This window comes from Scyliorhinus canicula, chromosome 13, assembly GCF_902713615.1.
Source record: "Scyliorhinus canicula chromosome 13, sScyCan1.1, whole genome shotgun sequence".
NCBI classification, from domain to species: domain Eukaryota; kingdom Metazoa; phylum Chordata; class Chondrichthyes; order Carcharhiniformes; family Scyliorhinidae; genus Scyliorhinus; species Scyliorhinus canicula.
The window spans coordinates 124,921,763-125,065,941 of record NC_052158.1 but is presented as its reverse complement, the minus strand read 5'-3'; the positions used below and the strand labels follow the sequence as shown (position 1 = coordinate 125,065,941).

At 48.9% G+C, this 144,179-nt stretch overlaps 1 protein-coding gene across 1 annotated transcript; it reads left to right on the top strand.

Moving 5' to 3' along the window:
- The first annotated feature begins 56,346 nt into the window (after positions 1 to 56,346).
- On the top strand, positions 56,347 to 133,424 carry prss56 (serine protease 56). The gene is made up of 17 exons (XM_038817443.1): positions 56,347 to 56,651; positions 59,052 to 59,210; positions 61,978 to 62,178; positions 62,464 to 62,517; positions 68,110 to 68,296; positions 78,204 to 78,312; positions 84,429 to 84,588; positions 87,967 to 88,109; positions 89,772 to 89,931; positions 93,915 to 94,103; positions 101,022 to 101,192; positions 106,074 to 106,167; positions 119,838 to 120,015; positions 124,906 to 125,059; positions 126,420 to 126,509; positions 131,481 to 131,587; positions 132,712 to 133,424. The coding sequence occupies exons 1-17, from the start codon at positions 56,561 to 56,563 to the stop codon at positions 132,883 to 132,885; spliced, it is 2,421 nt and encodes an 806-aa protein (XP_038673371.1). The 5' UTR covers positions 56,347 to 56,560; the 3' UTR covers positions 132,886 to 133,424.
- Positions 133,425 to 144,179: the final 10,755 nt, after the last annotated feature.

The window sequence follows — 144,179 nt, the reverse complement described above, 5'->3', positions numbered from 1 at the left end:
AACCCCACTCCCCCCTCAGTCTCCCCACTCCCCCCTCCGTCTCCCCCACTCCCCCCTCCGTCTCCTCCACTCCCCCCTCCATCTCCCCCACTCCCCCCTCCATCTCCCCCACTCCCCCCTCCGTCTCCCCCACTCCCCTCTCCATCTCCCCCACTCCCCCTCAGTCTCCCCCGCTCCCCCCTCCGTCTCCTCCACTCCCCCCTCAGTCTCCTCCACTCCCCCCTCAGTCTCCCCCACTCCCCTCTCCATCTCCCCCACTCCCCCCCTCCATCTCCCCCACTCCCCCCTCCGTCTCCTCCACTCCCCCCTCCGTCTCCCCCACTCCCCCCTCCGTCTCCCACACTCCCCCCTCTGTCTCCCCCACTCCCCCCTCTGTCTCCCCCACTCCCCCCTCTGTCTCCCCATTCCCCCCGCTGTCTCCCCCACTCCCCTCCGTCTCCCCCACTCCCCCCTCTGTCTCCCCCACTCCCCCCCTCCGTCTCCCCCACTCCCCCCTCCGTCTCCCCACTCCCCCCTCCGTCTCCCCACTCCCCCCTCTATCTCCCCCACTCCCCCCTCCGTCTCCCCCACTCCCCCCTCCGTCTCCCCCACTCCCCCCTCTGTCTCCCCCACTCTCCCCTCCTTCTCCCCCACTCTCACCTCCTTCTCCTCCACTCTCCCCTCCTTCTCCCCCACTCTCCCCTCCTTCTCCCACATTTACAATTTTAACCACATAGTGGGACTTTAAAATAATGAATTTAGTTTGAAGTGTTTTTGGAGCTATCCAAGGCCAGTTTGTCATCAGGCCTATAGACCAACCCACACTACTTGTCCACCTCATAAAACCCCCAGTGACCCCCAGTGTCAGAAGCCACATATGTCCATTATATAAATTGGCTACCACATGTGCACATCCTATATTTGTGTATTCGTGTACCCAGCGTTAACAAGAATACCTCTCAATTTCTGGACACGAAATTCAGTTCTATGCTTCTCCGCAACCTTACCACTAGAGATCCAAAGGCCAAGTCAGGAAGAAGAAGGAGGAGGAAAAGGAGGGGACGACATCCTGGGCTTCTCATAACCAAGCATGCCATGAAATGATTTTAGGGCAGCAGGGTAGCAAGGTGGTTAGCATAAATGCTTCACAGCTCCAGGGTCCCAGGTTCGATTCCCGGCTGGGTCACTGTCTGTGCGGAGTCTGCACATCCTCCCCGTGTGTGTGTGGGTTTCCTCCGGGTGCTCCGGTTTCCTCCCACAGTCCAAAGATGTGCGGGTTAGGTGGATTGGCCATGCTAAATTGCCCGTAGTGTCCTAATAGTAAGGTTAAGGGAGGGAGTTGTTGGGTTACGGGTATAGGGTGGATACGTGGGTTTGAGTAGGGTGATCATTGCTCGGCACAACATCGAGGGCCGAAGGGCCTGTTCTGTGCTGTACTGTTCTATAATCTACATCAGTGGCACCTCCAGGAAGTTCGACAGTTTGATCCATGAGGAAGTTGAAGGTGGAGGTAGTGTTATATATTGTTGTATTACCTGTAAATATCTGAAAAGAGCTCAGAACTAATTGTTATGTGTAAGTGTTCCATGGGGCCACTTTTCACGTTGCACTCGAGACTCACGTGATGCGTAACAAAACTGGTTCAAACTGGTCTTTCTCATAAAAACAAGAAAGCATGGCAAATATTAAACATAAAGAGCTCTTATCTTTCCAGGTTTAAAGTGTAATTATTACCAGCATCAGGGATCCAAAAGGCAGCAACAAAACATAGCAGGTACTCTGATAAATCTGTGTCCCTTAACTTGATGGGTGAGAGCACTGCTCCAGTGTCTATGAAAGGAATGTTTACACTAGGTCCCCAGGATAGGGCAAGGTTTTGCTCAGAGGAATCCTGAAGAGTGATTGTCTAAGATCTTACATGAAGAATGACCAACTGCCTGGGAGGGTGGTTGTGATGATCGGAATACCTTGCCCCTTTAAGAGGCTTGTGATGATCGGAATACATTGCCCCTTTAAGAGGCTTGGAACCCTGGGGGACTCCGCCTCTGGCTACGCCCCCTGGGAAACAGTACTTAAGATGAGACTCCATTTTGCGAGCACACTTCTCATGGAGGCTGCCATTGTTCACTGCTTATTAAAGCCTTTGATTACTGACCTAACTTTCGTGTTGTAATTGAGAGTGCCTCAGTGGTCAAGGCGGGCTGCCTCACATCCTTTAAAAAGTACCTGGATGAGCTCTCGGCACATCATAACACAAAGTTATAGGCCGAGTGCTGGAAAATGGGATTAGATAGGTAGGCCAGGTCTTTTTCACGTGTTGGTGCAGACTCGATGGACCGAAGGAGCTCTTCTGCGTTGTATTTTCTGTGATTCTGCGATAACTGGGTGAGGAGCTGGGGTGCTATTTCTACCTTTGCCTTCATAATAGAGAAGGAAAATAACTTGCCATATTTTCAATCAAGCACATTTGCTGTACCATCTAAGTTGTTTATATTTATACTTTTAATTGAAATATAGTCCAAATAGTAACAGGTTAAGGGTCAGTGATGGAGACAATCAACTGACATGTTTTCAATCTGGTTAATAGCTAATACTGACATCATGCAATTTCTGGAAAATAAAGATTGTTAACTCTGATAATTCAGATAAAGCTTTTTAATGGTTTGTTGAGGTCTGTTTTATTTATACATTTGTGCTTTTAGTCACAGTTTTAGAAGACATTTACTCAGCTGTGTTTAAATCTTGCAAAGACCAAACATGTTAATTTACTTCAGGAAATCTAAGTTTTCATGTTTTGTTAAAATATGATTTTGCAAAACCACAATGCAGAATCCTACAAGTGTAACAAATCTGCTGTCACATGCGTGGAGTGTTTAGGATATTCTGCAGAAAGAATAGATTATCTATGTAAAACAGCGCTGAATGTCAATCTGCCATGGGTGATAGCTGATTATAATGGAATAAAACAGGAACATAAAATAAATGTTACTCCTACTTCTTTCAATTGAATGGAATGCTTTTTAATGTTTGTCTTAATTTTTTGAAAATGACTATCACAAATATCCCTGTTTGAAGTATATGTAGTTGGTCGGGTTAGAGCAGTAGTTTTCAAACTTTTTCCTGAGACCCACTTTTGGGTCTCAGAACGGCCGACCTTCGTGATCCAAGCCGGCTCAACTTCGCGACCCACACGGGCTGACCTTTGCGACACACGCCATATTCGCTTACCTTTAATGGAAAGGGGGAGCTTGCTTGGTTCTCATGATCTCACTTGAATCAGGTTGAAAGGAGCAGAGGGCAGTGCACATATCAGGTGCAGATTCAGCCAGTTCCTTTGTGCCATCTTCATGAAAATGGAAAATCCAACCTCGCACATGTGGGTTGTCATGAAGGGCAATAGCAATAAAATGCTTGTTTTACTCAGCACTGGATATATTACTCCAGAATGCTGACAGACTCATGGGCTTACATTTTAATGTGGTATCACAGGTCCAGCAATGTAGTCTTTTATTTTGGACTCAACTGTAAGTTAATAACCGACTCCGGTCTTAGCCTCAAAATCAATTTTTCACCCATTCAAAATCTGAAACTCCTCCTCTCATTTGCCAGTACTTCCCTGCATATAACACATATGGGCTTTGCATCCTTGGACGGGATTCTCCGCCAGCGGGATTCTCCGTTATAGCGGCGCCTGGGAGTTTCCCGACGCCGTGGGGCTGCCCCACAATGGGAAACCCCATTGACCGGCTGGCGTAACAGAGAATCCCGCCGGCCAGTCAGGGCGGAAATGTGGTGCGGCGGGGCCGAGAGTCCCGCCATTTATTTCCATTGGCACAATTAACAAAACCATACCTCAAGAAATTTGTTCCTGAGTTAGGTTTCTTCTTTATAGGCTGCTAACCAGAGGACCAGGAGTTCTGTACAGTGCTAATACGATCCATGGACTTTCCTGTGCAGCTCTCTCCAGCATATTCTGTTGTAAGATCCTAACCAGTAGGTACACTGCCCATTTTAGTCTCTGGCCACCTCTTACTTTTAAGAAAATGATCCATCGTCACAGTCCTCTTGCCAGCAGCCGGGACATGAAAGCAGCTTTGCTCCATAACTTGGTGCCAGAAGAAAGGTACATGGAGGGCGCTTGACCTTCTCTCTGCTGTTGCTTCGGGCTGGAAGACACAGTCTCCAGTCTCAAAAGCCAGTAGCGGCGATTGGGCGCTTGCCAATCCTGTGGGTTGCAATATATACTTTGAAAAACCCTGGGTTAGAGTGTTCCTGAGCAGATGCTAAATGTTACCTTCCCTGTTCAAAATCATGTAAATACGTGCTGAAATCTAGCATGTTTTACCAGAGACAAAACAGTACCTTTTGAGTTGAGACTTTCAATGTTCATGAAACAATGTTACAAGGGAAATATAATAGAGAATTAGATCATTCATCTTTTTTTAAATCCTGCTTGCCTTAACTTCTATCGCGATGGCAGAGAAGGATTATTTTTCACAAGATGCAACTCTCTATCCAGGAATGCCTGTTCCAATCTTCTTGTAGTAAGAATAAAGTCAGGTGCATCACACTTATCGGATTGAATTCCATTTGCCACTGATCAGCCCATCTGACCAGCCTGCCTGTATCCTCCTGGAATCTAAGGCCAGTCTCCTCACTATTTGCCACCCCACCAATTTTCATTTCATCCACGAACTTACTGATCAAACCTCCGACATTCGAAAGCTTCCGGTTGCGGCTATGACCAGCTAAGTCGCACGTTTGGCTGCTCCTGCTACAAAGGTGTTTTCGGGTCGATTGGAGGGCCCCAACGGTGCTGTAAGGACAAATCCCGGTGGGGGAAGGCTCCCTGAAGAGAACCAGACCAACTTTATGGTCGGTACCCGGAGTGGGGTGGTAAAGAAAGCAACAGCGGCTCCCCAAAAAAAGCGGGGGAAGAAGACCAAAATGGCGGCCGGTGGCGCACCCGAGGAATGGAGGAAATGGGCGGAGGAGCAGCAGGCCGCTCTCCTGCGCTTCTTTAAGGAGCTGAAAATGGAGCTCTTGGAGTCAATGAATGCGACGACCACCAGGCTGATGGGAGCCCAGGCGACCCAAGAGGCGTCGATTCGGGAGCTGCAGCAGGAGATGACTGCGAGGGAGGAGGAGGCCACGGTCCTCGTCGGAAAGGTAGAGGTGCACGAGGCACTCCACCTGAAATGGCAGAGCCGTTTTGAGGAGCTGGATACCCGAATGAGGCGGAAGAACCTGAGGATCTTGGGCCTGGCAGAAGGCCTGGAGGGGTCAGACCTCCCGGGATATGTAGCAGAAATGCTGAGCTCCCTGATGGGGGCAGGGGCCGTCCCTTCGCCCCTGGAGCTGGAAGAGGCCTACAGGGTCATGGCTAGGAAGCCAAGAGCAAATGAGCCCCCGAGGGCGGTGCTGGTGCGGTTCCAGCGACTCAGCGACCGTGAGAGAGTGCTGGAGTGGGCCAAGAGGGAAAGGAGCAGCAAGTGGGAGAATTCGACGGTGAGGGTCTACCAGGACTGGAGTGCGGAGGTGGCAAAGCGGCGGGCCCGGTACAACCGGACGAAGGGGGTGCTACATGCAAAACGGATCAGGTTCGGAATGCTGCAGCCAGCGCGCTTGTGGGTCACCTACAGGAACCAACACCACTATTTTGAGTCCCCAGAGGAGGCGTGGGCCTTTGTACAGGAAGAGAAACTGGACTCGAATTAGACCCAGGGGATACTTGGCGGCCGTAGCCGCTCGGGTACTTTCAGCTGAACTCTTTGTTTGGATCTTGAACTCTTGCTGGGGGTTTTTCTTCTGATGTTTTTTCCCCCCTTTGCCAACTTCCCTTAGTTATTGTTATTGTGGTTATTCATGGTTATTTATGGTTATTTATGCTGTTTGGTAGAGGGCGACTGTTAAGTACATTGTTATTGGTTATCTATCTGTTATTTATAATGTTAAGTTGGGGAGGCGGGACGAGGGGGAGAGCAGATCGGGGATATGGGCTCCTAGGGGGGGCTCTTTACAGGCATGGACGGGGACGGGGGTGGAACTGAAGATGGCGGGGTGGGGTGTGGCAGGGCGAAAGCGCGGGCTTTCCTCTGTTTTCCCGCGCGCGGGGCAGAGGAGGGGGGAGGGGAGGAGTGCGGGGCGTGGCTAGCAATGGCGACCTTTCCCGCGCTGGAGCGGGGCCAGGGAGGAGTGGCAAGGGGGGGGAGCCCCCCCCCCCGAGCCGGGGGGAGTCGGAGTGTGGCAGGAGCAGCCGGGTCAGCGTGAACCAGCTGACTTACGGGAGTACGATGGAGGGTACATCGCGGCTAGGAGGGGTCCTAGCCTGGGGGGGGGGGGGGGGGGGGGGGGGTTAGGGAGGGACACCGGGTTGCTGCTGAAAAGACCAGAAACGGGAAGTGGAGGACTGGAGAGGTGGGGGGAGGGGGACATCGCCATGGGGAGCGGGTCAGAAGGGGAGGGTCGACCCGGGGCGAGCAGGGAACAGGACATGGCTAATCGGCAGGGGAAGGGGGCGGGTCGTCCCGCGACCCGGCTGATCACTTGGAACGTGAGGGGGCTGAATGGGCCGGTCAAGAGATCAAGGGTATTCTCACACCTGAAGGGACTGAAGGCTGATGTAGCAATGTTACAGGAGACCCATTTGAAGGTAGTGGACCAGGTTCGCCTGAGAAGGGGGTGGGTGGGACAGGTGTTCCACTCTGGATTGGACGCAAAGAACCGGGGGGTGGCGATTCTGGTGGGAAAGAGGGTGTCGTTCGTGGCGGAGGAGGTGGTGGCGGATAAGGAGGGTAGGTATGTGATGGTGAAGGGTAAGTTGCAGGGGGAGAAAGTGGTGATGGTCAACGTATATGCCCCGAACTGGGATGACGCGGGTTTTATGAGGCGCCTATTGGGCCTCATTCCGGGACTGGAGGCAGGGGGCTTGATCATGGGGGGGGACTTTAACACAGTGCTGGACCCCGGGCTAGACAGATCGAGCTCAAGGACCAATAGGAGGCCGGCAGCGGCAGAAGTTCTGAGGGGGTACATGGAGCAGATGGGAGGAGTAGACCCATGGAGGTTTGGTAGGCCGAGGGCGAGGGAGTATTCCTTTTTCTCCCACGTCCATAGAGTGTACTCCAGAATCGATTTCTTCGTGTTGAGCAGGGGGCTGATCCCGAGGGTACGGGAAGCTGAGTACTCGGCCATTGCGATCTCTGATCATGCACCACATTGGGTGGATGTGGAAATGGGGGAGGCGCGGGACCAGCGCCCGCTGTGGCGGCTGGATGTGGGGCTGTTAGCGGACGACGAGGTGTGTAAAAGGGTCCGGAAGAGCATTGAGAGCTATCTGGACTTGAACGACACGGGTGAGGTGCAGGTGGGGATGGTCTGGGAGGCCCTGAAGGCAGTGATCAGGGGAGAGCTGATCTCAATAAGGGCACACAGAGAAAGAAAGGAGAGGCAGGAGAGGGAGAGGCTGGTGGGGGAGCTATTGGAAGTGGATAGGAGATATGCGGAGGCACCAGAGGAGGGGCTGCTGGGAGAACGGCGCAGCCTGCAGGTCAAGTTCGACCTGCTGACCACCAGGAAGGCAGAGACGCAGTGGAGAAGGGCACAGGGCGCGGCCTATGAGTATGGGGAAAAGGCGAGCAGGATGCTGGCACACCAGCTTCGCAAACGAGATGCGGCTAGGGAGATTGGGGGAGTGAAGGAGAGGGGCGGGAAGGTAGTGCAGAAGGGGCAAGAAGTGAATGGGGTCTTTTGGGATTTTTACAAGGAGTTGTATCGGTCTGAGCCGCCGACGAGGAGAGGGGGAATGGAGGACTTCCTAAACAAATTGAGGTTCCCAAGGGTCCAGGAGGGGCTGGTAGAAGGGCTGGGGGCGCCAATAGGGCTAGAGGAGCTAGTCAAGGGAATAGGTCAGATGCAAGCGGGGAAGGCGCCGGGGCCAGATGGGTTCCCGGTGGAATTCTACAAGAAAAATGTGGACTTGGTGGGACCGGTACTGGTACGAGCCTTTAATGAGGCGCGAGAGGGGGGGGGTTCTGACCCCGACAATGTCGCAGGCTCTGATCTCCCTGATATTGAAGCGGGATAAAGACCCCGTGCAGTGCGGGTCCTACAGGCCTATCTCGCTTCTGAACGTGGATGCCAAGTTGCTGGCAAAGATCCTGGCAGCTAGAATAGAGGATTGTGTGCCAGGGGTAATCCATGAGGACCAGACAGGGTTCGTGAAGGGGCGGCAGCTCAACACGAACGTGCGGAGATTGCTGAATGTAATTATGATGCCAGCAGTGGAGGGGGAAGCTGAGATAGTGGTAGCGCTGGACGCGGAGAAGGCATTCGATAGGGTGGAGTGGGAGTACCTGTGGGAGACGTTGGAACGGTTTGGGTTTGGGGAAGGGTTTATTAAGTGGGTGAAGTTGCTCTACTCGGCCCCGACGGCGAGTGTAGTGACAAACGGGAGGAGGTCGGAGTATTTCGGGCTCCACCGAGGGACCAGGCAGGGGTGTCCCCTATCCCCCCTACTTTTCGCACTGGCGATTGAACCGTTGGCGATGGCACTGAGGGGTTCAGGGGGGTGGAGAGGACTGACTAGGGGAGGGGAGGAACATCGAGTATCGCTGTATGCGGATGATCTACTGCTGTACGTGGCAGACCCAGAAGGGGGAATGCCGGAGATAATGGAACTATTAGCAGAGTTTGGGGACTTTTCGGGGTACAAACTAAATTTGGGCAAAAGCAAGGTTTTTGTGATACACCCGGGGGATCAGGGAGAGGGTATTGGGAGACTCCCCTTCAAGCGAGCAGGAAAGAGCTTTAGGTACTTAGGGGTGCAGGTGGCAAGGAACTGGGGGACCCTCCACAAGTTGAACTTTTCCAGGCTGGTGGAACAGATGGAGGAGGAATTTAAGAGGTGGGACATGGTACCGTTGTCGCTGGCGGGAAGGGTGCAGTCAATCAAAATGACGGTCCTCCCAAGGTTCTTGTTTTTATTTCAGTGCTTGCCCATCTTCCTCCCTAGGGCCTTCTTCAAAAAGGTGACGAGTAGCATCATGAGCTACGTGTGGGCGCATGGCACCCCAAGGGTGAGGAGGGTTTTTTTGGAGCGGAGTAGGGACAGTGGTGGGCTGGCACTACCCAATCTCTCGGGGTATTACTGGGCGGCAAATGTGTCAATGGTGCGCAAGTGGATGATGGAAGGGGAGGGGGCAGCTTGGAAACGAATGGAGAGGGCGTCCTGTGGCAACACAAGCCTGGGGGCCCTAGTAACGGCACCATGGCCGCTCCCCCCCACGAGGTACACCACGAGCCCGGTGGTGGCGGCCACCCTCAAGATATGGGGGCAGTGGAGGCGACACAGGGGGGAAATGGGAGGTCTGTTGGCGGCGCCAATAAGAGGGAACCATAGATTCATCCCGGGGAACATCGACGGGGGATTTCAGAGCTGGTACAGGGTGGGCATACGGCAGCTGAAGGACCTGTTTATAGAGGGGAGGTTTGCGAGCCTGGGAGGGCTGGAGGAGAAGTTTGAGCTCCCCCCGGGAAACATGTTCAGATATTTACAAGTGAAGGCATTTGCTAGGCGGCAGGTGGAGGGGTTCCCCCTGCTCCCCAGTAAGGGGGCGAGTGATAGGGTGCTCTCGGGGGTCTGGGTCGGAGGGGGGAAGATATCAGACATCTACAAGATAATGCAGGAGGCGGAAGAAGCATCAGGGGAGGAGCTGAAAGCCAAGTGGGAAGGGGAGCTGGGAGAGCAGATAGAAGACGGGACGTGGGCGGATGCACTGGAGAAGGTCAATTCTTCCTCCTCGTGTGCGAGGCTGAGCCTCATTCAATTTAAGGTGCTGCATAGAGCTCACATGACGGGGACAAGGATGAGCCGGTTCTTTGGGGGTGAGGACAGGTGTGTCAGATGTCTGGGAAGCCCAGCGAACCATGTGCATATGTTCTGGGCATGTCCGGTGCTGGAAGGGTTCTGGAAGGGGGTGGCAAGGACGGTGTCGAAGGTGGTGGGGTCCAGGGTCAAACCAGGATGGGGGCTTGCGATCTTTGGGGTCGGGGTAGAACCGGGGGTACAGGAGGCTAGGGAGGCCGGAATACTGGCCTTTGCGTCCCTAGTGGCTCGAGGAAGGATATTAATTCAATGGAAGGACGCGAGGCCTCCAAGCGTTGAAACTTGGATTAACAATATGGCTAGCTACATTCAGCTAGAAAGGATCAAATTTGCCCTGAGAGGGTCGGTACAGGGATTCTCCAGGCGGTGGCAACCTTTCCTTGACTTTTTAGATCAGAGATAGACGTTCGGGGTCGTGGCAGCAGCAACCCGGGGGGGGGGGGGGAGGGGAGGGAGGGGGGGGGAGGGGAGGGGGGGGCAGCAAGGGTCGTGGGGGGACATGCACGACTGTAACGCGGGCAAGTCTGCTCGCTGCTCATGTCTGAAACTGTAGGCTGCCTTGTTTGTTAAGCTGTTGCTTGGGGGGGGGGGGGGGGAGGACTGGTGCGCGCGAGAGGGCGGGCGAGGGAGGGATATTTGCCTAGAGGGATTGTGTTGTAAATAATTTAAAAATTAGTAGGGGTAAATGTCTGTATGGAAAAACTCTTTCAATAAAAATTATTTTAAAAAAAACCTCCAACATTCAAGTCTAAACCATTTTTTAAAAACCACAAACAGCAAGGGCCCCAACACTGATCCCTGCGAGACCCCACTGGACACAGACTTCCAGTCACCAGGCTTCCCGTCCCGGCCTCCCCGAACAGGCTCCGGAATGTGGCGACTAGGGGCTTTTCACAGTAACTTCATTTGAAGCCTACTTGTGCGATTTTCATTTCATTTCATTTTCATTTCAGTCAGGAAAACATCCCTCGCCCATCTCCCTCTGCTTTGTGCCAATTCTGGATCCAATTTGCCAAATTTCATTGGATCCCATGGGCCCTTACCTTCGTTATCTGTCTCCCATGTGGGGCCTGATCAAAAGCCTTGCTGAAGTCCAAGTCTCAAAGTCAAATTCTTTGCCCTCATCTCCCTGATCATCTTTCCAAAAAATGCAATCAAGTTGGTCAGAAATGACCTCCCCTTAACAAAACCATGCTGACTGTTCTTGATTAATCTTTGCCTCTCCAAATTCTCTCAGAATTGCTTCCACCGAGGTTCGGCTGACTGGTCTGTAGTTTCCTGGTTTATCCCTCGCCCCCTCTTGAATAAATGTACCACATTGTTATCCTCCAGTTATCCTCTGGCACCTCTCCTGAGGCCAGAGAGAAATTGAAAATTATTGCCACCGCCCCTGCTATTTCCCCCCTTGCCTCACTCTCCAGCCTGGGATACATTTCATCCGGGCCTGGAGACTTATCTACCTTTAAGCCTGCCAGACCATTCAGACCATTCCTTCTTCCTGATTTCTGCACCCGCATCTTCCCTCTCACGAGTGAAAACTGACACAAACTATTCATTTCGAACCATATCTGTCCTTCGACAACACTCACAAATTGCCACTGTGGTCCTTAGTGGGTCTTACTCTTTCCCTAGTTATCCTTTTACCCTTAATGTACTTGGAAAACAACTTAGGATTTTCCTTTATTTTACCTCCCAGTACCCTTTCATGTCCTCTTTTCACTCTCCTAATTTCCTTTTTAAATTCCCTCTTGCACATTCTATACACCTCTAGGGCTTCTGCTGTTTTGTATCCCCAATATCTGCCAACAGCCTCCCTTTTTCTCTTTATCTGATGTTGTATATCCCTCGATATCCAGGGTTCACTTGATTTGTTGGTCCCACCCTTTTTCTGGATTGGAACACGTTGGACCTGTACTCTCCCTATTTCTTTATGAATACATCCCTCTGTTCTGTCACACATTTGCCTGAAAGTGTCTGCTCCCAGTCCACTTTGGCCAAATCATATCTGTTCTGATTAAAATCGGCCTTCCCCCAGTTTAGAACTTTAATTTCAGCCCCATCCTTGTCCTTTTCCATAACAATCTCGGATCTAACAGAGTTGTGATTTCTGTCTGCAAAATTCTCCTCCACTGATCCTTCAACCATTTGCCTGGCTGTTACCTAGATATAAAAAAGAAATTTAGAGAACCCAATTATTTTTTCCCAATTAAGGGGCAATTTAGTGTGGCCAATCCACCTAGCCTGCACATTTTTGGGTTGTGGAGGTGAGACCCATGCAGACGGGGAGAATGTGCAAACTCCAGATGGACAGTGACCCGGGGCCAGGATCAAACCCAGGTCCTCGGTGGCGTGAGGCAACAGTGTTAAGCACTGCGCCACCGTGCTGCCACTGTTACCTAAACTTAAGTCTAGGACCGCCCTTCTCTTGTAGGTCCTTCTATGTACTGGCTTAAAAGGTTTTCCGGGGTGCATTTTAGGAATTCTGTTTCCTCTGAATCTTTTACACTATGAATATCCCAGTTAATGTTGGGGAGTTGAAGTCCTCCACAATCACTACACTATTAATTTTCTACATCTCTGAAAGTTGCCTACATATCTGCTCTACTATTTCACTCAGACTGTTAGGGGACTAATAGAAAGAACACTCCCAGCAATGTAATTGCTCCTTTTTAGTTTTTAAGTGCTACCTATATGGTTTCATGTGGACAGCCTTCTAAGATGTTGTCCCTCCTTACTGCTGTAATTGATTCCTTGATCAGGATTGTGATAAACCCTCCTCTTCTACTTCCTTCCCTATCTCACCAAAAGATCCCGTGTCCTGGAATATTGAGCTGCCAATCCTGCCCCTTTCTCTCAACCATGTCTCAGTGACAGCAATTACATAATACCCCATCTTTTAATTTGTGCCCTCAAGTCATCTGCCTTGTTAATTAGTCTTCTTGCATTGGGCAGCACGGTCGCACAGTAATTAGCACTGCTGCCTCATAGCACCAAGGACCTGGCTTCAATTCCTGCCTTGGGTGACTGTGTGGAGTTTACACATTCTCCCGGTGTCTGCATGGGTTTCCTCCGGGTGCTCCGGTTTCAACCCACAGTCCAAAAACATCCAGGTTAGATGAATTGGCCATGATAAATCGCCCCTTGATGTCCAAAGTGTTAGGTGGGGTTATGGGGTTACAGTGATGGGATGGGAGCATGGACCTGGCTAGTGTACTCCTTCAGAGGATCGGTGCAGACCCGGTGGGCCGAATGGGCTCCTTCTGTACTGTAGAAGTTCTAGGAAAATAAGTACCATCCAATTTTGCCAAACCCCCTTGTGACTTAACTGGCCTATAACTTCTATTCCTTCCTGACTCACTTGCTGCCTCTTCTAATGTGCCAAAACTTCACCGGATGACCAGTGGAAAATCTGATTGCATGAAAACAGCATCTTCTGCACATCTGACAATGCTACTCTGGCAAATCAGACACAGTTTTGAGGAAATCTGCAATTCAGCTCTCCTCTCTACAGATGTGAACTGGGGAGTCCTGGTGCAGTGACCAGTGCCATCTAGTGGGCATATTCTGTCACTAATCTAACTATACGTTGATCGTGTGCTTCCTAAGCTTTTTCCCACTGTGACCCCATTTTGTGGCCTGGAAATTGCCATGACCCGGAAGTGTGAGTCAAATTGAAGGGTGGAGCTGTGGAGTTGGGACAGAGAGCAATGTTCTGCGAGTATGGGAGAGAGTTGAGCTTTGAGAGTGGGTGTTGGGGAGCTGGTGGGCAGGAAGCTGGTGGGAGGCTGTGTGAAGGGGACGAGGAGCAGCTGTGCGAGAGAGGGAGCTTCTTTGGAGCAGGGTTCATGCGTCAAACATCAGTCAGTCAGGCACATCCCTCATTAAAAAAACCAGAGGATTTAAAGGGACCTCACAGCTGTTAACACTCAGTCAGGACCCGGCGGTTGCCACAACCCCAAGATTTCTTCTTGTGAGCATCGTCGGCTGTCCCTTGAGGTGTCTGCTCAAGGTCCCAAATTTCTGCCATGGGTCTTCATGTAACTGCAGAGGGGAATTAGTCACCCACAGATCTTTGTGGACATCGGACAGATGCCCCGTGAGATAGTGGGACCCAGAGTGCAGGATTTGCTTCCTTTTCTGTTCTTCTCTGCTGTTACTCTGCTTCATTATTACGATGTGACTCAAAGCTTGATATGCCAGGAGCAGCTAGAAGTCACTTTGGAGGAGGGGGATTTAGAAGGGGATGAATCTGAAGACGTTGATGATTAAGACAAACTACAGGAGGATGCCATATCACGGGCACAATGCACCAGTTGTTCCCGTGACAACCTCATAGCTACAGGATTTCAAGAGGAACAAGGTGAAGACAAGTTTTCACAATCCAAGGTCTCTTCAGGCTTCGATGCAGAAGACACAACAAATCTTTCATTGTCAGCATCACGAAAAATAATCAATCCCACAATGATCATGGAAGAAGCATAGGTTTCCTTCAACCCCAATAATGGGGTCATCCTTGAAAGATCCAGTAGCCTTGGGAACATGTAGCTGTGTGTAATGTGATCAGCACTTCATTAGCGCTCCTCCTTAAGCAACGACACACAATGTGGTCTTTCCAACCATGGTGTCAACAAGTCAGTAGGTAGGGCGTCCTCAAGCTGCTGAAATGCTATTGCACATGTGGATGCACTCATGCCAGCGTAAAACATTAGTCAATGGTTAGCATGACCACCTCCAAGAGGGAGTAGCTTCCAGACAGCACTATCTCTCCAAACACCGCTCTCATGCATGGATAATGCAGAGACCTCATCTTGCTTCTGAGCCCCAAGATGTGATCGGACATCAGGATGTATTGAACTGTTACTTGACTGTAAACTGTTATGTTCACATTATCTTCATAAGTAGCGGCTCAGCAAGACCATCCTTTGGCTATTTAAAAACATTTGTGATCCTGCATTCGTTGGAACCCCATCAAGAATGTGTCCTGCATTACCTAGGGATTTGGGAGAGATGTGGCCCAGGCAATATTGACGCAGCACCAAATGCCAACTTCTTCCCTTCATAGATCCTGCTAAGCGCTCAGGAAATGTGCCAGAGCATCGCTTTCATAACATTCCCGTCCTTAACATTGTCCATCTCACAAAGGTTTCTACCTACCTAAGTGTGCACAGCCATGCAATGAATCCCATATTGATTTGCATACTGTACCTTTACAGAAGGAGTCAGCAAAGCACTGCTAGGTAGCCGTTTGGAATCAAAATACAATCTGCACAGTTAATTAGAAAATTCATCAGGATGAGCTCAGATACCTCTGACATCACTCATCGCCCTCTAACAGACATTTCAGCTGTCACTGAATGGAACCAACGTCCATCATTCAGCCTCACATATGGGGAGAGTGGGAACTAATAAGTGAATAACATTCAGCCTGAAATGAAAACACACTGTAGAGAGGCATGAAAGGCTGCTTGACAATGAATACTACCTTTTTTCAAAGCTCACAATCATAAAATAAATGCCATTGCAAAGTACACTTCGGAGAAAAGTTTCTAACATTGATAGCAACAAATATTGTTCCATCCGCAAACTACAGATTACAGTGCGACAGCATCATGATAATAATTATCCTTGATGACCAATTCCCCCGCGGCCAAAATGTGCCTGAGATGCAAGGTGTACTGTTCAACCATCACTGTCACACATGAAATGCCTTTGTTCATGTCGCAGATGCCTCCAACAACTCCCCTGCTACTCTTTGCTTCTCTAACATTTCTCTAAGGGCTGATTCCAGAGGCTCATCATCTGATTCTGACTCAACAGGGGCCTGGTCTCCAGCAGCCCTCCGAGTGTCAGAGCCTTCAGCTGTCACTATCTCTGGCGGCTGTGGACATGTGTCAGAGAAGTGAATCTGACCCTCCTCTATAACTAGGACCCATCGAGGTGTGTGTATCTGTGCTGTTGGAGGACCTTTATCTGATGGTTCCCCAACCTCCTCACCTAAGATGGTCTGAGGGCTGGGCTGAGGTGTTTGCTGTAACTCGTCCTCAGCTTTTCTTGCCGGTGCCTGGATTAGAGAGAAGAGATAATTAGTGATTGATCAGGCAGTCCTAATGTCGGCCACTCAAAGTCATTGACTGCATGTGACTGTTGTGTATGGGATGGAGTCTCACTGGCTTGTTGGGGGAGTCTGATCGCACCTTCTGTAAAGGAACAGCCTCTGTCCTTGCCAGCGAGCTCTACCTTCTGCTCCTCATGGGAGGACAGTGTCCTTAGTTCAGGGTGGCACCTCTGATCTTCTCTCCTCCTCTTTGGTTGTGGGAAATCATGTCCTGCATAAAGACATGTGGATTATCTGTGAACACTATGGATGAAAGAACACTTCAGAAGCATGCATGCCTATTGCATGTACTGAGCCATTCCCCAGTAAAGGAGTAAGACTATGTTTGTGCAGGATCTTAGATGAGATGGTGATGTTAAACTGGCTGGCAGACATTCAGCGCTGATGTCCCAGCTGCTGATTGTGTGTGATGTCCCTATGGACTGTAACCCTTAAACTGCCCGATGCCCTAATGAGACTGTGAGCGTAGAGCGAATCGAAGTTTCACTTACCCTGGTGGAACTCGTCAGATCATTCATTCTTTTCCTGCAGTGTGGTCCTTTTCTGTTGGCCACGGACACTGACCTCCCTGGTGACTTCCTCCCAGGCTGGCATGATCAGGTGAGAGGACCCCCCTTCCCTCAGAAAGAGGGCCGCCCTCTTTTCCTGAATGACCTGGAGGGGAATCCCCAGAAAGACCTCGCTGAACCATGGAGCGGAGGATTTTGTCTTTTTGGGCAGCATGATGAAGCACAACTGTACTACACATAGAACAGTACAGCACAGAACAGGCCCTTCGGCCCTTGATGTTGTGCCGAGCCATGATCACCCTACTCAAACCCACGTATCCACCCTATACCCGTAACCCAACAACCCCCCCCTTAACCTTACTTTTTAGGACACTACGGGCAATTTAGCATGGCCAATCCACCTAACCCGCACATCTTTGGACTGTGGGAGGAAACCGGAGCACCCGGAGGAAACCCACGCACACATGGGGAGGACGTGCAGACTCCGTACAGACAGTGACCCAGCCGGGAATCGAACCTGGGACCCTGGAGCTGTGAAGCATTTATGCTAACCACCATGCTACCATGCTGCCCTGCATCTGGCCTGCATTAATAAACGCCTGTGAGGATGTTGTTTAAATATAGCGGCAAGACATTGGCCCCCAGGGGATCAGGACAAACCCCTGCCTGTCCTGCCATGAGATTCGACAAGCTCCTCGTTGATGTGTTATTAATGAACTGAAAAGTGCAAATCCAGGTGGATAAATCCGACCAACTGCCCTGTGGGAATCACGCTGGAATTTCTTCCCGCCACTGTATTTAGTCTGCAGAGTGGAAACTTACACCCGTAGAGTCATTACATCATGTCAGAAAAGAGTCATTTGACCCATCCTTTCTACATCCTCACATCCTTTCTATGGTATGGTGACCAGAAATGGAAATAGTTGCGGCCTGACAAGAGCTTTACAAAGGTTTAGCGTAACTTCCCTGGTTTCTTTCCCTCACTCCCCGTGTCTGCATTCTGCAGGAACCATTCCCTCTGAGCTACCCTGATCCATTCCTCCATCACCCCCAACATCTCACCCTCTTCCCACGGCACCTTTCCATGCAATCGCAGAAGGTGAAATGAAATGAAATGAAAATCGCTTATTGTCACGAGTAGGCTTCAATGAAGTTACTGTGAAAAGCCCCTAGTCGCCACATTCCGGCACCTGTTTGGGGAGGCTGGTACGGGAATTGAACCTTGCTGCTGCCCTGTCTTGGTCTGCTTTCAAAGCCAGCGATTTAGCCCAGTGTGCTAAACCAGCCCCGAGCAGGCACAACACCTGCTCCTTTACCTCCTCCCTACTCACCATCTAAGGGCCTAAACACTCTTCTCAAGTGATGCAGCGCTTCACATGCACCTCCTTCAATCTGGTCTACTGCATTTGGAGTAGACCAATGCGGTCTACTCTATATTGGAGAAGCTAAATGCAGACTGGGTGACTGCTTTGCAGAACACCTTTGGTCCATCTGCAAGTAGGACCTAGAACTTCATGGCACTTGTCATTTCAACTCATCGTTGTGCCCTTATGTCCACATGTTCATCCTTGGCCTGCTGCAATGTTCCAATGAAGCCCAGTGCAAACTGGAGGACCCGCATGTCATCTACCGATTAGGCACTTTGCAACCTTCCAGATTTAACATTGAATTCAACAACTTCAGACTGTGAACTCGCCCCTCCACCTTTACCCCTATTTTATTTCTATCAATTTGTTTTCATTTCTCCTATTGTGGTGGTATGAATGGGAGCACTGGTTTCCCATTGGCTCTGGTTAGTCATGTGCTTCTGGGCTGATTGGCTGGGACTAGTCACATGACTGCTCACCAATTGGTCGAGAGGCAAGTAGACCCCGCCTCCGAGGTGGGTTATAAGTACCCAGAGTTCCCGGCGGTCGGCCTTACTCTGTAGTCGACCACCGGCCTAACAACTAGCTGATTAAAGCCACAGTTTGGATCTTCTTCATGTCTCGAGTCCAATTGATGGTTCATCAATTTAATCAGCTAGAATTTTGGAATGGAGCTTCGCATCAAGCCTGACTTCCTCCGCACCAGCCCACATGCTTCGAATGCGCCTGCAACTTTTAAACATTGGCTGGCGTGTTTCAACAGTTACCTGACAACTGCAGCCAGCAAACCCACCAAGGAGCAGAAACTCCACATCCTCCACTCGTGCGTGGGCACGGCGGTATACTCAATGATTGAGGGCGAAAACGATTATGATGCGGCCATGGAGATTCTCAAAGGACACTTTCTCCTGCCGGTCAACGAAGTATACACACGGCATCTCCTGACGACTAGACAACAGTTCCCTGGAGAGTCCCTCGACGAGTTTTACCAGGCCCTCACGGCTCTGGGGAGAAATTGCGCCTGTCTCCAAGTTTCTGCGACAGAGTACATGGAACTTTTAATTAGAGACGCTTACGTTGCCGGCATGCAATCCTCCTCTATCCGGCAATGATTACTGGAGAAGAACGCCCTCAGCCTAGCTGAGGCACGGACTCTCGCAACCTCCCTGGAGGTTGCCGACCTGAACGCCCGTGCATACGCTCCCGGCCGCGCGGCAACCCCTTGGACTTCATGGCATGCGCCACCTCCGTCCTCCGCTGACCCCGACCCCCCCCCCCCCCCCCCCCCCCCCCAGACCTGCGCTGCGGGACGCTCCGGCAAGCTATCGGGGCCCCACTGCTATTTTTGCAGCCTCTCTAAACACCCCCGCCCGCGCTGCCCGGCCCGCTCCGCTCTGTGTAAGAGCTGCGGGACGAAGGGCCACTACGCTGTGGTCTTCCAGACCAAGTCGGTCGCTGCTGTTCCGCACAGTGACCATGGATCGCCCCACCCCGGGCACTCCCAGGGCCCAGTGCCGCGCACGGACCTCTCCGGCCCGCCTCCCGGCCCCCGCAACAGGCCCACGGTCCTCCCTACCCCCGCTCCCGGCTGCCCTGACCGGCCCGCAGACGCCGCTGACCCAGCCCCCAGCCGCCATGAGGGTCCCAAGGGCACCGCCATCTTGGGCCCCGGACGCCACGTGCGTGTCCTGGGCGCCGCCATCTTGGGGCCCCGACTCCACGTGCGGGTCCTGGGAGTCGCCATCTTGGGCCAACACGGAAGGCCCTGCCAGCGATTACTCTGCCACCGAGGATGATCTGGAACTCTCGCCACGACTTGCTTCCATCACACTCGACCAGTTGCGACCACGCACGCTCGCCAAGACAACGATGTCGATCCAGCTCAACGGGCATGAGACGAAATGCCTACTGGACTCCGGGAGCACGGAAAGTTTCGTCCACCCCGACACGGTAAGACGCTGCGCGCTCCCCATCCACCCAGTCAAACATAAGATCGAGTTAGCCTCGGGTTTGCACTCCGTCCAGATCACCAGGTGCTGCATAGCGGACCTCACGGTCCAGGGGAGGGTTTTCATAAACTACAAACTCCTCATCCTCCCCCGTCTATGCGCTCCGGCACTCTTGGGCCTGGATTTCCAGTGCAACCTGCAGAGCTTAACCTTCCAATTCAGCGGCCCTATCCCCCCTCTTACTGTCTGCAGCCTCGCGTCCCTCAAAGTGGACCCCCCTTCCTTGTTTGCTAATCTCACCCAGATTGTAAACCTGTCGCCACTAGGAGCAGACGATACAGTTCCCAGGACCGGACCTTCATCGGGTCCAAGGTCCAGAGGCTCATAAAGGAAGGAGTCATCGAGGCCAGCAACAGTCCCTGGCGAGCACAAGTGCTGGTAGTTCGGACTGGCGAGAAATAGCGGATGGTCATTGATTACAGTCAGACCATCAACAGGTTTACGCAGCTGGACGCGTACCCTCTCCCCCGTATTTCCGACCTGGTTAACAGGATCGCGAAATACAAAGTTTTTTCCACGGTGGACCTTAAGTCTGCCTACCACCAGCTCCCCATCCGCCCGAGTGACCGTAAGTTTGAGGCAGATGGGAGCCTCTACCACTCCCTCAGGGTTCCATTCTGGGGCTGTTTAGCACAGGGCTAAATCGCTGGCTTTGAAAGCAGACCAAGCAGGCCAGCAGCACGGTTCGATTCCCATAACAGCCTACCCGAACAGGCGCCGGAATGTGGCGACTAGGGGCTTTTCACAGTAACTTCATTTGAAGCCTACTCGTGACAATAAGCGATTTTCATTTTTCATTTCATTTTTCATTCGGTGTCACAAATGGGGTCTCGGTCTTCCAACGGGAGATGGACCGAACGGTCGACAAGTACAGTTTACGGGCTACCTTCCCGTATCTCGATAACGTCACCATCTGCGGCCACGACCAGCAGGACCATGACATCAACCTTCAAAAATTCCTCCAAACCACGAAACTCCTAAATGTAACCTACAATAAGGATAAGTGCGTGTTTAGCACCGACTGTCTAGCCATCCTTGGCTACGTAGTGCGTAACGGAGTGAGAGGCCCCGATCCCGAACGCATGCGCCCCCTGATGGAACTCCCCCTCCCTAGCACCCTCAAATACCTCAAATCCTGCCTGGGCTTCTTCTCCTATTACGCCCAGTGGGTCCCCAACTACGCCGACAAAGCCCGCCCTCTCATCCAGTCCACCTCCTTTCCCCTGTCGATGGAGGCCCGCCAGGCCTTTAGCCGCATCAAAGCGGATATCGCAAAGGCCACAATGCATGCTATCAACGAGTCCCTCCCATTCCAGGTCGAGAGCAACGCGTCCGATGTAGCTCTGGTGGCCACCCTCAACCAAGCGGGCAGACCCGTGGCCGCCTTCTCCCGGACCCTCCACGCTTTCGAAATCCGCCACTCCTCGGTGGAAAAGGAGGCACAGGCCATAGTTTTTTTTTATAAATTTAGATTACCCAATTAGTTTTTCCAATTAAGGGGCAATTTAGCGTGGCCAATCCACCTACTCTGCACATTTTTGGGTTGTGGGGGCGAAACCCACGCAGATACGGGGAGAATGTACAAACTCCACACAGACAGTGACCCAGAGCCGGGATCGAACCTGGGACCTCAGCGCCGTGAGGCGGTTGTGCTAACCACTAGGCCACCGTGATGCCCGGGCACAGGCCATAGTTGAAGCTGTGCGATATTGGAGGCATTATCTGGCTGGCAGGAAGTTTACCCTCCTCACGGACCAACGGTCAGTAGCCTTCATGTTTGATAATGCACAGAGGGGCAAGATCAAGAACGACAAGATCTTGCGGTGGCGGATCGAGTTGGCCACATGCAACTACGACATCTTGTATCGTCCAGGGAAGCTCAATGAGCCTCCCGATGCCCTATCCCATGGTACCTGTTCCAGCGTGCAGATTGACCGCCTCCACTCCCTCCACACGGACCTCTGCCATCCAGGGGTAACTCGTTTTTACCACTTTATTAAGACCTGCAACCTACCCTACTCCGTTGAGGAGGTCAGGGCCGTCACCAGGGACTGCCACATCTGCGCAGAGTGCAAACAGCACTTCTACCACCCCGAGCGAGCACATCTGATCAAGGCATCCCGCCCCTTCGAGCGTCTCAGTATAGACTTCAAGGGTCCTTCTTTATGAGTGACGAACTGCGTCAATTCCTGCTCAGCAGGGGCATAGCCTCTAGCAGGACGACCAGTTATAACCCTCGGGGTAACGGGCAGGTCGAGCGGGAGAATGGCACCATCTGGAAGACCATCCTGTTGGCCCTACGGTCCTAAGACCTCCCTATCCCCCGTTGGCAAAAGGTCATCCCCGACGCCCTCCATTCAATCCGGTCTCTCCTCTGTACTACCACTAATCAAACACCTCATGAACGTCTTCTTGTTTTCCCCAGGAAGCAGTCCTCAGGATCCCCTCTCCCGACCTGGCTGGCCACCCCTGGGCCCATCTTGCTCCGGAAGCATGTGCGGGTGCACAAGTCCGACCCGTTGGTTGAGCGAGTCCAGTTACTCCACGCCAACCTGCAGTATGCGTACGTGGAGTATCCCGACGGTCGGCAGGATACGGTCTCGCTTCGGGACCTGGCACCCGCCGGCGTGCGGCCTTCTCCCCCTACATCAACACCTCCCCCCCAATCCCAATTCCCCCCAGTGCCCCCTGCGCCCCCACGACCCAGTGCACAGACCCCCCCCTTCCCCGATCACAGCGTCTCCACCACCGGCCCGGGGTACGGAGACACATCTACGACCGACGCTCCCGGAGTCAAGGATGACCACCGGCCCGACGTCACCGGCTCCACTGCGACGGTCCACCAGAACACCACGGGCACCCAACAGGCTGATTGTGTCCATCTGATGCAACCATGGGACTTTTTTGGACTCTATTGTAATTTTTTTTGCACCCGACTGTATTCGTTTTGTTCACTCTTGCCAGAGCCAGTGGGCAGCCCCCATCTTCTCGATTGTCTCTACTCATACCACCAGTCCTCGCCCACACCCCCCCTCTCTCTCTTCCCCTTACAACACCCCCCCCCCCCCCGGCTTCTTTCTCCAGAAGGGGTGAATGTGGTGGTATGAATGGGAGCACTGGTTTCCCATTGGCTCTGGCTGGTCATGTGCCTCTCGGCTGATTGGCTGGGACTAGTCATGTGACTGCTCATCAATTGGTCGAGAGGCAAATAGACCCCGCCTCCGAGGCGGTGTATAAGTGCCCAGAGTTCCCGACGGTCGGCCTTTCTCTGTAGTCGACCACCGGGCTAACATCTAGCTGATTAAAGCCTCAGTTTGGACCTTCATCGTGTCTCGCGTCCAATTGATGGTACATCACCTATCAATCTGTTTTTCCCTCCCCACCATCTCACCTCCCCCCCCCCCATCTGGAGCCTTCGGTTCTCTGTTCCAATTATCCTTTGTCACATTGCTTACCTTTGTTCTGCCATTAACACATTCTGCTCTCTTAAAATGCGACCCTTCTTAGTCATGAACGCCACTACTTACATTCCCTTTGTCTACAACGTCTTTGTCAATCTCCACCTATTGCTAGCCCTCGATCCAGCCCCACTGATCCACGCCTCCCCCTACAACAATATAAACCTCACCCCACTTCCTCTTCCCTCTATCTTTGATGAAGGGTCATCCAAACTCAAAATGTTGGGCGGAATTTACCGGCTGTTTACGCCGGCAGTATATTCCGGTCCCACCAACGGCGCACGGGTTTCTCAGTGATGAGGGGTGCGGGCAATGGGAAATCCGGTTGACAACAGTGGTAAATCCTGCCCGTTACCTCCCTACCCTCTCCGCAGATGCTGTCAGACCTGCTGAGATTTTCCAGTACTTTTTGTTTTTGTTTTAGATTCCAGCATCCGCAGTAATTTGCTTTTATCCCTGGTTTTACACTCAACATTTTTATTTATAATCCCAACATTCCACATGGTTTGCTAACTAGTCTCTCAATATAAGCTGCCATTTTCAACGAATCCCAAGGACTCTGAGAGTCTGCCTACCCTTTGAGAACCGGGCGTTAAGTCTATGTTGCCTTTCCTATCCTTTCTCCCAAAATGCATCACCTCACACTTCTCTTGGTGATGATTTTATATCAATAAACATTACTTAGATGAGGAAATATCTCTTTTTACCAAATTATTTTTTAATTACCATTGTTTAATAAACCTTTCCCAAATTTCAAAAACATTATTCCTGAAGTGATGTACTTTATAATCAAAAGATATATGGTTCTTACCGTTATGGTGTGAAATGTCTCAGATTTACACTTACATTATAGTCTGGCATTCAAACTTTAACGTAATTTCTTTCACTTGAAAGAAGTGATTATTTATAAGTGGGGTAAAATTATTAGTGTAAATGAGGTAGTTGCTCATTCACCCATACCAATACCTAATACCAGCATCTCTTCACACCAATTGTAAAGCCATGACGTGATGACAGTGTGTGGAACCAAAGACCCCGTGTGAATATGCGTCAGCCACCTATCTCCTGCTGGGAAAATATTGCAATTATTTCTTTGAAAGGGTGCAGCCTGGGGTTTAAACCAACCATGAGAAAGTTGCGACTGATTAGAGTACATAGTCCGGCTCTGTGCTAATTAAAATAATATGGACAGTTGTCAGTTACCTGATCAGCGTTAAACTGTATGAAACAGAGTTTACAGTCACAGACTGAATTTACCTCCCAACTTAATTTGAACTTTTGAAGTAAATTTTGAAGCAACATAAAATCTTCTAAATTTGAACGTTTAGTAATCAGCTAATAAATTATTGAGGGCTACAGAACTTCAGGCCAATATTTAATGCATGATGTTTCATACACTTTAAAACTCCTATCTGAACTTGTTATATATTTGACATATTAGAAAATACAGCATTTTATTTTAACATGGCAATTTTAACAGTGCTTCATAACATTATTGAATATTGTAGTTTATGCACATTTTTGGGTGAGTGAACAAAAAATAGCTTATTTATGTTAGCTTAGTGTTGCTTTAATTGCATATGTGGCAGCTAATTGTTGGTGTATTTGTATCATCATTGTAGAAACAAAATTGATTTAACTTAATTAGTTTTTGCTCAATGGCAGAGCTCTTGCCCCTGAGTTAGAACGTTATTCTATATCAGGACTCAAGAACGTAATCTAAGGTGAGACTTCGAAGTACTGAGGGAGTGCTGCATTGGCAGTTGTGTTGAAGATCATGTTGAGGGCGTTGATGCTGCCTGTGAAGATTTCTGCGACCAAACCCGTTAACAATTATTCTGCTGTATTTTACGATTGCGGTCGAAGCATTGAAGGGTTAGTGTAAACATCCACAGAGAAGATCGTTGGTTGCAGAAAAGGGGAAAGAAGGGAAGACACGCCCCTTTTCTAGACAGCGGCTGTAGTATTTGTGTAAGTTTTTCAAGGTCCAAGTCTTTCAGTAAATGGGTGAATTAGTGAATGTGTGAATGGCTGAGGTGGGTGTGATGTTCTTTCCTTTCTGATTGAGGATGGCTTCAAAGTCAAGCCAAATTTTGAACCAAACTAATTTATTTACACAACAGCTAAATAGATTCGACTTGCTTGCTAAGATATAAAAGATTACAGATTCACTAAAGCTATGATTCTAATTACAAAGTTCCTGATAACACGACTATTCTCTTCCTCACCGAACAACCTTCTCCCCGAATCAAGAGAATCACATGATCCACGAGTATGTGCTTGATTGCCATCTAGTGGTTGGATGCAGTTACAGTAAAATTATTCTTACACTACACATATTGTCACAGTGAGTAGGTGAGTGAGGTCAGAAGGTGGGTGAGGTCTGAAGGTGGGTGAGGTCAGTAGGTGGGTGAGGTCTGTAGATGAGTGAGGTCAGTAGGTGGGTGAGGTCAGTAGGTGAGTGAGGTCAGAAGGTGGGTGAAGCCAGTAGGTGGGTGGGGTCAGTCGGTGGGTGAGGTCAGTAGGTGGGTGGGGTCAGTAGGTGGGTGAGGTCAGTAGGTGAGTGAGGTCAGCAGGTGGGTGAGGTCAGTAGGTGTTTGGGGTCAGTAGGTGGGTCTGGTCAGTAGGTGGGTGAGGTCAGTAGGTGGGTGGGGTCAGTAGGTGGGTGAGGTCAGTAGGTGGGTGGGGTCAGTAGGTGGGTGGGGTCAGTATGTGGGTGGGGTCAGTAGGTGGGTGGGGTCAGTAGGTGGGTGAGGTCAATAGGTGGGTGAGGTCAGTAGGTGGGTGAGGTCAGTAGGTGAGTGAGGTCAGTAGGTGGGTGAGGTCAGTTGGTGGGTGAGGTCAGTAGCTGGGTGGGGTCAGTAGGTGGGTGGGGTCAGTAGGTGAGGTCAGTAGGTGAGTGAGGTCAGTAGGTGGGTGAGGTCAGTAGGTGGGTGGGGTCAGTAGGTGGGTGAGGTCAGTATGTGGGTGGGGTCAGTAGGTGGGTGAGGTCAGTAGGTGGGCAGGGTCAGTGGGTGGGTGGGGTCAGTCGGTGGGTGGGGTCAGTAGGTGGGTGAGGTCAGTAGGTGGGTGAGGTCAGTAGGTGGGTGGGGTCAGTAGGTGGGTGGGGTCAGTGGGTGAGGTCAGTAGGTGGGTGAGGTTAGTAGGTGCGTGAGGTCAGTAGGTGGGTGAGGTCAGTAGGTGGGCAGGGTCAGTGGGTGGGTGGGGTCAGTAGGTGAGGTCAGTAGGTGGGTGAGGTCAGTATGTGGGTGGGGTCAGTAGGTGGGTGAGGTCAGTAGGTGAGTGAGGTCAGTAGGTGAGTGAGGTCAGTAGGTGAGTGAGGTCAGTAGGTGGGTGGGGTCAGTAGGTGAGGTCAGTAGGTGGGTGAGGTCAGTAGGTGGGTGGGGTCAGTAGGTGGGTGGGGTCAGTAGGTGGGTGGGGTCAGTAGGTGGGTGAGGTAAGTAGGTGGGTGGGGTCAGTAGGTGGGTGGGGTCAGTTGATGAGGTCAGTAGGTGGGTGGGGTCAGTAGGTGAGTGGGGTCAGTATGTGGGTGGGGTCAGTAGGTGGGTGAGGTCAGTAGGTGGGCAGGGTCAGTGGGTGGGTGGGGTCAGTCGGTGGGTGGGGTCAGTAGGTGGGTGAGGTCAATAGGTGGGTGAGGTCAGTAGGTGGGTGGGGTCAGTAGGTGAGTGAGGTCAGTAGGTGGCTGGGGTCAGTAGGTGGGTGGGGTCAGTAGGTGGGTGAGGTCAGTAGGTGGGTGGGGTCAGTGGGTGAGTGGGTTGCTGAGTGGGTAGTCAGGATGAGGGGTAGTCCTCCTGTAAGCCACCCCTCAACCTCTCTTTTTCAAGACAAACGAGTCCCAGCTTAGTGATCCTTTCTTGATATATATACCCATACATTACAGGTATTAGCCTCGTGAAAAGGCGAAGACGACTCCTGGTGCACCAGCTGATATTTCTCGACAGATACCATTGCCACTGGGCCAGTGTTTTTCCACCAGTTGACCATCAAAGAGGTCCAGCTGGATACAAAACAATAGTCTTCAGAATAGTCCACAACAAAATGAAACTCCAGAAATAAAGAGGACAAATAAATTCAATGTTGAGTTGTGAAAAATCAGATCAGCGTGGAATTTAACCTCGGCTGGAGTAATGAGAGCAGAGCTTCTGAAATTTTCCCCTTCCCCCTCCCTCCCCCCTCACCACCCCCCCCCCCCCCCCCCCCCCCCCCCCCCTTGAGGAACAGCTCCTCAAACACAGCCACGAACATCCCCTACCTTGCCTAAAACCCTCTGCCGAACCCCTTAATTCGTATTTGATCTTTTCCAGTCGAAGAAAGTCATGTAAGTCACCCAGCCAGGCCACTATCCCTGGTGGCGTTGCTGACCGCCACTCCAACAGAATTCTTCACCGGGCAATCTGAGAGGCGAAGGCCACAATTCCGGACTTTCTCCCCTTGATCAGCTCCGGCTTCTCCGATATCTCAAATATCACCACCAAAGGGTCTGGTTCAACCTCCTCCCCCACTATCCTTGTTAGCGCCGCGAACACTCTCGCCCAGATTCTCTCCAACCTTTCGCAGCCACAGAACATTTGAGCATGATTTGCTGGTCCACGCCCACACTCCTCACACTCATCTGCCACCCCCCTGGAAGAACCCACTCATTCTTGTCCGAATCATATGTACCCTGTGTACCACCTTGAACTCTGTCATGCTCATCCTTTCGCACAAGGAAGTTGCATTTACCCTTCGCAGGACCTCACTCCAAACTCCCCAGTTTATGTCCCCTCCCAGCTCCCCCTCCCACCTCTCCTTAATCTTCACCCCACTGCTCTTCCAGCCATCTGTATATGTCTCCGATCCTGCCCTACTCTTCAACATCTGGGAGCAGCAGTCTCTCCAACAGGGTTTACCTCAGCAACTCTTTCCAAAACTCCAACGCAAAGTCCCTTACCTACAGGCACCTAAACTCACTTCCTCTTGGGAGCTCTAACCTCTCCTTCAATTCATCAATACTGGCAACACTTTCTTCCAGGTACAGATCCCTTTGCTTTACCAGCCCTACTTCACACCACTTCCAAAAACTTCATCTACCCCCCCAGCTCAAAACTGTGGTTTTCGCACAACGGCATTAACACCGACATCCGCTCTATCCTAAAGTGCCTCCTCAGCTGGTTCCAGACCTTTACTGTGGACTGCACATCCGGGCTCTCCGTGTATTTCTTTGGCACTATTGGCAATGCCGCCATCATCATAGCCCTCAAGCTGTACACTCTACAGGATTCTTCCTCCATCCTAACCATTCTGCCCCTTCTCCTTCCCACCAATGTACCACCTTCTCCACATGCGCTGCTCAGTAATAATGTAGCAGGTTCGGCAACACCAAATCTCCCTGCTACCTCTGTCTCTGTAACAGGGCCCTCTTAACCCTTGGCACCTTCCCTGCCCATACAAAGTCTGAGATAATTGTGTCCAGTTTTTGAAATAAGGCCTTCGGTACAAAGATTGGGAGTGTCTGAAATATGAACAGTAACCTTGGCAGAATGTTCATCTTCACCACTTGGATCCTCCCGGCCAAAGACAAGTGCGGAGTGTCTCACCTCTTCAGATCCTCCCTCGCCTACTCCAGTTTTGTTAAATTCCGTTTGTGTAGCCTCGCCCATTCCTTTGCGACCTGAATCCCCAGATATCTAAATATCTGCTCAGATATCTCTAGCATCCCGCCTAGATAGGCTCGCCGACCTGACTTGTTCACCAGGAACACTTTGCTTCCCCCTACATTTAACTTGTATCCTGAGAACGGCCGAAACTTCTCCAAAAGGCTCATGATCCGCTCCATGGTTTCCAGCGGGTCTGAAACATACAATAGTAGATCGTCCGCGGATAGCGACACCCAATGCTCCCTTCGTTCCCTCATAATCCGTTGCCACTCTGCCGACCCCCAAAGAGCCATAGCCAGAGGCTCTATTGCTGGCACAAAGTGACAACAGCGGGCACCCCGCTTCGTTCCCCTGTGCAGTTCAAACTTCCGTGAACCCAAGTCAATGGTCCGTACACTCGCCATCAGTGCCACGTATAACAGACGCACCCATGCCACAAGCTTTGGCCCAAATCTGAACCTTCCCAGGACCTCAAACAGGTACCGCCACTCCACTCGGTCAAATGCCTTCTCTGTGCCCATGGACACCACTACCTCCGGCACCTGGGCTCTTGACGGTGTCATGGTCATGCTTAACGCCTCCTTATATTACCAGAAAGCTGCCTGCCCTTTACAACACTGTCACATCACCCACCCTTCCCTCACCACCCTCTTCATTCCCCCCTCCCTCCAACCCCCGCCCCGCCTGCTTCCCCCCCCCCCCTCCCCAACAGCCACCTCTCTCGGCCTTCCCCCTCACCTCACTTCCATTCATTAGCATTACTTGCCAGCGTGGCAACTCTACCCGTATTCTCAATTACTTCAAAGTGCCAGCACCTCCGTCTCCCAAAATTGTTCAGTTCTCCCCCAGTTTATGCTCCTTGTTAAAGTCATTGGCTGTTTCTGGGGTCTCAAAATAGTATTTCCGTCCTTCATTAGTCACCCATAGTTTTGCCGGGTTGAACACTGCATGCCGTTCTTCCAGCTCAGCTCCAATGTCCTGGTATATTCGGACCTTGTTCCCCTCCCATTCGCAGTTGAGCTTCTCCCTGGCCCACTACAGAATCTTCTCTTTCTCCACGAAAGTATAAAAAGAAATCAGCGGTATGGATAGAAAGTCGGCCGATTAACAATAAACAGGGTAATAGTAACTCAAACTGGAGAGGGGATTCAATGATATGCCCACTACAATATATATTTTCAATTACATATCTATGATTTAAACTTGAGCACAGTGAACACAACCTTGAAATTTGCCGATGATGGGGCTTCCAGTCATGTCACGTAAGAATAGTCACACAAAGGTGGCTCCCACCAGGGTAATTGTTTTTTGATCCCTTTTGCCCATTTCTCGGGTGATTTTCATGTCCAAACTCAGTGGGCTGATCTAGGGAGCAGTTAATTGACAGAGTTATGTCGAAAGTTTTGACGAAAAAGCTCAGTGGGAAGAAAGCCCAGGTTGATAGCCCAGCGAGAGAATCAGAAGTAGCGAAGGGGGCGGAGCTGGCCGTGCCCATTTCAGTAGACACCCTGGGAGGGTTTCTCCAATAATGGGGTTATGTCCCCGCTCCAGCGTCAAAATGCGGGGGTTGCACTCTGGAATTTCCTGAAGAAAGTCCAGAGTGATTCTCCCACCTGAAGGGGGCTAGCAGGGCCCTGGGGTACTCCACGCAGCCTGCCTGCCGATACGGGGCCCTGTATTTCCAGTTGGAAATGCCGCCCCGTGCGACATGGCGGACTCGCACGGCGGACCGGCCCCGAAAATATAGGCTGTCCCGAGATCGCGCACGCCGGCGGATTAGTGGCTCCCAATCACTAGCCTGGCCTTCTGTGAGGCCTCCCCCGGTGAATGATCCCCCCACCCCCCACCAGGGCGGCCGCGGACTGACTCCGCAGCCGCCACTGGCCGTTCCCGACAGGCAAAATGTGGTTAGAACTACGCCATCGGAAACTCGGCCAGTTTTCGTCGGGGAATCGACGCGGGGGCCTCTGTCAATGGCCCCCTACCCATGCCGCGTAGACCGTGCATGCACGATTCACGAGAGCGTCATCGGAACGGATTTCATGGTCGACGCCCATTTTCCACCCCTGTGTCGATCTCGATTTCGGAGTGTCGGAGAATCCCACCCCCGAACAGTGGCGATGGCGCAGGAACTGGAACAATTTGGGAAGCAGATGGACAGGCAGTTTGAGCGGCAGGGTAAAGAGATGACGGAATCTTTTAAAGCTCTATCAAGGAGGCATCGTGCCCGGCCCGCGAGCAGCTGTGTAAGATTTTGTAGGCTGTGAAAGAGCAAGGTGAGATGTTGAAGAGCGTGGAGGAGGCCTTGTCGCAGCATGAGGAGCAGTTTGCCTAGTTGGAAGCAGGGTTACTGCTTGTGGCAGAGTGTAACAGGGCCCTGAGGGAAAAAGTGGAAGATCTGGAGAATAGGACAAGGCAGTTGAACCTCAGGGTGGTGGGGCTGCCAGAGAGGGTGGAGGGCTCGAGGCTTTCGTACTTTCAAAAGGAAGGAGCAGGGCCTGGAGTGGGCAAAGAAGAACTGCAACATTGACTGGGATGGATACACAGTGCAGATCCAATAGGACTTTGGGACTGAGCTGGCAAAGGAGTGTGTGGCCTTCAACAAGACAAAGACGGTGTCTACAGCATAGGGGTGCGATATGGGATGGTGTACCCGGCATGACTGAGAGTCACGGTGGAGTCGATAGATATTGGCCGGGATTCTCCGGTCTGCCATGCAAATTTTCTGGCACTGTGCACTCCCGCCGGCAGTGGGATTCTCTGTTCCCGCAGCCGGCCAAAGAGATTTCCCATTGTGGCCACCCCACACTGTCGGGAAACTCGTGGGCGTGGGAATGCTGCCGGCAGGGCGGACGATTCCGCTGACGGAAAATTCTGCTCCATTTGATACGCTGGAGCAGGCAGAGGCCTTCATTGGAGAGAAGGGACTGGGAGGTCTGTTCGGGACTTCGTATATGAGAGGCGTAATGGGGGTGTTGATGATGTTTTATTACAATATGCTAATGCTTCTTTTTCTTATTTTTTGGGGGATCCAGAGGGAGCCAGGGTTTGGGCACTTGGGTAGAGAGGGCAGGTAAGGAGGGATTAGGCTATTGTTTTTGTTGGCTTTTTAGATGGGAACCCTGGATGAAGGCTACCTCACGAGCAAACAGGACTAGCTAGTGAATGGGAGTGGAGTGGGGAGAGCAGCTGTGACTCGCTGAGACAGTTTTTGTGAGGCAGAATGGGTCTAGTTGTATGTTTGGTGGGGGGTGGGGAGAAGGGTTAGCCAAGGCGGCACGTAGTCTGCAAGACTGGAGGCGGAGGGAGGAGATACTGGGTGGGGTTGGGGGAGAGGAGGGGGAGAACCGACAGTGATTTGAGGATTCTCTTTGACTCATCCTTGGGGTGGGGTCGGTGGCCGTCTTAGGTGGGCCTTAGGGGCGGCATGTGGTGCAGTGGTTAGCACTGGGACTGCGGCGCTGGGGACCAAGGTTCGAATCCCGGCTCTGGGTCAATCTCTGTTTGTGTGGAGTTTGCACATTCTCCCCATGTCTGCTTGGGTTTCACCTCCACAACCCAAAGATGTGCAGGGTGGATTGGCCACGCTAAATTGCCCCTTGAGGGGGGGGGGGGGGAGTCCCCAACAAGGCGGACTGGAACCTGGAACCTGGAACATGCGGGGCCTGGGGGTGCCAGTGAAAAGGGCAAGAGTTTTCATCCATTTAAAGAGTTTGGGGTCAAGTGAACCCGTTCTCCATGGATGGCAAACTATCAAATTGTATTTTAAGGAATTGGTCACTGTTAGTTGTTAGGCGGGGGTGGGGGTGGGGGGGGAGAGGGGTGGGGGGGTGGGGGGGGGGTGTAAGGCGGGGAGGGCGCTGGTTTACTCAGTCATTGTTCTTGTTATTTGGTTTACTGTTGTTAATTGTAATATTTTGTACTAATATGATAAAAGTTTAATTAAACATTTTTTAAAAAGAAATTTGCTGATGAAATAAAGTAGGATTTTAACAAAGAATGAGGAGATACCTCAGGACGACATAGACAAGTTGGGGAAATTAGCATTCAGGTAGAAGATGTAGTTTAATGTGATCACGTGTGAGGTAATACACTTTCGGAGGAACAACAAGGAAAAGGAGTAGGCATTCAGTGCAAAGTCACTGAAGGAGATGGATGAACAAAATCAAATACATAATTCCGTGGACAGGCTAATACAGTTACATAAAGCCTTAAAATAAAGCATTTATGTTTTTTTTGAACAGGGGCATAGCGTACAAGAGTAATGAAATGCTGGCAACAATGTACACAATATCAGTTATACTTCAGTTAAAAAAATCCATTAAAAAAACTGGAGATTAGAAAATATAACAATGAAGAAGAACTTCAGATTTTACTATTAGTACTGAAGGCTGGCAGTATATTGTATCAATGTTTTGATAGAGTGGATGAAGAAACATTATTTCCTCTGATTGGAGAATTAGCGATAAGGTGTCAAGTCATCACTAAAAGAAAGCAGAGGAAGGGAAAAACATATTTTGTTATATGGAAAGTTGAATTGGCACGCAATACTTTGCCGGAGGGAGTGGTTAAGTCAGAGAAAATTGCATCTTCAAAAGGAATATTGGATAAATATTTGAGCTAGAACGATTTTGGAGATATGGGCGTCAAGCGTGGTGGTAGAAATAGTGTTTGACTGTTTGACCTGATTACCTTTTCTATGAATGACTGAGAAATAATCACTACAATAAAGTCAAGTCAAAGATTATGAAGGGAAAACTAGCATTTATATAGCATATTATCATGCTCTTGGAACATCCCAGCGTCTTTTACAACCAAAACATTTTGCTTCTCAATGATTCAAAAACAGTGGATATGATGACTAGCCAGGTAGTTTGATTTTGAGTGAAGAATTTTGATCAAGATGCATGGCAAAAGAATGAGGCCAAATAGGAATGTGAGTTTTTTTGAAAAACATTATCTACTCCAGTGCAATGTTTTTTGAGATTATTGTTCAGGTGAAAGAAGCACTTGATTTTTTTTTCAAATGACGAAACATGCTTTGATCTGTTATTTTCAGGATGACCTCATTATGCAAATGATGGTGGCCCCTCATGTCCTGCATTTACAAATCAGCAAATTGTGCCTTTTTCTTTTTTAGCTGGATAACAATACTTCTGTAACAGAAACAAGTTTTCAAATAGAAAACCTGCTGCTAGTTAAAATAGCTCTTATTCAAGTCTCCTTTTAGTTGCTAATTGAGTGAAAAGTTGGGATAATGACTTAGTGTTTTTATTTAGCCCTCAACTTTTAAAATATTACATGGAACACGGCATAACTAATATTTTACTTCATGATTAGAAGTGAACTATTAGGTCACTGACAGTAACATTATGCACCATAACTGTGGGCTACTGAAATAAGACGACATGTCATTTTGCTATCATCGTCTATGTTCTGAGTTTATTTTATGTGACTATAAGTCATTAGTGGCTGTTTAATGGAGAAAACTGCAAGATGAAAGAGTTCAAGGTCACATCAGATCAATGGGGTCGCACCATGGCTGAAACAAGATGTATTTATAAGCAGAACAATGTCCTCTTGTCAGAATTTAGTGCCAGAGAAATTAATAAGGGAAAATCTGTTACTGGAAGAAACTCACGTGATTGCGCTGTATGTGTATGGAAAGGACATTGCTAAAAGTGTGCGAGAAGCCTACAATGCAAATGTTTTGTGTGTGAATGATTTAAATAAATCCCCTTGCTTTCATTCCTTCAGTTATATCATCTGCACTTCTTGATAGTTTTGTAGTTCTTCTATCATATTCTTAATCATCCGCTCTACCTCTTAAAACTAGAAAATAAGCTGACCTTCACTAATTTTGATATTCTATTTATTCTCATCTGTATGGCGCTAACATCTCTCTTGGTGAAATCACCTTCGCAATCCACTGCAAATCCACATCAGAGATTTTCTGACTCCTTTTTGTCCAGGTCCACATTGTGTCGCACATTAACATTATTGCTAACATCTGGACTGGAACATTTTTTCTGTGCGTGGTCTTGCACTATGTGCCTCTTCTCTAGTGTGTTCAATGAAATCAGTATCTGTCAACTGGCTGGCCTTTCTCATCAATGTAAAGCCCCCTACCTTTGAAAACAATGACAAAAATATAAAATGTTTCTTAAGACGTGTAACCCCCATAATTTTAACCATCATATTTTTTTCCAAAGGCATTAGTTAAAGCTATAAGCTCCTGAATAAAACCCATTTGCTGGTGTTATTTTGAGCATGCAAGATTTTAAAATGATAAAAGTGATTGGTTAACTGGATACCGACAAGCAAGTGTAACCTTTCTTTGGTTTTAGAATGCTGATTGAAGAGTTGAATGATACAGGGCAATTCCTCATTCAGTTATCTTACCCATGTACATATATAATTGTCTGTAATGAGCCTTAAATAAAACAAACAATTGTGTGCATAATTGAAAGCCTTTCCAAATTATATCTGTTTGTTTAATGTTTAAGGAGTTCTTCATGTCAATCAATTCAGTGGGACAAAAGCCCCTCAGAAATGTTGGTGACACGTAACTTAAGTTTTATAAATGTTTCCATTGTTGAGTAAGAGGGTATGCATACAGTTATCATGGCAACAGCTAAACCAGTGCGTTATGGAATGTTTTCTTGATAAAACCTCAGGTAGTAAAATCTTGCAGTCATTCCCAAGGTGGACAAAATTCTACAATACGATTTAGAGTATGGGAATGGTCTTTTTAGACTCAGCAGAATAAACAAAGATCACAATTACATATAGGGTGACATCAGCCAACAACTCTCTCAAATTAGTGTCGACGATGATTCTTTTCATATCATCTTTGATTACCAGGGAGTGTGCACGCCATCCCAGGCTGAATATCCTGCATTGACGGGTGTCCTTAACGGAGGGGCCTCTCTGTCTTTGATATTAGCTGGAGTGGCTATACATTGTCGAAGAAATCTTTGATAGAGTGTCGCTGGTGCTGTGAGCTCAACCATGAACAGAGAATGCCAGAGCAGAGAATTGCATTGGAGCTAGAATATGTGGGACACCACGGCAGAGAAAGTTTGAAAAAAAAACCTTGGAATTGATTTTCTTGTTCATGCTCCCAAGGCTATTGGGCATTTCTGTGCCATCGGTATATTCTGTCAAGTTAATTGTGGATGGTAGTTATTTTTCACTGAAAGGCGAGGCTAGGTTTTACCACATTCTTAATCTTCTCCCTTCAATGTGCCTGTTCAACCTTTTTAAGACATTAATCCCAATGAATTTCAATTGTTTATGCTGGTTCTGATGTCCCTGCTGTTCACCTTAGCGTCTTTAAATCATCCTAATTTGATTTACAGCTGCTAAACCTATTTTACCTGTCTCACCAGCGCTTTGTCTTGCATCCACCATTCCCCGGCCTCGTAGCTTTCGAGGATCTTTCGACATTTTGTCAAGAAATGTTTACCATTAATCCACTAACTTTAGCTTCCCCTCTATTGAAGTTCTATTCTTGGCGAGTTTAGAATGCATTGTCAACAACAGCTCAGCTTTTCCTGTATATCCCAATTGAAGTCCCCAATGGCCTGGAGCTATATTTTGAATGAGCACGGTCCTCCTGATCCTTGGCCAGAACCCGGATTGTGGATGAGATCCTGTTGGGGGCCAATAAAGTTTTGCTTAAAGTAGACAAAGTTTCATATTCAAGATGCTTACTAAGTGAGTAAAGCCACATGATTCCACAGGTTTCGAACAAACAAAAATCAACATTGCTATACAAGTTCAGAAAGATAAACCGATTTACAATGTCTATTTCCGACTCTAACATTCAGTGAAAGTATGAGTTACATGTGAATTTGCAGGCGAATTGTGGTTGGACAAACCACACTACACAATAAGTGATAGATGTAACTAAATCTGGTTCCATAGATTTCTCAGCAACCCACCGGACATTTGTCACGTGATCCAAATAATCTCACTGAAACCCTTGTGCGGGATTCTCCGTAGCCCGATGACAAAATCGGGAGAGCGATCGGGTGGAGAATGGCTCCCGACGTTGGAATCGGGGCAGGCACCGGTTTGATGGCGGGTCACGATGCTCCGCCCCCTCCAAACCTGCGTCATCGGGACACGTACCGCGCGCAGTCGCAACCCCGTTGGTGCGTGCTTAGCTGGCCCACCTGCAATGCTCCGGCTCCGATGGGCCAAGTTCCCGACGTCGCGGCCACATGGGGTCCCAGCAGTCGGGAGCCTGGCGTGCCAGCCGCGGAGAGAGAGCGAGAGGGCAACCAGCACCGCTGCATTCGGCCGAGATCCATGCCGCTGGCCAGGGGGCTTTTGTCAGGGCTGAAGGTGGCAGGAGGTGGGCTGTGGGTTGGGGTGGGTATGTGGTCCAACACGGCCACCACCATCTTTTCCGTCGCGACCGGTGCGTGTGTGGTGGGGGTAGACGTAGTTGCAGCTGTAGCTTGTATGCTCTGCCCATGTGCAGCACAGGACCCGGCGATTCCCCAATCATTTTCCGTGCGTTCCGTGGGTGTTTCACGTGGCGCCGATGCTAGTCCCTCACTGGTATGGAAATTGGTGAGGATTTCGCGCTGATCTTCCCATCGTGAAACACCACGGATTCTCCGTTGGCATTGGCACTTATCCTCAGGAACAGAGAATCCAGCCCCTTGTTTTTCTCATGAAGGCTTGAAGGTCTCACCTTGGAATTCTCTCCAAAAGTCATTCCCACAGACAGCTTTAATAATGACCACCTCACAAGGTTTCTGAGGACACTCAAGCATCTCTTTCCAAGCACAATTTCAGATCTTCAGTTGTGCTAAATAGAACACTACTGCTCCAAAGGGATAACTGTGCCCCAACATACCACAGCATGGCTTCACCAAACTTTGACTGCCTTCTTGGAGCTCTGGGGCTTCTCGAGACCACTTCTCTTAAAGTCTGCTCCTCACAGCTTAAATTTGGAGCTTGATTCTTTGCTTCTTTCTTAATAGGGATCTGTTCCTAGCCCTTTTCTTTTATCCCTGCCTCTGGGTTTCTTCATGGAAACTTCTTCCTGCCACCCGTCCTTTATCTGGGACACTTCCTGAGAGCTTCGCTATGTTGCCCCTGCCTTGCCCCTTACCTGAGACACTTCCTGTGACCCTTTCTCGACCCCCTCACTTGTCCTTTACCTGGGACACTTGCTGCTCATGACGTTTCACACCCTGCCACCTGATCTGGGTTTTCACATTGTTCTTTTTTTCTACGCGCAGGCACACAGGGCCAGTCATGGGCCTGAAGAATGTAAAAAAAGTCTTCACTGTGCATGTGTAGCCAGTTCACAGACATTGCACGCACAGGAGGTCCGAGGTTTGTCAGGAATTGGATTCCCGTCCTCGTAGCTTGAGCTTCCGAACAGTGCACACACAAGCGTCATCTGAGTACTGAAGCTCAGTGATTGAGGTTGCAGTAATTTTGGTTTTAGTTTGAAGCTGGTGTAGGTTGAACAATCTTCCACCTGTTCTGTATTTCTCTCCACACCTGTGGGTAATTTGTTGATTGCGACGCTATTCAAGAAGGCAGACAGGCTATGGTAATTCCTGAGGCGTTTCCCAGATGTCTGCCATAGGGCAGTTCATTCTTAGGATCCCCTCACACCCTGCACAATTGCCTCCTCCAAGTTGCTGAAGAGCTACTTAGGAGTCGCAGTGCAGTCTTCACCCTTCGAGAGGCATCACAGTCATAATCATCACTTGGGATAAATTCCAAGAATAATGTAAGGAACAGCACCAACTGCTGTACAGGGCTCTTTTTTGACCTCATGAAAGCCTTTGACTTGTCAATTCTGAAAGCTAACAGAGTATTCTCTCGCCATCCTCCGTCTACTCCATAATGCCGTGCAATCCATGATCCTCCCCAACGGACCCACCACAGATCTTATCTCTGTGGTGAATGTATTATGGTAACCATTCACCACTGTATTACATTGTATCACGCTGTTGCCCATGTGGGCTCCACCTATGGACCATTGTACTGTACTACACTGATTGTATCATGTTGGTGCTCTTGTGGGCTCCGCCCCTGGCTCCACCCCCTTGAAGGGAGGTATAAAGAGCAGCTGCCCTGTAGGCGGCTCTCATTGCAGAGCAGTCGCAGGCAGGCACTGTTCTAGTTGATTAAAGCCACTGTTCACTTCAACTCTGTCTCGTGTGAATTGATAGTCGTATCAATTTAATCAACTACAACATCGCAATGCAAGCAGCCCTCAAACCTGACCGACTGGAACTCGACCCACAGGCCACGGAAGCCAAAGGGATTTTTTCACACTGGCTCCAATGTTTCGAGGCCTACCTCGCAGCCTCCTCCTCACCCTCCGTCACCGATGAACAGAAGCTGAGCCTCCTCCACGCTCGGGTGAGCCATCGAATCTCCGTACAACTCAAGGAAGCGACCACATACGCAGACGCCCCCGCGATGCTGAAGCGCCTATATGTGAGGCTGGTGAACGAAGTATACTCGTGGCATCTCCTCACCACTCACTGCCAAAGCCCCGGAGAATCGCTGGAGGAGTACCTACACAACCTCAAAGTCCTCACACAAAGCTGCAACTACAAGGCAGTCATGGCCTCCCAACACATGGAACTCGCCGTCCGGGACACCTATGTGGTTGGAGTCTGGTCAAACTACGTCAGACAGCGCCTGCTCGAGAAGGGCGCCCTTGACCTAGAAGAGACAGTAAAACTAGCCACCTCCCTAGAAGTAGCATATCAAAGCCTCAACGCATTCTCGTCCGTTCATGCGACCCCCGACCAGAGAGTACCCCAGGCCTGTGCCGCGCGGCTGCCCGCCCAACCCGGCAGGGGGCTACTCTGCTATTTCTGTGGCCAGGACCAGCACCCCAGGCAGTGATGCCCAGCTCGGAACGTGAACTGCAGCGACTGCGGCAAGAAAGGACACTTTGCCAAAGTCTGCCTGGTCAGGTTCAAGTCCTCCAAATCTCAGGCCCGACTCCCGGACTCACAAGCCCGCAGACGCCATAGTGTGGCTGCGTGCCTGCCGGCTCCGCCCCATCTTGTTGTCCGTGGTGGCAGGCATCTTCAACTCCGCACAACACGTGCAACTCACGGGGGCCGCCATCTTGGCCACCGTCTCCCACGCGGCCCACCATGTGCGACTTGTGGGGGCTGCCATCCTGGACGCCATTTTCCTCACCGCCCGACACGTGCGACTGACGGGGGCCGCCATCTTGGCCACCATCTGCAATGCCGCCTTTCACTGGCGACCAAAGGGGCGGCCATCTTGAGACCACACCACCACCGTTGACCGCGCCGGCTACCCGCAGCCTGGCGCGGTCACCCTCGACCACTCACGCCCAAAGCACCTCCGGAACTCCATGATGATCGTCCGGATCAATGGACACGAAACGCCTTGCTTGTTTGACTCCGGGAGCACAGAGAGCTTCATTCACCCAGACACGGTAAGGCGCTGTTCGCTCCAAATTTCCCCCGCGCTTCAAACAATCTCCCTCGCTTCCGGATCGCACTCAGTGCAGATCCAGGGTACACTGTCGCGAACCTCGCGATACAGGGTGCCGAGTACGCCAATTTTAAACTATATGTACTCCCCGATCTCTGCGCTCCTCTCCTATTGGGACTGGACTTCCAGTGCAACCTCAGGAGCCTGGCCCTGAAGTTCGGCGGGCCCCTACCCACTCTCACCGTATGTAGCCTCGCGACCCTGAAGGTCGACCCTCTCCCGCTCTTCACAAATCTCACCGCCGACTGTAAACCCTTTGCTCCAGAAGCAGGCGGTACAGTATCCAGGACAGGACTTTTATCAGGTCCGAGGCCCAGTGACTCTTGCGGGAAGGGATCATCGAGGCCAGTAATAGCCCCTGGAGAGCTCAGGTGGTGGTAGTAAGGACTGGGGAAAAGAACCACATGGTTGTAGACTACAGCCAAACCATAAACCGGTACACCCACCTCGATGCTTACCCCTTCCCCCGGATAGCGGACATGGTTAATCAGATCGTGCACTACCTAGTGTTCTCCATGGTGGATCTGAAGTCCGCATACCACCAGCTCCCAATCCGCCCGGAGGACCACCACTACACGGCCTTTGAGTCAGACGGCCGCCTCTTCCACTTCCTCCGGGTCCCCTTCGGTGTCACCAACTGGGTCTCGGTTTTCCAAAGAACGATGGACCGAATGGTGGACCAGTAAGGGCTGCGGGCCATATTTCCGTACCTGGATAACGTCACCATCTGCGGCCACGACCAGCAGGACCACGACACCAACCTCCAGAAGTTTCTCCAAATTTCCCAAGCCCTCAACCTCACTTATAACAAGGAGAAATACGTTTTCCGCACAACCAGACTAGTCAGCCCCGGCTACATCGTGGAAAACCGTATGCGCCCTCTCCTACAACTCCCTTTTCCCCACTGCCCCAAGGCCCTGAAAAGGTGCCTCGGGTTCTTTTCCTATTACGCCCAGTGGGTCCCCAACTATGTGGACAAAGCCTGCCCACTGATCAAAGCCACCATCTTCCCACTGGCGGCTGAGGCCCACCAGGCCTTCAGCGGCATCAAGGCAGATATTGCCAAGGCCGCGATGCGTGCGGTGGACAAGTCCATCCCCTTCCAGGTGGAGAGCGCCATGTCAGAGGTCGCCCTCACCGCCACCTTCAATCAGGCGGGCAGGCCAGTAGCATTTTTCTTCCGTACCCTCAATGCCTCCGAAATTCGACATTCCTCTGTCGAAAAAGAAGCTCAAGCCATCGTGGAAGCTCTACAGCACTGGAGGCACTACCTCGCTGGTAGGAGGTTTACCCTGATCACCGACCAATGGCCGGTAGCCTTCATGTTCGACAATACACAGCGGGGCAAGATCAAGAACGATAAGATCTTGAGGTGGAGGATCGAACTCTCCACCTATAATTACGATATAGTGTATCATCCTGAGAAGCTCAACGAGCCCCCAGATGCTCTGTCCTGTGGCACGTACGCCAGTCGCAAGATGACTGACTCCGGGCCATCCACAATGACCTCTGCCACCCCGGGGTCACCCGGCTTCTCCACTACATCAAGGCCCGCAACCTGCCCTACTCCACCGAGGAGGTCAGGAACATGACCAGGGACTGCCAAATCTGCGCGGAGTGTAAGCCGCATTCTATCGACCGGATAAGGCCCACCTGGTGAAGGCATCCCGGCCCTTTGAGCGCCTCAGTATCGACTTCAAAGGGCCCCTCCTCTCTACCAACCGCAACACGTATTTCCTCAATGTTGTTGATGGATTCTCCAGCTTCTCCTTTGCAATCCCTTGCCCCGACATGACAGCGGCCACCGTCATGAAGGCCCTACATAGTATCTTCACCTTGTTCGGTTTCCCCACTTACGTCCACAGTGACCAGGGCTCCTCATTTATGAGCGACGAACTGCATCAGTACCTGCTCAGTAAGGGCATCGCGTCGAGCAGAACTACCAGTTACAACCCCTGGGGAAACGGACAGGTGGAGAGGGAGAACGCGACGGTATGGAAGGCTGTTCTCCTGGCCCTACGGTCCAGTAATCTCCCAATTTCCCACTGGCAGGAGGTCCTGCCCGACGCGCTCCACTCCATTAGGTCACTCCTTTGCACAGCCACGAACGAGACCCCTCGTGACCACCAGTTTGTTTTCCCTAGGAAATCCACCTCTGGGGTCTCGCTTCCATCCTGGCTGAAGACACCGGGGCCCGTACTACTCCGGAAACACGTTAGGAGCCATAAGTCCGACCCCCTGGTTGGGAGGGTCCAGCTCCTTCACACCAGCCCCCAGTACGCATAGGTAGAGCACCCCGACTGCCGACAGGACACGGTCTCCCTCCGGGACCTGGCACCCACAGGATCCCCTACCATCAGCCCAACCTACCCCCCCCCCCCCCACCTACACTGAACAGCACCCCTGCCCCTACATGGCCTCCACACCCCCTCCTATACTCCCTCCCCCCTTCGCCGACCTACAGAAATTAAGCTCCTGAAGACATGCTCCCGGATTCCACGCCTATGCCCACATCAACAAGTTCACCACCCATGCCCGCACCGACGATTTCGACACCCTTGTCCACTGCAAAACCAGAGCTCCAGCGATCACAACGCACGATCAGGGCGCCGGACAGACTGAATCTGTGAGCCCTTCACCCCCACCGGACTTCAATTTTCAACAGGGGGTAAATGTGGTGAACATATTATGGTAACACTGTACTACATTGTACCACGCTGTTGCCCATGTGGGCTCTACCTATGGACCATTGTACTGTACTACACTGATTGTATCATGTTGGTGCCCTTGTGGGCTCTGCCCCTGGCTCCGCCCCCTTGAGGGGAGGTATAAAGGGCAGCTGCCCTGTAGGCGGCTCTCTTTGCGGAGCAGTCACAGGCAGGCAGTTTTCTAGTTGATTTAAGCCACTGTTCATTTCAACTCTCTGTCTGATGTGAATTGATGGTCACATCAATCTCAATGAAGACTGGTCAAACAGGGCTGTGTCATCGCACCAACCCTCGCCTCCATCTTCTTTACTGCACTACTGCAACTCATCGCCAGAAAATGCAGCCTCCATGCAAACACTTGCACTGATGATGTGGAATGTTTCAGGATGGCTCAGCACCAAGGAAGAGAGCTTAAAGGTTCTCAGGCATAGCATTACAGGTTCAGAGGTGGAGTGTCCTATATTCCCAGGGGGAAGAAGGCCACAGAGGCAAGTAATGCAGCGGATATAGGAGGAGATCACCAGAGAGGTTGCAGCTGGGACCCCCCCAACCCCGTCCCCAACCTAGGACATGGCTGCAGTGGTATGAAATAAATAATAATTTGATACGAGTGGTCAAGTTAAGATCTCATCTCACAAATACTCCTCAATAATTGTACCACCAAGAAATATCACAACTTCAACACACTTCATCCATGATCTAATTATATACTCACATTCATATAGAATACATCCTTCAGAGGTGCCACTCACACCTCAGATACATCTCACTGCTCCAGAACGATGTGAGGCATAAAAACGCCTGCCAAAGCACTCACCACAGCCAATATGCCAGAGGTAGGGTTGCAAACTAGTTCTGTTGTGGAGTTGGGTGGGGGGGCTTGTAAGACCAAGGTTCAAAATAAGGTTCAATGGGTTTAACAAAGCGAATGCTTGATGAAGTGGGCAACCAGCCTGAAAGATTAAGGGTTATGGCCAAAGGGGATGGAGCAGTCTCCTCCAGCTTGGCCTGGGGCTTGCCGCAGGCCTGTAACCTATGACCAGTTCCAGCCGGTGACCTGCAGGGGCCATCAGGCAGTGACTAAATGAGTCTGCAGTTTTCATGGAATGACAAGCTGATGCAATAGGAGCCCAAGCAGCTGCCGTGGTGGCAGAGTTGAAAGGGGCTCCAATTCCTTAGATCTGTCCTCAACAGATCAGGGGACTGGCCGAACGGAGGCCCTGGGATAGTGACGTGGGAATCATGAAGCAGGAACCTATTGACCTTTCTCTGAATGGCATTGTTCCTGCTCTCTGTCCCCCCGGATCTCTGTCAGTGTCCTTGCAGTTACCTCTCAGGCAGACTGCTCAAGCCCCCATACTGAGATGGTGCAGTCTAAGGCAGAGCCATCATAGCTCACAGCCTCTTGATGGCTTCCCATGGGACATCTGAGCTGCTTCTCCAGAATCTCAGCAGCCAGTTACCATGTATTGCCAGCCAACCAATCAAACCAACTTCCTCCAATGCTGATACTTAAGATTCACTCAGCGTCGCCGAGTTTGCTTTCTCCTCCCCAAATACAAAAATTGGAACACATTGACCAGCAGGCTGCTTCAGCTTGAGTCCTTTGGCAAAAACTGGCAAAAATGTAACTTGAAGGCACATTCCTATTATAGATCCACAGACCCAAAACAATAAAATAAAAGAAATGGCAATAAAGGAAAAACAGGATGGACTCTGGAGTAGGTGCATATCTCTCATGTTCACCAGATTATGGAGCGTGCAGGAAATTAATGTGAATCTGGAGCCCTCCCCGTCCTCTTATCTCTCCTCTCTCTCTCTCCTCCGGCAGCTGGTGCTGTTTTAACTGGCCTCACCTTATTCCCTTATTCCTCCTCCAGGTCCAAGAGACCCCAGCAAGATCTCCATGCGCAAACACTTGCTTTATTTGCTTAAAGCCTCCAATCGCATACAATAATACGGCACTCACTCTCTTTACTCCAGAGAACTTCTGGAATCAATATTGAGAGAGTGTTGGTGAAGTCTTGATAAAGTGTCCCAGAAAAAGTCCCAATGTGTATCAAAACTTGATGCGAGATCATTAATTGCAGCAAAAACCATATGCAATGTCTTTCATGAACATTAGCTGCCACATTAATTGGCTATCAGAGTCTTGGCCCGACCATCCCACCATGCACTTCAACTCCTTTACCAAGATGGCCTCTTGCACAACAAGCAGGTTAACCAAGTGTTGCACCTCAAGGCCAAATCTTGATTCCAGCTGAAACACTTCAGCATATAGAGGGCTGGATTTTATGGGGCTCCACTGGTCCACAGCCCTCCCATCCTCGCTAAAATATTATGGGGGAGCCTGTCCAACAGAAGAATGGTTGTCCCACAATGTTTCCTAATATTCTATAATGCTCAAGTGCAGCTTTGATTTAAAATTTAAATGCTGTTCCCCCAACCTGCTCTATTCCCAGGGCTAGATTCAGTCTAAAGTTTGTCTCAAATTGATGATCCTCAATATATGCCAGTCCTCAAGGGAGGCACTGGTGTAGACGTATTGTCACTTGGACCAGTAGTCCAGAGACCCAGAGTACTGTTCTGGGGTCCTACATTCAAATTCACCACCACAGATGGTGAAATTTGAATTCAATAAAAATCTAGAATTAAAAGTCTAGTGATGACCATGAAACCATTGTCGATGGTTGTCAAAAAACATCTGTTTCACTAGTGCCCTTTAGGGAAGGAAATCTGCCGTCCTTATCTGGTCTGGCCTATATGTGACTCCAGACGTAGAGCAATGTGGTTGACTTTTAACTGCCCCTCAAGGGCAATTAGGGATGGCATAGCCTGCATGTCCCATGAACAAATAAAAACATTTAAAAAAATCTTTCTTTCCTTCTTGCCTTTCTCTATTTTATCTGATATTATTATGGTCTGCATCCCATAATATTTCCTGTTATTCCTTCTTCTAAGTTCCACCCGACATGTTTTACATGCATAGAAGTGGGAAAATTCTAAATACAATAAAAATAGCACCATAGAAAATTGTATGCTAGAAATGATTGATTGAGAACAATACAGATTTATGTTTGTTTTATTATTCTCCTGGATATAATGATAATCTGGGATTGTTTTTAAAATATCTACATTATTTGAAAAAGATTGAAACCATTAATAGAATAAATATTACTAGTATTAACTTTAATTTCAAAATAAAGTTATGATCAGATTAAATCTTTACAGTAATAACGTAGCTAGGAATGGAAAGGTCCGCCACAAAAGGTGACCAGTTGACGACTGAGAGGGCCACCCAGACTTTGGGTTGTGCATATTCCAAATGAGTGCCACTGTCTGCAACAGATGGGTTTGTGGAGCTGCTTCAAGCATTGTTGACATCAGTTTATAATCACCCTCAGTGCCCAAGTCTGAAAGAAATGTCCACAACCAACGCTGGGAGAAACCAGAGAGAAATTAACTGCACAGGCCCATAACCTGGCCACTTAACCCCTACTTGTATTGGACCCAGCTGGCTCTGCCCCTTCAGTCAACCTACTTTGTTGGTTCCTGAGCCCTTAGTCTCTTGGCCCCCTTTCCCTCAACCCCGAGACCCGGTACTTCAGTTCCATGTTCTGGTTCCTGTTGCTGATTTGGTGTGGCAGCAAAATCCATCCTCTGGCATCTGGTATTTCTGAGCAAAGGTTCATTTCTGGCCCAGGGTCCAGTCATAGAAGGGCTTTTTGATTGGCATGGACCAGTTTGAGCCAAAGGGCGATCTCCATGCTGTAGATTCTATGATTCTAAGTCTGTTACATATTTAGGTGTTTGTTAAGTGGGCCGTAGCACAATATGGCCCACTAGTGGCTAACCACTGCTTTTTGTGACATAAGACAAACAAAATAATTCCCTTTGTGGGAACCCAGGAACAGCGCATCTTGAACTGATTTCATCATTCTATTGGATGGCTGATCTGTATCTCGAATCCATTTTCCTGCCTTATCTCCATTTCCCAATAATTATTTTGATGCTTTTTTGTATCTGGGCATCAGCATTTTATGATTGATGTGCATGGACACATCTCCTCATCACTCCCTGTTACCAGGAGTTTTACCTTCAGGTTGGGGAGTTTTACCTTCAGGTTGGACCACTTCTCCTAATCATTTCAGCTATGAAAAATTAATTAATTAATTTTTCTTTGTAGAACTGCAATGAATAAGACTCAGATCCTTGGGCTGGATTCTCCGATCCCCGACGCCAAAATCGTGTTCGGCAACCCGGCGGAGAATTCCCAATGACGCCAAATTCAGGGGTGACAGCGCTTTCGTGATGCTCCGCCCCCTGAAAAGCAGCGTACTTTAGGAGTACGCTGCACGCTGTATCCACGGCCTCAGGCCATTGCCTGAGTCCCGCCCCATGATGCTTCGTCCCCGACCGGCAGAGTTCCCAACAGTGTGGCACACGTGTGGTCTCACCTGTCGGGATCTCAGCGTGGCACCTGTGGACTCAGTCCAGCACCACCACAGTCGGGGGAGGGCCGATCCATGGTCAGGGGGTCTTTATTTGGGGCTGGGGACACTGTGTGGGGGGGGGGGGTCCGGGATGCGTGGGCGGCCGAAGCCGGGGGGGACTATTTTTTGCGGTCCGGGTCTGCGGACTGTGTCCGCCATGGAGCGGCATGCTCGGCTACGGACCCGGCAATAATTCAGACCGTATCGGCAGCTCTGCGCGGGCTGGCTGCTAGCCCCCTCCGGAGCAGGGGATCGGTGGCCATTTTGCGGCAGTTCTCTGCTGTAAAACACCACCATTTTCATGCCCGCGTGGGGACATTGTCTCCCAAACGGAGAATCCAGCCCCTTGTCTTCACCACCTGAACAGTATTCTGGTGAAATAGATCACCCACCCATTATAGAGCCTGGAATAAAATGGGAAACAGTTGGGCTGCAGAAATGGTGATTACTGCCAACCCAGTGAAAATTGAATTCCAACTTTAAGTCATTTTCCCACCTATATATTAGGACTGAACAATACGATTTGAGATGTAAACTATGAATCTCCCGCCCCACAACTGGAAAGAAAGCTCTATTAAATTAAAGGGAAATAACGATAAAAAATGTTCAGTTTAGGGAAAATTCTGTATTTTCTCTGAATGGAAAATGAGTTCCAGCTGTAGAACATTTCTTAGTAACATCATCATAAAAATATCGCAGAACAGAATACTTCAGAACCCTGCTGACTGAGGTAATATGAGAAAAAGAAGTTTGCTTGGCCACGTCTAGTGCTAATCATAGAATCATAGAATTTGCAGTGCAGAAGGAGGCCATTCGGCCCATCGAGTCTGCACTGGGCCTTACAAAGAGAACCCTACTCAAGCCCACGTATCTACCCTATCCCCGTAACCCAACTTGCCATTTTCTTGAAACCAAGGACAATTTATCATGGCCAATCCATCTAACCCGCACGTCGTTGGATTGTGGGAGAAAACCGGAGCACCCGGAGGAAACCCACGCCGACATGGGGAGAACATGCAGACTTCGCACAGACAGTGACCCAAGCCGGGAATCGATGATGTCAAATACCAGTAAACATTTATGGGACAAAAGTGGCAAAGTAACCCAATCGGGTTTTAATTATATAACCTGGTGTTGCTGAGCAACCATATAAATTCCAGAACCACTTTTAACAATGAATATTCCAGATATTAGGAAACCCTTGCCTGAGACAATTCTTTGAGTTTAAAATGAATGCCCACACACAGAGGGGGCAATTGACCGAGCCCCGCCGGGCTGGAGAATCGGCGCAACCGCGCCACGACGCCCCCGTTTGGCACGGCACCACAACGCCCCTTCCAATGGCAAGCTGGAATCGGTGGGGCTGTCGATTCTCCGGCCCTGATGGGCTGAGCGGCCGCGCCGATACGGCAGAGTCCCGCTGCCGCCGTTCACCCCTGGTCGCTGCCGGCGGGAACTCTGCGGGAACAGTCTGGGGGTGGCCTGTGGAGGGGGGCTCCTTCATCAGGGGGGGCCTCCGATGGGGTCTGGCCCGCGATCGGGCCTCCCCCCCCCCCCCCCCCCACCCCCCGGGGCCTACTTTCTGGCGCCGCTGGCCCCTGAGCATCAGCTCCATGTTGAGTCAGGGCCGGCGCGTTAAAGAAGTCCCCCGCGCATGTGCAGGTTGGCGCGGCCCAACTGAGCATCCACGGGTTGGCGTGGCGCCCATTTGGCGCCATGAAAGGAGGCTGGAGCAGCGTGAACCGATTCAGCACCGTGCTGGCCCCCACGGTCGTACCAGGGCCCGGTTTGCGCCGTCGCGAAACACGACGGCGTTCACGCCGGTGCGAACACTTTGGCTACATACCGGAGAATCGCCCCCAGAGTATTTCCCGGTGAAGGTGCTTATTGGGAATCTGGGCATGGGGAACACTATTTGCAATCCATTCAGTGCACTGAATTCCCAATATGTGCTCCTGTCACTCAACCCACTGCACCTGGAACGTTAATCCGTTAGCTATACCTAAACAATCAGAGCCTGCCTTCAGCATTATAATATACTATTGATGTTTATAATTATTTCATAATTAGACTAAGTGATTTGTCGTACAGCAGCAGCCTGTGACAAATCCTACAAATCTTTTCCTGACAGCTGACAACTTGCCCTTTACAATATTTTCCTTCAGTGATACTTTCATTTTGAGCACATGCTGGTGCTTTGTTTCTTTCAGTCCAATTACAAGTGAAGGAGGATAATACTTGTGACAGCGGGCCGTACAGTCAGCAAGTGTCCAGCGTCACTCTGCTCACCAGCAATGCTTAAAATTAAAGTTTGGAATAAAAGCATGATTGGAATGGAGATAAATGCGTTCCAACCACGGGCGCGATTCAGCGGACGTAAAACGAAGTCCGCTGTCAGGAGTGTTTAGCAGGTGCTTCTCAGCTGTTGCAGGCCAAGAAGCACTCCACTATTCAACAGCACTTTACTGTTTCTTTGGCCTTGGGGAGCTTCTCTCCGCCGAAGCTACAATCAGACTGATTCTGCTGGAGAGCTTCAGCCAGCTGGAAAGGCTGTTCGCAGCTGCTGTCATCTCCCCTTTCCCCCCTCCAATGGCAAGGCCCCCTATGGGCCTGACCCCTGGCAGTTCATTCTGGCACTGAGGCATTGTAGCACTGCCGGCCTGGCACCCTGGAAATGTCCCTGGACCCATGGCAGTGCCAGGCACTATGGTGGCACTGCCAGGGTACCCGTCTGGTAGTACCAAAGTGCCAGGTGCTAGGGGGAGTGCCAGGGTGCCACCCTGCCCTGTCCCCAATCACCCGGGGGTCTCCAATAATCTTGGAGACTCCCCCCAGGTGCTGTCGTGTTTGTGTAGACCAGGACTAAATGGCACCCTGGCGAGATCGCCCAGAAGCGACCGTTGCGTTCCGGGCAGAGGATGAATCTGGAATCCTGGTATTTAAATGAGCCATTCGGCTCATTTAAATACTGAAATCTGGATCTTGCCCAGCGATGACGGAGCCCAATTTGGGGCGCTTGCGCGGTTCACCCATTGCGCCCAGAATCGCGCCTATGTTGTTACAGTAACCAGCTGGACTTACTTACTGAACAAACAATAACTTTATTATTCTCAAAGTATTAGTGACACAAAATTGAAGAGTATTGACATTTTGTAGATATTCAAAGAAAAGGCAGGGTGTATAGTGGGTGTCTAATCCACCACACACATTTTGTAACCTACCATTGTTGAATTTCACACTGATACACTGACTGTTCCACAAGTTATATGTAACCCCGTATCCTAATGAGGCAGAATATTAATCAAAACATTCGACAGCGGCATTAAGGTATATCTGTCTCCTACATTCCAAACAAAAGCTGTAACACATTCCAGTTACCAGTGTAATCATATTTTCCGTAAAGCAACTGCTTAACAGTAACGGAGTAGATAGGAATAAACTGTTCCCATTGATAGAACGGTGAAGAATAAGAGGGCATAATTTAATGTAATTGGCAAAGGAAGCAATGGTGCCAAGAGGAAATCTTTTTCGTCCAGTGAATGGTTAGGATCTGGAATGCACTGCCTGAGAGTGTGAAGAGGTAGGTTCAATCAAGGCCTTCAAGAGAGGATTATTATCTGAAGTGGAAAAATGTGCAGGGCTAAGGGGAGAAGGTGAGGGAGAGCACATGACAAGCACCGAGGGGCAGTGTGGTGCTGGGCAGAGCTGTGTGCTGATCTAAACATGGAGCTTGTACCCTTTACTGTATAACTGGAAATAGTTACCCTAGTTAATAAAGACTTACAGTTTAGCCGCTAAAGGCTATGAAGCTTCATCAAACCTATCGAGATATAGCCAACATTGCATAGCATGGTGTCAGCAGAGGGATAAAAAACGAGAATCTTCCTGAAATTCAGAGACAAAATGCGAGAAGGCTGAGAAAAAAAATTCAACAAAGCATTCCCACCTGAAAAGAAACCCTAAAGCCAGGGGGTGCAGAGGAAAATTCACCAAGGAAAGGCTCCAAAGAAAGACAAAATGTAACATTCCTTACGGCTCCTTTGGAAGTGCAGTTTCAAATCCCAGAGTGCAGAGTCAGAAGGGTGAACTAAATCTTTTAAAATTCCAGGTTGCAGCTAGTCCTGAGAAATCTTGACATCATTCTGTCAAGAGCAATTCGAAAAAAACATTCCAGGCAGCCATAATTGAGAGAAATCTTTTGCAAGCTGACTGCCATCATTATTGTTATGGATATCACAAAAACTAGAAGGTTGAAAAAAAAATTTAAAGTACCCAATTAAATTTTTCTCCAAATAAGGAGCAATTTAGTGTTGCCAATCCATCTACACTGCACATCTTTGGGTTGTGGGGGTGAGACCGATGCAGACACGGCGGGGGGGGGGGATGTGCAAACTCCACATGGACAGTGTTCCAGAGCCGGCCTTGAATCTGGTCCATGGTACTGTGAGGCAGCAGTGCTAGCCACTGTGTCCCTTTGCGTCCAAGTAAACGGCGTTGTCACCTTGAAGCAGAAACTGCACTTCTAAAATATTGAACATGGATCCAAATGCCACACATCCAATTCAATTCGGACCAATCTAAGGCCCAGATCCATCAAATTGGGACCTTTGGAGGAAAAGATTAACATGCATCATCAGTTCAATTTTAAATAAAAAGTCAAAACATTGCAGGTGAACACACTGTTTTACATGGTAGGCCAATTGCAGATGACATTATTGTAAGACAGGAATCATCCACAAAATTTGAAGAGATTCGAAAATCATTGGGGGCAGCACGGTAGCATTGTGGATAGCACAATCGCTTCACAGCTCCAGGGTCCCAGGTTCGATTCCGGTTTGGGTCACTGTGTGGAGTCTGCACATCCTCCCAGTGTGTGCGTGGGTTTCCTCCGGGTGCTCCGGTTTCCTCCCACAGTCCAAAGATGTGTGGGTTAGGTGGATTGGCCATGATAAATTGCCCTTGGTGTCCAAAATTGCCCTTAGTGTTGGGTGGGGTTACTGGGTAATGGGGATAGGGTGGAGGTGTTGACCTTGGATAGGGGGTAGGGTGCTCTTTCCAAGAGCCGGTGCAGACTCGATGGGCCGAATGGCCTCCTTCTGCACTGTAAATTCTATCTATGTAAACATTTATTTTAATCTTAGAAGATATAGAATATTTTGAATGAGCTAAATCTAATAAGAGAGTCCTACAGCCAGAGGAACCTGTTAGCTTAATCATCAATGATCTGTACAGATTAGCAGAATGTTGTGAGTACAGAGCTTTAGAATTAGAGCTCACCAGGAGACACTGGGTGAAATTCTCCGCCTTGTACCGCCAGTAGCGGAATTATTGATGAAGGGGAGAATCTCACGGTTGTGAGGAAACTGGAATTAGCGCCGGGTGTCGATCCGTTTCTGATGCTCCGGCTCCCCGCTGGCATTCGGATCAAGGTTCGTACTCCGCACCAGCGGGAGGATGCAAATGAGTCATCACATTCTCCGGGCCCGCTTGATTCTGGGCCTGGAGTCACGTGGGCAAGAATTTCTACAGGTTCCGACAAACGTGGCCCTGATGTGTTGGACCTTGCGGTGGGCTAAATGACTAACTCTTTGAGGGCGTTTCCCCCAAAGTCCATCTGAGGGACACTTCCCCCCCCCACAATGCAAGACCTGCCCACCCCTCCCCCACCAGAGCACCCCCTACCGCGCCCCCACCAGAGATCTCCTAAATAACGAGAACACCCACAGAGATCCCCAGAAATAGAAGCCCCAACGATCCCCTAAATAAAGAGATCCCTCTAAAAAGAGACCACCCACAGAGACTCCCCCAGGGACCCCTAAATAAAGAGAGCCCCATGACCCCTAAATGAGACCCTCAGAGACCCCTCGGAACCGGACATGATGGAGGCCATTTTGAGTTAATTTGATTTGATTTATTGTCACATGTGCCGAAGTACAGTGAAAAGTATTTTTATGCAGCCGAGGGAATGTACACAATATGTACTAGTAGACAAAGAGAATAATCAACAGAGAACATTGACAAATGGTACATCGACAAACAGTGATTGGTTACAGTGCAGAACAAAGGGCCAACCAAAGCAAATACCTGAGCAAGAGTTCATAGTGTTCTTACAGGGAATAGTGTTCTTACAGGGAGCAGATCAATCCGAGGGGGAGTCGTTGATGAGTCTTGTAGCTGTGGGGAGGAAGCTGTTCCTATGTCTGGATGTGCGAGTCTTCAGACTTCTGTACCTTCTGCCTGATGGAAGGGTCTGGGAGTGGGCAAAGCCTGGGTGGGAGGGGACTTGGACAATGCTGTCTGTCTTCCTGAGGCAGTGGGTGGTGTAGACAGAATCAATGTGAGGGTGACAAGCTTCTGTGATGTGCTGAGCTGAGTTCACCACACTCTGCAGTTTCTTGCGACCTTGGACTGAGCAGTTGCCACACCAGGCTGTGATTCAGCTGGATAGGATGCTCTCTATCGCACATCTGTAGAAGTTTGTGAGAGTCGATGCAGTCATGATGAATTTCTTTAGCTTCCGTAGCAGATTTCACAAATTTAGGACAAGTGTTGTATACAGTTCAATGTTTTGTTGTTTGGCTGTGCACCTATAAGGTCGCATCACTAGTCTTGTAAGCAAATTATGACAAAAACCAGAACTACATATTTTTAAAACATTTCAGTTTTATTAAAGAACTTACTGATTTTGGAAATGGCAAGTTGTTATGAAGAACACCACCAACAAGTTGAGGTATATTGGGCGGGATTCTCCGCTCCCGGGACTAAGTGCCTGCGCCGTCGTGAATACCATCGCGTTTCACGACGCCGCAATGAGGGCCCGGGCATGACCTATTCTGGGACCCATAGGGGGCCAGCACGGCGCTGGAGCGGTTCACGCCACTCCAGCCTCCTTACGCAGCATCAAATGGGCGCCGCGCCAATGCGCATGCGCAGTTGGGGCAGCTCATTCCTGCGCATGCGCAGTTGGGCCGCGCCATCCTGCGCATGCGCGGGGAACTTCTTACATGGCCGGCCTCTCACCAACATGACGCCGGGGTTCTGGGGCCGGCCGCGGAAGGAGGTAGGCCCGGGGGGGGAGAGGCCGGCCCGCCGATCGGTGGGCCCTGATCACGGGCCACACCCCATCGGAGGCACCCCCCGGTGAAGGAGCCCCTCCTACCCCCCCCTCCCACAGCCCCCCCCCCCCCCAGCGTTCCTGCACAGTTCCCGCCGGCAGCGACCAGGGGTGAATGGCGCGGCGGGACTGTCATTTTTTTCGCTGGCCGCTCGGCCCATTGGGGCCGGAGAATCGGTGCTCGCCGTTGGCGCCAATTCTCCGAGTGGCCCGGCGCGATTCTCGCGGCGCTGGTTCGGGGGGGGGTGGTAGAATCGCGTGCAGGTGTCGGGGCGGTGTGGCGCGACTCGCGCGGCGCCCAGGCGATTCTCCCACCCGACGTGGGGGGGGGGGGGGGGGGGGGGGGGGGGGAGAATACCACCCATTTACTTTTTGTACATTACAAAATCAAATGAAAGGGATAAGAGACAGCAAATTTAAAACAAAGGTGAGGAGAATCTACTTCTTTCAAAGGGTTGTGAATGTGTGGAATTCACTACCCCAGAGTGTGGTGGATTCTGGGACACTGAGTAAATTTAAGCAGGAGTCAGACAGATTTTGAATCAGTAATGGGTTGAAGGGTTATGGAGAACGGTCAGGACGGTGGAGTTGACTCCATGATGAGATCATCCATGATCGTATTGAATGGTGGAACAGACTTGAGAGGCTAAATTGCCCACTCCTGCTCCTAGTTCTTATGTTATTATGTTCTAAGAAAGAACTACTTGGGCTCTTGGTCTGTAACCCTGTAGATAACAGCACCTCAAGCACAAATCTGGTGTTCTTGAGTGAGGGGATTTCTTGATTAATAAGGGGATCAGGGGTTATGGGGAGAAGGCAGAAGGATGGGGATGAGGATGATATCATCCATGATCGAATGGTGAAGCAGACTCGATGGGCCGAATGCCTAACTCTGTTCCTATATCTTATGGTCTTCTGGAAAGCCAAGATGTTCCAAAGCTGCGAATCGTTTTGTTCAAGATTCAGTTTCTTGTTATTCATTGCCTGACATTCTAAATATGTAGAAAATAAAAAGATTTTTCATTCAATATTGCTCAATGATTCTGTTGAGCCTGCCTACTATAAAGTTGAAGCAGTAGTGTGATTTAAGGACAGCATTTCTGCTTCAAAGCCTTCTGAGTATGATTTCCACGTAAATCATTACAATGACCAATTGGTTGTTCTATTATGTTTTGGTGATTACGTAAAGTTTGGAATATGAAAAGTTTCTAGTGTTCATTTGAAGTGCTTCTTTAAAACAGTTGACCCCTAGTAATTAATTATATATGTGTGTTTCAGATCAGGCTAGCATGCTTAATGATTTGTTCGCCTTCTTTTTTCTGGCAGAATATTCCCTTGGACAAAAGTGATCCAAACTGACAATATTTTATTCCGGAAGACAAAGGAATGAAAATGATCAATGCCAGCGCCCAGGCTCTTGATCATTAGTTTAGCTTTGATGCTGCCGTTTGGGTCGTGTTTGGAGCACAATGCAGCTATTCAGAGGAGGACAGACACCCCACAATCAGCCAGCTCTACAAACTCCACTCTCTGCAGTAATGAATTCAACTGTTTGTCTGTAATTCATGGGAAACTCCTGCTTCCCCCCTCAGCCTATATATATACAAAACTCTGCACTCCCCACTGTTATCTAAACCGGTGCAAAGCAAACTTCAGCAACAAAACAATAAGATTTACTTCCCAGCAGAACAGAGTCTCGAGAGTTTGTTCAAAAATCTGAAGGAGGTTTGGAGTCAAATCCTTCACAAGGCTTTGTGAGGAGAATGTTGCTGTATTTCTTACTAACCGTGGAGATTAGCTTGGCTGCTCCACTGAACAAAGATGTATACAAACTGCCACCCAGCGCCTTGGAAGGTGAGCTTATGCTTCATTCTGTGATGCTGCACATACACGCTGACAGTAATTACACTGTGCATTTATTTTTAAAAAGCTTTATTTATAACTGTTAAGCACAAGAAGGCATATGAACTCCTTGCACTTGCACACACACGCACGTTCATTTCGGCATTCTGACAGGACTAAAAACCAAGCTTTCGACATGCAGGAAATATTTGTGAGCATGTATATTATTGACAGCTGCCATTGCACATACACTGATTATACAAGCTGTATTGGATTTACTAGCTGGAATTGCAAATGTGAAAAATCAGCTAACGTTTCAAAACACTTACACATGATTGTCCACAAATGTGCCTACCAGGGATATTTCGGATAAGCATCACATATAAATATGGGAACACCCAGAGAGTACCTGCCGTATTTGGAAACACTTTTTTACTCTCACAATCTTAATCAATCAGAAATGCACCTGTCTGTTCTGAATATTTGCAAGGAGTCGCATTTCAGCCTGATATTTGAGGTGGAAAGGTAGAAAGTGGGCGGGGAAAAGAAAGGTTACTGATGGGTTGAGTAGCTAGCATCTTGGAACTGGAGAGGAATAATTAATATCTAAAATATTAGGAATCGTGGTGAGATGTTGCACAGCTGCACAAGCCCTGAAATAGCTGAGAGATTTGTGAATACAGAAAGGGGGTTGTTCAATTCTTAGGCAGCATAAACAACATCAAACGTTCCTACTGACAGTGAGACACAGGGCCACACTTGATATCAGCAATTGGTAAGATTATTGCAGAGATAATTAAGTGCCAAATTTTTATTGGACGTCAGTGCAGCCAAATGTACTTCACATATTTAGTCCCTGACTAATGTTTCCTCCTTGTTAAGTATATGGAATAATAGGCCAGCACGGTGGCACAGTGGTTAGCATTGCTGCCTCATGGCGCCGAGGTCCCAGGTTCGATCCCGGCTCTGGGTCACTGTCCGTGTGGAGTTTGCACATTCTCCCCGTGTTTGCGTGGGTTTCGCCCCCACAACCCAAAGATGTGCAGGGTAGGTGGATTGACCATGCTAAATTTCCCCTTAATTGGAAAAAATGAATTGGGTACTCTTTAAAAAAAATTTTTTAAAGTATATGGAATAATTCTGGTTACGTTGTGTGTTGTACATCAAATTACTTATACATTGTTTGGGACCAGCTGGGTTTGCAGAGAAGATGTGGGCATCTAAAAATATCTTGACGGTGGAATTGATCTATGCCAGGAGCAAGAAACGGGCTTGTAACAAATCGTCAGCCCAATTGTTGCCATGCCAGTTTTTATTTTCCATTGACATAGAAAATCTTACCGAGATATTTAATTTCAAACAAAGTAAAAGTGACAGTGATGCTGGAAAACGAGTCCCCAAAAAAGCATTAGAACTATCGTCGTGTGGAAGAGATTGGGTGGGGTGAAAAGTCAGCTAGCAATTTGTAATAAGCATGTTCCACGCTCCATGCAGCTGACATTGATCAATTTAATATGTCCCTCATGTTTAGAATAGTTTGGGGGACAAAGCTTTTTAAGACAATAGCTTAGTGAGTAATGGAATAGGTTGCACCAATTTACCTTCAAGCTGAACAGCAGAGAAAGATATTTTTTGTGACTACTGACGATGTCCCAAATGACAAGTGTGCTTTTGAAAACCTTAATTGAATCTTCAAATCATAATTTTAAACTTATTTCATGAAAAAATGTAGTAACTCCAGGGTTTATCTTCAATATCTTCATTCTTTTTTTTTTAAATTAAGAGTACCCAATTATTTTTTCCAATTAAGGGGCAGTTTAGCGTGGCCAATCCACCTACACTGCACATCTTTTAGGTTGTGGGGGCGAAACCCGCGCAGACACGGGGAGAATGTGCAAACTCCTCACAGACAGTGACCCAGGGCCGGGATTCGAACCCAGGTCCTCAGCGCCGTAGGCAGCAATGCTAACCACTGTGCCACCGTGCTGCCCTAATATCTTCATTCTTAATGGAAATTTGCATTAATGATCATAAGCAAAACTGAAATGAGCCTATGGAAAGGGATAGATACCAGGTGGGTTCCATAGAACCACAGAGTGTAAAATCAATTCCTTACCCGTTTTGGTTATCTTGTCATATCCAGTATTAAAGGACAAACATTGTGAGACAACACGAGAATAACAGGATGAAGGATTTGATATCATACAGCACCTTCCATGACCTCGGGATGATCAGAACTCCCTCCAATCAATGAAGTCCTCCTGAAGTGTCAGTGTGGCAGTGTAGGAATAATAGTTTTAATGGTGAATTTGAGTATTTCACACAGCCTGCCACAATATCGTTTAAAAAGTGGGTTGAAACTGAGGTTATTTTCGGTAACATAAATGTATTCTTTTCCCTGTGCATTTGTAGAGTTGTCGAGCAAGGGAACAATCATTCTAGAAGCAGCGTTGAAGAATGCATTATTAGTGCTGGATGAAGTGCTCAAGAAGATAAATCTCCACCTGAAAGAATGCAACTACTGCGCAGTATGTTTGTTTAAGCACTGCAGCAACAGAACAACTCAGTGCGGTAGGTGAGACATGTAAACCGTCGGGTGAGACCAATAAAAGTATGAGACAGCCTAAGAGAGTATGAAAGAAAAACAAAATTAATGAAGGATTAAATTATGTATATGTCAACTGAAAGCCAATAGGTATTTGCACTCATAAGGTAGTTGAGTGCTAATCCCCCCCCCCCCCCCCCCCCCCCCCCCCCCCCCCTCCCGCAGGCTGATCTCAGCTGTGGCTCCAATAGGGACACAGCTCTGATTCGTATCAGCGCCCAGTTCACAGCAAGAGAGATTGGCTGGAAGTCTTTAACCAACGAAATGTGTTGAAAGCGTGTGTATGCAGATGGACATGATCAGACTTGGTGAGATTTCTCCCTCCCACAGATAAAACAGCCTGTCCAGTGCCACAGTGGCTGATTCAATGGGCGTTGCATGTCCCTGAGCAAAGCTGAGCCAGTTTGCCAGCATCATTTGTGTGTAATAAACAGACCAGGAGGAGGAGGAGCACAGTGCCGGAGCAATATTGCCCTCTTGAGCCCAGATTGCAAGCTGCCGGTTAGCTTTGTGACAGTCTAGGAAGGTAATGGCCAACAGGAGAGCAACTACTTAATCAGCCTGCTCATGCGTCTCAGGCACTCCAGTGACAGTATGGGAAGCGAGTCTCATTAAATAGGAAATGGGGGTTGAATGAAATGGAGGTTAAATTGAAACCATTGTTTTTAAATGTGGGGTGCTTTATTTCCTGCTCCATAAGCGGGGGGCGAGAGTGGCGAGCCCTGTGGTTCGATCTTCCTGAAGGTACCCAATTTGGAAAGGCCATCGATTAGGAAAAGGGGATGGGTTGAGGAGGCCAGAGGACCATTCAGTAGGTGTTATTGGGAAGGTTGCTGGCAGCCTTCACTGTGGCTGCATTGAGAGGGCTGTGAAGGTGAATGGCACAAAAAGGGGGAGTGCGAAAGGATGTGGGTTAAGGATGAAGGAACTGGCATCCATTTTGTCACTCCCAGCAATAGCCATGACAACAGTCTGTCAGAGATTTTCATGCCCTGGTCAGCCTCTGCCTCCAGGTGACCACAGATTTGCTGTTTTCCATCAAATTAACAAGCTCAATTGGCTTTCCACCTGATGGAACCATCAATTCACGAGACACGTGCTTTCAGATATGAACAGTGGTTTTAATCTACTTACTTCAGAGCCAGCCTGTTACCCGTTGAACTCTCGATGAACTCAGGCTGGCTCTGGACACGGTTATTTATACAGCAGTCTAGGGGGAGGAGTCGGGGCGGAGCCAAGGGTGGAGCCCCGTACAAACTCCTAAGCATTCCCAGAGCTACTCCCCCTAGTGGTCGGATAACGCTACTGCGCTTACAATGGTATTGGTAAATACAGTGTGAATTACTAAGTGACATTCACCACACCACCGCTGACGCATGGGTTTCTGGCAGCGCACACAACCTCTGGGAAACATGGGAGCATGGGTACTCATCAGCATACCTGTCCAACAGCATTATTTCATATTTTCCCAGCCACCTCCACCTTCAAACCTGCCTCTGTGAGCATGGGAAAAATTCCCCATGGTTTCAACGAGCCTTGAGCACATTTCACTACTGAAGAGTTACTGCTCTGTCTACACAGTTGGCATGCATTATGGAGGAGGAATTGGTCTCAGTGCCCTGCAATGTTCAACACTGGCACCTGGAGTGCACTGCTTTGACTGCTAATCACCAGTGTTCTCCATCTGGTTACTGTGAGGTAAATCTGCAGGACACAAACTGTTAGTCCAGTAATCATTAAATTACTCCATTGAGCCCTGAGCATTATTGCAGAGATTTTCTTAATGGGGAGTGAGAGGTTGCTATCGTAAGGTCCACAATGTTTGTGACTGATGAGGTCCAATTAAAGAACGCATAAATTCTGCAGCAGTTCCAGTTGGCTCCTGACAGAACTTCAAACAGTAGGGTTTCCATGCCTTGGAAAATTTTCAAGCTGCTGAAACACACACCTCTATTAGCACGACTGGCACATCGGTTGCAAATGATGTTGTCGTCAGGAATATTGAATATGAAATTGGCATTTAAAATACTTGTTTCTTGAGGTATCATGGTGGTTAGCGTTGCTGCCTTATGGCGCCGAAGACCCGGGTTCGATCCCGGCGCCGGGTCACTGTCTGTGTGGAGTTTGCACATTCTCCCCATGTCTGTGTGGGTCTCACTCCCACAACCCCAAGATGTGCCAGGTATGTGGATTGGCCACGTTAAATTACCCCTTAATTGGAAAAATAAATTTAATAAATACACGCTCCTCTTCAAAAGTCACCTTTAACTAATTCACTAAGGGGATCAGGGGTTATGGGGAGAAGGCAGGAGAATGGGGATGAGAAAATATCAGCCATGATTGAATGGCGGAGCAGACTCGATGGGCCGAGTGGCCTAATTCTGCTCCTATGTCTCATGGTCTTAATTCGTAACCGAGGCTTTTTGTGATCCGGACAACTTTCTGAGTGGCTAATTTCCATTTGGAAGTGGATTAGCACCATGATTGAAATAGATAAATACAAGACATCTACGGATATTAGCATAAAGCTTTATTTTCATCATAATGTCCCAATTAATGGAACAAAGAACATCGTTGTCAGCATTCTTCGATACTACCTATTTCATTTTGCCTAAAGGGAGGACCTTTGTCATATGGTGGGCAGGTCAGGTCAAATCTGCTTTTCAAATATTGTTCATTAGATGGTGTCCTGTGCCGCCATTGGTTATTGCTTTTTATTTGCCTTCTGTTTAGTTTCGGGTGTGCCGCCTACCTCCGAGCCCAGCTGTGACATCATTTTGAGAGCGCAGATGCTGGAAGCTGAGGCGGAGCGTCAATGGGAGCTGAGTAAGGCGTGTTGGTATTATCAGACGTATTGTCCAGAAGGACGGCATCGTAAGGTGGGCTGTCTGAAACAGATGGAAGAGCGCTGTCATGCCAGGATACTTCAGTGCAGTATGTATCAACCACCAAATGCAGTTTGCACCAAGCAGCACCATACTAGGCACTTGGAGGGGTGGTTTGGACCTGTTTATATACAAGACATGTAAACATCACTTCTACTGCTAATCCTCCTCCTCACAGTAGTGAATTAATTAACTCTTAGTTGCATTTTGGGACCATTCCTACAAAGGCAATGGTGTGAAACTAGTTTAACTTAACAATACGGAATGGTCAGTGGAGTCCTGCTGAATTCACTCACTATAAGGATTGTAATTGTACCTCTATTGCCATTTACAGGTCAGACAGGCAGCTTGAAGAGCCTGAATTCTGTACTAAACTCAGAAAGAAAAGGTAAGCATTAAATTCCACACATCTGAAATAACAATGCAACAATGTCGGAAAGCGGCAGCAATAAGTGATCTAGCTAATGGAAATGAAGGCCACTTTGTACTGGTAATATGGAACTTTTATTACCTTTTAGAAACTGATCTACAGTAATGTCCTTCCATTCATAGGAGGAACATTCTTGGAAAATATCGCAAATGGCAAATTCGCAAATGACAAACATATTTTAAATGGGAGTCAATTAGATAGATTCCATCAATTTGGTACAGATAGAGAATAAAAGATAACAAAAATAATGGGCGGTTCCAATGGCAAAATTGCGGCGGGCGCCGATTTGACACCAAATCGCAATTAATGATGGGGTGTAGATTAATTTGTTCTTAATCTAGGACAAAAGTTTGGCACAACGTTGTGGGCCGAAGGGCCTGTTCTGTGCTGTATTTTTCTATGTTCTATGTTCTCCGTCACCTCGACAGTGGCGCCAATGGGGTCCGGAGTGCAGGTACAGTAAACGCCATTTGCATCATTAGTGGGCCTGACCCGGTAATCTCTGGGACCTCCGCGATTATCCGCCTCCAATGCTTTTAAAAATCAGGGAACCGGCATCATGGCTGATGAGCGAGAGAGAGCAGGTAGGACACGGAGAGGTGTGACTGTGATCTGCTGGGCCGGACACTGGTCAGGCTGGATGGGGTGGGGGGGGGGGGGGGGGGGGGGGGATGGCGGCCCTGCCAGTGCCGGAAGAAGGGGAGGTAGTGGGGGAATGGGCCATGTGGCCGTGGTGCCCCCCCCATGGGACTGGAGCAATGGCAGTCCAGGAAATTGCCACCATTGCAGCAGCCTGCAAGGCTGCCATCTTGCTGTGAACCCCATTGACTACCCACCTTGGGCCCTGATTCTGTAGAATGACACCAGCCATATTTGTGCCCCCACCCCTGCACCTCACCCTCCGCCATAGCCCCTACCAGCTGTACATCATGCATGTCTGCGCTTGATACCCAGGCAGTGTGCAAAACGCCTTCATCCTGGCACACTTGACGATTTATGACATGTTTGAGATGCCCCGCTAACTGCAGAGTTGGCTCCTGGGTGACAGGGGTTATCCATTGCGGTCGTGGCTGAAGGCGCCTATTGGGAGGCCATAGACCGACGCAGAGGCCCTCTACAACGATGTCCATATAACCACCAGGAACATGAAGCGTGAATGAGCGGTGCTTGGGCCTCCTGAAGATATGGTTCAGATGCCTGGATCACTCTGGAGGGTCCCTCCAGTATGATACTGAGAGGGTCACCCACACAGTGGCGGCCTGCTGCGTCCTCCACAACATCGCACAGCAGAGAGGCGATGCGCTAGATGAGGAGGAGGGACACCAGTCCGATGAGGAGGATGTGGGGGAGGGGAGGATGGCAAGACATAGAGCTCAGGCTGGCACGGGAGGCCGCACGATGTGCGCGCCAGGACCAACGCGTATGGGATGCTCTGATTACCTCCAGGGTCACCAAATTGGGTGGAGGGCACTGGCCAGGGGCGCAGGCACTGCATTCCCCCCTGGGCCACCCCTTCGCCTGCAACCCCTTCCGTGATACATATCTGGCGCACTACAGGGTGGAGGCCCTGAGTTGGCAGTCACACCAGGTCTGGTCCATGGGATGGAGGATGATGACAACCTGCTCTGCGATTAGCTCTGGTGCTCCACATCATTGACCGATGTCTGACTCCTGCCCACGGTGGCACTTACAACATCCACTTGGGTGATCCCTGCATGCGCGCTGGCCATTCCATCACAGGGTCATCGAATCCCTGGGGTGACGGTGTTGGGAACAGTCCAGGGTGGGTGGGTGGTGAGAGTCCAGGCCATCCACAATGTCTGCCCATTTCCCCCACACCTTCTCTGACCAGTCCAGGCCAGCCCACCCCGCAGACTCATCTGACAGAGCACTGAGTCAGGTTGTAACAGTGTGAACAGGTGTTTAATGTGACAATGTATATACAACTTTGTGCTCGAGCCCCTGTAACTAAACTGTGCCCTGCGCCCGTGCCAACCTAACTGGCGTCTAACTTTCTGGCCTCACGGGCCCTAACATCAGGTGGATCCCCAGCCGATACAGCAGGATTGGAGGTGGCCTGCTGTGATTCCTGCCCTGTCACCTGGATCCCCGTTGACTGGGCCATGCTCAGAAGCGCTGCTGCAATTTCCAGGAGGCTCAGGGACATGGTGGCCTGTGAGATGGCAACCTTGTCCTGGGCCTTGGCCAGCGCCTGCACAGAATGCCCCAGGCCTTGGACATACTGATCCATAGCCAAAACCATTGCCCCCAATGCCTCCACTGCAGACGCCACCCGTGCGGTGTTGACCTGGGTGGCATGCATGATCGGCACCACTTCCTGCACACGGATGGACTCCTCCAACTGTACCTGTAGGTATTGGATCGCCGACAACCCGTCATATAGTCCCTGCATCTGCGACTGCATCTCCGCAATCGATGGGACTGTCCGTTCTCGAAGCGTGAAAGCGTTCTGAACACAGCTCGTTCCTGAGATTGGCCCAACTTCCGACCGTCCGCCCCCCGGGGAGTTCCTACCTCCACCTGCTGTGCCAGATCAGCTGTGTGGTGCGCTCCAGATAGTGTCCCAGGAGCCTCTTCACTAACGTGCCCAACCGGGGTGAGTGTCTCTGGGATGGTGGAGCGTGTTGGAGACAGCTGTGACGGCAAATCCATGTCATCCTCAGACTCAAGCTCCGGGATGTCCTGAATCTCGGCTCGAAGGCTGCCGTCCAAACTGCTCTCATCGCTGCTCGGCTCATGGGGTGGCTGTGGCTTTAGCACTGGCTGGGGGTGGGGGGCACCGGATGGACCCGCCCCATCACCAGAAGGTCCTGCAAGAAACAAGACCGGACCGGATTAGACCGCGGGCCGGGGGGGGGGGGGGGGGGGGGTGAGTGGGAGTCAGTGTGGGTGGGGGTGAGGGGGTGGTGTAGGGTGGTGTGGGGTGGGTGGAGGAGGGGTGGTGTTAGAACATAGAACATACAACAGTACAGCACAGAACAGGCCCTTCGGCCCTCGATGTTGTGCCGAGCAATGATCACCCTACTCAAACCCACGTATCCACCCTATACCCGTAACCCAACAACCCCCCCTTAACCTTACTTTTTAAGGACACTACGGGCAATTTAGCATGGCCAATCCACCTAACCCGCACATCTTTGGACTGTGGGAGGAAACCGGAGCACCCGGAGAAAACCCACGCACACATGGGGAGGACGTGCAGACTCCACACAGACAGTGACCCAGCCGGGAACCGAACCTGGGACCCTGGAGCTGTGAAGCATTTATGCTAACCACCATGCTACCGTGCTGCCCCTGGGGGGGGGGGGGGGGGGGGGGGGGGGGGGGGGGGGGGGGTGGGGGGGGGGGGGGGGGAGCGGGGGCCGGCAGACCCCTGCTCCCAGCAGTTATGAGCGGCCTTCTCCTGGAGCGGGTGTGTGGGGTCGAAACAGAAAATGGAAGTGGTAGACAGTCTGATGCATGCAGCCCAGGGGGTGGGTAGCCGATAGCCTCAGTGGCCATGGAACCTGGCCATGGCAGCTGGTATGGGTGGGGTGGTGTGGTGCGGAGAGGGGTGGAGTGGGTTGGTTCTGCCACCGGATGGGGGGGTAGAGGGGATGTCAGGCTGGTATCAGGGGCACAGTGCTGCATCCTCACCCTGGCCCCCTTGAGGTGGTCATGCAGTTTATTCCAGCACTGTTGCTGGAGCTCACCGCTTTCTGCCAACTGCGCCCAGGATCGGCAGACGGTGGCGACTGGCAGCTGCCTTCCCGGGCCGGGTATAGGGCACAGGGCCAACCGACTCTCCTCCACCACATCCACGAAGGTCTGCAGCTCAGCGTCGGTGAATCTTGGGGCTGCTCTCCTCGCTGCCATCTTGTTGGATGCGATGGTGTGTGTGGACAGTGAAGTGTGTATAAACGGCTGCAGCCTGACAGCCTCCTGAGTGTCAATCTCGGACCTGCTGAATCCCGCACCGTTACTCATTGGAATCGATTGTGCTCCACCTGGTACACCGGTGCTAGCCCCTGAACAGTAGCGGCATCAGTTTTGCTGTTGTGGAACTCCTTAAATCCTGCGGCGGCATCAACACTTAGCGTGAGATTCTCCGACCCCCCCCCCCCCCCCCCACCCCCCCGCTGGGCTGGAGAATCACCGGGGGGATGTGTGAATCCCGCCCTGCCGCCCCGACGCCGGTTGCCGGATTCTCCGGTGCCGGTTTTTCGGTGGGGGCGAAAATCGCGTCGCGCCGGTTGGGGGCCATTGGCAGTGCCCACCCCCCACCGGTGATTCTCCGCTCCGCGATGGGCCGAGTGGCCGCCCGTTTTCGGTGAGTCCTGCTGGCATAAATCAAACAAGGTCCTTACCGGTGGGACCTGGCGGACACCTCGGGGCGGGGGGGGGGGGGGGGAGGGAGGGGGGGGCGTGCGGGCGGATCTGGCCCCGGGGAGGGGGGGGCCACGGTGACCTGGCCCGCGATCGGGGCCGGCCTGTGCTGTGGGGGCACTCTTTCCCTCCGCGCTGGCTGCTGTAAAGCCCCACCATGGCCGGCTCAGAGAAGAAACCCCCTGCGCATGCGCTGGGATCGCACCAGAACACACTGGCGCTCCCGCGCATGCACCAACTCGCGCTGGCCGGCGGAGGCCCTTTGGCGCCGGCTGGCGCGGCACCAACCCTGCCGCTGCCGCTGCCGCTGCCGGCCTAACCCCTGAGGGTGCGGAGAATTCCACACCTTCCGGGCGGCCCGACGCCGGAGTGGTTCACGCCACTCCTTGGCGCCATTACGGCCCACCCCGCCGGATAGCGGACAATCCCGGCCATAGTCTCAGAAACAGAGAATCCCACCGCCAATATCCTTTCTGAGGTACCATTTACAGAACTGAAAACAATACTTTACATAGAGTCCAACTGGAACATAGTAGCAGGAGGAGGCCATTCAGCCTATTGGGCCTGTTCCGCCATTCAATATGATCATGGCTGATCATCCACTTCAATGTCTTTTTCCCACACTACCCCCAAATCCCTTCCTGCCTTTGGTATTTAGAAATCTGACAATCTCTGCTTTAACAAGTTCAATGACGGAGCTTCCACAGTCCTCTGGTGCAGAGAATTGCGAAGATTCACATTCCTCTGAGTAAAAAAAACTTCTCACCTCGGTCATGTGTGGTGTCCTCTATGTTTTGACATTGTGCCCCCTGGTTCTAGATTCCTGGACCAGGAGTTTTAAATAACGAACATAGCTTTCACCCCACTGCACTATGGCCCTGTGAGGCAAAGGCCAACACTGCATTAATATTTAATTTTTTTAAGTATCTGCCCACTGCCCCTCTCTCTCTCTCTCTCTCTTCCCGCCTTCCCACCAGTCTTCTGAGGTAAGTTACAATGTGCAAGTTGGTTATTAATGTTGCATCAATCTAGCATGTAAAAAAATCAACATTTTCCCCACCAGGATGGAGGGCGACATTTCCAGGATGCTGTCGTGTATTTTCAGGCTGATTTTATTTTTCAGCAGTGTTTGAACAGTATTTCAAAGTATTCCCTTTCTTTCAGCCACTTGTGGTCAGAAAGCAGCGACATCCAATGACACAGTTGCCATGGGGAGGATTGTTGGCGGTAACATCGCAGCGCGAGGGAGCTGGCCGTGGCTGGTATTGTTGACGCTGAATGGGAATGTGATGTGTGGAGGAGTGCTGGTACAACATTCATGGGTTGTGACAGCAGCACATTGCTTTACAGGGTGAGAATGCTATTGATCACCATTATTCGAATTTGGATTTTCGATTTGTTTATTGTCACGTGTACTGAGGTACAGTGAAAAATATTTTTTCTGCGAGCAGCTCAATGGATCATTAAGTACATGAAAAGAAAAGGAAATAATTCCCATTGGCTCTGGCTGGTCATGTGCCTCTCGTCCGATTGGTTGGGACTAGTTATGTGACTGCTCTCCAATTGGTCGAGAGGCGTAGGCCCCGCTTCCGAGGCGGGGTATAAGTACCCAGAGTTCCCGGCGGTCAGCCTTTCTCTGTAGTCGACCACTGGGCTAACAACTAGCTGATTAAAGCCACAGTTCGGATCCTAATTGTGTCTTGAGTCGAATTGATGGTACATCAATTTAATCAGCTAGAATTTTGGAATGGAGCTTCGCATCAAACCTGACTGCCTCCGTACCAGCCCGCATGCTTCAAATACGGCTGCAATCTTTAAACACTGGCAGGCGTGCTTCAACAGTTACCTGACAACTGCAGCCGGCAAGCCCACCAAGGAGCAGAAACTCCACATCCTCCACTCGTGCGTGGGCACGGCGGTATAGTCAATGATTGAGGACGAAAGCGATTATGATGCAAACATGGAGATTCTCAAAGGACACTTTCTGCGGCCGGTCAACGAAGTGTATGCACGGCATCTCCTGACGACTAGACAACAGTTCCCTGGTGAGTCCCTCGACGAGTTTTACCAGGCCCTCGCAGCTCTAGGGAGAATGTGCGCATGTCTCCAAGTTTCGGCGACTGAGCACATGGAACTTCTAATCAGAGACGCTAACGTTGCTGGCATGCAGTCCCCTTCTATCCACCAACGATTGTTGGAGAAGAACGCCCTCAGCCTAGCTGAGGCATGGACCCTTGCAACCACCCTGGAGGTTCCTGACCTGAACGCCCACGCATACGCCCCCGGCTGCGCAGCAATCCCCTGGACTTCATGGCATGCACCACCCCCGTCCTCCGTGGACCCTGAACCCCCCGCCCCCAAGCCTGCGTCGCGGGTCGCTCCGACAAACTACAAACTAGCGGGGCCCCGTTGCTATTTTTGTGGCCTCTCCAAGCACCCCCGCCCGAGCTGCCCGGCCCGCTCCGCTCTGTGTAAGAGCTGCGGGAAGAAGGACCACTACGCGGTGGTCTGCCAGACCAAGTCAGTCGCTGCTTCCACGCAGCGACCGCGGACCGCCCCCCCCCCCCCCCCCCGGGCCCCCCCAGGGCCCCACGGCGCGCACCAACCTCTCCGGCCCGCCTCCCGGCTCCCACAACGGCCCCACGGTCCTCCCGATCCGCGCTCCCAGCTGCCCCGATCGGCCCGCAGACGCCGCTGACACTGCCCCCAGCCGCCACTAGGCTCCCACGGTCTCCACCATCTTGGGCCCCGGACGCCATGTGCGGGCCATGGGCGCCGCCATCTTGGGGCCCCGGATCCACGTGCAGGTCCTGGGCGCCGCCATCTTGGGCCCCGGATCCACGTGTGGGTCCTGGGCAACGCTATCTTGGGCCAACACGGAAGGCCCTGCAAGCGATTACTCTGCCGCTGAGGATGATCTGGAACTCTCACCACAACTGGCTTCCATCAAACTCGACCAGTCGCGACCACGCACGCTCGCCAAGACTACGACAACGGTTCAGCTCAACGGACACAAAACAAGGTGCCTGCTGGACTCCGGGAGCACTGAAAGTTTTGTCCACCCTGATACGGTAAGACGCTGCGCACTCCCCATCCATCCAGTTAAACATAAAATTGAATTGGCCTCAGGTTCGCACTCCGTCCAAATCACCGGGTGCTGCATAGCGGACCTCACGGTCCAGGGGAGGGTTTTCAAAAACTTAAAACTCCTCATCCTCCCCCGTCTATGCGCTCCGGCACTCTTGGGCCTGGATTTCCAGTACAACCTGCAGAGCTTGACCTTTCAATCCGGCGGCCCTATTCCTCCTCTTACTGTCCGCAGCCTCGCGTCCCTCAAAGTGGACCCACCTTCCTTGTTTGCTAATCTCACCCCAGATTGTAAACCTATCGCCACTCGGAGCAGACGATACAGTGCCCAGGACCGGACCTTCATCGGGTCCGAAGTCCAGAGGCTCCTTAAGGAAGGAGTTATCGAGGCCAGCAACAGTCCCTGGCGAGCCCAAGTGCTGGTAGTTCGGACTGGGGAGAAAAACCGGATGGTCATCGACTACAGCCAGACCATCAACAGGTTTACGCAACTGGACGCGTACCCTCTCCCCCGTATTTCCGACCTGGTTAACAGGATCGCGAAGTACAAAGTCTTCTCCACGGTAGACCTTAAGTCCGCCTACCACCAGCTCCCCATCCGCGCGAGTGACCGAAAGTACACCGCGTTTGAGGCAGATGGGCGCCTCTACCACTCCCTCAGGTTTCCATTCGGTGTCACAAATGGAGTCTCGGTCTTCCAACGGGAGATGGACCGAATGGTCGACAAGCACGGTTTACGGGCCACCTTCCCGTATCTCGATAACGTCACCATCTGAGGCCACGACCAGCAGGACCACGACATCAACCTCCAAAAATTCTCCGAACCGCAAAACTCCTTAATTTAACTTACAATAAGGATAAGTGCGTGTTTAGCACTGACCGTCTAGCCATCCTTGGCTACGTAGTGCGTAACGGAGTGATAGGCCCTGATCCCGAACGCATGCGCCCCCTGATGGAACTGCATCTCCCCAACTCCCTCAAATCCCTCAAACGCTGCCTGGGCTTCTTCTCATACTACGCCCAGTGGGTCCCCACCTACGCAGTCAAAGCCCGCCCCTTCATCCAGTCCACCTCCTTTGCCCTGTCGATGGAGGCCCGCCAGGCCTTTAGCCGCATCAAAGCGGATATTAGAAAGGCCACGATGCGTGCTATCGACGAGTCCCTCCCATTCCAGGTCGAGAGCGACGCGTCTGACGTAGCTCTGGCGGCCACCCTGAACCAAGTTGGCAGACCCGTGGCCTTCTTCTCCCGGACCCTCCACGCTTCTGAAATCCGCCATTCCTCGGTGGAAAAGGAGGCACAGGCCATTGTCGAAGCTGTGCGACATTGGAGGCAATATCTGGCCGGCAGGAGGTTTGTCCTCCTCACAGACCAACGGTCAGTAGCCTTCATGTTCGATAATGCACAGAGGGGCAAGATCAAGAACGACAAGATCTTGCGGTGGAGGATTGAGTTGTCCACGTACAACTACGATATCTTGTATCGTCCTGGGAAGCTCAACGAGCCTTCCGATGCCCTATCCCGCGGTACCTGCGTCAGAGCGCAGATTGACCGCCTCTGCTCCCTCCACACGGACCTCTGTTTTTACCATTTTATTAAGACCCGCAACCTGCCCTACTCCGTTGAGGAAGTCAGGACCGTCACCAGGGACTGCCACGTCTGCGCCGAGTGCAAACCGTACTTCTACCGCCCGAACGAGCACATCTGATCAAGGCATCCCGCCCCTTTGAACGTCTCAGTATAGACTTCAAGGGCCCCCTCCCCTCCACCACCGTAACACTTATTTCTTGAGTGTTATCGACGAATACACCCGCTTCCCTTTCGTCATTCCCTGTCCCGACATGACCACAACAACCGTCATCAAGGCCCTCCTATCCATCTTCTCCCTGTTCGGTTACCCCGCATACATCCACAGCGACCGGGGGTCCTCCTTTATGAGCGACGAACTGCGTCAATTCCTGCTGAGCAGGGGCATAGCCTCTAGCAGGACGATTATAACCCTCGGGGTAACGGGCAGGTCGAGCGGGAGAATGGCACCATCTGGAAGACCATCCTGTTGGCCCTATGGTCCCGAGATCTCCCTGTTTCCCGTTGGCAAGAGGTCATCCCCAACGCCCTCCATTCAATCCGGTCTCTCCTCTGTACTACCACTAATCAAACACCTCATGAATGTCTTGTTGTTTTCCCCAGGAAGTCGTCCTCAGGATTCCCTCTCCCGACCTGGCTGGCCACCCCTGGGCCCATCTTGCTCCGGAAGCATGTGCGGGTGCACAAGTCCGACCCGTTGGTTGAGCGAGTCCAGTTACTCCACGCCAACTCGCAGTATGCGTACGTGGAGTATCCCGACGGTCGGCAGGATACGGTCTCGCTCCGGGACCTGGCACCCGCCGGCGTGCGGCCTTCTCCCCCTACATCAACGCCTCCCCACCAATCCCAATTCCCCCCAGTGCCCCCTGCACCCCCACGACCCAGCGCACATCCCCCCTCTTCCCCGATTACAGCGTCTCCACCACCGGCCCGGGGTACGGAGACACATCTACGACCGACGCTCCCGGAGTCAAGGACGACCATCGGCCCGACGTCACCGGCTCCACTGCGACGGTCCTCCAGAACACCACGGGCACCCAACAGGCTGATCGTGTCCATCTGATGCGGCCATGTGCCTTTACTTTGGACATTTTGTGTTACTCTGTTGTTAGTAGTAGTAGTATTGTTTTGCCACGAGCCAGTGGGCAGCCCACCTTTATCGATTTTCGCTGCTCATACCACCAGACCTCGGACCCCCCCCCCCTCTCTCTCTCCCACTTACACCCCCCCGCGTCTTCTTTCTCCATAAGGGGTGAATGTGGTGATATGGATATGAGCACTGCCATTGGTGCAGAGCACTGGCTTCCCATTGGCTCTGGCTGGTCATGTGCCTCTCGTCCAATTGGTTGGGACTAGTCATGTGACTGCTGTCCAATTGGTCGAGAGGCAAGATGTCCGGGCTGCAGGATTTGCCATCGCCGGGGTGCTCCAGGTCCAGAGGGCGATCGATGGCACACATATTGCCCTGTGAGCATGGTGCCTTGCAGTACACCACCAGAGGGTCTCCTGCTTTGCGGTGGTCTACTGTGCCCTCCACAATCTGGCACAGTGGCAGGGCAACATGCTGGAGGAGGGAGAAGGCAGAGGGATATGTGGCCTCATCTGAGGAGGAGGTGGACTCGGAGGTGCTGGAGGACCAGCCCGACGAGGAGCCAGAGCTGGAGGACAGGCTGTGGCGAGGATCCGACATGTGAGGAGGACTAGGGTGGCCCTCATCATCACCATATTCTCCAAGATCACAGCTGTGTCCATCAGCTCAACACCCACCCCCACCAGCTACCCCACCCCATTTCCCGCCCTCCCCCCCCCAATTTCCTCCTGCATTCCCCCCCCACTCCCCCATTTCCTCCCCCTTAACACGGACCCCTCCCCCACCTCCCGGTCACTATACAAGGCTGTGAGGAAAGCTCAGGTAAAGTCTGACTCCTGTCTTTCTGCTGACAGCGCGCTCACACACATTCTCTGATCGCAGTCTGCATTGGGGGCGTTTGATCTTGGCTCACTGTGCACGGGGTGGGGGTGGGGTGGGGGGGCGCAGGGCGCAAGTGCACTATGAAAATGAGCACGTCAGAGTCTTCGTATGTATCAGGTGTGACATGTTTTACCGGCGAACATTTTAATGTGACAGATTTCAATTATCCAAGGCTAGAGATAGAGACCTCACCAGTGCCCACTCAGTGTTCCTCACTCTTCTTGATCGTATACGGTCTACTGTTATGTCTCGGTGTGTGTCCGGGGTTCAGATCAGAGGTGGAGGCAGCGTGATGCTTTCTGTGCCCTGTGGCCTTTGATGCCCTTGGCAGACATCCTCCAGAGGGCCTGGAGCCGGAGGGCCCAGGCCCACTTACCGGTGTCACAGACATACTGTACCTCCCTGTTTTGCCCACTGCCCTTGACATACGCCAGTGTCAGAAGAACTGGAGACAGCCATAGTCTCCTTGATGGCAGGCCCCAAGTTGGCCTCCAGCGCTTCCTCCTCCCTACGGGTGCCAGTAGGGCCCTGGGAGACTCCATGGGATGGAGGGCAACCGGAGTGAGCTCCAGAGGTATCTGAGTCAGGCTCTGTCAGTCCTGGAGGCTCCCCATTGTCTGCACCATAGTGTTGACGCCCAAAGCAATTGTCTTCAGTGACCTCTGGAGTCCCTCGGCAATGTCCTCCTGCATCTGGGATGCGTCAATCATCGGCTGGGACATGATCTCAAGGCCCTCAGCCATGGTCATCACAGACTGAGCCATGCCTTGGATAACACTACTCAAGGAGTGGATATCCTGTTCCAGGTTTTTCACTGTGGTCGCCACTGTGTTGGCCTGATGCCAAGCAATGCCGGCACCATCTCCTTCGCCTGAAGGCTTTGGGCCTCCTCCAATCAGCCTCACAGTCACTGGAATGTTGCTGACCCCCAACTCCCTGTCACCTAAGAGAACACCCCAGAGGAGAGTTCCGAGGATAACACTGATGGTGCGCCACAGCTACCACCCGCAACTTCCACCAGCGAAGAGGTACACACCTCGGTGGGCGACATTAGTGGACAGGCTTCAGGGGCACAATCTGGTGAGCACCACACATCTGCTGTTGCACATCAGGTGGAGGCAGGAACATCCAAGGAGACAGCAGTCGGAGGGCTGATGGTTCCCAGGACTCAGCTGGGTCTTAGCCAGATGCCAAGCCCCAGGACAAGGCTCTCACTGAGATGATGCAGATGATAGGACAGAGCCGTGAGATTCCGGGCTCACCTGGATGTGGGGGGGGGGAGTGAACTCCAGATGGCCCGGCCTCATCAAATGGTGGTCCTGTGAGACGATGGGCATGTGGTCAGTGAGAAAGAAAGACCATTTTTTGGAACATCAACATCTCATGTGAGACGTCTTCTGGGTGAAGGAACTGTGGATCATCACCCCTCTGCACAGGCCAATTTTTGACCAACAGGCAGTTGGTCACCGCTCTCTCCTCAAGCATAGCCCATGATCTCCAGAGTCCGTTCCTCATAGTTGGTGAGGACTCGAATCTCTGGGATTCATCCCCCCACCTTCCCCATTTCTCACTTATTATTGACTACCTTCTCCTGCGTGGAGAAAAGATGCCATTGTGAGCCACACGCTTGATGGATCAGGGGGTCTAAAGAAGGTGGCATGTGTGGGCACCACTCCTGGACATGAAGGGGTTGTATTGGTGGGTGCCAGGGGGTTCTGAGGAACAAGCTTGAGCATCGGATGTGGGGAGGGTGCGAGGCATCAACCAGTGGATTGGAGGGGAGGAGGGGTTGGAAATTTGAGGGGTGACAGATGTAACTTATACCAGGAGAGGGGGTAACATACCCTTGCAGCTCGTTGGAAGTCGTTCATTTTCTTCCTACATTGGACTGCAGTACTCATGGCCATGCTACCCGCATTAACAGCCACTGCCACTGCCTCCCAGGCGGCATTGCTGGCCCTGCTCCTCGATCTCCAACCCTCTTGGGGGAACAAGGTGACCTGCCTCGCATCCAAATGGCCAGGTCGGGATCGCCAAAGAGAGGAGCAGGTCTGCATGCTGCTATGATTTTGTGTTGACTGTGAGTGAATGGTGAGGGAGCATTAAAAGCAGCTCTCCCATGTTAGCAGCAAGAAGCTGAGGCGCGATCCAGACGAATCAGACAGTGAGGCACTCAGGAATGGCGAGATTCAGGTGAGGGCTCATTTTTTGGCACTAAGTGCCATTGAGTACAGGCTGCGATCTCGCCAATGCGGCCGATACAAAACACCCCGCCAAACCCTCCCAAAAGCAGAGGACTGGATTCTTCCGCGCCCCTGGCCGCAAGATCGCCAAGGGCGGAACGCGGACCACGTAAAGGTCCATTCACATTGGGCGGGAGTTTCCGGTCGCCGGATGGGCATGGCCAGAGAATCCCGCCCAGACTTTAATTCTTGTCCGCTGAATCGCGCCTTTAGAGTCATTTTAGACAGGTTTTGGGAGTGATTCCCATCGGGTATTAGGGTGCGATCCGGATCGGTATTCACCCACATTTAGTGATTTTCTGGAACATGGGGAGTTTCTCACTGAGAAGTCCCATGCTTGGAATTTTTTCTGCATTGGGGAACAAAAGTGGTCGGCAAGACTGGCTCCTCCGAGATCGGGCACCATTTTTAAACGGTGCCCAGATCTCAAAGTGAGGTTGAGGGTCCCGTACACCCCACCCACGGTAATCGCGACCCCCGCAGACATTTGCCACATCCCCAACCATTGTCCCCGGAAGGACAACCTCCTCCCCATCACTAGAAGTCCGCATGACCCATCCCACACCACCTAGACATGAGGGCGACCCGGTACCATACCCATCCAGCCTCGTAGACATTGGGCATCACCTGCCCCAAAAGTGAGGGTACCCAGCTATGGGGTCGCTGAGGCCCTCCCCCACCTTTAAGGATCCCCTTCATCCCCGCACCCTCAGAGCCCCCCTTCATCCCTCTTACTTCACCACCCCCTTTCATGGGCATGGCCCCCCCTCAGGCCCCATGCCTTGGCAAGGCCCCTTGGCACCCTAGCAGTTCAACTTGGCACCTGGGTCACTGTCTCTGACACCTGGGCACTGCCCCAAGCACTTGGAAGTGCCAATCCTACAGCCTTGCAGTGCCTGGTAGCACTGCCAGGATGCCAGGTTAACACTACCAGGATGCCAATTTTGTACTGCCAGGGTTTCAGATTGGCATTGCCAGGGTGTCAGATGGCACTGTCCCCATGCCTATTCCCAATTATCTGGGAGCTCAAATGGTCGCCGAGCCCCCCCCCCCCCCCCCCCCCCCCCCCCCCCCGGAGTGGCCATCATGTCTGGTCTCCGTTTCTGGTGACCAGTACTGATTTGTGTCGGTGTGAGGCCTGGCTGATGTGACCGGTGAATACCAGTAGCCTGGAGACTGTGGCTTCAAGCGGGCACTGCATAATTAAATAAGCCGAATTACTAATTTACATATGCTTATCTGAACCATGCTCAGTGAGGACGCGATCAAAATCGTGTCAAGTATAACAGGTCGGGTGCATCGACATCTGATGAGAAACCCGTTTTTGACCTCTCCTGCCATGCACCTGGCATAATGGGATCCGCTCCGGGCACAATGTGGTGGGAAAATCCCGCCGAGGGAGGGAATTCCAGAGCCTCGGGATTAGACAGTTGAAGGAATAGCCACTAATAGTGTGGCGATTAAAATTGGGACGTTAAAGAGGCCAGAATTGCAGAGCTGCTTTCATTAATCCTGGATACCAGAATGCAACCAAATTCAGCACAAATTCTGCCCACAAATTCCTCAGAATGAAACCTTAATTTAATAGCCTTCAATGGGCCACTTTATCAAATGCTTTTTGGAAGTCATTGGTGTACCATCATCTAACAATGTTGTTTAACCTGCTGTACTCAGCAGGCAGCAAGGACACCCACACAAAGCCAGCAGGGTCCTTTTTAATGTATGCATGTCAAGCCCCAGTTATTTAAATGTGGCCTTACTGCTATTTTACTCTGAGGTATGCTGGGGAAGTGACAGTGAATTTCTCACCAAACCACCCAGCAAAGAACTGGATTGTGGCAAAAAGACAACATGAGGCCTTCCATGGTGCATACCACCCCTTCCCTTGCTAGTCGTAGGGTTGGTTTGGTTGATACTTTGTCTTGGGGATGGTCTCTGCAGGGCTTCAGCTGCTTCTTGCTGAGTTCACATGGCATTTAAAGAGGCCTGGTAGCTATGAATACTCAATGACTGAGCAGCTACATCTCTCTGGTGTAGAGAATGTCAAAGATTCACAAATCTCCAACTGAAGATTTTTCTCCTCGTCTCAGTTCCAAACGGCCAACTCCTTATCCTGAGAATGCCCCTAGTTCTAGACTCTTCCAGCCAGGAGGAGGAGCCTCTTAATATCTCTACTGTCAAACCCTTTACAAATGTTTCCATTTCCAAAGCCTAAATTCCAGATAATGGAACCCAATGGAACTCAATAACGATGATATCAAGTTGCTATGTGATATTGCCAAACTGCATTGATTATAGAGCACTTTGCGAATCCTGAGATTGTGAAAGGCGCTATATAAATGAAAGTCTTTCATTCCTTTTACCTTCAGGAACAGAAATGAGAATTATTGGCGTGTGGTCATTGGTGAATATGACTTGAAAAAGCAAGATACTGAGGAAAGAATTTTACAAGTCAACCGGATCATCACACACCCCAAGGTAATGTGATGGGTGCCCAGAGTTTTATTGGCATGTCCATTATTTTGTTCTCCATAGGCATTAAAAACAAGTATCTGATCATAAAATATGATACTACTGTTTTCTGTGTGCATCAGTCAAAAATACTCTTGTCCTGCTCTGTCATTTCCAGAATAATGTGGAAAATGTCCCAATCAGACAAAAATTGGTGTTATGGCACAAAAGGAATATTAAGAAGGATAATTGAACTGGTGGCTTCTTACTGATGGTTTAAATGAGGATAGGGAATTTCAGAGTTTGGCATCTGGACAGCAAAAGGTATGACTATCAATGGTGGGGAGAAGAGAATGGGAGATGTACAGGAGACTAAGGTTAGAGAAACTCCGAGATCTCAGAGGGTTGTACACACTTAGTGGAGATTGCTGAAATGGGGAGGGACAAGGCCTTGGAGGATTTAAACAAGAAGATGATCATTTTAAACTTGAGCAAATGAGGGGAACAGGAGCCACATTAGGTCAGTGAGCACAGTGAGCTGGGCTTAGTTCAGTATAGGAGATGGGCAAGGTGGAAATTAACAAAACCTTTCTCCATTTAGCAGCCAGGTTTAAAAAGGAGACTCTCAAGAAGTGGCCAATTAATTCTCAGCAGGTAACCAAGCAGAGTTTTAGTTGTATTTCTATTAAGCAAAGATATTAAGGGATTTGGGTCAAAGGCAGGTATATGGAGTTAGGTCACAGATCAGCCATGATTTCATTGAATGGCGGGATAGGCTCAAGGGGCTGAATGGCCTACTCCTGTTACGATGTTCCCATAATGATGCCCCATCAGTGATCCCAAGATGTCCCAAATCTTATTGAGAGATTCCCTAAGAGAGACCGCGTTGAAGGTGTGGAATGGATATTCCGCATCTCTTCAGTTTTGTGAATGCGACTCTGTTTGGCCACTGGAAACTTTCCATAATCTTTGTTATTGGTAATGAAAACAAAGATGCTGACAAAATTGAATCCTTTCAGTTAATACAGAAATAGTGCTGCTATTTAAGGCCGGTCAAGCTGCTCAACCTAATACCATTCACTATATAATGCCATAATGCCAAAAGAAATGGGGGCATTATGCAAGTGGTTAAGATCTGAGATTGCTCCAATGTGGTATTTATATGTAAGAAAGTGGAGGGGGGGGGGGGGGGGGGGGGGGGGGTGCCAGAACCGTTAATTCAACTTCAGTTGTAGGAAAGTACACCCAGTAGTTATTAGGAAAATCCCCACATTGGACACAACCTGGGGAGAGCTATAGTTATTGTGGATTTTGAAATGGAGGTCCTGTCTCACTTACCTGATTAGATTTTTGAAGGTATGACAAAGTTAATGGAGATGGTAGCCCAATGTGCATATCAACTTTCACAAAGCATTTCGTAAAGACACCCTTGGAAGGTTATTAAATCAAGGCATTTTCATTTTGAAGAATTAAGTATGCAGAGTTTCTGCCAGATAGGGAATTGGTTGCAAACTGGCAGTCAGAAGGTAGTAATTAATGAGAGCAGCTCCACAATTCTGAACGATAACATTTCTGTGAAGCATCATGGGATGTTTTGGCACAGTAAAGGTACTGTATTGTTATGACCATCCCCAGCCGAGGTTTCCCAAAGCTTGTTGATCCAAGCGTGACTCCTCGACTTGTCAAAAATTGTGAAGCACGCTGAATATTCAGTGAACTGACACTTTGAAAAAATATTTTAAATCATTTTTTAAAATAAAGTTGAAGTGCCCAATTCTTTTTTATCCAATGAAGGGGTAATTTAGCGTGGCCAATTCCCTACCCTGCACATTGTTGGGTTGTGGGGGCGAGACCCATGCAAACACGGGAAGAATGTGCAAACTCCACACGGAGAGTGACTCAGGACCGGGATTGAACCCGGGTCCTCAGTGCCGTGAGACAGCAGTGCTAACCATTGTGCCACCGTGCTGCCACTTTCAAAAAATATGATAAGATTCCGTCCAAAGGATCATGGAATTGGGAGGATATATTAGCATTAATAGAGGATTGGCAAACAGACAGGAAGCAGAGCATCAAGATAAATGGGGATTTCCAACTTGGCAGGCGTGACTAGTGGAGTGCTGCCTGAATCAGTACTGGGGCCTTGACTATTTGTAATCTATGATAATGACTTAGAGGAAGAGACAGAGAGCAATGTATCTAAATTTGCTGACAATACACAGCTGAATAGGAATGCAAACTGCGAGGAGGACATAAAGAGATTTTGAAGATGTATAGACAGCTGAAATGAATGGACAACAAGGTGGCAGATGGAGTATAATGTGGGGAAGTGTGAGGTTATTCACTTGGTCCTGAGAATTAAAAACCTGGATATTTAAAAAAATATTTTAAAATGTTCACAGAGATTTGGTTGTGCTTATACAAAGAACACAAAAACTAAGCAGGCGAGTACAGCAAGCAATTGCGAATGCAAATGCTTGTTGGCCTTTACTGCAAGGGAATTACAGTAAAAGAAGAAAGAATTGTTATAATTGTAAGTGACCACACCTGGAATACTGTGTGCAATTTAAAGAAGGATATATTTGCATTGGAGACAGTACAGGAAAGGTTCACTAGATTGATCCCCAGATGAGAGGATTGTCCTATGATAAGAGGCTGAATTATGGGATAAAGTTTATATTAAGTATTGTTCCAATTACTGGATCCCCTCTGCAGTTGAGAAGAAGGAGAGTTTATCTCATTGAAACATTCAGGACTATGAAGGGTTTTATCAGGGTAGGTACTGAAATGTGTTTCCTTGGCTGGGGAATCTAAAACAAGGGGGCACAGTCTCAGGACTGAAATGAGGAGACGTTTCTTTACTTAAAGAGTTGTGAATCTTTGGAATTTTCTACCCCAGAGAGTTGAATACATTTAAGGTTGAGAGAGACAGATTTTTTTTTTATCTCTGAAGGTATCAATGGACGTGAGTAATGGGTGGGAAAGGTCAGCCATGATTGTACTGAATGATGGACTATATTTGCCGGGTTGGATGTCCTGCTGCTGTTTCTTGTATTGTATGTTCTTAGATTCTTATATGAGGATTCATTCAGGATGTCTGATTAGGTGCTTCACCAACTAAAATAAATACAAACTTTCCATGATCATTCAACCTAATTTGGTTGAGATGATTCAATTGATGTGAGCACAGTAGAGACACAGGGAAATCTGCTTTTAAAAAGTAATGTCGATTATCGCCTGCATCTCTGAATATTCACTCATCCATCACACAGGATTTGCTAATATAATCACATCGTAATTTCTGGTATCCATTCTATTCTTCACAATACATCATACAATATTCTTCACAATCGTTCCTACGTGATTAGTCATGTACTGTCCATTGCACATTGTCCCTCAACCATTATATAGTGGCATTGAACTCAGAATTCAGGGCAATGTTATTGCTTCACAATAATTGGTTGATTTTCAATCCAGGGTCGAACATCCTGGATAATTTCTGGGTCCCAGCTCCGCGCTGCTCTTCTAGGGACATGGTGGCACAGTGGTTAGCACTGTTGCCTCACAACTCCAGGGACCTGGGTTCAATTCCGGCCTCGGGTGATTGTCTGTGTGGAGTTTGCACTTTCTCCCCGTGTTTGCGTGGGTTTACTCCGTGCGTGGTCCCACAGTCCAAAGATGTGCAAGTTGGGTGGATTGGCCATGATCTATTGCCCATTAATGTCCAAAAGGTTGGGTTAGGTGGGGTTACTGGGTTAAGGGGAAAGGGTGATGGCCTGACCCTAGGTAGGGTACCCTTTCAAAGGGTTGGTGCAGACCCGATGGGCTGAATGGCCTTTTTCTGCATTCTAGTGATTCTATTCTATTCTACAAATGTAGATGTGTTAATTGGACCTGCGGCAAGCTTTTTGCATAATTAGCGTTGCCAAGCTCTGCCAGGAGACATGAGCTGCCATGATGTGGACAGTTGCTATCTGAAGAGAAGAGACAGAACAGCAGCCTCACTGCACATAAAAGTGGCCAATTGCCAACTAAAGAGGTGCAGTTTGGGTGGATTGGCCATGTTAAATTGCCTTAGGTTGGGTGGATTGGCCATGCTAAATTGCCTTAGGTTGGGTGGATTGGCCATGCTAAATTGCCTTAGGTTGGGTGGATTGGCCATGCTAAATTGCATTAGGTTGGTGGATTGGCCATGCTAAATTGCCTCAGGTTGGGTGGATTGGCCATGCTAAATTGCCTTAGGTTGGGTGGATTGGCCATGCTAAATTGCATTCGGTTGGGTGGATTGGCCATGCTAAATTGCCTCAGGTTGGGTGGATTGGCCATGCTAAATTGCCTTAGGTTGGGTGGATTGGCCATGCTAAATTGCCTTAGGTTGGGTGGATTGGCCATGCTAAATTGCCTTAGGTTGGGTGGATTGGCCATGCTAAATTGCCTTAGGTTGGGTGGATTGGCCATGCTAAATTGCCTTAGGTTGGATGGATTGGCCATGCTAAATTGCCTTAGGTTGGGTGGATTGACCATGCTAAATTGCCTTAGGTTGGGTGGATTGGCCATGCTAAATTGCCTTAGGTTGGGTGGCTTGGCCATGCTAAATTGCATTAGGTTGGGTGGATTGGCCATGCTAAATTGCATTAGGTTTGGTGGGTTGGCCATGCTAAATTGCCTTAGGTTGGGTGGATTGGCCATGCTAAATTGCATTAGGCTGGGTGGATTGGCCATGCTAAATTGCCTTAGGTTGGGTGGATTGGCCATGCTAAATTGCCTTAGGTTGGGTGGATTGGCCATGCTAAATTGCATTAGGTTGGGTGGATTGGCCATGCTAAATTGCCTTAGGTTGGGTGGATTGGCCATGCTAAATTGCCTTAGGTTGGGTGGATTGGCCATGCTAAATTGCCTTAGGTTGGGTGGATTGGCCATGCTAAATTGCCTTTAATGTCCAAAGGGGTTGGGTGCGGTTGCTGGGTTACAGGTATGGGACGGAGGTGTGGGCTTAAGTGGAGTGCTCTTTCCAAGGGCTGGTGCAGACTCGAAGGGCTGAATGGCCTCCTTCTATATTGTAAATTCTATGTCTATGTCTATGTTTAAAAGATATTGGGCTGGATTCTCCAGCCAATGATGCCAGAATGGGGAACCGCGATCGGGTGGAGAATTGTGCGTCAGATAAAAAGCGAGGCCAGCGTCGGGCGCCCAACAGGCGACATGTTCCGGTGCCTTGGACAGCAGCGTAAGTGCATTCCGCACCGCACGCCGGCATGGGCATGGTAATTGTACAGTAAATGCCATTGGCATATCATTAATGGGCCCGACCCGGCAATTTCCAGGCCCACGCGCAATGCTCCACCTCCACCAGGAGGAATTACCAACGGTGATGTTCACTTGTGGTATTGAAAATTGGGACGGAAACAGGTGCCATGGCTACTGAGGGAAAAAGAGAGAGAAGATACGACAAGTGTCCAACATCGCTATAGTGTGCTGACAGTTGTGCCGCTGGCGTGGGGGTGGGGTGGGGCTTCTGTCAGGGTCAGGGGGAGTAGCGGGGGTGGCCAGTGGGGTCGGGTAGAAGGGCCTGGATCACCATTTCCGCAGCCTGCAAGGCAGCCCATGTGGCTGCGCATGCCGCTAACTTCCCATGTGAACTTAGGGCCACGGGTCGTTTTGGTGCCTCCCCAGGCCACCCCTGATGCACTGATGCACTATCAATCCCGCAAAGATGAGAGTAGGATGTAATCGAGGCTTTATTACACTGAGATGTGTGGCCTCCTACAACAGCTGACTAAATGGCTGCTGTACGGGGAGCACTGATATTTATACTCCGCCTACTGGGCGGAGCCAGCAGGCAGGGATCTACCCCCATACCTGTAGTACAGGGGCTTTACCGTAAAGCACCTATATCAACATCCTCTATATACAATATATACATCAGTGGCGACTACCACACAGATATAACATCAGGAAGCTCAGTTTTCAGAGTGTGACTGCTCCCAGGCCATTGACAATCTCAGTCATTATATCTGAATAAACCTAATTTGGAACATGAGGAAGCAGATCATATTCCCTCTTGGTCAGCAAATGTTGATTTCCGAGTAAGATTCACCACAAATATATTCAGACACTAACAGTTATATGTCTGTTTATTCTAGTTTAATCAAAGAACATTCAACAATGACATTGCCCTCCTGGAATTGACGGTGCCTATAGCCATATCAGAACATGTGAACTTTGTGTGTTTGCCGGAGAGCATTGGAGAGCTTCCTCCTGAAACAATGTGTTACATTGCTGGTTGGGGTTCACGCTATGAAGGTAAGGTGGACAAGCAAGATGATATGACTGGCCTGTTGCTTTTGGTTTAATTCTCATGATATTCACTGCAAGTATTACATGATGTAATGGGAATGAAAGCAGTCAGAATTTTTCCAAGGAAGGCTAGTCAATATCATGTTTAGGAAATACACCTTGTCTATATCAAACAAAATTGAACTACGCACCAGGGTTTCTTTTGATACCATCTAATGTGGCATATTATAAAACATCATTCCTTGCAGTTTACAGAAAATATTCAATAGTTTTTGTCTAATTAATGTGCATTTCCAACTCCAGAACATCATCTTTACCCACAGAGTGGCGTCTCTTGGGCAGCACTGGCACAGTTCAAGCCAGACAGAACTGACAATGAAATCACAGTTCTGCCTGTATCAGATTGGCAAATGCATCCTGTACCATGTGTGCATGTGGGATTGTAGTTTGTCATTGCCCCAAAATTGAAATCATGTCTTGTAGTGTGTAGAATCAACTCTGGCTCAGTTGCTAGGACTCTTGTCTCTGAATCAAAAAGTGTAACTTCAGGTGTCACTCCAGGAGCTTGGGCATAAAGATCTGGGCTGACATTCCATTGTTGACTTGTTGGCGGTACCATCTTTTGGATGAGGCATTAAACCCAGGTCTTGTCTGGTCTTCCAAATGGATGTAAAAGATCCCATGGTACTATCTTTAAGAAGAGTAGGGGATTATCCCTGGTGCCCTGGCCCAGCCAATATTTATCCCTCAATCACCATCACTTAAAGCATCAGATTATCAGGCCATGATCACATTTCTGTTTGTGCGAGCTTCCTGGCTTCATTATAGCAGTGGCTACACTTCAGAAGTGCACCATTGACTGTAAAGTGTTTTGGGTTGTCCTGAGCTCACGAAGGTGCAAAATAAATGTCAGTTTTTTTTCATTTATTGCAGCATTTTGGTAATTAGAATTAGAGCATAGATAATATGGATTGCAGATGGATTCAGGTATTCTATTGAGGGGGCGGCATGGTGGCGCAGCGGTTAGCACTGCTGCCTACGGCGCTGAGGACCCGGGTTTGATCCCAGCCCTGGGTCACTGTCCGTGTGGAGTTTGCATATTCTCCCCGTGTCTGCGTGGGTCTCACCCCCACAACCCAAAGATGTGCAGGTTAGGTAAATTGGCCTTGCTAAATTGCCCCTTAATTGGAAAAAAAATAATTGGGTACTCGAAATTTAATTAAAAAAAGGTATTCAACTGAGGTTACAGAGGAAAGCCATCAGGTTATTCACAGGAGAATACTCTAAGAAAATAGTTTATACAGGGGGGTTGGCGGTAGTTCCAAAGTAAAATTTGAGTGCTGAGCTCACAATTAAATAAAAGTTCTGGGCAGCACCATTAAATGGCCAAAACAAGTACTGCAACAAAACTTGGAAAATAGTCACTCAATACTTACTCATACTAAAATAGGTATAAAGGTGAGAAAAACGGAATTTAATAAGCAATAAAAAGGAAACAAAAGAAATCAGACAGACATGCAAGTCCAAGAACATGAAAAGAGGGGGGGAAACGATGTTTTTCACAACTGTCTGGGGCACTAGTTTTTGATGGTTAATTAACAAAACAATTGACACTTGGATTTTGTAGTAAATTGCAATACAGTTAGAGTTCAAGCTTTCATGTGAGAATACGCGGAGAATGCTGCAGTGTTTGTTTTAACTGGGGCAAATTGCTATCCCAACTAAATACAGGTCAGTTAGCTTAATACATGTGCTAGGGAAAATGGTGGAATCTTTAAATAAAGGTGTAATTAATAAATATCTGGATGAAGAGAAAGCAATTAGAAGCAGCCAAACAGTATCGGGAGGAAAAGTATTTTACTAACAAACCAGATAGAAATATTTGAAGAGGTGATGGATGGATGGACTTTCAAAAAGCATTTCACCAGGATTTGACAAAGGAAACTATTATGGAAATGAAAGGGAAAGGTAGAAAATTGAACTAAGTGGAAACAGTCAGCTGAAGTTAAAGACAGAATGTAGGGGTAAGAGCCAGAGGATGGGAGTACAGGATGGATATTTAAGAGCGAAGGAGAATTTCTCAAACTATTTATAAGTAGATAACAGTGTTCTTAAGTTTGTTACTAGGTGACAACAACATCAAACCTCACAGCATGGTGTCAGGAATGTCTTAAGTCAATGATTGGTTTTAAGGAGATAGCCAATAGATCAAAATTCTGACAAAAGTATATAATTCTAAAGCGCAAAGAAGTTCCTTAAATTATTACAGGAATTTTGCTTTCACTGTTTCACCTGGATATCCATTACTGTGTGGAAAACTCCCTAATATCAGTTCTAAATTTGCAACAATGTTCCTGGATTTGCCTTTACCTATAAACATCAGTGTGGTACCTTTCAACAACAGCAGCAACAACTTATATATATATTTTATATATATATATATATATAAATAAGAAAGAGAGAGATAGCGAGAGAGACTGAGACTTTAACATAATGAAATGCCTCAAAGTGCTTCACAGGAACGTTATAAAATAAAAGTATGACACCGAGCCATATTAGGAGATATTAGGTCAGATGACCAAAAGCTTGATCAAAGAGGTATGTATCGAGGAGTTTCTTGAAGGGGGTATGCAAGATGGATAGACAGCAGATTGTAGGGAAGGAATTTCAGAGTTTTGGGGCTCAGGCAACTGAATGCATGGCCACAATGATGGAAGAATTCTGAATGGAGTGTACAAGAGGGTAGGATTAGAGGAGCACAGTTTTTTGGCGGGTAGTGGGTTTGGAGGAAATTACAGAGATAGCGAAAGGCCCCGGAGAAATTCAAAAACAAGGGTGGAAATTTTAAAATCAAGTCATTGCTTGACAAGCAATCTGTGTAGGTCAATGATCACAGGGTGATAGGGACATGCTAGGCGTTAAGACATGGGCAATAGAATTTTAGATAGCCTTAAGTCTCCGGAGGGTAGGCTGTGGGAGACCAGCCAGGAGTGATTTGGAATAGTTGAGCCCAGAGGTAACAAAGAGATGGATGAGAGTTTCAGCAGCAGATCGGCTTAAACATGGGCAAAGTTGACGATATTATGTAGGCTGCAGAGCTAATATTGTTCCAGTTTTTATTGATAACAGCCCTTTGATTCTAGGGAACAATTTTATTATTCTTATGCTCCCCCTTTCCCTCTGGTAACACTTTTTAGCTTAAGTTCAAGACCTGATGACACAAAAATTGTCAATCCCTGACATTACCAGGCCGCCAGGCGTTGGTTATTTTTTAAAAAATGCCATGAACTTCAGGGAAATTCTGTATCTACAGTCAATACTCCATTTGAATGTAAATGTTATCTTGTCCATTGACATATGCTTCTCTTTTATTCATACAAACAGATGGCCCATCTGCAGACGTATTAATAGAAGCAAAAGTGCCATTGTTGGGTCAGAGTACATGTAAAGCTGCACTTGGGAAGGAACTGGTCACCAATCAAATGTTCTGTGCTGGGTACCTATCTGGCAACGTTGACTCCTGCCAGGTAACAATCAGAAAGCAGCAAACTACGGACACTGGAAATCTGATATAATAACAGAAAATTTTCAGCAGGTCAGGCAGCATCTGTGGAGAGAGAAACAGAGTTAATGTTAGAATAGAATCATAGAATCCCTACAGTGGAGAAGGAGACCATTAGGCCCATTGAGTTTGCGCCGGCCGTTGGAAAGAACATCCCACCTAGGCCCACACCCCCACCCTATGCCTGTAACCCCAACCTTTTTGGATACTAAGGGGAAATTTAGCATGGCCAATCCACCTAACCTGCACATCTTTGGACTGTGGGAGGAAACCGGAGCACCCGGAGGAAACCCACGCAGACATGGGGAGAAAGTGCAAACAATGCCACTGTGCCGCCCTGTACTGAAAGGTCCTCGATTATCAACAGATATTGGGCAGGTAAAGGTTTTATTTCAAGCCATTAATGGACAAAGGTTCGCTTATGGAAATGACCTAAAATGCTGGATCTGAAAAAAATATTGAGAGCAATAACCCAAAAGCGTAACATGTTTGAGGCCAAATTTTACAGATTAGTGTTTGCGTTTCATGCTGTGAAAGCAGATATTTGAAAATTAGGCTCTTGAGGTCATTTTGAACATTTGTTCTCAGGATATGGGTGTTGTTCGCAATGTTGCATTTTTATTGCCCATTGCCAGTAAGTTTGAGAAGTTGTAATGGACCTTCTTCTGGAACCATTACAGCCCTTTTTACAATCATGTTACAGGGAGAGGCGAGCTCCATACTTTTGACTAATCTTTCATGAAAAATAGTGGTGTATGTTCAAGTAAGGATGGTGTGCGGCTTAGAGAAAAACATAGAGATGATGGTGCTCCCATGGGATTGCTGCTGTTGTCCATCTTGATGTTAGAGGTCACATGTAGGTGGAAATTCATGATGGTCACAAATAGGGTTCAGTGGGATCCACATCCAAACTCTCACAACAGACTCCCATTGAATGAAACAGTGCTAAAGGCACAAAAATGCAAAGTCTGTCCTTGATTTCAAATTGTGGCAGCAGACTAACTTTTCCTACTGAGTAGAACATATAATTCAATGTTACGCCGGATTATGTCAATGAACTGTCATGATGTAAATAATATTGCCAAAGTAGTATTTACTTGACATTTACTGTTTATTATAGTGAGTAATTGAGAAGACTAAGATTTTTCTAGCTGTTCCAAGGGTTTGACGACCAGAAAGATCCAGGTTGGATTTCAGTTTTAGCTATTCCCAACCAATTGACAAAATCACCACCAAAATTGATCTCAGCAGTTCTTGTATATGACAGAAACTAAAACAAACAGGGCTCCTGATTACTCCACTGCAGCTCCTACTGGAAGTGTGCATACATGTAAAGGTTGCTAAAAGTAGGATCTTTCTTTTAGCTGTGATACGTCTAACAGGTGAATACATTGTCGAATCGTTGCTTAAACAGTGATTAATTGCTTAATCATTGAGTGGGCTCCAATTCAAATAATGATGAGCTAGCCAAGATATCAGAAAGTGAATGGAGCTTGGAGAATAATATCTTAGCTACACCTTCAAAAGAGAAAAGGAAGGTGAAAATTGACAAAAGAAAAATGTATCTACATTGTAAAGAAGTACTGGAGCTTGAATAATGTATATATGTTGTCTTATCCTGTTATAGGGAGATTCTGGAGGACCATTGACCTGCTTAGATCCTGTATCTAAACGGTATTACCTGTATGGAATTACATCCTGGGGGGATGGCTGTGGCCAGCGTGGCAAACCAGGTGTTTACTCCAGGGTATCAAGTTTTATAAACTGGATTAACAATGAAATAAAAAGTAAATATTTTTATATTATATCACAAACTTCATTCCATGATGTATTGAGATTCTAAACTATGTTTAAACTGTAAAAATAGTGGACGGGTTTCTCTGATCCTGCACCGGGTCGGAGAATCGCGGGGGGGACGCACAAATCCCGCCAAGCCGCTCCGATGCCGGGCCGCCGATTCTGCGCCGACTGAACGCGCCCTCCCCCCCCCCCCCCGGCGATTCTCCGCGCTCGACAGGCCGAGTGCCCGCCAAGTTCTGCCGAGTCCCGCCGGTATCGTTCGCGTGTAGTCCTAAAAGTCCTCAGTGTTCTGGCTGCGGGGGCCATCCTGGTTGGGGGGAAGGGGGATCCGATTCTGGGTGGGGGGGGGCACAGCGGTGGCCAGGCCCATGTCTATGTTCCTCCACGCCGGGCTCCTGTATGTCTCTGCCATGTTGCGTGGGAGCCGGCGCGGAGACGGCAACCCACGCACATGCGCGGAGCCACGCCGGCTGTGGCACATATGCGCGGACCCGCTCCAGCCATGCTGGGGCCCGTATCGGCAGCTGGAGCTGCGTTAAGCGCTCCAGCGCCGTGCTGTAAAATGCTCCGGCATTTACGACGGCGCCAACACTCTGCCGCTAAAATGGAGAATCCCACCCATTGTTTTTGGTGAACCTTCTGATTCTATGACTTGTGCAAAAAGGCTACGTGATACAAAAGGAACATTTTTGCAAGGCTAATTGAAAGAACAGGGAGTGTGACTAATTGGATAGCTTGTTCGAAGATTCAACGCAAACACACTCGGCCACCTGATTTCCTTCTATGCGGTAAAATTTGACAATACTATGCCAACCTAGAAAAGTTTTTAAAATAAATTTAAGGTACCCAATTCTTTTTTTCCAATTGACGGGCAATTTAGCGTGGCCAATCCACCTATGCTGCACATCTTTGGGTTGTAGGGGTGAGACCCACGCAGACACGGGGAGAATGTGCAAACTCTACACGGACAGTGACCCGGGGCCGGGATCGAACCCGGGTCCTCACTGTCGTGAGACAGCAGTGCTAACCACTGCGCCGCCGTGCTGCCCTTCCAACCAAGAGAAGTAACAAAAGTCAGCTGCAATTGTTGCCACAATTCCCAGAAAACTGACACCTCAAGAACGGCCCTGATTACAAACTGATTTCAACTGTGAAAATAGAGTAGTTGTGTATAGTCATACCAAATATTCTTAAGTTGTACTTTAAGTTGAGCAATAGACAAAGTACATGAAAGCCTGAAAGGAAAACCAAATGTTGATGGCACAAACAAGCAAGACATTTCTAGGACGACGAACTGATGCATGCATTAAATTGATGCATTCTGATTAATTTTAGGTACTCTAATATTTCACAATTAATAAATAATTAATCCAAAATAATTAATATTTGGAACTTCAACAAACCAACCATCAGTTCCCAGAGGTTATCAACGCAGTTACTCTCCCACATCCAAGCCCCCCTCCTCCTGCTGTCCCTGAGCACTGCACCCAGCCAACGCCTTGCCATTTCACACAGACTTTTCTCCTGAAAACCCTTCCAATTCATACTGACAATTTTCTTCCTGCCTCCTTTAACCTAATTCACACTTCTTTCTCCAACCCAGTTTAAGCTGGTGCCCATCTTCCATTCCCACGTAAGATGGCAATCATTGCCCCATACTTTCTTCAAAATGCCCCTTTTTTCTCACTATCTTCATAATAATACTCTTACTTCCCATGCTCTGTTCAAGCTGGCAGTCTTCTTCCTTATTCTCGTCATCATGTTTTCTCCTCGCACTCCCTTCCAAACGACATTTTGTTCCACATTCTCTTCAATCTGGATCTGCTTCTTCACTCTCGCCAATGACACATTTCTACTCCATAGTCTAGTGAACCGTAGAATCATAGAATCCCTACAGTGCAGAACGAGGCCATTCAGCCTATCAAATCTGCACCAACCCTAACTACTCCCACTCCCCAACCTCATCCCCATAACTCCACCTAACCTGCACACCTTGGATATTAAGGGGCAATTTAGCTTGGCGAATTGACCTAACTGCACACCTTTGGACTGTGGGACGAAACCGGAGCACCCGGAGAAAACCCACGCAGACAAGGGGAGAACATACAAACTCCACACACTCACCCAAGGCTGGAATTGAACCCAGGTCCTTGGCGCTGTGAGGCAGCAGTGCTAACCACCGTGCTGCCCCTAAAGATGGCATTCTTTTTTCCCAGTTCAAGCTGGCATTCTTCCCCCTCTCCCAGTAATCCTAACGTTCACATTCCTCCCCAACCTTCATTCTGTGCTCTTCCTTTTTACTTTTATTTCCTTCATCGGGGAAAAAGCACGAGAATAGCACTGAATCATAATGCTCATTTGGAGAGCTGGTGCAGACACAATGGGCCAAATGGCCTCCTTCTGAACCGTAACAATTCAGTGATCCTTTTCATTTTTAACACCACCTATTTTCTTCCATCCATCTCCATCAAACTCCCCTTCATTTGCATATTTTTCTCTTTCCTCTATGCTCTCCTCACTTCTTCATTGCCATCTTTTGCCCTTCACTGATACCCATTTATCTTTTCATAGGTACTCTATGCACTGTTCCTTTGTTCCATTCTCCTTTGGTAAATTGCTTCTTGATTGCCATCTATTTTCCTTTTCATTTCCAAGTATTCACCTTCATTACACCCATTGCCCTACCCTTTCAATCCCTTTCCTTCCTTGGTCTCCGCCATCGCCTTCATTTTTATATATTTCCATTATTTCTGTGCCACTCCCTTCACTACCACTCGTTCCTTTCTTCTCCATCACCCATTCCCCCTTTCATTTACTCCCCATGCTGTTCCTCCCTGAATCTGGCCGCTAATCACTTGGATTGGTCCAATGCTGCTTCTGTTGCTAATGGCTGTGATTCCAGCCACTATATAACGTGGATATTCCTTAAGATAATTCACACCTACATAGAATTGAATTCCTTCTATTAATACTGATGGCAGAAAGACTCTGACCTGGTCCGTTAACACCCAGATTCAGTGCAGGTGTAATGGGATTGGAAAGGAGGCGGACAGGGAAATTGTACTGATGGGACTGCTGCCTGCTTTGTCTTGACATAAAACATTGATATACCGGCCAGGCACCCAAAAACTGATCGTGACACTCTCAATATTCAAGAGTACAAAGCTAAGCAGTACAATAGAAATCTATTTTTTATCACAGTGAGTACATTTCATATGTGTATAACCACACATATGCTCATCAAGAGAGAGAGAATATGTTTTGCAATCTCCAGGCAGGGACATTGCCACCTATTGTAGTACAGTATTCTGTTTGCCTTGAAGCATTTATCTGCAGCACCACCCCGGCAGCAGAATCTGTTATTCTCCCAAGCTCTGTGTGGTATTTCCACTGGTGACAAATTCGACAAAACTGAGGCTGCTTGTGCTGCTGAAACAAACTGTTCAGATTTTTTTTCTGTGAAACACAGAAGTGTGACCAACCAGAGCTAACTGAACTATCCACTTTTATATACCTGTCTGGAGCAGTCAATAACCTTTGTTTAATTTCATACAGGACACACTGCAACATATATCACTTTCAGAGTTCCGTCTCCGTAGTTAATTCTCAAAACTGCCACATTTCATAGCAGTTTGGAATTACTGTGCATCACTGTATAGATTTATTTTTAAATTGCACTAATAACATGTAATGAACTTAGTTCTAGGGATGGTTTCACTATAAAAACTGTAAACTCACTGATTAATTTCATCAAGTTCATCAAGTTTTCCAATTGAGTCTTATTTTAAAAGAAGCAACTATGACTAAAAATGACTTCAAGATTCCAGTTTGATAGCTAATAAATAATTGTGAGGAACTAAGCATTGATACTTTATGATTGAAGATGACTCTGTTTATATCAGTGTATTACATTCAGCAGCCATTATGGGGACTGTTTCAGTAATCAACGTCCTTTATGGTGTCTCTCCAGAATCGCCTGGAAGTCGAGAACCAACCTGCTTTGACTTTGATAAACTCTCAGAGATGCCGGATGCACAGCGAAGGTCTGTGATGACCACACTCTGTGAATTCTATCGCAGCCTCTGCCCGCCATTACTGGAAACAACAGCGTGCAGTCGATGCATTGAGGAGAGATGCAAAATGAAAATGAAAAAATGTGGTAGGCTTAAGTTTCTATATTTTAATTTAGAAGAAAGGAAAACTGGGAAAGGTAAACGTGGACATTTTGCATTGAGTGGGAAGAGGACAGGTGGTACTCGGAACATTTTCAGATGTGCGGAGAGACTGGCGAGGCTGAGACGTTCGCCTCACAGCAGAGATGGTTGATAGATGCACTCAAAATCATGAATGGGTTTTGAGAGAATAAATAAAGGGAAACTGTTTCGAATGACAGTAACCAGCGGACACAGATTTAAGGTGATTGGCAAAAGAACGAGAGAGGTGACTTGAAAGGAAAACATTTCTTTTTACGCACAGCAGGAGGTTAAGGTCTGAAATGCACTTCCTGAAAGGGTGATGGAAACAGATGTAACAGTAACATCAAAAGGGAATTGAATAAATACTTGAAGGGATACAAAATGCAGCACTGTGTGGAAAGAGCAGGGAAACTGAATTAATTGGATTTATCTGCTAAAGAGCCAACACAGATGGGCCAAATGTCTTCTTTCTGTGCTTTATCATCCTCTGATTCTACAATCCTATTTAGGGGTCAATTTTCATCCTCATTTTCTGGGGCAATAATCTGGTGAAGTGAAGCATTCACCCAGTGTAGAATCTGCCTGATTTTCACCCCATCAATTTCAATCATCCCATTGAAATCAATGGATTCTGTAATGGATAAGTGCGATATTCCACCAGAGATGAAACTCCTTAATATCGACTATTAATAATCTACAACTTAATATAACCACCAAACAATCCAGGGCAGTTGATCAAATTTGATAAAGAGGTTAACAAAGGACAGAACATTAAAAGGAAATGAAAAAAAATGAAAATCGCTTTATTGTCACGAGTACGCTTCAATGAAGTTACTGTGAAAAGCCCCTAGTCACCACATTCCAGCGCCTGTTCGGGGAGGCTGGGACGGGAATCGAATCGTGCTGCTGGCCTGCTTGGTCTGCTTTAAAAGCCAGCGATTTAGCTCAGAGCCAGCCCCACTATACAGCTCCTATACAGCTCCTCTAGTTTGCACCTTTAGGGGCTGGTTTAGCTCACTCGGCTAAATCACTGGCTTTTAAAGCAGACCAAGCAGGCCAGCAGCACGGTTCGATTCCCATACCAGCCTCCCCGGACAGGCGCCGGAATGTGGCGACTAGGGGCTTTTCACAGTAACTTCATTGAAGCCTAATCGTGACAATAAGCGATTTTCATTTCATTTTCATAACTTTTTATACAATGCTCCCTATCGGGAATGATGTGCTTTCTTTTAACCCAGTTGAATTAAAACATGTTCAACTTGAATTCTGCCAAACCAGTATCCAGAAAGCAGCATTTAGGCCAGTGGTGGGCCACCCGACCCAGCGGTCACCTGTGGCCCATCTGGGTTCTGAGTGCGCCCCACAGGACTTCTAGTTAATTGTTGCCCACACGCAGGGTTGCCACATTCCACTGATTTCTGTCCACACAGTTTTTCCTTCCAGTATGACTGAAGAGATACACATGTAAAGCAAGGGAAAGTGAAGTGAGGTGCGTGCTGATTGCTCATAACATTAACTGTGAGAGTCCTGCGCTCCCTCTGCATCTATAGTGTAAATATTTCATTTTTTTTTACCATTTGAATTTGATGATAGTTCTATTAATATATGTATATTAAGCATTTTCTACAACTTGTTCTGAAATATTTGGTCCATTTTAAATGTATTTAATCTTATTAATGGGGTCATGATTAGTGAACTAACCTGATTTCAATCTTGTGGCCAACTGAGATAAAGGGGGATCTCTCATGTGGCCCACTCATTAACCTAGGTTGCCCATCACCGATTTACACTGTGATAATCTAGCTTCCTCATCCTAGCTGACTGTATGGGGGGAATTGTAACCCTCATAATGAGGTGTGTTGGGGCCAGGTCAGAAATCTCAAAACCAACCTGCCTCCTACTCATACACTTTTGGGTTTATCAGAGGCACATGAGGGGGAAGACAACCAACCCGTCTCTCAGGAAGCATGCTGGCAATGTAAAAATTTTTATGAAGCTGGTAACTTCTGATTTAAGCTACTTTACTTGTTGAACAGTGGCCAATTGGGTTTTCCAAGCTTTGGAAACCTGTCAGCTGAAATTTAAATGTTGCCATAAAATCATAAGACATCGGAGCAGAATTAGGTTATTTGGCCCATCGATTCTGCTCTGCCATTCAATCATGGCTGATATGTTTCTCGTCCCCATTCTCTTACCTTCCCCCCCATAACCCCTGATCACCCTATTAAATCAAGAACCTATCTATCTCTGTCTGAAAGACAATCAGTGATTTGGCCTCCATAACCTTCTGTGGCAAAGAGTTCCACATATTCACCACCCTCTGGCTGAAGAAATTCCTCCTCATCCCTGTTTTAAAGGATCATCCCTTCAGTCTGAGATGGTGTCCTCTGGTTCTAGTTTTTCCTACTAGTAGAAACATTTTCTCCACGTCCACTCTTTCCAGGCCTCTCAATAAGTTTCAATAATATTTAGCCTCATCCTTCTAAACTCCGAGTACAAACCCAGAGCTCTCAACTATTCCTCATACGACAAGCTCTTCATTCCAGGGATCATTTTTGTGAACCTCCTCAGGATCCTTTCCAAGGCCAGCACATCCTTCCTCAGGTATGGTGCTCAAAATTGCTCACAATACTCCAAATGGGGTCTGACCAGAGCCTTACACAGCCTCAGATGTACATCCCTGATCTTGTATTCTAGCCCTGTCGACATGAATGCTAACATTGCGCTTGCTGTCCTAACTTTCTGAACCTGCACGTTAACCTTAAGAGAATTTTGAACTAGGATTCCTAAGTCCCTTTGTGCTTCTGATTCCTAAGCCTTTTCCCATTTAGAAAATAGTCTATGCCTCCATTCTTCCTTTCGAAGTGCATAACTCACACTTTTCCACATTGTATTCTATCTGCCACTTATTTGCCCATTTTCCTGGCCTGCCCAAGTCCTTCTGCAGCCTCCCTGCTTCTTCAATACTACCTGTCCCTCTGCATATCTTTGTATCATCTGCAAACTTAGCAACAGTGTCCTCAGTTTCTTCTTCCAGATCATTAATGTATATTGTGAAAAGTTGTGGTCCAACACCAACCCCTGAGGCACACCGCTAGTCACCGGCTGCCATCCGGAAAAAGACCCCTTGATCCCTGATGTGACCATCAATTGACACGAGACGAAGAGTTGAAGTGAACAGTGGTTTTAATCAGCTAGATCTGCTCTGTACTGAGTGTCGCCTCCAGGCTGCAGATCTATATACCTCCCCTGAGGGGGCGGAGCCACAGGCGGAGCCAACAAGGGCATCAACATAATACAATATAATGTAATGCAATACAATGGTGAATGGTAGCAGTAATACATTCACCACAATCCCCACTCTCTGCCTTCTGCCATTCAGCCAATCCTCTATCCATGCCAGTATCTTACCCTTAACACCATGGGCTCTTAACATATTCCCAGAGGACCATAGGCTGCTCTCGCACTTCGAGAGAGAGATGACTGCTGGTGATTTAACCTGAGGGTTACCACATATCAGTCGAGTGGCAAGGTTGGGAAGGTGGGGCCTTTATGAATAGCCTAAGCCGGAACGGGAATTGAACCCACGCTGTTGGTGTCAGTCCGCATTATGAACCAGTCAGCCAGCCAAATGAGCTAACTGACCCAGAGGCAGGCAGCCAGCTGAAGGGAAGCACAGACAGTTTCGGAGAGATGACACGTGTCTTTACTGCGCTGCTTCTTGACCAGAAAAAGCAGGAGTACTTCCCACTGCCCCATCTCACCAAGCTCCCTACACCCCATCAGACCCCTCATACAAACACCCGAAGGTCGGGGCTTGAACGACCCCCCCCCCCCCGGCACCCCGCAGCCCCCCCCCCCCCCACCTCCGCCCCACCTCCGCCCCATACACTTGCCCCAAGATTGGTCTAGTCTGTCCCTGGATTTGGGGATCGGGCCTACTTGCTGCTCCTCTCCTCCCACTCGACTGGAAGCAAAGCTTGTCAATTGAGTTGACCGGCCCAGTGGGTGGGAAAGCTGTCAAGGAGAAAGATAGGGGTTCAGGACATTTCCCTTTTGAATTTCCACCTCTCCGCCCCCTTGCCCCCGTACCGCTGCCTCCTCTGTGACCCACCCCCAGTTAATATCCAGGCCTGCGAGCCGGGTGCCAGGAGAACAGAAGTGGAGTTAGCAGAGTAAATGTGGAGAACTGGTTCACAGGTGACATTTCTTGGGAATCAAATTAAGCAGGTATCTGTGTAGCATTCAATCTACACCCCGAGTGCCGGGGAGTTTGGGGGGGGGGGGGGGGGGGGGGGCCGCAGCGCTTTACAGATAGGGATAGTAAACCATTAATGGAGAGAAAGTGAGCAACACATCCATACTAATGATGGGAACACAATAAAAACAGATGAAGGGTCCCACGGAAAGTCAGCCTTCAAATAAGAGAATGTGTATTGTACACCCAGGTCGGCCAAGAATATGAAGGATCTATTTTAAAGTTGCCAAGAAAGAAAAATGATGAAAATAAACAAGAAAGTCACACCATGAAAGTGATAGAGAATACAGTTTATTATTTTTTTCCCTAATTTTTCAAGCATAGTGGTGAAATTGAGCAATGTAAATGGAATTTTCTGTGTCTTAGTCTGGAGGTTCATTTTCTGTGAAATAAATGAGCTCAACGTTTTGTGCCTGGCCTTGTCTCAGCACATATTTCAGTCCACCTCTGAACAGAATGGAGGAGACCGTATTTGGTAACATACACAGGACGGAGTAGCCAGTTCAGATCACAAGTGGGATCCAATTGACATGCTATCAGGCAGGATTTGAACATTAGAGGAATGCCAATCCTAGGCAGTGGAGCAATCAGGTCAAAGCCTCCTAGTGCACAGACAATGTCACCATCGTCTGCTCCGATCTGCTGTTGGTGCACAGATTAATGAGCAGCAGTATCCAGTTTGAATTGGCCTCGGATGGTTGGGGGGAGGGGGGGGGCAAGGTGAATCATGACAAAAGCAACACCATGCTCCCTGGGAACTGAGCTGAATGATCCTTTGCCCCCTTCGCCGTGAAGTCAGACTGCCTGATGTTGTTGGGGATATAGTTCAGAAGAACCAGGGCATGTCCTAGAAACTGAGAGAAGTGAATAGCAATGATCAAACAAAAAGTGGGCATGGGGAGGGGGGGAGTGGGGAACGCTCCCTCTCCATTATGGGTAAAAACATGCCGTTAGGGTTTGAAGCACTCTGGTGGCACAGGCCTGACCCATTCCTCACCGCTGCGCCATGGTGATCACCCAAACCATCTTCCGCTTTATCTGGAGGCCGTAAATGGTCATCGTTTGCAGAGACACAATGTAAAAATCTCTTGATGCAGGGGGAGAAAACATACCCAACATCACTCTCATCTTGTTGGCCACCTGAGTGTGCAATTGTTTCAAGTCCCCCTTAAACCCTCGGTATGTAAACACTAATTGACACTGGGTGCTGAGGATCCACCTGTCCTTGGTGTTGCGAAGGATGAGTTTGGCCATGTTGCCGTGGATGCCTCAATTCGTTCCACCATGTTGTAGCATTTATCCCTCATGGAAAGCTTTATGCAGAGAAACACCTTTGACCACAATTCCATCAGTCAATGGCCTGCACGTAATATCCGAGAGGCCCTGTGGGACAAGGAGATGGTGAATCTGTTGGATGGTTTCCTGAGCAGACTGTCAAATTCATTTGGCAGAATGCCGCATCGCCAGAACTTTCAAACAAGCTCCAAGCATAGCTTGGCTGGTGATGAGAAAGACCCTCCTCATCACAACGTTCCTACATGCCCAGAGTTTCACCCCTCCACACATTGCCCTCGAAGTGTGAAGCCTCCCTATACATGGACGATGCCACCGCCTGCTGCAGGGTGAAGACAGTTGTCCACCTCTTTCTGGAATGCACCTTTATAAAGAATGTCTGCAGAGAGATGCAGTGATTTTTTTCGAGGTTCATCCTAAATAACTCCTTGACACAGGATTCTGTTTTCAGTGGGCTGTTCCCAGGGATGCACACCAAGACAAACATTAACCTCATCTGGAGATCATTAACTCAGTGAATCTCTTTGGTTTGCCTGAAACATGTTTGTCTTTCAGTGCAGAGTTGTCCATAGTTGGGTGTTGCAGACTGGCACAGTCCAAGGTCCAGGACAACGTGCTGAGGGATCCAATAAAGCTTGGGACAACCGCCTCAGAGGTGCAATGGGGTTAGGTTGCTGCCTAAGGCCTTTCAGCACGAAGGGGCTGGAAGTTGTCTCGAACCTGCCTGGCTGTAGGACTCACATTGAATGTACACAGTAAATATAACAGGTATAACAGCCCATAGAGTGCAATATGATCTACGTAGAAAATGTGAATATCATCGTATTTTCAGTAATGAACATTTGGAAATAGTTTAGAATGTTCTTTTAGATATTCTATGATAAAAGCTTATTTTCACAAAAGGGGCCTCACGGTAGCATGGTGGTTAGCATCAATGCTTCACAGCTCCAGGGTCCCAAGTTCGGTTCCCGGCTGGGTCACTGTCTGTGTGGAGTCTGCACGTCCTCCCCGTGTGTGCGTGGGTTTCCTCCGGGTGCTCCGGTTTCCTCCCACAGTCCAAAGATGTGCGGGTTAGGTGGATTGGCCATTCTAAATTGCCCGTAGTGTAAGGTTAATGGGGGGATTGTTGGGTTACGGGTATACGGGTTACGTGGGTTTAAGTAGGGTGATCATTGCTCGGCACAACATTGAGGGCCGAAGGGCCTGTTCTGTGCTGTACTGTTCTAAAAAAAAAAAAAATAGTGACAAAACCCAGGTAATTATTTGAAATCATTGTTAGCAGTAGTATTCTTCTGATGTTCTTGTCACTTGACTTCTTTATACTTCACAGAGCTCAGGACATTCCTGCAGAATCTGCTGGACCTGCTTCACCCGGTGGAAGAATTTATCCGCAGTCAAGCTAGTTTCTCCTTCTTCACCGAGACAATCCCTAAATTCATGGAGGAAATTTACACAAACATTTTCCCATCCCAAGAACAGCATCTCTCAAAGCATGACAGAGGTACACCATCAAGCATGGGGGTTGTTATATTACAGGGGTGTAATATATATGCTACTCATTTGTCTAGCCGAGTTCTACTTAACTTGATGATAAACAGTCAAAGTCTTCCAGTTGATGACAAGTTATTTATTGAGTAACAAAATAATATACTTGTGTGAGTTCTTTACTTTAATACTTTCACAAATAGTAGAATGAACTAAGATTGATTTAAATTGATAATGAATATAATACACTGCACTCTGAGCTGGTCACACTTCTATCTTCTAGCTGCAACACACACAAAGAGAAGAATAAGAAGGGCGGGAAAACTGCTTGAGCTCTGCTTATATAGTCCCTGTTAGTGTTGCCATCTAGTGATCATCTGACTGTACTGACTGCGCATTAACTAATCATGTATTTGCATATACAGAGATCACTACGGGGGTTATCAAAGTTCATCTTAGTTTTTCGTCCAATTTTGCACCTTATTTTTGTGCACAACCAAAAAAATTACTTGAAGACAGTTTTTCCCATTCATTCAGGGGTTGTAGGCTCGGCCAACGCTTACTGTTCATCCCCAATTGCCATTGTGAGCTGCCTACTTGAATTGCAGCAGTCTGTGTGGTGTAGGTACAACCCCAGTGCTATTAGGGGGAAGAGTTCCGTAATTTTGCTCGGCAGTGACGTATGAATTGGCTGCCAGTTTTCCTGCACTCCAGCTACACCTCAAAAGGATTTAATTGGATGTAAGACACTTTGAAATGGCTTGGGGGGTCATGAAAGGCATGCTATAAATGCGTCCCTCTTTTGTTGTGGCTATTAAAGGAAACAGGTCAGAAAATTGCAGATGTGACCGTTATTGTCCAGCATTCCCTGGATCCAGGAATTGTGCTTTTACATTAGAAAATTGCAAATCCCACTCCATTATTCAAGACGGTTTGGAGACTGATGCCCAGCCAATAGTACATCTGGCCCTGATATTTACGGGATGATGTGGGTGAGGCCAAAAATGGGAAGTCCTAAAGAACCAAACGGCAGGATCTTCTTAATCTTCTCTCCATCTGAGATCTCTTCGGAAACTTTTTAAGAAACTGAATGTTTTGGATGATTGGGTGACTAGGTTATTTCCCGCCCAGCAACATGACAAATGGCCAGTCTTGACCAGGCAACCAGAAAATACAATGGCAGCAGGAGGCTGGGATTGCAAGGCCATTGGGTGGGCCGGAGGGAGATCGGCAATCATGGCTTGTGGGGGCCGGGAGGAAAATGCCTGATTGGACTGATGTTGTTGTGGGGATGGGGGGGCGGGGTCCGCTGACCTTATACATGAATCAGCATGCAGACACAGCAATCAATTGGCCTTTATTTCAAGGGCGATGAGAGTAGAAAAGTACAGATGTCTTGCTACTACTGGACAGGGCAGCGAGACCACATCTAGGATGCAATACCCCAGCCCTTCCCACTGGCAGGATCTTCCAGTGCTACCAAAGTTAATCTCCTGCTAGGGCGAGGAATGGAATTCGCCACCGACTTGGGTGGGACCGGAAGATTCCGCAGGAAGCCGCCGTGAGAAAACTCGCTGTGGGGGTGGAGTGGGGAGCCGGAGAATTCCGCACCTAGAGTGTTGTGTACAGTTTTGGTCTCCTTACTGAAGAAGGGATATACTTGCCTCAGAAACAGTTCAGAGAAGATTCACTAGGCTGCTTCCTGGGATGACAGTTGAGCAGGCTGGGCTTCTAATCATTAGAGTTTAGGAGAATAAGAGATGATCTTTTTGAAAAATGTAAGATTGTGAGGGGGCTTGACAGGGTAAAGGATTTGCCCCTTGCGAGGGAATCTAGAACTCGTGAGTGCAGTTTGGTGTCTTCCAGGTAAGACTGAGGTGAACAGGTGTCTTCTCTCAGAGGGTAGTTAGTCTGTGAAGTTCTCATTCCCAGAGAACAGGGGAGGTTGGATTATTGAATATATTCAAGGCTGTGATGAACAGACCTTTTATTTATTTAGATATTTTGGAATTTTACACTTTAGAAAGAGACCCACAATGTTACTAAATAATACCATATATAAGGATAGCGGGAAGAAAGCCTCAGCATGGACGCAGAATGGAACAGGAGAACGGCATCACGGCTGGCTCACTGGGCAAAACCAAATAATCTTGCGACTCCACCAGAAACCAAAGGAAGAACATGATAAAGTCATAAAATATGACATGGCAGGACGGTGCGCAGCTCCCATGCTGCACTACTCGCAGCCAGATCTGACGCACAGCAACAGACAATCCCCAGGACTCCTGCAGCACCGCAGGCATCAGTGACCCAACCCAGGTATCTGTGTCAGATATCAAACCCAACTGCACACATGCAAAAGCCAAGAACGGATATATCATACCCAACGCTACCAAACCAAAGAAAGTCTATGAAAATTCAAGCACTAAGGGGGATGTACAAGCACATCCACATTGCAGTCTAACCCCCATGCAGACCCGCAACAAAATCAGCATCAATAGAGTCAAAATATAATGCAGGGAGGACCAGCAGCAACAAGCCCAAGGGTGAGACCTACCAGCAACCCGCCCGAATGGCACTGCAACACGGCCGATAGATGCCTGGTGAGGCATTTTCCGCGATTTACCTGGCTCGCCACACCTCGCAAGATCAAATGCCCATTGTTGGCGAGATCAGTATTTGGCAAATCTGCATGTTAGACTGAGTAGCTAGTTCCGGGGACCCTCCCATAGTGAGTTAGGGCTTGGGGGATAGGTTCGGGGCCTCAGAGATCTCTCGCTACACTAGAGTTTTGGCGAGCAGAGCTCCACAGTGTACATAACGGGACTATGTGCAGCCTGGGCTGTGTGTTTTCCCCTTCAGCCTCCTTAAGAAATGCGAGTCGCATTTTATAGCCTTGCTATAACCAATCTTAAAACTCACTCGGGAGCTCTTCTACCACCTGTCACTGAGGACCAGGCCCAGTGCTATACCCCTTTCAGCCCTCCTCTCTCCATCTCCCGACCCCATCAGGATGGACGCCAAGCCATGCCACAGGAACTCAACTGTACGGACGTGGGCCTCCAGGAGGGACAGTGCTCTCTCAAGTACAAGAACTTCCTTGTGCGCCTCCAACACCTCCATAAAAGTACCCTGCAATTCATGGACGTGAGTTCTGACAACCTGCACCTCAGCCGAGTCTTTCAGCCAGGATGACATCTTTGTTGGCAGCCATGATTCGATGCACACAGCACAGCCAAGCCAAGCCAAAGCCAAAAGTCCACTCAGCAGCATCTGTACCAACTACAAGCAGGGCCCCAACCCAGCCTACTCCAGCCGCCACAGACAAACAAGGATCTTAGTATTTTGTCTTGGATCTTTCTTGTAAGGATATCGAGCAAACATTTATCGGGGTATAGCACAAACCATGCATCCCAAGAAAAGGTGCGCAGAGCTGGAGCCCCTGAAAATGCAGTCACTCCCATGCTCACATCACGTGACCCCCCCGTCGATAGACGGTTGATCAACAAGGAAGTTGAGGTTTATGGGGGACAGGCAGGAAAGTGGAGATAAGGCCACAATCCAATCAGCCATTATCTTATTGAATAGTGGATCAGGCTCAAGGGGCCAAATGACGTACTCCTGCTCGTAATTTATTATGTTTTTACAATCTTATTGATGATCAGGGCTAGAGGAGGCCAAAAAGCTTTCTGAGGGGGCTGGGGAAAGCAATGTTGCTCCAATGCTGGAGCACAAAGAATACTGAAAGATGCACTTACCTTGTGGAGCAGCAGCTGTCAGCTCCCTTAAGCAGTTGAGTTTCCTGATGGCTGGGACCGTGTGCACTAGTAGTAAATGCACATCATACCCCAAAATGCATTGTGTGGGATTAATTTAAATATGTTAATGAAGCATCCTCCCTCCCCCTCAGCAGGTGAAGATAATAGTGCACAGATTTCATCTCCCTCCTTGACAGCCCTCTCCCCCCTCTCAGTTAATGTGAAGGCCATTTTGACCAGAGGAAATAATGGGAACACATCATAAGATGCAAGTCCCATCATTTGTGCCTCCACAATGCTGGGGGCAAGGATTTCTGGAGGGGGGGGGGGGGCGATGTTGCTGATGGAACCGTCAATTCAGCGAACACGTGTAGTTGGATGTGAACAGAGGCATTAATACACTTACAACAGAGCCAGCCTATTCGTCGTTGAACTGCAGATGAACTGCAGGCTATCTCTAAGGCACTGATCTTTATACATCGGTCCCAGGGGGAGGAGTCCTGGGCGGAGCCAAGCGAGGAGCCCAGTACAAACTCTCACGTACTCCCAGAGCAACTCCCCCTGGTGGTCGGATAGTGCAACTGCACTTACAATGGTGGATAGTGAACATATATACACAGAGTTATATTGGCAACTATATACAGCATTGATCTTACAACGGGTAGATAACGAACATATATACATGGAGTGATATTGGCAACTATATATAGTGTGAATCACATTCACCACAGTTGCTATGGATAATGGAGACAAGGATATAATTCTTCAATTCCCCCAAAACAATTGAATCAATCGTGGGCAGATCATCTTATCGCCCCAGCCTTGCCGTTTGGAGCAATTTGAAAATCAAATTCTACCTTCCCGCTGCTCAGAGGCAGGTGGCTATTAAATAAGTGACTGTGACCCAGGAACTGGTCAGGAAGCATCAATCTGCTCAGTGGAAGTTAGATCCAGCAGCAATTCCATTGGCATTTGTGCTGAGCAGAAGAAGTGGGTTCTTATTTATAATAATAGTGTTTCTTACTCGGTCACCATTCAAAATCGAATCTATTTTCAACTCCCAGTTATTGCTATGAAGTTTATTAAGAGAAATAATAGTTTGATTGATTAATTAATGTATACATTTTAACAATTAAAAGAACAGATACAAAGAACTGGACTGAAAGAAGAAAGATATGGGCGGTCCCCAGAGACTCATTTAGCGTCAGATGTTCAACACAATATCAGCAACAGGTGAGCACAATTTTCAACTAATCGCAAATCTTATTCTTCCCGAACCACCTCTAATTTAATTTATCTCTTCTCCTGAAGGTGCTGACCTATGCTGGGGTATGTAGGGCTGTGTGGTTGTTGGGTGCATTCCTCAACCTATTTTTAAAAAATAAATTTAGAGTACCCAATTATTTTTTTCTTTTCCAATTAAGGGGAATTTAGTGTCACCAATCCACATAACCTGCACATCTTTGGGTTGTGGGAGTGAAACCCATGCAGACACGGGGAGAATGTGCAAACTCCTCACAAATAGTGACCCGGGGCCAGGATCAAACCATGGTCAGTAGGCAGCAGTGCTAACCACTGTGCCGCTGTGCCGCCCTGCTCTCCTCTACTTGACCCAAAGGGATTTCCTTATGTGTTCACCTAAATGGTGGATGTCAGTAGGTTATTTAATCTTGTGGGACATCAGAGCAGAGCCTGATCTTGTTGGATTCTAAAGTGGTTCAAGGAGAATAGGATGAGAAAGGAGCTGAGATAGCCCTAATCTCATTGAGTGGAAGAGCAGGTTCTAAGGGACATATACCTTCCCCAGCTCCTGTTTGTTATGTTCCTGCGTCCTTTTATGATGTTCACACAGACTTACTTTCCATCTGAGGTCATTGAATAGTGATAGGAGATAAATCTCAAATGGGTTTTCCCCTTCCTTCTCTGGTGATCCGGAGACTCATATTGTTACCCCAGCTAAATCAACACAGACTGATAATTGTTACACAGACTGATAATTGTTACCCAGGCAAATTCAACACAGACTGATAATTGTTACACGGACTGATAAATGTTACCCCAGCTAAATCAACACAGACTGATAATTGTTACACGGACTGATAAATGTTACCCCAGCTAAATCAACACAGACTGATAATTGTTACCCCAGCTAAATCAACACAAACTGATAATTGTTACATGGACTGATAATTGTTACCCCAGCTAAATCAACACAGACTGATAATTGTTACACGGACTGATAATTGTTACCCCAGCAAATTCAACACAGACTGATAATTGTTACACGGACTGATAATTGTTACCCCAGCTAAATCAACACAGACTGATAATTGTTACACGGACGGATAATTGTTACCCAGCTCATTCAACACAGACTGATAATTGTTACACAGACTGATAATTGTTACCCCAGCTAAATCAACACAGACTGATAATTGTTACACAGACTGATAATTGTTACACAGACTGATAATTGTTACCCAGCTCATTCAACACAGACTGATAATTGTTACACAGACTGATAATTGTTACCCAGCTCATTCAACACAGACTGATAATTGTTACCCCAGCTAAATCAACACAGACTGATAATTGTTACCCAGCTCATTCAACACAGACTGATCATTGTTACCCAGCTCATTCAACACAGACTGATAATTGTTACCCCAGCTAAATCAACACAGACTGATAATTGTTACACGGACTGATAATTGTTACCCCAGCTAAATCAACACAGACTGATAATTGTTACACGGACGGATAATTGTTACCCAGCTCATTCAACACAGACTGATAATTGTTACACAGACTGATAATTGTTACCCCAGCTAAATCAACACAGACTGATAATTGTTACCCCAGCTAATTCAACACAGACTGATAATTGTTACACAGACTGATAATTGTTACCCCAGCTAAATCAACACAGACTGATAATTGTTACCCCAGCTAAATCAACACAGACTGATAATTGTTACCCAGCTCATTCAACACAGACTGATAATTGTTACACAGACTGATAATTGTTACCCCAGCTAAATCAACACAGACTGATAATTGTTACCCCAGCTAAATCAACACAGACTGATAATTGTTACCCAGCTCATTCAACACAGACTGATCATTGTTACACAGATTGATAATTGTTACCCCAGCTCATTCAACACAGACTGATAATTGTTACCCAGCTCATTCAACACAGACTGATAATTGTTACCCCAGCTAAATCAACACAGACTGATAATTGTTACCCCAGCTCATTCAACACAGACTGATAATTGTTACCCCAGCTAAATCAACACAGACTGATAATTGTTACCCCAGGTAAATCAACACAGACTGATAATTGTTACACGGACTGATAATTGTTACCCCAGCAAATTCAACACAGACTGATAATTGTTACACGGACTGATAATTGTTACCCCAGCAAATTCAACACAGACTGATAATTGTTACACGGACTGATAATTGTTACCCCAGCTAAATCAACACAGACTGATAATTGTTACACGGACGGATAATTGTTACCCAGCTCATTCAACACAGACTGATAATTGTTACACAGACTGATAATTGTTACCCCAGCTAAATCAACACAGACTGATAATTGTTACCCCAGCTAAATCAACACAGACTGATAATTGTTACCCAGCTCATTCAACACAGACTGATCATTGTTACACAGATTGATAATTGTTACCCCAGCTCATTCAACACAGACTGATAATTGTTACCCAGCTCATTCAACACAGACTGATCATTGTTACACAGATTGATAATTGTTACCCCAGCTCATTCAACACAGACTGATAATTGTTACCCAGCTCATTCAACACAGACTGATAATTGTTACCCCAGCTAAATCAACACAGACTGATAATTGTTACACGGACTGATAATTGTTACCCCAGCAAATTCAACACAGACTGATAATTGTTACACGGACTGATAATTGTTACCCCAGCTAAATCAACACAGACTGATAATTGTTACACGGACGGATAATTGTTACCCAGCTCATTCAACACAGACTGATAATTGTTACACAGACTGATAATTGTTACCCCAGCTAAATCAACACAGACTGATAATTGTTACACAGACTGATAATTGTTACACAGACTGATAATTGTTACCCAGCTCATTCAACACAGACTGATAATTGTTACACAGACTGATCATTGTTACCCAGCTCATTCAACACAGACTGATAATTGTTACCCCAGCTAAATCAACACAGACTGATAATTGTTACCCCAGCTAAATCAACACAGACTGATAATTGTTACACGGACGGATAATTGTTACCCAGCTCATTCAACACAGACTGATAATTGTTACACAGACTGATAATTGTTACCCCAGCTAAATCAACACAGACTGATAATTGTTACCCCAGCTAAATCAACACAGACTGATAATTGTTACCCAGCTCATTCAACACAGACTGATAATTGTTACACAGACTGATAATTGTTACCCCAGCTAAATCAACACAGACTGATAATTGTTACCCCAGCTAAATCAACACAGACTGATAATTGTTACCCAGCTCATTCAACACAGACTGATCATTGTTACACAGATTGATAATTGTTACCCCAGCTCATTCAACACAGACTGATAATTGTTACCCAGCTCATTCAACACAGACTGATAATTGTTACCCCAGCTAAATCAACACAGACTGATAATTGTTACCCCAGCTCATTCAACACAGACTGATAATTGTTACCCCAGCTAAATCAACACAGACTGATAATTGTTACCCCAGGTAAATCAACACAGACTGATAATTGTTACACGGACTGATAATTGTTACCCCAGCAAATTCAACACAGACTGATAATTGTTACACGGACTGATAATTGTTACCCCAGCAAATTCAACACAGACTGATAATTGTTACACGGACTGATAATTGTTACCCCAGCTAAATCAACACAGACTGATAATTGTTACACGGACGGATAATTGTTACCCAGCTCATTCAACACAGACTGATAATTGTTACACAGACTGATAATTGTTACCCCAGCTAAATCAACACAGACTGATAATTGTTACCCCAGCTAAATCAACACAGACTGATAATTGTTACCCAGCTCATTCAACACAGACTGATCATTGTTACACAGATTGATAATTGTTACCCCAGCTCATTCAACACAGACTGATAATTGTTACCCAGCTCATTCAACACAGACTGATCATTGTTACACAGATTGATAATTGTTACCCCAGCTCATTCAACACAGACTGATAATTGTTACCCAGCTCATTCAACACAGACTGATAATTGTTACCCCAGCTAAATCAACACAGACTGATAATTGTTACCCCAGCTAAATCAACACAGACTGATAATTGTTACACGGACTGATAATTGTTACCCCAGCAAATTCAACACAGACTGATAATTGTTACACGGACTGATAATTGTTACCCCAGCTAAATCAACACAGACTGATAATTGTTACACGGACGGATAATTGTTACCCAGCTCATTCAACACAGACTGATAATTGTTACACAGACTGATAATTGTTACCCCAGCTAAATCAACACAGACTGATAATTGTTACACAGACTGATAATTGTTACCCAGCTCATTCAACACAGACTGATAATTGTTACACAGACTGATCATTGTTACCCAGTTCATTCAACACAGACTGATAATTGTTACCCCACCAAATTCAACACAAACTGATAATTGTTACACAGACTGATAAATGTTACCCCAGCTAAATCAACACAGACTGATAATTGTTACCCCAGCTAAATCAACACAGGCTGATAATTGTTACCCAGCTCATTCAACACAGACTGATAATTGTTACCCCAGCTAAATCAACACAGACTGATAATTGTTACCCCAGCTAAATCAACACAGACTGATAATTGTTACACAGATTGATAATTGTTACCCAGCTCATTCAACACAGACTGATAATTGTTACACAGATTGATAATTGTTACCCAGCTCATTCAACACAGATTGATAATTGTTACCCAGCTCATTCAACACAGACTGATAATTGTTACCCCAGCTAAATCAACACAAACTGATAATTGTTGCACAGACTGATAATTGTTACCCAGCTCATTCAACACGGACTGATAATTGTTACACAGATTGATAATTGTTACCCCAGTTAGGTTCAATGGCAAAGCTATCATTTCTCTTTGTGGTGTTAGAGCTTCTGTAAAACGCCCACATGGTAACCACTTGTTATCATGGTGATAATAATGGAATGTGGTGACAGTACGACTATCCTGTTCATTTCTGTTGTATGTCAACTCTGCTAAATTCTACCCCTGAGAACAGGGGGTGGGATTCTCTCAGGCCGAGCCAGTTCGGAGAATCGGAAATCGTGACAATTTTTTGCGCGATGCCGGTCTGACGCCGTTTCGTGATTCTCACAACCAGCGAAAATGGCGTGATTGTGATCGGCACCGCGCTGCCCAGAGAATCGCCCGAGGGGGTCCGTTCATCGATTCTCAGGGCTCCTGGGGTTCTGCGGCACAGATAGGCCGAAGTCCTGCCGCCGCCGCCATTCTAACCTGCTAATAAATATCGTCAGGCAGCCAAACATCATAATGTTTGGGCACCATCCAGGTATGTTGGCCGCCGTGGTGAGATCTGCTGCCCTGCATGCAGCCCTGTGGCAGCATCAGTGCAGGCAGCTCAGAGAGGCTGCGGCAGCGGCAGCTGCAACAGAGGCGCAGCCTGCAACAGAGGGACAGGCTGCAGCAGGCCAGCTGGCACCCGCTTAGGCTGCAGGGCCGTCCGCCCGACGGGTGCAGGAGGAGGAGGACGACAACAACAAGGGCAAGGCACAGGATGAGGATATCGATGTGGATGAGGAGCAAAAGGAGGAGGAGGTGGTGGTGCCAAGGAGGCGGAGGCGCCCGATGAGGCCTCGTGTCTACCGGCGCCGCATGTCCTTTGAGGACCTGCCGAATAGGGCATACAGGAGGAGACTCCGGATGAGCCTGGAAACCGTCTCCCACATCTGCCACCTGATGGCACACCTGGCACTGCAACAGTGGGAGGACATGCTCTCCTGGTGGCCGACAAGGTGACGGTGGCCCTGAATCTTTATGCCACGGGATCGTTCCAGTCGCTGAGTGGGGATCTGTCCGGCATCTCCCAGCCATCGGCGCACCGGTGCATCCGTGCAGCGACGGACGCCCTGTATGACATCGCGGACCGGTACATCCAGTTCCCCATGGACCGCGCCCACCAGGATGCCCGGGCAATGGGATTCGCTGTCGTGGCCAGGATAACCATGGTACAGGGGGGCGATCGATGGGGTGCATGTCGCCGTGCGGCCACCAGCGGAGAACAAGAAGGGGACCCACTCCATGAACATTCAGGTAGTCTGTGACCACCAGATGAAGATCCTGCACTTCTGCGCCCGGTACCTGGGCAGTGTACATGACACGTTTATCCTGGCACAATCGCTCATCCCCACCATGTTCGAGGGACCCCCCCCCCCCCCACCGGCTGAGGGGCCAGTTGCTGGACGACAAGGGTTACTTGGTGCGGTCGTGGATCATGACGCCTATATGGAGGCCACAGACCGACGGGAGAACCGCTACAATGAGGCCCATGCAGCCACCAGGAGTGTGGTCAAGAGATGCTTTGGGCTTCTGAAGATGCGCTTCAGGTGCCTGGACCACTCTGGAGGGGCCCTCCAGTACCAGTCGGAGAGGGTCGTCCACATCGTTGTGGTCTGCTGTGACCTCCACAATGTAGTGTAGCAGAGGGGCGATGTGCCGGAGGAGAAGGAGGAGGCAGAGGGCGAGCCCGAGGGAGGGGCCGCCTCTCCGGATGGGGAGGAGGGGGGATCGACAGGACATGGGCAATCAATGCAACATGGGGGCTGGATATGGATGCGAGGCTGCACAGCGCCACCGGCTTGGCCAGCGAGCACGCGAGGCATTGATCGCCACACGTTTCACTAATTAGGGGGCATGGGGCTCGCTGAGCAGGGGCATTGGCACCACTGTACCGCACCACCTCACCACCCTGCACCCCCACCTCCCACAACACCCATGAGACGCACCTCCCACACCACCCACCACCCTTAGCTCCCACACCACCACAAGCACCACACCCCTTTATTACACATCCACTCGGCACAACGGGCTGGGCTCACACGATTGCTGGTGGAAGCGGGTGTGATCGATGCCATGGAGGATGATGACAACCTGCTCTGCGATGAGCTTCAGCTCCAAATCGTTAGACACTGTCTGACTCATGGCCACAGTCACACCCTCCACCTGGGTGGTTCCTGAATGTGCTGGACACTCCATCACATGGCCATGTTGAATCGGTGGCTGCGGGGTGCCGCGGACGTCCGGGGGGGGGGGGGGGGGGGGGGGGGGGCTCAACGTTCCATTGCCCCTCAACCACAGTGGCACCCAGTCCCCCAACCGACCCCGCTGGCATCAGGTATTGCACAGAAGCAGCTTGCATTGGTGTAACAGTGAGTTTAATTAGAAAGGTTACGCACACGTGCCCTAGCCCTTATAACTAAACTGTGCCCTGCACATGTGCCAACTTAATAGGTGTCTAACTTCCTGGCATTACGGGCCCTACGTTTCTGTGCCTCCCCAGATGGTACTGCAGCAGTGGAGGCGGATTGCTGAGACTCCTGCCCTGCGACTTGGCTCCCCGTTGGTGCTCGTTTCCTGGTGCGGCCCAGCTTGGGTGGGCCAAGCTGCTCAGCAGGCGTGCTTGATGGTGTGGAGCAACCGTGGTCTGCCCACTGCCCACCAGATGCACCAGGGACGGAATGGGGGAAGTCCGAGGTGCGGCGGTGTTCCAGAACCTCTTCCTCCCTCGGGGTGCCCGATGGCCGATGGGCCTCTCTATGGGACAGGGGTGTGAGCGGAGACAGGCCCTGAGGCACCACCGACACCTGGCGCTGTCAGTCCTGGAGGCCCGCTGTGGTATCGACCAGGGTCCTAACATCAGCTGTGATGGAGCCCAGGGAGTGGGTCATCCTGTCTGGGACTATGCCACCTTCCTCTGGGCTTGTGCGATGCCATCCAGCATCTGGCCAATGCTGCGGATACTCTCAGCGATGGCCTGCAGAGGCTGGGCCTTGGCCTTCTGAGGCTGGGCTATGGCCTACAGAGACTGGGCCTTGGCCTGCTGAGACTGGGCCATGGCCTGCTGAGACTGGGCCATGGCCTGCTGAGATTGGGCCAGCATCTGGGCAATGCCGCCGATGCTCTCACTGATGGTGTGCTGGAACTCGGCCAGACTGGCACATGGCTGCCTGTGAGAGGGCAGTCCTGTCCTGGGCCACGGGTGGCGCATGCACAGGAAGCCCCACGCCTTGCATAACCTGATCCATGGCCGACACCATTGCCCCATTGCCTCCAACGCGGATGCCACCCGTGTGGTGTCGGCCTGGGTGGCAGCCTTGACCGGAACCACTCCCTGCTCCTGGACGTGGATGGATTCCTCCTCCTGAGTCTGCAGCAGCTGGAAGCCGGCCGTCATCCCGTTGTCTAATCCCTGGGTGTCTGACTGCATCGGATCTATTGGTAGGTCTGGAAATTCCAGGAACCCGGGAACCGTCTGGACGGCAGCCGGTTGCTGTGGCCGGTCTGCCCTCCGACCGTCTGGCCCCTTGGCTGCTCCTACCTCCACTTGCTATACCGGTACGGCTGTGTGGTGCGCACCAGTGGGTGTCCCAGAAGCCGCATCACTAAAGTTCCCAACCTAGGTGATAGTCTCTGAGATGGTGGAGGGTGTGGGAGACAGCAGTGACGCATCGGAGCCAAAGTCAAGGGTCTCCTGCATCGAGCCTTAGCCCGATGTTCCTTATGTCGCCCCCATCTGAGGGTCACTGTCCGTTCTGTCCGTCAGCTGGGTCGCCGTCCTCTGTGCGTCACTGTCCTGGGTCACCGTCTTCTGTGTGTCAGTGTCCTGGGTCACCGTCCTCTGTGCGTCAGTGTCCTGGGTCACCGTCCTCTGTGTGTCAGTGTCCTGGGTCACCGTCCTCTGTGTGTCACTGTCCTGGGTCACCGCCCTCTGTGTGTCACTGTCCTGGGTCACCGTCCTCTGTGCGTCAGTGTCCTGGGTCACCGTCCTCTGTATGTCACTGTCCTGGGTCACCGTCCTCTGTGTGTCAGTGTCCTGGGCGTCCGTCCTCTGTGTGTCAGTGTCCTGGGTCACCGTCCTCTGTGCGTCAGTGTCCTGGGTCACCGTCCTCTGTGTGTCAGTGTCCTGGGTCACCGTCCTCTGTGTGTCACTGTCCTGGGTCACCGTCCTCTGTGTGTCAGTGTCCTGGGTCACCGTCCTCTGTGTGTCAGTGTCCTGGGTCACCGTCCTCTGTGTGTCACTGTCCTGGGTCACCGTCCTCTGTGCGTCAGTGTCCTGGGTCACCGTCCTCTGTGCGTCAGTGTCCTGGGTCACCGTCCTCTGTGTGTCAGTGTCCTGGGACACCGTCCTCTGTGTGTCAGTGTCCTGGGCGTCCGTCCTCTGTGTGTCACTGTCCTGGGTCACCGCCCTCTGTGTGTCACTGTCCTGGGTCACCGTCCTCTGTGCGTCAGTGTCCTGGGTCACCGTCCTCTGTGCGTCAGTGTCCTGGGTCACCGTCCTCTGTGTGTCACTGTCCTGGGTCACCGTCCTCTGTGCGTCAGTGTCCTGGGTCACCGCCCTCTGTGTGTCAGTGTCCTGGGTCCCATTCCTCTGTGTGTCAGTGTCCTGGGTCACCGTCCTCTGTGTGTCAGTGTCAGGCTCACCGCCCTCTGTGTGTCAGTGTCCTGGGCGTCCGTCCTCTGTGTGTCACTGTCCTGGGTCACCGTCCTCTGTGTGTCAGTGTCCTGGGCGTCCGTCCTCTGTGTGTCAGTGTCCTGGGTCACCGTCCTCTGTGTGTCAGTGTCCTGGGTCACCGCCCTCTGTGTGTCAGTGTCCTGGGTCACCGCCCTCTGTGTTTCAGTGTCCTGGGCATCGTCCTCTGTGTGTCAGTGTCCTGGGTCACCGTCCTCTGTGTGTCAGTGTCCTGGGTCACCGTCCCCTGTGTGTCAGTGTCCTGGGTCACCGTCCTCTGTGTGTCAGTGTCCTGGATCACCGTCCTCTGTGTGTCAGTGTCCTGGGTCGTCGTCCTCTGTGTGTCAGTGTCCTGGGTCACCGTCCTCTGTGTCTCAGTGTCCTGGGCGTCCGTCCTCTGTGTGTCAGTGTCCTGGGTCACCGTCCTCTGTGTGTCAGTGTCCTGGGTCACCGTCCTCTGTGTGTCACTGTCCTGGGTCACCGTCCTCTGTGTGTCACTGTCCTGGGTCACCGTCCTCTGTGTGTCAGTGTCCTGGGTCACCGCCCTCTGTGTGTCACTGTCCTGGGTCACCGCCCTCTGTGTGTCAGTGTCCTGGGTCACCGTCCTCTGTGTGTCAGTGTCCTGGGTCACCGTCCTCTGTGTGTCAGTGTCCTGGGCGTCCGTCCTCTGTGTGTCAGTGTCCTGGGTCACCGTCCTCTGTGTGTCAGTGTCCTGGGTCACCGTCCTCTGTGTGTCACTGTCCTGGGTCACCGTCCTCTGTGTGTCACTGTCCTGGGTCACCGTCCTCTGTGTGTCAGTGTCCTGGGTCACCGCCCTCTGTGTGTCACTGTCCTGGGTCACCGCCCTCTGTGTGTCAGTGTCCTGGGTCACCGTCCTCTGTGTGTCAGTGTCCTGGGTCACCGTCCTCTGTGTGTCAGTGTCCTGGGCGTCCGTCCTCTGTGTGTCACTGTCCTGGGTCACCGTCCTCTGTGTGTCAGTGTCCTGGGTCACCGTCCTCTGTGTCTCAGTGTCCTGGGTCACCGTCCTCTGTGTGTCACTGTCCTGGGTCACCGTCCTCTGTGTGTCAGTGTCCTGGGTCCCGTCCTCTGTGTGTCACTGTCCTGGGTCACCGTCCTCTGTGTGTCAGTGTCCTGGGTCACTGCCCTCTGTGTGTCAGTGTCCTGTGTCTCTGTGTCGGTGGAAGGGCTTCCTTGCCGCCTGCCCTCCCCGCCGTGGCGTGCGGACCTTGGGGCCTCCGGACCTGACACTGGTTGTGGGCGAGGGACGCCAGACGGGCTGGGACCATCGGCGGCAGGTTCTGGAAGACAGAAGACGGCATGTATCGTTAGACAGGCGACTGGGGTGAGGGGTTGGAGTGGGGGGGTGGGGGGAATGGGGTGAGGGGATGGAGTGGGGGGGAATGGGGTCAGGGGGTGGAGTGGGGGAATGCGGTGAAGGGGTGGAGTGGGGGGAATGGAGTAAGGGGGTGGAGTGAGGGAGGGAATGGGGTGAGGAGGCGGAGTGGGGGGGGAATGGGGTGAGGGGGTGGAGTGGGGGGAATGGGGTGAGGGGGTGGAGTGGGGGAATGGGGTGAGGGGGTGGAGTGGTGGTGAATGGGGTGAGGGCATGGGGTGAGGGGGTGGAGTTGGGGGGAATGGGGTGAGAGGGTGGAGTGGGGGGAATGGGGTGAGGGGGTGGAGTGGGGGGAATGGGGTGAGGGGGTGGAGTGGGGGAATGGGGTGGGGGGGGAGTGGGGGGAATGGGGTGAGGGGGGGTGGAGTGGGGGGAATGGGGTGAGGGGGGAATGGGGTGAGGGGATGGGGTGAGGGGGTGGAGTGGAGGGAATGGGGTGAGAGGGTGGAGGGGGGAAAGGGGTGAGGGGGGGGGGGGGAATGGGGTGAGGGGGTGGGGATGAGGTTGAGGGGGTGGAGTGGGGGAATGGGGGGTGAGGGGGGTGGAGGGGGGGAAAGGGGTGAGGTAAGGAGTGGGGGGGAATGGGGGTGAGAGGGTGGAGGGGGGAAAGGGTGAGGGGGGTGGAGTGGGGGGAATGGGGTGAGGGGGTGGGGAATGAGGTGAGGGGGTGGAGTGGGGGGAATGGGGTGAGGGGGTGGAGTGGGGGGAATGGGGTGAGGTGGTGGAGTGGGGGGGAATGGGTGAGGGGATGGGGTGAGGGGGTGGAATGGGGGGGATGGGGTGAGAGTGTGGAGGGGGGGAAAGGGGTGAGGGGGTGGAGTGGGGGGAATGGGGTGAGGGGTGGGAGTGGGGGGAATGGGGTGAGGGGGTGGAGGGGGGAAAAGGGTGAGGGAGTGGAGTGGGGGGAATGGGGTGAGGGGGTCAGGGAGTGGGGGAATGGGGTGAGGGGGTGGAGTGGGGGAATGGGGTGAGCGGGTGGAGTGGAAGGAATGGGTGAGGGAGTGGAGTCGGGGAATGGGCGTGAGGGGTGGAGTGGGGGAATGGGGTGAGGGGGTGGAGTGGGGGGGTGGAGTCGGGGGAATGAGGTGAGAGGGTGGAGTGGAGGGAATGGGGTGAGGGGGTGGAGTGAGGGGAATGGGGTGAGAGGGTGGAGAGTGGGGGGAATGGGTGAGGGGGTGGAGTGGGGGGAATGGGGTGAGGGGAGTGGAGTCGGGGAATGGGGTGAGGGGGTGGAGTGGGGGAATGGGGTGAGGGGGTGGAGTGGGGGGAATGGGGTGAGGAGGGGGAGTGGGGGGGGAATGGGGTGAGGGGGTGGAGTGGGGGGAATGGGGTGAGGGAGTGGAGTGGGGGGAATGAGGTGAGGGGGTGCAGTGGCTGAGGAATGGGGTGAGAGGGTGCAGTGAGGGGAATGGGATGGGGGGGTCAGTGGGGTGAGGGAGTGGAGGGGGGAATGGGGTGAGGGGATGGAGTGGGGGGAATGGGGTGAGAGGGTGGAGTGGGTGAGGAATGCGGTGAGAGGTGGAGGGGTGGAATGGGGTGAAGGGGTGGGGGTTCAGTGTGGTGAGGGAGTGGAGTGGGGGGAATGGGGTGAGGGGATGGAGTGGGGGGGAATGGGGTGAGAGGGTGGAGTGGGGGGAATGAGGTGAGGGGGTGGAGTGGGGGGAATGAGGTGAGGGGGTGGAGTGGGGGAATGGGGTGAGGGGGTGGGGTGGGGGGGAAGGGGGGTGAGAGGGTGAAGTGGGGGGAATGGGGTGAGGGGGTGGAGTGGGGGGAATGGGGTGAGGGGGTGAAGTGGGGGAATGGGGTGGAGTGGGGGGGAATGGGGTGAGGGGGTGGAGTGGGGGGAATGGGGTGAGAGGGTGCAGTGGTTGGCAATAGGGTGAGGGGGTGGAGTGGGGTCAGTGGGGTGAGAGGGTGGAGTGGGGGGTTTTGCCGTCCTCCTGGGGGGGTGGGAGGGAGGCTACTTTCACATGTGTGGGTGTAGGTGTGGGGTTGTGCGAGGGGCACGTCTCTGTGTACTCGCCCTGGCTGTCCTGGTCAGTTTGTGCATCTTCTTGCGGCACTGTTTGCTGGTCCGTGGGGTGTGCCCCACTCTGCCGACGGCATTGCCCAGCTCCCTCCAATTACGCTGGATTGTGCTGCTCGGATGGCAGGGTCCCCGTCTGGGGCACAGGATTGCCCTCCTCACCTCGACCGCGTCCAGCAGTTATCGAGGTCATGGTTCCTGAACCTGGGGGCTGCACGGCGGGTGGCGGCCATCTAGCGGGTCTCGGCCACGGCGCCTGTCATTTACGTGTCCCGCGCATCCGACGGCGGTCTGGCATCACACCTCCCATACTTCTCGTGGCACCCGTGCTGGCCCCATTTACAGGCCTGAATCGCTCCTCAGAGTGGCCCATTCACGCTGTCGTAAAATGCTTTCAACCATAGTTTTTCATTCTATGAAATGCTTTAACTTATTTGTAGGTCAATGGGAGCAAAGAAAGGTTGTTCTCCCAACACAATATCTGTCTGCTTGACATTAACTTACACCAAAAATGTTACTTTCCTGAGCAATAATTTGTGCAAATTTAACGATCTTGTACATAAATTATTTATTTTGTAGCCTTCGGTCTATCATAAAATAGCTCACGGTTTCTATTTGGTAAGTAACCGTGTGCTTAACAAAAACGCATGTACTTCATTTGCTTGAATTCCTCTCTTTTCAAGAACTGTAGAAATGGGAACAATAGATGTTCAAGCCTTGTTCAAAGATATCGGACCAGATTTGGACAACTGGATCAATCACTTCACTGAGATCACGGAAAGCTTTCGGCCTGCGGATTTCGCTGATGAAGAAAAGGAACAGGAAAGTACAGCCAGTAAAGAAAGGCAATTCTTTTTCCAGGTATGACATTACAGAAATTTGCAATCCCAGCTCTCCAGTTATATTAAACGCATGAATAATAGTGCAAATGTTGAGTACTGGCAGGAAACTGATTGTAGGTATAGGCCACTGGCAACATATTAAATTTGTGTAGGGGATCTACCCAGCTCGCAACATCTAACGTGATCTCGCGAGACGTTGCGATGTAAATCCCACCCACTGTGGGCTCAGCAAATCTGCACATTAAAGTGAGACAGCTGGTCTCACTTCGAGGGCTCCAGAGATCGTGACCATTTTTTAAAGTGCACAAAATGGGGCAATGTGTTCCCCACTGTGGCCCCCTACCTGACACAAGTGCCGTTTTATAGCGTTGTGTTTCTCAGTACTGCGAGGGCCCGGGGAACATGCGGCTAAACACGCTCGCTATGGGACTTTGTTCCCATTTAGTAAACTCCCGCCCATGCTTTAGGGAAGAAAATCTGCGATCCACACCCAGTCTGGTTGTACGTGACTCCAGTACCACAATAACATAGTTGACCAATGACTGCAGCAGTGGCCTAACAAGTCACTAAATTGTATCAAACTACTCGTAAAGACTAATGCGGTTGCCGAGGAAGGGCCATCACACCTTTTCAGGATAATTAGGGTGTGAACTATAAATTGCAGTCCTGTCAGTGACTCTTATAGCTTAAGAACAAATCAGTGAAGGTGAAAACGAAGAGAGATTTATAATGACAGCTGAATTGTTGCCTGCTGTTTTGCACTATCAATGCTAAAATTGATTTCCTCAAAAATTTACATTAGTCTAAATTTAATTTAATTAGTCAAGTGCAATCAGCTCTTCACAAATTAATGCCAACACTGCCTGATAATAATATTTATTAGTGTTACAAGTAGTTAACATTAACACTGCAATGTAGTTACTGTGAAAATTCCCGAGTCTACCACACTCCGGTGCCTGTGACACTAAGTACACTAATTTACTTTGTGTTATAGATCCCGGGTGGTAAATCATCTCTCGAGCACTCTAAATTCTGCATCCATCCTGAAAAGCGTGCAGTTTCATGGAATTATTCTATGTTATAATTCCATGTACAATCTCTGAGCAAGGTTCACAACTGGGACAGGAATGATTGTATGTACTTAGTGGAATACTTTATACATAGCTGAGGAAAGAGTGTTATCATTAACAAGCTATCTCTTTTATGGAAATATGATCCAATCAAATCTGATCGAATTCTTGCCATTACATTACATAATAATCTAATACATTTTTTAATTATGGTACAAACGTGTATTAGGTTAATGCCCTGTAGTTTCTTTTCCATAGTGAACGGTATGGCTAATGCGAGAATAATATACTTGGAATAATCTTTCAATACTATTTTGCAGAAGGAAATCTGGTTAAATCATGATACACAACCCATCATATTCATCTTTCTTTCTATTCCAGCGTAACACCTGCCAGAGTGTTCATTAGAGAAATGGTTATTGTTGTTAGTCACAAACTGTCACAAATTGGAGCGCATTCTGGGGAAGGTGGGACCTGTACAAGCAGGACGGGTTGCATCTGAACCAGAGGGGCACCAATATCCTGGGAGGGAGGTTTTCTAGTAGTCTTCGGGAGGGTTTAAACTAAATTGGCAGGGGAATGGGAACCGGATTTGTAGTCCAGCAACTAAGGTAGCCGATATTCAGGACGCCAAAGCGTGTAGTGACGCAGTGGGGAAGGTAACACTGACAAAAGAGAGTACTTGCAGGCAAGGAGATGGGATGAAGTGTGTATACTTCAACGCAAGCAGCATCAGGATAAGGTGGGTGAGCTTAAGGCATGGATCGGTACTTGGGACTACGATGTGGCGGCCATCACGGAAACTTGGATATAGAGGGGCAGAAATGGTTGTTGGATGGTCCCTGGTTAAAGATGTTTCAAAAATTATGTGAGGATGGTAAAAGAGGTGGGGGGGGGGGGGGGGGGGAGGGGTGGCATTGTTAATTAGAGATAGTATAACAGCTGCAGAAAGGCAGTTCGAGGAGGATCTGCCTACTGAGGTAGTATGGGTGAAGTCAGAATAGGAAAGGAGCAGTCACTTTGTTGGGAGTTTTCTATAGGCCCCCCAATAGCAGCAGAGATGTGGAGGAACAGATGGGAAACAGATTTTGGAAAGGTGCAGAAGTCACAGGGTAGTAGTCATGGGTGACTTCAACTTCCAAACATTGAGTGGAAAACTCTTAGATCAAATAGTTTGGATGGGGTGGTGTTTGCGCAGTGTGTCCAGGAAGCTTTTCTAACACAGTATGTAGATTGTCCGACCAGAGGGGAGGCCATATTGGATTTGGTACTTGGTAATGAACCAGGACAGGTGAAAGATTTGTTAGTGGGGGAGCATTTTGGAGGTAGTTGACCACAATTCTGTGACTTTCACTTTAGTAATGGAGAGGGATAGGTGCGTGCAACAGGGCAAGGTTTACAATTGGGGGAACGGTAAATACAATGCTGCCAGACAGGAATTGAAGTGCATAAGTTGGGAACATAGGCTGTCAGGGAAGGACACAAGTGAAATGTGAAACTTGTTCAAGGAACAGGTACTGCGTGCCTTTGATATGTATGTCCCTGTCAGGCAGGGAAGAGATGGTCGAGTGAGGGAACCATGGTTGACAAGAGAGGTTGAATGTCTTGTAAGAGGAAGAAGGAGACTTATGTAAGGCTGAGGAAACAAGGTTCAGACAGGGCGCTGGAGGGATACAAGATAGCCAGGAGGGAACTGAAGAAAGGGATTAGGAGAGCTAAGAGAGGGCATGAAAATCTTTGGCGGGTAGGATCAAGGAAAACCCCAAGGCTTTTTACACATATGTGAGAAATATGAGAATGACTAGAGCGAGGGTAGGTCCGATCAAGGACAGTAGCGGGAGACTGTGTATTAAGTCTGAAGAGATAGGAGGGGTCTTGAACGAGTACTTTTCAACAGTATTACAAACGAGAGGGGCCATATTGTTGGAGAGGACAGTGTGAAACAGACTGGTAAGCTCAAGGAGATACTTGTTAGCAAGGATGATGTGTTGGGCGTTTTGAAAAACTTGAGGATAGACAAGTCCCCCGGGCCCTGACGGGATATATCCAAGGATTTCTATGGGAAGCAAGAGATGAAATTGCAGAGCCTTTGGCAATGATCTTTTCGTCCCTCACTGTCAACAGGAGTGGTACCAGGGGATTGGAGAGTGGCGAATGTCATGCCCCTGTTCAAAAAAGGGAATAGGGATAACCCTGGGAATTACAGGCCAGTTAGTCTTACTTCGGTGGTAGGCAAAGTAATGGAAAGGGTACTGAGGGATAGGATTTCTGAGCATCTGGAAAGACACTGCTGATTAGGGATAGTCAGCACGGATTTGTGAAGGGTAGGTCTTGCCTTACAAGTCTTATTGTCTTCTTTGAGGAGGTGACCAAGCATGTGGATGAAGGTAAAGCAGTGGATGTAGTGTCCATGGATTTTAGTAAGCATTTGATAAGGTTCCCATGTTAGGCTTATGCAGAAAGTAAGGAGGCATGGGATAGTGGGAAATTTGGTCAGTTGGATAAAGACTGGCTAACCGATAGACGTCATTAGAGTGGTGGTGGATGGCAAATATTCAGCCTGGAGCTCAGTTACCGGTGGCGTACCGCAGGATCAGTTCTGGGTCCTCTGCTGTTTGTGATTTTCATTAATGATTGGATGAGGGAGTTGAAGGAGTGGGTCAGTAAATTTGCAGATGATACGAAATTTGGTGGAGTTGTGGATAGTGAGGAGGCTTGTTGTCGGTTGCAAAGAGACATAGATAGGATGCAGAGCTGGGCTGAGAAGTGGCAGATGGAGTTAACCCTGACAAGTGTGAGGTTGTCCATTTTGGAAGGACAAATATGAATGCGGAAAAACAGGGTTAACGGTAGGGTTCTTGGCAATGTAGAGGAGCAGAGAGATCTTGGGATCTACGTTCATAGATCTTTGAAAGTTGCCATTCAAGCGGATAGAGCTGTGAAGAAAGCCTATGGTGTGCTAGCATTCATTAGCAGAGGGATTGAATGGGGAATGTGAAGTGTGAGGTGATGCTGCAGCTGTACAAAACCTTGGTAAGGCCACATTTGGAGTACTGTGTGCAGTTTCTGGTCACCTCATTTTAGGAAGGATGTGGAAGCTTTGGAAAAGGTTGCAAAGGAGATTTACCAGGATGTTGCCTGGAATGCAGAGTAGGTCTTACGAGGAAAGGTTGAGGGTGCTAGGCCTTTTCTCATTAGAACGGAGAAGGATGAGGGATGACTTGATAGACGTTTATAAGATGATCAGGGAATAGATAGAGTAGACAGTCAGAGACTTTTTCCCCAGGTGGAACAAACCATTACAAGGGGACAGAAACTTAAGTAAATGGTGGAAGATATAGGGGGGATGTCAGAGTAGGTTCTTTACCCAGAGAGTAGTGGGGGCATGGAATGCACTGCCTGTGGAAGTAGTTGAGTCGGAAACGTAGGGACCTCAAGCGGCTATGGATAGGTACATAGATTATGGTAGAATAATGGAGTGTAGATTAATTGTTCTTAAGGGCAGCACGGTAGCATTGTGGATAGCACAATTGCTTCACAGCTCCAGGGTCCAGGTTCGATTCCGGCTTGGGTCGCTGTCTGTGCGGAGTCTGCACATCCTCCCCGTGTGTGCGTGGGTTTCCTCGGGTGCTCCGGTTTACACCACAGTCCAAAGATGTGCAGGTTGGGTGGATTGGCTATGATAAATTGCCCTTAGTGTCCAAATTCAATGATCTATGATTAATCTATGACAAAAGGTCGGCACATCATCGTGGGCCGAAGGGCCTGTTCTGTGCTATATTTCTCTATGTTCTATATTCTACGTCTGTAAAGGATGTGTGCCAATATTTTATTTTTAGAATTCCAAAAAGGAGATGGAATCATTAAAGGAACAGTTTCAAATTCTGATAGGAAGCTTGAAATCCAAGCGTGAAATGGATGAGCTACTTGCCCACATGCAGAAGATGCCACATGATGCAGGGAGATTGTCTCTGACATCTTCGAAGCACAATGGTACGTTTTTAAATCTTTCAGGCATACTGGGCGGGATTCTCTCTTTGGGGGACTATGTCCCCACGCCCGCCAGAAAACGGGCGAGAATCACTCCGGACTTTTTCCTCGAAAGTCCGAGGTGATTCATTGTTTTCACGGGGGCTAGCAGGACGCCAGCGTGTGTCCCGCAGCTCTGGCTGTTGGCAGGGCCCTGCTGTACAGGCTGCGCAGCCGCACATACGCACCGTGGCCGCAAGTGGGTCCGTGCATGCACGCGGCGGCCCACCTTGGCACGGGCGCCGCCAACATGGCATAGCCACACAGTGGGCCCGCGCGGAGGAAGATAGGTCGCTCCCAGATCAAGATGGCGGCGATTTTCTCGTCACCGGAGAATCGCGTGCCAGCATGGGAGCCTATTTAGGGGTAATTCTCCGCCCCCGCGCGGAGTGCGATTTCGGCGCGGAGCGTCGGAGAATCCTGCCCATGGTCGGAATTCTCCGGCTGTTCACTGGCAGTGGGATACTCTGGTCCCGTTGGCAGCGCACTCCCACCCACAAGTTTCCCGGCATTGCCGGGTGGCTTCAGTGGGATTTCCCATTGACGGGGCTGGAAGCAGAGCATCCAGCTGCCAGCAAACAGCACGCAACCTCCCGCAGCTGAGAAACACCCGGCTGGGGGAACGGAGAATTAGATCATTATTCAATTTTCCTTTTCCTTTCTTCCCTTATGCAGCATTACCTCGTCTACTTGAAAATTAGGCAGATTGGAGATTTAGCCATCTGTTTTAGGATTAGGCTGAAGGAAGCAGAGGTTAAATACAGCAAGAGAGTATCAGAAATTTAGCAGGAAGTGCTGGAAATCAGCAGGTTTGGCAGGATCTGTTCAGAGTTTACCTATTTCGAGTTGATTATGACTTTTCTTCATAAGTGATTTCAGGACATGTCCACCTAGGTGAAATCCCTTGCTTTTATACATCATTCTATCCTAGTTGAAGACTGGTACATTTTTGCCAATTAATAAAAACAATCCAAGTGTCTGCTCTTTCCAGTTGAGAAAAGTGAAGGTTCCTTACCTGTATTCTCAATTTGGAGAAGATTTGATCCTCCAGCTGGAGGACAGTGTGATTAAATGGGCCACCTGCCTCCTAAGCAGGGGAGCCTCTGTCCATTCATCCTCCCAGCCTGGGAGGACTGTATAAGAAGAGCCATGATCACCTCTCTGCCCTTCAAACTGCAAGAGGTGAGATGGTGATGAAAGCAAAGAACGTAGAGGGTTTAATTAAGTTAAATTGAACTAATTTTCGGTTGTGAAATGAAAGCGATTCCCCAGCATGCTTTGGAAATACAAAAGAAACCTAATGTAAACAAACTATTTTTAATAGGACTGAACACATCACAAAATGATTTGAAGGTGAAAAAACGTGACATTTCAAATGTTCTGCCAGATTCTGGAACCTTTCTGAAAACCAGCGGTGAGTTGTCACTTTGTATGCAATCAAAAACTTCAGCAAAGTTTGAAAGGGATGGTCACTTAGAGAGGAAAGTACTTTTAATAACAGTCAAATCCTCCAAACTGAACATTGTTTTTAGTTTGGATCTGTGAGATGGGGCAGTCATCCAAAATGGAAACAAATTGGAGGATGGCACATCAAATAAAGCTATTTTGTCTAACAGTAAATCTTCAAGAGATAATGCACAGCTAACTAATCATCTTCTAAAGCGTAAAAATATTTAAAATTATTTTTGAATTTCTTTTATGTTCTTGAAACCACAATCATCTCAGTCCAGAACATCATTGCAGGAATTACTCAGGGCATTGGGGCCTCACGGTAGCATGGTGGTTAGCATCAATGCTTTCACAGCTCCAGGGTCCCAGGTTCGATCCCGGCTGGGTCACTGTCTGTGTGGAGTCTGCACGTCCTCCCCGTGTGTGCGTGGGTTTCCTCCGGGTGCTCCGGTTTCCTCCCAAGTCCAAAGATGTGCGGGTTAGGTGGATTGGCCATGCTAAATTGCCCGTAGTGTAAGGTTAATGGGGGAATTGTTGGGTTACGGGTTACGTGGGTGTTTAAGTGGGGTGATCAGTTGCTCGGCACAACATCGAGGGCGAAGGGTCTGTGCTGTACTGTTCTATGTTCTATGTCATTGTCTTGAGTAATCGCCAACAAAAAGAATCTAACTGACATTCAATGGCATTCCCTCACTGGATCACCCATCTCAACATCCTGGGGGGTTACCATTGATCAGAAACTAAACTGGACCAGTATTTAAATACTGTGGCTACAGAAACAGGGTCAGAAACAGCGAGTAATTCAACCTCTGAATTCCCAAGCCTGTCCACCATCCACAAAGCGCGAGTCAGGAGTGTGATGGAATACTCTCTGCTTGCTTGGATGAGTACAGCTCCAAAAATTCTCAAGAGTAACAACATGCAGGACAAAGCAGGCCACTTGATTGGCACACCAACCACAAATATTCACTCCCTCCAACACTGACACACAGTGGCAACAGTGTGTACTATTTACGAGATGCACTGCAGGAAGTACCCAAGCCTCCTTAGACAGCACCTTCCAAACTCATGACCACTACCACCTACAAGGACAAGGGCAGAAGATACTTGGAACACCACCACATGGAAGTTCTCCTCCAAGCCTATGTCTACCTCTATGTCTTTGGGGTGGATCAGAGAGAATGTTGTTTTGTATCTTACTCAGACTACACATGTTTAGACGGGTAAGAAGACGCCAGCTAAAATGAACAAAGTCTTCTACTCTCCAGTGTTAATTTAGTGGAATAAGATTGATATGTTTAAGGGGAAGCTAGCTGAACAAATGAGGTGAAAATGAATGGCAGGTGATTCTAATGTTAGATTAGGTAGAGTGGATTTGAGTAAAATAAGGCAGGGATCTGGCCAAGGTAGACTGAGAAGTGTTACTTGTGGGGAAGTCTACATAAGAGCAATGGAGGGCATTCAAAAGGAAATGGGAAGGTACAGGCCCAACATGTTCCCTCTCGGGTGATAGGAAGGAATAACAAGCCTAGAGAACCATGGCTGACCAGATATTCAGGATTCACTGAGAAGGAAAAGAGAGGCATTTAGAAACGACAAGAGGAGAAATTCAACGGAAATAGTCGTGGAGTACAGAAAGTGCAGGGATGGTGAGTAAGAAAGCAATTCGGAGAGCCAAGAGGGGATCTGAACAGCTCTGTCTGGTAAAAGTAGGGAAAATCCCAAGATATTCTATAAGTATATCAATGGGAGGAGGATAACTAGGGAAAGAGTGGGGCCCATTGGACACAAAAGGGGGGAAATCTGTGGGTGGAGCCAGAGGACATTAGTAGGGTGTTGAATGAATACTTCATATCTGTCTTCACCCAAGAGAATGAGGATGTAGGAACGGAATTCTTGCAGAGAGACTGCGAGGTTCTTGAGCAAATTGGCACACAGAGTGTCAAGGGTAGGGATTCTCCATCCTGCCAGCCCCGTTATCCAGCACGGTGCACCCCACTAGCAGAGGGATTCTCCATCCTGCCAGCCCCGTTATCCGGCATGGTGCACCCCACTAGCAGAGGGATTCTCCATCCTGCCAGCCCCGTTATCCATGCCCGGTGCACCCCACTAGCAGAGGGATTCTCCATCCTGCCAGCCCCGTTATCCAGCACGGTGCACCCCACTAGCAGCGGGATTCTCATCCTGCCAGCCCCGCTATCCAGCACGGTGCACCCCACTAGCAGAGGGATTCTCCATCCTGCCAGCCCGCTTATCCAGCACGGTGCACCCCACTAGCAGAGGGATTCTCCATCTGCCAGCCCCGTTATCCCGCACTGGTGCACCCCACTAGCAGAGGGATTCTCCATCCTGCCAGCCCCGTTATCCAGCACGGTGCACCCCACTAGCAGAGGGATTCTCCATCCTGCCAGCCCCGTTATCCAGCATGGTGCACCCCACTAGCAGAGGGATTCTCCATCCTGCCAGCCCCGTTATCCAGCACGGAGCACCCCACTAGCAGAGGGATTCTCCATCCTGCCAGCCCCGTTATCCAGCACGGCGCACCCCACTAGCAGAGGGATTCTCATCCTGCCAGCCACGTTATCCAGCACGGTGCACCCCACTAGCAGAGGGATTCTCCATCCTGCCAGCCCGTTATCCAGTACGGTGCACCCCACTAGCAGAGGGATTCTCCATCCTGCCAGCCCCGTTATCCAGTACGGTGCACCCCACTAGCAGAGGGATTCTCCATCCTGCCAGCCCCGTTATCCAGCACGGTGCACCCCACTAGCAGAGGGATTCTCCATCCTGCCAGCCCCGTTATACAGCATGGTGCACCCCCACTAGCAGAGGGATTCTCCATCCTGCCAACCCCGTTATCCAGCACGGTGCACCCCACTAGCAGAGGGATTCTCCATCCTGCCAGCCCTGTTATCCAGCACGGTGCACCCCACTAGCAGAGGGATTCTCCATCCTGCCAGCCCCGTTATCCAGTACGGTGCACCCCACTAGCAGAGGGATTCTCCATCCTGCCAGCCCCGTTATCCAGCACGGTGCACCCCACTAGCAGAGGGATTCTCCATCCTGCCAGCCCCGTTATCCAGCACGGTGCACCCCACTAGCAGAGGGATTCTCCATCCTGCCAGCCCCGTTATCCGGCACGGTGCACCCCACTAGCAGAGGGATTCTCCATCCTGCCAGCCCCGTTATCCAGCACGGTGCACCCCACTAGCAGAGGGATTCTCCATCCCGCCAGCCCCGTTATCCAGCACGGTGCACCCCACTAGCAGAGGGATTCTCCATCCTGCCAGCCCCGTTATCCAGCACGGTGCACCCCACTAGCAGAGGGATTCTCCATCCTGCCAGCCCCGTTATCCAGCACGGTGCACCCCACTAGCAGAGGGATTCTCCGTTCCTGCAGTTTGTATATTAGAGCGAGACAGCTAGTCTGACTCTCATGTGCAGATTCCCGAGGTACCTGACGCTTTGGGATTCATGCCCTTTGCCTCAGACAAATACACATGGGATACAGGGTAATTTGATAAGATGGATTCAAAATTGGCTTAGCTGTGGGAGATGATGATGGATGGCTGCTTTAGTGACTGGAAGCAGTGTCCAGTGCCATACCACAGGGATCTGTGGTGGGTGCCCTATTATTTGCCATTTATATAAATGACATAGATGACCATTTGGGGAGTAGGATAGTAAGTTTGTGGGTGACACAAAGATTGGCCAGGTGGTTAACAGTGAGGTTGAGTGTCTTGGGTTAAAGAAAGATATAGACGGGATGGTCAAATAGGCAGAAAAGTGGCTGGTGGAATTTGATGAAAAGCGTGTGGTGACACACTTTGGAAGGAGAAATTTGATAAGCAAATATTCAATGAACGGCATGACACTGGGAAGTTGATCCAGAGATCTCTGAAAGCAGGAGTGCAGGTTAATAGGGTGGTGAAAAAGACATATGGGCCTTTATCAATGGAGGCATAGATTACAAAAGCAGGGAGGTCATGTTGGAGGAAGATAAATATTTGGTGATGCCACAGCCGGAGGACTGTTTGCCATTCTGGTCACCGCATTATAGGAAGGATGTGATTTTACTGGAGTGGGTGCAGAGGTGTTTCACCAGGATGTTGCCTAGGATGGAACATTTAAGTTATAAAGCGAGGTTGGATAGGCTTGGATTGTTTTCATTAGAGCAGGGATGACTGAGGGGCGACCTGATCGAGGTGTACAAGATTATGAGGGGCACGGACAGGGTGGATAGGGACCAGCTAGGTCCCCTTAATTGAAGGGTCAGTTACGAGGGGGACACAAGTTCAAGGTGAGGGGCAGGAGGTTTAGGGGGAATGTGAGAAAAAGCCAGAGGGTGGTGAAGGTTTGGAATGCACTGCCTGGGAGGATGGTACAGGTGGTTACCTCACACCCTTTAAAAAGTTCCTGGATGAGCACTTGGCACACCATAACATTCAAAGCTATGGGCCATGTGCTGGCAAATAGGATTAGGTGGGCAGGTCAGGGGCTTTTCATGTTTCAGTGCAGACTTGATGGGCTGAAGGACCTCTTCTGCAATGTATTTTCTGTGATTCTGAAAAGGGGTGGGACGGGATATATATGAAGCACAAACACTGGCTCAGATTGGTTGGGGCAATAGCTTATTTCAGTGCTGTAGATTCTGTGTAATTCCTTGTAATTTGTAACCATCAAAAACCTAATTTTAAAATCTTTTCTGTGACTAGTATTACATGTCCATCCTGTTAAATGCGGCAATTGTTCAGCTATAGGTATAACTGCCATTTGAGTCTTTCACAAGAAGGAGAAGAGTTGTATAATACAAACAGAAGCGTTGGAAAAACTCAATGGTCTGGCAGCATCTGTGGCAAAGGCAACAGTGTTAATGTTTCAAGTCCAATTCCACTCTTCTTCAGAGCATATTAGTTTTATTCTTTTCTCTGTTTAGGTTGTCAGAGTGTCAATGAATCACTGCTGAATGTTAGTTCCTTGATGGATGAATATAGATGGATTCTGACTATACCAACAGAGAAACTGTCAATGCAATTCCAAGAGGTATATATTTTAATACAGAAATATCTTAATTGACAGGGTTTACAAATATAAATAAAAATTTAAAACAGAATTTGAGAGAGATTTTCAAGCCTTCTGTCCAGTGGGAATGGGCAATAGCGCCCTGAACATGTAGGGAAATGAATAACTGCCCCATTTCTGCCAAAGCTGTGGCTCTCCCTGTCTTTCCAGTGCCACCTATCAGGTGGCCAGAACACCCATCCAAGTCAGGTGTAAAGTTTTTTAATGTGCAGATTGGAGTCCTACAAAACATATCTGGCCTCAACTGCCGTTCCAGAACATACTGTTGGTCAGGGGTAACAGTCTTGCCTCTGAGCCAAGAAGCCCTGGGCTCAATTATGACTCCAGCGACTTGAGCACTCCAGTACAGTACTGAGGGACTCTGCACTGTTAGAGGTGGTATCACTCCTTAATAGCACCATGGGTGTACCTATTTAATATGGACTTCAGCAGTCAAGGAAGGCAGCATATTACCACCTTCTGGAGAACAATTAGGGATGGGCAATAAATGCTGACCCAGCCAGCGACACGAACGTCCCACTCGCAAACAAAAACAAATATAATATTAGAATGCTATCTGCTGTGTCCAAAACATGCATTGAAATAGTGCTACATGCAACATATTGTGAATCATGGTGAGAGTGAGTAGTGTGTGCCCTCACCATCCATTCTTTCAGCTTGTGGATTCCCCAGATCACCTTTGGTCATTTTCATTACGTACAACAAGATTGAACGACCAAATATATCTTCCCTTCTGCTCTCTGCTTTTCCCAAGATACCTCCCCTCCCAGATACACTTGGTCATTCTCCTACCATCATGTCCACTTGCGCTTCTTCTGACACCTTCCCATGCTATTACAGCTTTCTTACGGAGGGGCAATTATGTTTTTTTTGTATGCCCTTGTGTTATCGTTTTAATTTTCTGATAAATTGTCTGATGTTTCCACAATTCCTGGCTGGATTAGAAATTAATTATTTGGCATCAATTCTAGAAGGCAATAGTTATAGTACATCACAGTTTATGTTACATTAATTAGCCATCCGTTTCTGAAAGGGATTTTCTCTTCAATTGGCTCTTTATTTGATGTGTTTATGTTCTTGCCCAGGTTCTGGTAGACATGGCTTCTAAGAACGAGAAAGGGCTGTTTAAAGCACGAGTGAAAGCTGTGGTTGGAGGCCAGCACGCAACCTTTCACAGTCTGGTTGGATTGGAGAATGATTCCTTTTACAGGAGCATGGCACGAGTTATTGCCCTGGCCTTGGATGCTTTAAAAACATAGTGTCGCATTATGATTGGGGTATTTGCAACTCTGTTCCCCTTGCTGGGATGCCAGTGTCAACATAGTCACACGTGTTTACAGTGATAAGAACAGGTCAATAGTTTAGGGAGAATTTATTATAATGTTTGTGTTGGAGCATCTCCACAACTCTTAACAGTTGGGAAGGGAGGAAGGAGTTAATATTTTCATTGCACCTTATAATACATTGAAACATTTCAAAGCTTTTCACATAGCCTTCCAAATGGAGTGATTGTTATGTGGTCAATTGGTGTCACGTTAAATTTATGAAATATTTGGGTTATCCTCTAAGAAGCTGTTAGAGATCCTGGATAATATAAATGCAGATTTGGAACCTCACCGAAGAAGAAAAATTACTTACGTTTTGACCAAAATTTGAAGATTGGATGATCTCGGATATAGAATATACAGTGCAGAAGGAGGCCATTCGGCCCATCGTGTCTGCACCGGCTCTTGGAAAAGCACCCTACTTAAGCCCACATCTCCACCCCATCCCCGTATCCGAAACCCCAGCTAATCTTTTGTGGGCACTGAGGGCAATTTTACATGGCCAATCCACCTAACCTGCACATCTTTGGACTGTGAGAGGAAACCGGAGCACCCGGAGGAAACCCACGCAGACACGGGGAGAACATGCAGACTCCGCACAGGCAGTGACCCAAGCCGAGAATCGAACCTGGGACCCTAGGGCTGTGAAGCAACTGTGCTAACCACTGTGCTACCGTGCTGCCCTCATATTTTGTTCTTATTAAGTCATCAGAAATGTCACATGCTTAACAAAGACATCAGATAGCTATTGAACGTATTTTGAGGAGGCTTTGATTCTGCACAACTCTACAATCACAAGATTATTTGTCACTGGAGACATCTCGAGGAGAGAATTAATGGAAAGTGTGCAAACAACATGGCATGCATCACCATTTGCATTTTATTTCTTTGCCAGAACTAATGTCTTTAGAGTTGTTAGTTGCATTAAAACAAGCGGTGTTAAAAGCCATGTCTTCAGGAGGAGAGAAACTCAACTTCATTGTGCAAAGTAATTTTGTGTTGGTCGATCTTCCAGCATCTGTACCTGAATGTAAGAGATACTTGAGGCAGAGGGAATATTTCACTAAAATGAGTTATCTCAGGAAAAGGTGGTCTTTTGTAGTATGTTTCCAAGATAGTGACTCACTTTCACATTGAAGAACTATGATTTTCGACCATAATGTCAAGCTATCAACGATAAATTGTGGGAAAATCTAAATGCTACTTTTAAGTTGTAATATTAGGATCCATATAAGTTCTGATATTATTGATAACCTCCCAAATAGTTTGTAAATATTGTGTACAATGCTGTATAAATGTGATTTTTTTTTTGTAACCTTTCTCAAACATTTAATGTTGTTGGATTGATGAGGTTAATCATCAATAACCTAAAATGTATTTAAGCACAACGTAGTAACATTAGTGCTGGGATAAATAATTCACTTGTTTTTCTTACAGGCAGAATTAAGGGAGAATAAATAATAAGTTAATGTAGGTTGAGTTAAAAACAAAATCATCCCACATGGAGTGGCAATTGGTTTCCTGCGCTGTTGATCCTTTTACAACCAGGCAGCAAGATAGCAAGTCATAGAATCATAGAATCCCTACAGTACAGAAGTAGGCCATTCATCCCATCAAGTCTACACCGGCCCCCTGAAAGAGCACACACCCCAGGCCCACTCCCCTGCCCTATCCCCATAACCCCAAGTAATCTTTGGACAGTAGGGGGCAATTTAGCACAGCCAATTCACCTAACCTTCTCATTTTTGGACTGTGGGAGGAAACCAGAGTACCCAGAGGACACGGGGAGAACATGCAAACTCCACACAGACAGTCACTTCTCAGTCAGTGTCTTTGAGCTTCATGGCCCATATTTTTTGACCTTCCCCACCAGCGGAAACCTCTGGTCCTGCCAAAGGCCACCCGCCATGGTGGGTTCCCCGGCAGTTGGACAAGTGAGCCAAGGAAAACGTGGAGACATGGGTGGGACCGGAAGATCCTGATGGCAGCCAATGGTGAGCCGCCTCTGCCGCCAGAAACCATGCCGTGGGAGTGGGGGGAATCCCACTCACCCACTCACAGTGCGTAAAACAGCTATCCACAATGTCAAATTCAAGCCCCAAGAAAATTCTACATGATAGATTGGTTTTACCCAGGCACATGTTAACCAGCAATTTAGCATCACACATCATAGTTTGTTTTCTTTTAATTCTCTTATTCAGCTGCTGCTTTGAGGAGTTTTGAATTTATAAATGAGTCAGCTGAAAAAGAGTTGCAGAGTTTCTAAAGGCATTTCTGTCTTCTGTAAAAAGAAAGTGTGTATATGTATGTACATAAATATATGTATATGTGGTATTTTATCACCTCATGGTTGATAGATTGAAGTGCGAGATGAGAGAATGCACTGATGCTATGATTGTTTTCACAGCAATACCTTTTTATTTATTATTTGTTCAATGTTTTTTGATGTAATGTCTTTATCTTTTTGCCGCAAAGCCATAAATACTAATAAAATAAAGCTGTTAGTAAAGCATGTTTCTTTACATTTGATCATTTTATTGACCCCCCCCCCCCCCCCGTGACATGCTTTGTGGCGGCGGACTGGGCCACTGTTGGCCGGCAGCGGGATCTTCCACTTCCACCACTGCCAATGGATTTTCCTGTTTGTCGGCACCCTCAGTCATCGGGGAAACCGACGAGGGAGGGGGGGGGGGGGGGGGGGGGTGTAGGCTCCCACTGGCGGGAATGGCGGGAACATTTTGGCCCTTATCTTTCACCCAGATCAATTATTATTGTTCCTTGAATTGGTGCTTTAACTGATAATGACACGGACTTGCATTTACAATGGCAGCTATGCCATGGGGACACGTTTCAAGGTGCTTGACAGAGGAAACGATAAGCAGACAAGTAACTTGGCTGAGTAGGAAGGATTACTGAAAGCTCGGCTCAAGAGTTGGAATTTGACGTGGTTTCTAAAACTGCAAAGCAAGGTAGAGAGGTTATCATTGAGAACAGGATCAGTGGGTTCTCGTTACTCTGGGCCCAGATTTTCTCCATGACGGACAGCCTCTCTCTGTTGCGACAAAAATAGGAAACTGTGTGGAAATCCTAGGTTCGGCCCCTGAACACAGCTCTTCCCATTCTCGCGTGGGCAGGCTTGATGGTGGGTTGCATTTTGTGCATGTACATTTTACAGAGGTAGCTGGCCATTTATATCATCAGCTGCCACCATTCTAGTTGGGCTTTGGTATGCTAGGAGTGTGGAACTGGGGTGTCCAAAGTGGACCTGGTAAGAGCAGGTCTGAATTTGGTGTCATTCTTTGAAAACTTGGAGAGATACAGCCCGAGAAGTAGCACAAAACAAATTCAAACAGTTTTACTATGACCCTAGGAAGTAGGAGGATGGGCTCCTCTTGTCACAGGGCTATTATTTTTGCCCCTACTGACTCATGCACCCAATTCCAGGAATAACTTTATGCTGGAGAAGGGTGCATCGCACTTCATGTGAAGGATCGTAGCAGATGGGTATGGCACCCTCCATTGCATATCGAGATGATAGAAGCTAGACAGGAGCAAAAGGAGGACAGAGAGTCAGGAGGAAGTAGGGTTGCCAACCACCCAGCATTGGCCTGTCGACTCCAAGAATTGAAGATATATCTCCAGGGCACCCTAGAGGAAAATCGTCAGGACATTAAAAAAGATTGTTTTTGTTCTTTTCTTTGGGCATTTCTCTTTATAAGATATTAAAATATTGAACATGGGGTGGCGGGGAAAGCTGACAGAAAAATATTATTCAATTGGATAACGAGTCTTTCTGTTTTCCAGTTAGCAAAGGAAAGCAGTACGTCACAAGGATGACTATGTTGGCTGACTAGTATCCGGAGTGTGGGGGATGGAGAGGGAGGTGGAGAGGAGAGGTAGAACATCCAGGTACTACCTGATGGGAAGAGAATATAGACCTAGAACATCCTACTTCAATATGATGGATAAACAGTGCCAAAGATGACTGAGGCAAAGCTGTGAAGTGATGACAGAAATATGTCACATGGTCCAGCAGTAACTCAAGCCCTTTGCCCTGCCAGTGGCTGTGAAGGTTGCTCTCGACTTCTATGCCTCAGGATCGTTCCAGGATCATCAGCCAACCTGGTTGGTACATCCCAGCCAGCTACCCACAGCTACATTAAGGCTGTAACTACTGCCCTGCTTGCCTCTGTGCACCGTACTGCTTCCATGTGGAGGATCACATTCATGTCCCTGTACATTTGGCCTCTGCCCAATTAGCAGGTTTCCCTCAGGTACATGGTGTTATTGATTGCACCCATGTTACCATAAAGACCCAACTAAACATGCGGAAACCTTTTGTAACTGGAAGTACTTCCACTCATTCAATGTGCAGGTGGTTTGTGATGACCACAAGGTCTTCCCTCATTTGCGTGCAAGGTTCCCTGAGAGCTGCTATGACTCCTTCATACTGAGGAGTTCCTGACTACCTCAGGCCAATGCTGATCCATGATTGACTTCGAGGGGACGAATTTGGATAACGGCCCCCTTTAGACGATCACAGATGGAGGTCGAGTGCAACTACAACAGCAGTCATGTCACCACCAAGAGTGTCATCAAGCAGACAATTGGCATTTTAAAGATGCGCCTCAGGTGCCTTGATTGATCAGATGGAGCTCCACAATATGCCCCAGCAAAGGAATCAAGAATAATAGTGCTGTCCTGCATGCTGCAAAACATTGTGCAAATTGATGAAGAGGACACCATAACCAGAGCTCCAACCTCTGAAGAGGAAGAAGTTGCTGAACATCCGGAACATTCCAAAATGGTAAAGATAAATAAAGGTTGCCAATGACAGTGTAGCTGGGAGCCATGGCCATGTAGCCAGAGATGACTCTATGCAGGATGGGACCATCATCAGACTGGTCGTTGTGTAAAATAGATTCTCATAAGCTGATCTACTATCACAATTTCCATCAGCCAGTCTTTGGTGACTTACTTCCACTTAAAGCACCTTGTACATTGACTCCACAATAAGTCATGCCCCGGATGGGAGAGAATAATGAACAATTGGCATGGTTGGGTGTCCGGCAGAATTTCTGCAATTGGTAAAGATTAAATATACCCTGCGAGGGTTGGAAGAAAGGCTCTGTTCATGGTGGATGCCATTCATCGCTTTCTTTAAGGACCTGTTCTTGACCAGCAATTAGGGGGACGCAGTGGGAGGGTTAGGAGGGGAGGGGATAAGTGAGGGAGGATGGTGGAGTTCAGGGGGGATAGGGGATTTAAGGTTGTTGCTGTTAAGTTGTTAAAATAAAAATGACAAAATTTGTATGATACATACAATTTCGGGGGCGCATAGGTAAGTATAGCCCCTGGAGGGAGAGGAACATACCTGGGTAGGATCCTGGCACTGCCCCGGCACCTTGGCACTGCCACTTGGCACTGCCCCAGACACCATGGCACAGCCCTTTGGCACTAGAGCCTGACAACCTGGAAGTGTTCCCTAGCACAGCCCCCTAAGGGTGAAATGCCGGCTGTGCAGTCAGCGAGCTGCGGGTCAGTTTTCTTGCCTCAGCCTCAAGAAATGGAAAATTCCACCCAAAGAGCATCGTGAAACTCACAAGAGGCCTCTCGCGAGATTCAATGGCCTCGTCCCTGTCATGATATGCAGACACACACATAATGATATACAGACAAGCAGCTAATGCACACAGAGAACAGGACATGACCAATAAGCAGGCAGGACACTCAGGGGTGGGATCTGACTATAAAAGACACGAGGCATTGACACTCTGCCTCTTTCCACTGATGAACATCTAGAGAGTCAGTCAAGGGTGTTGTTACAATCTCACACCTCCACCACGTGGCTAAGAGCTAGTCTGGTTCAGTCAAACAGAGTAACCACACTTAAGTTAACAGAGAGTCGAACTCACAGAGAACTGTGCTAACTGTGCTATGAGTTCAATAAACCTGATTGAACTAACTTCAAGGTCTGGAGTATCTTTCTGATCTAAGCTGCATCCAGTTGCAGCCAGTGTTAGACCAGTGTACCTAACACGACAGTCCCGACACCAAGTTGGGCACAAAGAGGCCACTGAATCACGCCCAGAGAGTTTAATGAGCGATGTGAGGACTGGGCAGAATATGTGGAGAGGCTGCAGCATTTTTTAGTAAATGGAATAGAAGATCCGGCGAAACAGCATGCAACAGCAGGATTGGCCATGCTAAATTGCCCGTAGGTAAGGTTAATGGGGGGATTGTTGGGTTACGGGTATACGGGTTACGTGGTGATCATTGCTCGGCACAACATCGAGGGCCAAAGGGCCTGTTCTGTGCTGTACTGTTCTATGTTCTATGTTCCTGAATGGGGCGAATACCTATAAATTGATGAGGAATCTGGCCGTGCACCGGAAGCCAGGGGAGATTTCATTTCAAAGCTTAGTCACTCTGGTCCAAATTTACCATAATCTGAATCCCTCAATGATTCTTCAAAGATTCAACAACCTTTTCAGATAACATAACAGAAGGTAATGCTGCTGTGGGTGTTCACCAAGACATACTTCCTGTGTTTCCAGGTTTACTGGTTGACTCTGCTGGGGGAGTGGAAGTGGAACATTCATATTGAGATTTTCAATCTACCTCTTCACCTACAATTCCAGATCAACCGTCACAAGATTCACCAATGTTATTGCATAGGTCACAACACAACGCAAAGCTCATGACAGACTTTCATATAGTTAAGACATGACATTATTGTATTTCTATCCTGTGGGGGATTGAAATTTAAGGGGGTGGGGGGTGGGGAGAAGTATTCTAAAGTGTCATTTTAAGTATGGAGTGTTCTTTCTCCGATGTAATTATTTCAATAGCATCTGATCAGGGTTCTGAGCATATACAAACTTTGGGCTGGCTTTTGCAGTCTGCAATAGTGTACTGGAAGCAAGATTTGTTTTACTAGCGCTCCTGTTTTCATAGCTATTATTGTTAAACTTCATTATTTATTTATATAAAGAAGTTCTTTGAAACAACGCATCCGACTACCTCCTTTGTGGTCCCAGGTTATCACAGTAATTACCTTTTCCTATTTCAGACTTTGTGCTGCTCTAGCTAATCTGACATGTGATTGGGATCTTATTGTCCAACTGGTTAAAGTCTTGTGGTCAGACACAAAGAAGCCTAATCTATTTCTTTATTGACTTTAATTATTCCCTCTGTATAACATCCAAGTGATGGAGGGAGGGGCAAAATGCTGTTGCTGGAAAAACTCATTTTAATCAAGTAGGACTTGTCTATCCTGTACCTGTCATTCACAGTCACTGCAATCGCAGTGACAGAACTCAATCTGTTTGTCTCAAATGAATAAAGTACACACAAATCTCACAAGAGTGCTGTCTAATACACAAATAAGTTAAATAATATTTTAGTTTTCTTTCATTGATTCTTGATGTATTTCTGAAATAGAACTTAATAAAACTCATTACAATAAGAGCTAAATTAGGCTGGATTTTAAACCTGAACCCTCTGAATTAGGAATTGTGCTACTCTTACTTCCATCAATTCACCCTGTGCTTTAATCTGCAGTCTGTACAGCTGTTCCCACTTAAATCCTGAATCAAATTACGCAGTGTGAGTAAGAGTTACCAAATAAACTAGCTCCAACATGAGTTCATCACTTTCCGGATGAAGAACCCCAACAGCGTGGATGCTTTTCTTAACTATGTATTGTTCTAATTTTAATAATAATAATCTTTATTGTCACAAGTAGCTTCACATTAAGACTGCAATGAAGTTACTGTAAAAAGACCCTAGTCATCACATTCCGGCGTCTGTTTGGGTAGGCAGAGGGAGAATTCAGAATATCCAATTCACCTAACAGCACGTCTTTAACACAGTGGTTTGCACAACGCCGAGGACCCCGGTTCAATCCTGGCCCCGGGTCAATGTCCGTGTGGAGTTTTCACATTCTCCCGTGTCTGCGTGGGTCTAACCTTCCACAACCCAAAGGTGTGCAGGGCAGGTGGCTTGGCCATGCTAAATTGCCCCTTAGAAAAATGTTTTTAAAATGATTGGACATTCCGAATTTTAAGACTCAAGTATATAAATAGAGGCAATTAGATGGAATGCATACCAATGTATAACAACCACTGGAGTCAAAAATGCATTGGAATTCACTTTGATGCCGGTCAAAGGCTTTGGGCGCGATTCTCCCAAAACGGGAGAAATCGTAAGGCTGGCGTCAAACCCGACCGGAAACCGATTCTGGTCCCCGGTCGGGGCTAGCAGCCCGACGCCGTAAGCTCCGGCATCACGGGCTTAACGAATTTCGTTAAGCCCGCTTGCCGGAGTTAGCGCCGGCTGACGCGTCATATGACGTCAGCCGCGCATGCGCGGATTGGAAGACTCCAACCCGCGCATGCGCGGATGACGTCATCGCGTATTTGCGCGAAACCCGCGCATGCGCGGGCCGGGACGCCCCTCAGCCGCCCCGTGAATGGATACTGCGGGGCGGCGGAAGGAGAAATAGTGCGCGGGCATCGGGCCCGCTGCCCGCGATTGGTGCCCACCGATCGCGGGCCCATGGCACTGCCGTGCCAATCGGTGCCATGGTTATAAAAAGCGAGTTGTTCCCGCCGTTTTTACGAACGGCCAGACCAGGTGTGTTTGCCGTTCGTAAAAACAGCCGTAAAGGGCTGGGACTTCGGCCCATCTAGCAGCTGTGAATCGCTGCCGGCCGTAAAAAAACGGCGGCAGCGATTCGGGTCGGGAGTTGGGCGGGGGGGGGGGGGGGGGGGGGGGGGGGGGGGGGGGCGAATAGCGGGAGGGTGGGAAAAATGCGGGAAGGCCCTCCCGCTATTCTCCGACCCGTCGTGGGGGGCGGAGAATCGCGCCCTTTAGCTATGATGTTGGATTTATTTGTGTCCAGACATCTTACATCTTCCCACCTGAAAAATAAAAACTGGGTTAATAAACCACAGCAATAATTAGAAACCATTTAACTCTATCAATGAATGTTGATACAATATTTTATAAAGCCTATCACTGCCATAGGTCACCACAGCAGGAAGATCAGAATTATTTCTTCCAAGTAGAAAATTACGTTAAATTTTGATTTTCATCAATATGAAATATGACCATGTGGGCATAAGGGTTCTAATCACGTAAGATAGAAGTGGTTGGAGTAAATTGGTATGGGAATCTAGATTGACAGGCACAGCAGATCCACTTGTATATAAATAAATCACTTTAATTGCAATGTTGAACTTGTGCAGGCATCTCGCTTTCCAATGAAGTACTGATATCTGGACATAGCTTCCTTGTATAATTTCACTTCCGATTGAGGTAAAGTGATACAGTGCTAGTGCCCCAGTGACAGGCTGTTCCATATTCAGTACAATAAATAGAATCTCTTCCAGTCATAGTGTGAATGTAAATAGCACATGTTAAACGCATTGCAAGATAACAGGATAAATATGCACCAAGGGGTTGTTTAGCCCATCTTAATTCACTTATCTAAAACCTGCAGTTCTCCAATCAAGTAGTTCCTTAAATTATGGATATTCAATTTTTTGTTTTCATGGCGTATTTATTTTTAGCATGGAATGATACAGCCCAGAAAGGGACCATTCATTCCATCATGCCTGTACTGTTTTTTTGAAAGAGCTATCCAGTTATTCCCATTTCCCTGTTCTTTCCCCATAACATATTAGGGAAGAGAGAGAGATGGGCATTAAAAGGAGGGCCTCAAAAGAGTGGGGACATTGATGGCAATTAAAGGACCTTTGTTATGGATTTCCAGATTTTGGGGCCAATGTCATTGGAAACATGGGGCAAAGGGATGGGGCAAGAGGCCAAGGTCAAAGAAATAGTTTGGGAACAGTGGGACTGTGCGAGGTTACAAGTCTAGTAAAAGGGTGAAGGGATCAAAGCCAGAGGATGAATTTGAGATTATGGAAGAGTGGAAGTCAATCGAGATCAAAAAGAAAATGTGAACATGGTGAATGGGACACTGCAGGATAGGACACAAGCAGCAGAATTTTGGATGAGCTGAAGTAAATAGAGAGTGTAAGATAACAAACGAGTGAGTTATTAACTCTGGAGGTTACACAAGCCACCATTGGTGGAGCAATGCAAATCGGAGATGCTCTAAAAGCCAGAATAAGAGGAGAGAATATAATGGAAAGGTTGTCGGACTGAAGAAGATTACACACATTTGATGAGACTAGTGAGGGATTTAAAAACAATGTTAAAATCGAGATATTGCCATTCCAGGAGCCAATATAGGATGGTGACAATAGGTAAACAGGACTGGTGCCAGTTATGATACTGGCAGCAGAGCTTTGGATGGGCTTAAGTTTGTAGGGGGTACAAGATGGACATCAGCCTGAAGCACATTGGAATAATCACATTTAGAGGCTCCAGGATTAGGGTTACAGCAACAGATGAACTGAGGCAGGGGTGGATATGGGTAATGTTACTGAGATGGATGTTGGCTGTCTTGATGATGGAAAGGATATGGAGTGAAAATCTCAGTCAAATACAATGCCAAAGTTGTGAAGTTCGCAGTTCAGCCTCAGGCAGTGACCAGGCGGAGGGTGGAGTTCGCAACTAGGTTTGTGGCAGGGACCAAAAACAATGGCCTTGGTCTTCCAAATATTTCATTGGAGGAAATTTCTGCTTATTCAACAATGAATGCTGGACATGCCACCATTTAACAAATCATGGAGTGGAGACTCCATGGTTCCTCTCTATATCTCACCTCTCCTTTAAAACCTTTATAGCAACTGGACCTTCGGACACTTGCTAATTCTACCACAGTAGTCCAATGTCCGTTTCATTTCTTTTAAATATTTCTGATCTGCAAAGCACCATGGGGTGATTTCCTGATTTAACGATGATTTGTCAAAGCAAATTGTGCTCCCAGTGTCTATATGGAAGTTAGCTCCATTGTGTTGACTGAGAGGCAAGTAGTGATTTCTCTGAGAAGGCTGTCTATTAATAAGGTCATTAGATTAACAGGAAAGGTTTTCTTTACTGGGGGGGGGGATTGGTGCCCCATTAAATATGGCAAAATACATCCAACAGCTTGCTCAACTTTAAAGCAGTTAACACAGCCCAGACTTTCATCAAAATCTTACCTTAGAACTGACAAATAGAGTTTTGCAGTTTCTGACGGTGGCTTACTTTCTCCAATTACAGATTAACTGGAATATGTGAAAATGCAATTTAGGTTATTCCCATCATGAAAT

Coding starts and splice junctions, on each gene's coding strand:
- prss56 (XM_038817443.1), top strand. CDS start 56,561: ATGTTGCTGTATTTCTTACTAACCGTGGAGATTAGCTTGGCTGCTCCA. Junction 59,211..61,977: donor CAACAGAACAACTCAGTGCG/GTAGGTGAGACA, acceptor CCTTCTGTTTAG/TTTCGGGTGTGCCGCCTACC. Junction 62,518..68,109: donor ACTAAACTCAGAAAGAAAAG/GTAAGCATTAAA, acceptor CCTTTCTTTCAG/CCACTTGTGGTCAGAAAGCA.